This window comes from Ipomoea triloba, chromosome 2, assembly GCF_003576645.1.
Source record: "Ipomoea triloba cultivar NCNSP0323 chromosome 2, ASM357664v1".
NCBI classification, from domain to species: domain Eukaryota; kingdom Viridiplantae; phylum Streptophyta; class Magnoliopsida; order Solanales; family Convolvulaceae; genus Ipomoea; species Ipomoea triloba.
In genome coordinates this window covers 2,749,738-2,886,359 of record NC_044917.1, presented here as the reverse complement: position 1 = coordinate 2,886,359, position 136,622 = coordinate 2,749,738, and the positions used below count along the sequence as shown (strand labels likewise).

General features: G+C 35.6%; 23 protein-coding genes and 1 pseudogene across 41 annotated transcripts; 14 read left to right on the top strand and 10 right to left on the bottom strand.

Moving 5' to 3' along the window:
• The first annotated feature begins 6,488 nt into the window (after positions 1-6,488).
• LOC116005352 (seipin-1) lies at positions 6,489-8,936 on the top strand. The gene is made up of 2 exons (XM_031245637.1): positions 6,489-7,080; positions 8,093-8,936. Exons 1-2 carry the CDS (start codon positions 6,538-6,540, stop codon positions 8,780-8,782), a joined length of 1,233 nt encoding a protein of 410 aa, XP_031101497.1. The 5' UTR covers positions 6,489-6,537; the 3' UTR covers positions 8,783-8,936.
• A 3-nt stretch (positions 8,937-8,939) lies between these two features.
• Positions 8,940-11,818, bottom strand: LOC116005363 (isopentenyl-diphosphate Delta-isomerase I-like). The gene is made up of 6 exons (XM_031245649.1): positions 11,498-11,818; positions 10,916-10,971; positions 10,490-10,581; positions 10,046-10,148; positions 9,835-9,972; positions 8,940-9,424 (listed from the first exon to the last, which is right to left on the bottom strand). Exons 1-6 carry the CDS (start codon positions 11,743-11,745, stop codon positions 9,171-9,173), a joined length of 891 nt encoding a protein of 296 aa, XP_031101509.1. The 5' UTR covers positions 11,746-11,818; the 3' UTR covers positions 8,940-9,170.
• Positions 11,819-13,482: 1,664 nt separating this feature from the next.
• LOC116005342 (protein krasavietz-like) lies at positions 13,483-17,679 on the top strand. The gene is made up of 8 exons (XM_031245627.1): positions 13,483-13,669; positions 14,306-14,329; positions 14,476-14,581; positions 14,690-14,758; positions 15,322-15,815; positions 16,460-16,721; positions 17,065-17,273; positions 17,374-17,679. The coding sequence occupies exons 1-8, from the start codon at positions 13,665-13,667 to the stop codon at positions 17,438-17,440; spliced, it is 1,236 nt and encodes a 411-aa protein (XP_031101487.1). The 5' UTR covers positions 13,483-13,664; the 3' UTR covers positions 17,441-17,679.
• A 7,283-nt stretch (positions 17,680-24,962) lies between these two features.
• On the top strand, positions 24,963-28,455 carry LOC116009909 (probable protein phosphatase 2C 33). Of its 3 annotated transcripts, none has more exons than XM_031249096.1 (6): positions 24,963-25,362; positions 25,638-26,075; positions 26,510-26,890; positions 26,968-27,085; positions 27,336-27,559; positions 27,653-28,455. In XM_031249096.1, exons 2-6 carry the CDS (start codon positions 25,830-25,832, stop codon positions 28,100-28,102), a joined length of 1,419 nt encoding a protein of 472 aa, XP_031104956.1. In that variant the 5' UTR covers positions 24,963-25,362; positions 25,638-25,829; the 3' UTR covers positions 28,103-28,455. The 3 variants fall into 3 exon arrangements, with proteins under 3 accessions (XP_031104956.1, XP_031104955.1, XP_031104954.1); XM_031249095.1 differs by having other exon boundaries at positions 25,590-26,075; XM_031249094.1 differs by having other exon boundaries at positions 24,963-25,486; positions 25,590-26,075.
• A 2,018-nt stretch (positions 28,456-30,473) lies between these two features.
• On the bottom strand, positions 30,474-33,564 carry LOC116004061. The gene is made up of 5 exons (XM_031244000.1): positions 33,317-33,564; positions 32,399-32,628; positions 31,538-31,618; positions 31,083-31,433; positions 30,474-30,762 (listed from the first exon to the last, which is right to left on the bottom strand). The coding sequence occupies exons 1-5, from the start codon at positions 33,459-33,461 to the stop codon at positions 30,661-30,663; spliced, it is 909 nt and encodes a 302-aa protein (XP_031099860.1). The 5' UTR covers positions 33,462-33,564; the 3' UTR covers positions 30,474-30,660.
• Positions 33,565-34,491: 927 nt separating this feature from the next.
• LOC116009948 (aspartic proteinase-like protein 2) lies at positions 34,492-40,748 on the bottom strand. Its single transcript, XM_031249164.1, has 10 exons — positions 40,011-40,748; positions 39,000-39,129; positions 38,637-38,884; positions 38,139-38,363; positions 36,667-36,829; positions 36,465-36,538; positions 36,103-36,193; positions 35,564-35,639; positions 35,029-35,100; positions 34,492-34,778 (listed from the first exon to the last, which is right to left on the bottom strand). The coding sequence occupies exons 1-10, from the start codon at positions 40,223-40,225 to the stop codon at positions 34,642-34,644; spliced, it is 1,431 nt and encodes a 476-aa protein (XP_031105024.1). The 5' UTR covers positions 40,226-40,748; the 3' UTR covers positions 34,492-34,641.
• Positions 40,749-42,612: 1,864 nt separating this feature from the next.
• On the top strand, positions 42,613-49,826 carry LOC116010542 (sodium/hydrogen exchanger 6-like). The gene is made up of 22 exons (XM_031250001.1): positions 42,613-42,999; positions 43,153-43,204; positions 43,334-43,393; positions 43,531-43,555; positions 43,650-43,735; positions 43,855-43,966; positions 44,418-44,480; positions 44,634-44,653; positions 44,735-44,832; positions 45,167-45,195; positions 46,070-46,101; positions 46,183-46,230; positions 46,323-46,383; positions 46,490-46,587; positions 46,678-46,753; positions 47,177-47,196; positions 47,420-47,517; positions 47,601-47,710; positions 48,266-48,349; positions 48,558-48,652; positions 48,736-48,815; positions 49,475-49,826. Exons 1-22 carry the CDS (start codon positions 42,834-42,836, stop codon positions 49,510-49,512), a joined length of 1,551 nt encoding a protein of 516 aa, XP_031105861.1. The 5' UTR covers positions 42,613-42,833; the 3' UTR covers positions 49,513-49,826.
• A 110-nt stretch (positions 49,827-49,936) lies between these two features.
• LOC116010544 (CBS domain-containing protein CBSX6) lies at positions 49,937-52,097 on the bottom strand. Its single transcript, XM_031250002.1, has 2 exons — positions 51,312-52,097; positions 49,937-51,149 (listed from the first exon to the last, which is right to left on the bottom strand). Exons 1-2 carry the CDS (start codon positions 51,653-51,655, stop codon positions 50,258-50,260), a joined length of 1,236 nt encoding a protein of 411 aa, XP_031105862.1. The 5' UTR covers positions 51,656-52,097; the 3' UTR covers positions 49,937-50,257.
• An 8,352-nt stretch (positions 52,098-60,449) lies between these two features.
• On the top strand, positions 60,450-63,177 carry LOC116010388 (receptor-like protein CLAVATA2). The gene is made up of 2 exons (XM_031249775.1): positions 60,450-60,917; positions 61,069-63,177. The coding sequence occupies exons 1-2, from the start codon at positions 60,633-60,635 to the stop codon at positions 62,971-62,973; spliced, it is 2,190 nt and encodes a 729-aa protein (XP_031105635.1). The 5' UTR covers positions 60,450-60,632; the 3' UTR covers positions 62,974-63,177.
• A 786-nt stretch (positions 63,178-63,963) lies between these two features.
• On the top strand, positions 63,964-67,505 carry LOC116005491 (flavin mononucleotide hydrolase 1, chloroplatic). Its single transcript, XM_031245698.1, has 7 exons — positions 63,964-64,383; positions 65,493-65,568; positions 65,955-66,006; positions 66,351-66,465; positions 66,544-66,614; positions 66,744-66,831; positions 67,129-67,505. The coding sequence occupies exons 1-7, from the start codon at positions 64,148-64,150 to the stop codon at positions 67,268-67,270; spliced, it is 780 nt and encodes a 259-aa protein (XP_031101558.1). The 5' UTR covers positions 63,964-64,147; the 3' UTR covers positions 67,271-67,505.
• Positions 67,506-67,817: 312 nt separating this feature from the next.
• On the top strand, positions 67,818-71,446 carry LOC116003932 (cAMP-regulated phosphoprotein 21-like). 6 transcript variants are annotated; one of them, XM_031243877.1, is made up of 6 exons: positions 67,818-67,905; positions 68,150-68,250; positions 69,316-69,393; positions 69,533-69,604; positions 69,863-69,960; positions 70,302-71,446. In XM_031243877.1, the coding sequence occupies exons 1-6, from the start codon at positions 67,882-67,884 to the stop codon at positions 70,790-70,792; spliced, it is 864 nt and encodes a 287-aa protein (XP_031099737.1). In that variant the 5' UTR covers positions 67,818-67,881; the 3' UTR covers positions 70,793-71,446. The 6 variants fall into 6 exon arrangements, with proteins under 6 accessions (XP_031099737.1, XP_031099733.1, XP_031099751.1 ...); XM_031243873.1 differs by having other exon boundaries at positions 69,848-69,960; XM_031243888.1 differs by lacking the exon at positions 67,818-67,905 and adding an exon at positions 67,945-68,085 and having other exon boundaries at positions 69,848-69,960.
• Positions 71,447-71,861: 415 nt separating this feature from the next.
• On the top strand, positions 71,862-76,591 carry LOC116004280 (pentatricopeptide repeat-containing protein At5g01110). Of its 8 annotated transcripts, none has more exons than XM_031244313.1 (5): positions 71,862-72,124; positions 72,215-74,273; positions 74,450-74,736; positions 74,831-74,917; positions 75,494-75,986. In XM_031244313.1, exons 1-2 carry the CDS (start codon positions 71,950-71,952, stop codon positions 74,113-74,115), a joined length of 2,076 nt encoding a protein of 691 aa, XP_031100173.1. In that variant the 5' UTR covers positions 71,862-71,949; the 3' UTR covers positions 74,116-74,273; positions 74,450-74,736; positions 74,831-74,917; positions 75,494-75,986. The 8 variants fall into 8 exon arrangements, with proteins under 8 accessions (XP_031100173.1, XP_031100158.1, XP_031100149.1 ...); XM_031244298.1 differs by having other exon boundaries at positions 71,862-74,273; positions 75,560-75,604; positions 75,753-75,986; XM_031244289.1 differs by having other exon boundaries at positions 71,862-74,273; positions 75,560-75,604; positions 75,731-75,986.
• A 7,282-nt stretch (positions 76,592-83,873) lies between these two features.
• Positions 83,874-84,851, top strand: LOC116011014. The gene has a single exon (XM_031250508.1). The coding sequence runs from the start codon at positions 83,938-83,940 to the stop codon at positions 84,598-84,600; it is 663 nt and encodes a 220-aa protein (XP_031106368.1). The 5' UTR covers positions 83,874-83,937; the 3' UTR covers positions 84,601-84,851.
• Positions 84,852-87,726: 2,875 nt separating this feature from the next.
• Positions 87,727-90,668, top strand: LOC116006686 (proteasome subunit beta type-3-A). Its single transcript, XM_031247160.1, has 7 exons — positions 87,727-87,823; positions 87,914-88,095; positions 88,579-88,686; positions 89,635-89,724; positions 89,929-90,013; positions 90,182-90,276; positions 90,403-90,668. The coding sequence occupies exons 1-7, from the start codon at positions 87,818-87,820 to the stop codon at positions 90,449-90,451; spliced, it is 615 nt and encodes a 204-aa protein (XP_031103020.1). The 5' UTR covers positions 87,727-87,817; the 3' UTR covers positions 90,452-90,668.
• A 311-nt stretch (positions 90,669-90,979) lies between these two features.
• On the top strand, positions 90,980-93,632 carry LOC116010201 (stress response protein NST1-like). Its single transcript, XM_031249492.1, has 2 exons — positions 90,980-92,905; positions 93,250-93,632. Exons 1-2 carry the CDS (start codon positions 91,349-91,351, stop codon positions 93,463-93,465), a joined length of 1,773 nt encoding a protein of 590 aa, XP_031105352.1. The 5' UTR covers positions 90,980-91,348; the 3' UTR covers positions 93,466-93,632.
• An 851-nt stretch (positions 93,633-94,483) lies between these two features.
• Positions 94,484-97,341, top strand: LOC116010202 (probable UDP-arabinopyranose mutase 5). 2 transcript variants are annotated; one of them, XM_031249493.1, is made up of 3 exons: positions 94,484-94,571; positions 95,927-97,061; positions 97,191-97,341. In XM_031249493.1, exon 2 carries the CDS (start codon positions 95,986-95,988, stop codon positions 97,045-97,047), a length of 1,062 nt encoding a protein of 353 aa, XP_031105353.1. In that variant the 5' UTR covers positions 94,484-94,571; positions 95,927-95,985; the 3' UTR covers positions 97,048-97,061; positions 97,191-97,341. The 2 variants fall into 2 exon arrangements, with proteins under 2 accessions (XP_031105353.1, XP_031105354.1); XM_031249494.1 differs by lacking the exon at positions 94,484-94,571 and adding an exon at positions 94,578-95,189.
• On the bottom strand, positions 97,108-104,588 carry LOC116010200 (sterol 3-beta-glucosyltransferase UGT80A2-like). The gene is made up of 14 exons (XM_031249491.1): positions 104,394-104,588; positions 103,791-103,963; positions 103,242-103,484; positions 102,062-102,173; positions 101,494-101,664; positions 101,328-101,391; positions 101,023-101,080; positions 100,745-100,922; positions 100,003-100,133; positions 99,758-99,860; positions 99,574-99,650; positions 99,233-99,280; positions 98,992-99,141; positions 97,108-97,685 (listed from the first exon to the last, which is right to left on the bottom strand). Exons 1-14 carry the CDS (start codon positions 104,542-104,544, stop codon positions 97,485-97,487), a joined length of 1,860 nt encoding a protein of 619 aa, XP_031105351.1. The 5' UTR covers positions 104,545-104,588; the 3' UTR covers positions 97,108-97,484.
• An 875-nt stretch (positions 104,589-105,463) lies between these two features.
• LOC116011390 (probable serine/threonine-protein kinase PBL25) lies at positions 105,464-108,650 on the bottom strand. 3 transcript variants are annotated; one of them, XM_031250953.1, is made up of 6 exons: positions 108,302-108,650; positions 108,069-108,217; positions 107,746-107,960; positions 107,232-107,421; positions 106,576-106,955; positions 105,464-106,253 (listed from the first exon to the last, which is right to left on the bottom strand). In XM_031250953.1, exons 2-6 carry the CDS (start codon positions 108,184-108,186, stop codon positions 105,627-105,629), a joined length of 1,530 nt encoding a protein of 509 aa, XP_031106813.1. In that variant the 5' UTR covers positions 108,187-108,217; positions 108,302-108,650; the 3' UTR covers positions 105,464-105,626. The 3 variants fall into 3 exon arrangements, with proteins under 3 accessions (XP_031106813.1, XP_031106814.1, XP_031106815.1); XM_031250954.1 differs by having other exon boundaries at positions 108,069-108,301; positions 108,421-108,650; XM_031250955.1 differs by having other exon boundaries at positions 108,421-108,650.
• A 493-nt stretch (positions 108,651-109,143) lies between these two features.
• On the bottom strand, positions 109,144-111,344 carry LOC116011391 (putative F-box protein PP2-B12). The gene is made up of 3 exons (XM_031250956.1): positions 110,998-111,344; positions 110,662-110,780; positions 109,144-109,899 (listed from the first exon to the last, which is right to left on the bottom strand). The coding sequence occupies exons 1-3, from the start codon at positions 111,286-111,288 to the stop codon at positions 109,419-109,421; spliced, it is 891 nt and encodes a 296-aa protein (XP_031106816.1). The 5' UTR covers positions 111,289-111,344; the 3' UTR covers positions 109,144-109,418.
• Positions 111,345-116,797: 5,453 nt separating this feature from the next.
• On the top strand, positions 116,798-119,572 carry LOC116009668. The gene is made up of 5 exons (XM_031248786.1): positions 116,798-117,184; positions 117,334-117,384; positions 118,264-118,397; positions 118,991-119,091; positions 119,206-119,572. The coding sequence occupies exons 1-5, from the start codon at positions 116,804-116,806 to the stop codon at positions 119,358-119,360; spliced, it is 822 nt and encodes a 273-aa protein (XP_031104646.1). The 5' UTR covers positions 116,798-116,803; the 3' UTR covers positions 119,361-119,572.
• Positions 119,573-119,940: 368 nt separating this feature from the next.
• LOC116010650 lies at positions 119,941-123,571 on the bottom strand. 2 transcript variants are annotated; one of them, XM_031250139.1, is made up of 7 exons: positions 123,107-123,571; positions 122,737-122,914; positions 122,078-122,255; positions 121,891-121,974; positions 121,525-121,632; positions 121,033-121,302; positions 119,941-120,545 (listed from the first exon to the last, which is right to left on the bottom strand). In XM_031250139.1, exons 1-7 carry the CDS (start codon positions 123,429-123,431, stop codon positions 120,450-120,452), a joined length of 1,239 nt encoding a protein of 412 aa, XP_031105999.1. In that variant the 5' UTR covers positions 123,432-123,571; the 3' UTR covers positions 119,941-120,449. The 2 variants fall into 2 exon arrangements, with proteins under 2 accessions (XP_031105999.1, XP_031106000.1); XM_031250140.1 differs by having other exon boundaries at positions 122,737-122,911; positions 123,107-123,570.
• A 356-nt stretch (positions 123,572-123,927) lies between these two features.
• Positions 123,928-126,249, bottom strand: LOC116010070 (U-box domain-containing protein 9-like). The gene is made up of 2 exons (XM_031249333.1): positions 125,950-126,249; positions 123,928-125,025 (listed from the first exon to the last, which is right to left on the bottom strand). The coding sequence occupies exons 1-2, from the start codon at positions 126,232-126,234 to the stop codon at positions 123,928-123,930; spliced, it is 1,383 nt and encodes a 460-aa protein (XP_031105193.1). The 5' UTR covers positions 126,235-126,249.
• A 1,179-nt stretch (positions 126,250-127,428) lies between these two features.
• LOC116006366 (U-box domain-containing protein 9-like) lies at positions 127,429-130,201 on the bottom strand. Its single transcript, XM_031246708.1, has 2 exons — positions 129,726-130,201; positions 127,429-128,722 (listed from the first exon to the last, which is right to left on the bottom strand). Exons 1-2 carry the CDS (start codon positions 130,026-130,028, stop codon positions 127,631-127,633), a joined length of 1,395 nt encoding a protein of 464 aa, XP_031102568.1. The 5' UTR covers positions 130,029-130,201; the 3' UTR covers positions 127,429-127,630.
• A 3,735-nt stretch (positions 130,202-133,936) lies between these two features.
• LOC116011402 lies at positions 133,937-135,762 on the top strand (annotated as a pseudogene).
• The last annotated feature ends 860 nt before the right edge of the window (positions 135,763-136,622 follow it).

The window sequence follows — 136,622 nt, the reverse complement described above, 5'->3', positions numbered from 1 at the left end:
TTTTGCGGAGTGACAGCCCATATGCCCTCCACTTGCATATCAGACACCATGTGCATAGTAAATCCACTTTGTATAAATAGGGGTCATTCCCCTCACTGGAAAGGGGGACTCATCAGTACTACACTAATACACTTGCGATTTGCCGATTGTCTTTATCCTGCTTACTCTTTATCACTGTTCGTCACCCGTAGAGCGATATAGCTTCGAACCGCTCAGTCGTTGACCGGTAGACCGACCGTCTGACCGGCCGAGCGACATTCTTCACTACACGTAACACAAGTATCCGTAGCGTAATCGTAGACCCCGTTTACATTTACGCTATCACCAGGTAAATATAAATGTCACTTTTTTTTTTTTTGCATAAAATGTATCAAATAGGCATTCAAACTTTATCCGTAAAGTCAATTAGTCCCTCAAACTTTTTAAGGTTGCAATTAGATACATAAACATGTCAATTTAGTCATGAATGCATAATTACCTATTAGTGACCTGTAATACCTGGTAAATATAAATGTCACATTTTTTTGCATAAAATGTATCAAATAGGATATCAAACTTAGTCAATTAGGCCCTAAAACTTTTTAAAGTTGTAATTAGATAAATAAACATCTCATTTTAGTCATCACGACATAATTACCTGTTAGTGACCTGTAATACCAGGTAAATATAAATGTCACTTTTTTTTTTTTGCATAATATGTATCAAATAGGCCATCAAACTTTGAGTGTAAAGTCAATTAGGCCCTCAAACTTTTTTAAGTTGCAATTAGATACATAAACTGGTCAATTTAGTCATCAAGGCGTAATTACCTGTTAGTGACCTGTAATACCAGGTAATATAAATGTCACTTTTTTTTGTTTGCATAAAATGTAACAAATAGGCCTTCAAACTTAGTCAATTAGGCCCTCAAATTTTTTAAAGTTGTAATTCGATAAATAAACATGTCAATTTAGTCATCACTGCATAATTACCTATTAGTGACCTGTAATACCAAGTAAATATAAATGTCACTTTTTTTTCATAGAACGTATCATATAGGCGATCAGACTTTATCTGTAAAGTCAATTAGGACCTCAAACTTTTTAAAGTAGCAATTAGATATATAAATATGTCAATTTAGTTATCAAGGCAAAATTACCTGTTAGTGATCTGTAATACCAGATAATATAAATTTCACTCTTTTTTGCATAATATGTATCAAATAGGCCTTCAAACTTTACTTCTAAAGTCAATTAGGCCCACAAACTTTTTAAAGTTGCAATTAGATACATAAACATGTCAGTTTAGTCATCAAGGCATAATTACCTGTTAGTGACCTGTAATACCAGGTAAATATAAATGTCACATATTTTTGCATAAAATGTATCAAATAGGAAATCAAACTTAGTCAATTAGGCCTTCAAACTTTTTAAAGTTGTAATTAGATAAATAAACATGTCATTTTAGCCATCACAACATAATTACCTGTTAGTGACCTGTAATACCATGTAAATATAAATGTCACTTTTTTTTGCATAATATGTATCAAATAGGTCATCAAACTTTAAGTGTCAAGTCAATTAGCCCTCAAACTTTTTAAAGTTGCAATTATATACATAAACATGTCAATTTAGTAATCAAGTCATAATTACTTGTTAGTGACCTGTAATACCAGGTAAATATAAATTTCACTCTTTTTTGCATAATATGTATCAAATAGGCCTTCAAACTTTACTTGCAAAGTCAATTAGGCCCACAAACTTTTTAAAGTTGCAATTAGGTACATAAACATGTCAATTTAGTCATCGAGTTATAATTACCTGTTAGTGACCTGTATTAGCTGGTAAATATCAATGCCACTTTTTTTTTTGCATAAAATGTATCAAATAGGCATTCAAACTTTATCTGTAAAGTCAATTAGTCTCTCAAACTTTTTAAAGTTGAAATTAGATACATAAACATGTCAATTTAGTCATCAAGGCATAATTACCTGTCAGTGACCTGTAATAGCAGGTAAATATAAATGTCACATTTTTTTGCATAAAATGTATCAAATAGGCCATCAAACTTAGTCAATTCGTCTCTCAAACTTTTTAAATTTGAAATTAGATACATAAACATGTCATTTTAGTCATCAAGGCATAATTACCTGTTAGTGACCTGTAATACCAGGTAAATATAAATGTCACATTTTTTTTTGCATAAAATGTATCAAATAGGCCATCAAACTTAGTCAATTAGACCCTCAAACATTTTAAAGTTGGAATTAGATAAATAAACATGTCAATTTAGTCATTACGACATAATTACCTATTAGTAACTTGTAATACCATGTAAATATAAATGTCACTTTTTTTTGCATAATATGTATCAAATAGGTCATCAAACTTTAAGTGTAAAGTCAATTAGGCTCTCAAACTTTTTAAAGTTGCAATTATATACATAAACATTTAAATTTAGTAATCAAGTCACAATTACCTGTTAGTGACCTGTAATAGCAGGTAAATATAAATGTCACTTTTTTTTTGCATAAAATGTATCAAATAGGCATTCAAACTTTATCTGTAAAGTCAATTAGTCCCTCAAATTTTTTAAAGTTGAAATTTGATACATAAACATGTCAATTTAGTCATCACGACATAATTACCTGTTAGTGACCTGTAATACTAGGTAAATATAAATGTCACTTTTTTTTTTTTTTTTTGCATAATATGTTTCAAATAGGCCATCAAATTTTAAGGGTAAGTCAATTAGGCACTCAAACTTTTTAAACTTGCAATTAGATACATAAACATGTCAATTTAGTCATCAAGGTATAACTACCTGTTAGTGACCTATAATACAGGTAAATATAAATGTCACTTTTTTTTTTACATAAAATGTATCAAATAGGCCTTCAAACTTAGTCAATTAAGCACTCAAACTTTTTAACGTTGTAATTAGATAAATAAACATGCTAATTTAGCCATCACGACATAATTACCTGTTAGTGACCTGTAATACCAGGTAAATATAAATGTCACTTTTTTTTTGCATAATATGTATCAAATAGGCCATCAAACTTTGAGTGTAAAGTCAATTAGGCCCTCAAACTTTTTTAAGTTGCAATTAGATACATAAACTGGTCAATTTAGTCATCAAGGCGTAATTACCTGTTAGTGACCTGTAATATCAGGTAAATATAAATGTCACTTTTTTTTTTGCATAAACTGTATCAAATAGGCCATCATACTTAGTCAATTAGACCCTTAAACTTTTTAAAGTTGTAATTAGATAAATAAACATGTCAATTTAGTTTATCAAGACATAATTACCTGTTAGTGACTTGTAATACCAGGTAATATAAATGTCACTTCTTTTTTTTTTCATAAAATGTATCATATAGGCCATCAAACTTTATCTGTAAAGTCAATTAGGCCTCAAACTTTTTAAAGTTGCAATTAGGTACATACACATGTCAATTTAGTCATCGAGGCATAATTAATTGTTAGTAACTTGTAATACCAGGTAAATATAAATGTCATTTTTTTTGCTTAAAATGTATCACATAGGCGATCAGAGTTTATCTGTAAAGTCAATTAGGTCCTCAAACTTTTTAAAGTAGCAATTAGATACATAAGCATGTCAATTTAGCCATCAAGTCATAATTACCTGTTTGTGACCTGTAATACCAGGTAAATATAAATTTCACTCTTTTTTGCATAAAATGTATCAAATAGACCTTCAAAGTTTATCTGTAAAGTCAATTAGGCCTCAAACTTTTTAAAGTTGCAATTACATACATAAACATGTCAATTTAGTCATCAAGGCATAATTACCTGTTGATGACCCGTAATACCAGGTAAATATAAATGGCACCTTTTTTTTTTTTTTTTGCATAAAATGTAACAAATAGNCTTTTTTTTTTTTTTTTGCATAAAATGTAACAAATAGGCCATCAAACTTAGTCAATTAGGCCCTCAAATTTTTTAAAGTTGTAATTAGATAAATAAAAATGTCAATTTAGTCATCAAAGCATAATTACATGTTAGTGACCTGTAATAGCAGGTAAATATAAATGTCTTTTTTTTTTTGCATAAAACGTATCAAATAGGCATTCAAACTTTATCTGTAAAGTCAATTAGCCCTCAAACTTTTTAAAGTTGCAATTAGATACACAAACATGTCAATTTAGTCATCAAGGCATAATTACGTGTTAGTGACCTATATTACTAGGTAAATACAAATGTCACATATTTTATTTTATTTTTTGCATAAAATGTATCAAATAGGCCTTCAAACTTTACGTGTAAAGTCAATTAGGCCCTAAAACTTTTTAAAGTTGCAATTACATACATAAACATGTCAATTTAGTCATCAAGGCATAATTACCTGTTAATGACCCGTAATACCAGGTAAATATAAATGTCACTTTTTTTTTTTGCATAAAATGTAACAAATAGGTCATCTAACTTAGTCAATTAGGCCCTCAAATTTTTTAAAGTTGTAATTAGATAAATAAACATGTCAATTTAGTCATCACTGCATAATTATCTGTTAGTGACATGTAATATCTTGAGCTGTCAAAACGGGCCGGTCCGTTTAACCCGTGTTTTAGGCTAGTTGGGCATGGAAAATATCAGTCCGGCCCGTATTCAACCCGCCCCGTTTAACTCGGATGAAAGCTGGGTTAAACGGGCTGAGCCGGATAACCCGCGGGCCGGCCCGTTTAACCCGCCTTTAAAAAAAAAAAAAAAAAAAAACGCTGCATCACCCCATGCGTGACCCATAGTCCCATACAAGCTGATAGTGGAGACATCATGCGTAGGTTTCCCATTTCCCATAATCACAATTCACATTCCCATATTCCCATTTCCCAATTTCCCATTTTCCCCATTCCCAGTAAAATTAAAATAATAAAATCCCTATTTTCCCATCCCCCTAAAATTAAAATAATAAAATCCCTAAATCCTTAATCTTCCTAACTCCCTGTCCCTCCCATTTCTGGCGCCGACCTTCTCCAATTTTTCTACTCCGGTCTCTCTCCATTTTGTGTTGTGTAAATATTTAGTTATTTATGTAAAATTTAATTTACCAAATTTATTTGATAAATGATAAATTTATAATTGATATGAATCAAATAAATAAATTAAATCGTACAATCATATTTTATATATTAATAATATTATATATTTTTAAAAAATTTTTTTTATTTTAGGACAGGCTGGCCCGTTTAGCCCGTCACATACGGGTTGGGCTGCAAATCCCAATTAGTTTAGAAAAACGGACCCGGCCCGGCCCGTTTTAGGTCTAACCAGAGACGGGCCAGCCCGTATGGGCCGGGTGGCCCGTTTTGACAGCACTAGTGGTAAAGATTTAAAAGTCGTGGAATTAAATCTGGAAATTTTAATAGTCATGGACCAAAAGTGGATATTTCTCTTATTTTATTACTCCCTCCGTCCCGAATTGGATGTCTTATTTGCTTTTTGCACGTTTTTTAAGAAAGTAAAGTAAATGTGATGTGCTTTTCAATTATGCCCCCAACTTTTTCACTTTTGGAAATAAAAGTAATAAAGAAAGCAAAAGTCATAAGGGTAAATGGGGAAAAGTAGAATGATGGTGATGTTCAATTTTGGAAATAGGACAATATTTTGGGACAAACTAAAAAGGAAAGTAAGACAGATAAAATGGGACAGAGGGAGTACATCAATCACTAATTATGATAATTTAATATTTAATCATTATCACCTATTTATTTATTTGATATCTGATATTCATAAAGTCAGGTTTCAGTAATTGATAATCTAGATTATTGTATCAATAGACTGACTATATAATAACCTCATCACGAATACCCTACTTCCTATGGTGCGAGAATCTTCAACAATAGGAAGTAGTAGAAAGTCGCCCTGGATTATTGATTTTGTACTTGCACGGATTTCCCTGTTTCTGTCTGGGGATTAATGATTTTCGTTAGTTGTTCTTTAACAGATGAAATAACGCCGTTTGGTTTGGTTTGATGCGTTCCGATCCATTCCAAACCAAAAGGTTTTCGAGGTTTTGTTTGGTACTGTTGTTATGTTTTTTTTGTGTTATCTATCACTCAGGAATCAATCAATTGAGTTGCTCGTGCGTTGATATCTATGCAAGTAGTAGACGGAGAGCCGTTGTTCCATGGCAGCCAAGGTAACGACGACGGTGATGATAATAACGTGAAGGTTGCTCGAGAAAACATCAACGATGGTGAAACCAATAATAATAATAATGGTAAAACAATGACGTACATATTTTTAATAATAATAATAAAACATCAACACTTTCCAGGGAGTTTGTGCTTCAGTAGGTTGAGAAAGTAGCTATGAACAAATACTACATTGTAACAGAGTTAAAAAAAAATAACTGTTGACAATTTTATTTTAATTAAAAATGAGTTTGACGTTGAAACATGTGTTCTTAGCTACGTATATACACGTGTCAACTCGTCGTCTTGCATGCTCCGGTCCATTATCATAAGTGCGTGTTGTGAGTGCAAGAAGAGAAGCAAAGCAAAGGAATTGTGGAACAATTAAGCCGATAGCTATGCCGGAAACACGAAGAGCCGACAGGGAAGATGAACTCGCCGGCGCGAAAGAAGCGAGGAACTTATCGGAGTGGTTCTCGAAGCTCGTATCTCTGCAAGCGGAGACAGTCTCGGCCTGCTTATCCGCGCTCTCATCGCCGCTTTTCTCGCGCCGTCGCCTCTTCGACAGGACGGCGGCGAACGATACGTCGGAGATGGGAGGTGGAAGCGGCGGTTTGGTGAGGAAAATCGGGGTGGGGATACTAGCGGCGGCGTATGTTGGGATGATTCTAACGATTCTGTTGGTTGTGGCGGCGGTTATGGGCGTGGCGGTGGTGAGGATCTGGGTGGAGGAGCCGGTGTTGTTGAGGGAGAGGTTGAATTTTGACTACACAGATGCTCACCCTAAGGCCGTCTTCTCTTTTGTTCACCGCGAATTTAACACTAAATTTACTGTTGGTAAGAGTAAGAAAATGGGTGTTCCTGTTGGGCAGACATTCTATGTTTCTTTGCTTCTTGTAATGCCGGAATCCGATTATAACAGAGAGCTTGGGATCTTCCAGGTAATCAATTTATATATTCTTTTGTCAACATTATATTCAATTCACTTCAATGATGAACCAACATAGATAAGTTGGTCAACTTGATAACTACAAGTTTTCAAGATTAGACTCAGATTTGTTGACATTCTTAGTGTTCTTGTTGACCTTCCAGGTAGAGTTGTCAAAACGGGTCCGTTTAACCCGTATTTTAGACAAGCTGGGTTAGAGAATTACCAATACTCAGTGTGCAAAAAGTGCATTTTTAATATACTAGAAGTATATCCTTCAGTAATTTATATTGTTTAGGTTAATAGAGTTGTGGATTCACTTCCTAACCCAAGGTTAATAGAGTTGTGGATTCACTTCCTAACCCATCCCAACCCATTTTTGGATGAACCCGAGATGCGCAAGCCCGTATAGTTTTGACAGCTCTACTTCTTGGTGCTTTGCCACCTAAGATTACAAATCCCATTGACCTTCTTTGTGTTTTGCCATGAGTTTATCATCCACACCATGGGTTTTCCTCATCCAAAAGTAGTTGAGACTGAACAAATTCTTCAATATGAGGAATGGAAGCTTGTGTTGAACATAATATATTATAAACTAATAAATGTAGTCTTAAAAGATAGTTTCCAATCTTATGGCCGACTTTCCACCTTTGAATGTGAGTGAATGAGTTAAATCCTTAGTATGAATGTATGATGGATGAGCTAAATTACTAAACTTGGAGAGTGGATGGATAAATGAATTAAATTGTGAAATGTGTCAAAATTAGTGGACAAGTCCCCGAGCCCTCCTCTTGGAGTGTGGGTGGATGAATGAGTTAAATTGCCCAATATGTCAAAAGTAGTGGACGATTCCCTGAGCCCTCCCTCCATTCCTGCCTTGAAACTTAGAGTGGGCGAATGTGTCAAATTGCGGAATGTGTCTGCATAGTCTTCAATAGCATCTTTAACGAAGACTTTTAATTGAAAAGAAACATAACATACTGATAGGAATTAGTTTTGTGATTTGGTTGATTGCTTTTCATTAGGTGGCTGCAGAGCTCATATCAAACAATGGAGGCATAGTGACAAGATCAAGCCATCCATGTATGTTACAGTTTAGAAGCCAGCCAATCCGACTTATGCGAGAACTGATCTGGGGCATACCCCTGCTACTAGGAATAGCATCTGAAACTCAGAGGATAGTCATTCCAATGATAAGGCACAAGGAAGGTTATCCAAGAACAGAGGCAATCCGGGTGATCTTGATGCCACGGGCTAGCACGCTGGCGCTGCCACAGGTATACGAGGCCGAGATCATTCTCAAGTCTCATCTCCCTTGGATGAAAGAGCTGTTGTACAGATGGAAATGGACATTCTACGTGTGGGTGTCGATGTACATTTACATGGCGCTCCTCGTAGTTTCTCTATGTTGCTTCAGATCACTTATGGTCCCTGTCCTGACAACAACTGTTAGGGGGTACGACGAAGAACAGTTAATGTTGGAACCCTCGGAAGACAGGGTTGGAGAGGAAAGAAATGTCCCCGAGTCATTGAAAAGGCGCAGGCTGAGCAGCAGAAGGAAGGCAATGCTTCGGCAGAAGGTTGTGGCAGAGCCAGCTGAGACTGTCGATTCTTCTGCTTCGAGCTATACAATAACCAGAGACGACACAGCTCCACTTCAGGAAGACACCGAGGACTCAGAATCTGTTTGCTTCAGAAGCGGAGGCGAGGAATAACAGCCAGCCCTGAATATGTTTCATCTTTACATATATCACTTGTACCTTGCAGTTTCAGTGTCTCTTGTTATCTCTTCCTCTAAACAATAATAAGCTGAAGTTTCCATGGAAGAACAGTGATTATCTGCAATTACACTGCACCAGCTTAACATGACTGTAGGTCTGTAGTTAGTCATTATATATCAGTAGTTGCAATTTCTCGAATTACATAACACAAGAAAGATAGCAAGTTCACATATATTACTAGTTCCTAACAGCCAAAAGTAGCATAAAACTTGAAAGTTCAAGCATGAAGCACGAAACTAAGCAGACGACCATAGAATATCTTTTTGCTCAGTGAAGTGAATGGTAGATGTAAGGGTTTAGCAAAAGCTCAGCCAATGGCTGTTTAGGCCAACTTGTGAATGGTTTTCATATCTGCAGCTTCCATTAGGGTGCCTTTCTCGACATGATCCCACCATTTGAACAAGAAATTTTCCACGACTAATCTGAACCAAGGGGAAAGCTTTATACCATCCTCTCCAGCATTTGCTTTCCTCAAGATCTCTTTCAGCTGTTCCCTATTCACATATTTAACATCTGCAACTTCATCCGGGTTCGGGCGCATGCCAACATCCCTCACAATGAAGAGAAGATAATCAACTGCCAATGATTACAACCATGCATAAGTACTGGGTATGCATCTATGCTTTGTGTTTTAATGTAAATGAAACATGAAAAATGTACAATGCAAGACAGGAAAAGAGCCATATCACTTGTGCATAGATAACTGAAAAGATCATTTTCACATAGATAAAGAGAAGGGTGGGGCATCCCAGCCAAGTATCTTAGGTTGTTGACTTGGTAACAGCAAGGTTTTAAGTTTGATTTTCAGTGATCTATTGGCCTTCTTGATTTGAGTTGGCCATCTATGAACAACTTAGGTTGATTTATCTCCTTGTGGTCCTTTGCTGGCTAGGGTCACATGATAAGGTTTATCCAGGCTACGGATTTCCTTCATCACACACACACGCACAAAAAATAAAAATAAAATAAAATAAAAAGGTCATTACGTTCATGCTCTCCCCATCTCCCATCAGAAGGTGCTTTATACAGGATACGGCCCAATGTTGTGAATTCATCAACTGGGACATCCTCTGCAGGAATCCCCAGTTCATCAAGAAGCTTTCTTTGTGCAGCATTCCTCACACCTATAATATGAAGCAGAACACAATGAGCTGACGAAAATGGTAATTCCATGGATGAGTTAAGAGAAGTATATACCAAGAGCATTCTCTTCAATCAACTCAGACTCCCGGTACAGAGGATGGCTGCAGCAGGTGTTAGTCCACACCAAAGGGAAGGTGACCTTTGTCGCAGATCGTTGCTGTGCATATCAAGAACGAGGGAATTATACAATATAATCAATGCAAATTTGTGAAAAGGAAAGATAAATTTCACCAGATGATAACAAAGAAAAAGGGTTTTGCAGCTTTTGAAAAGTGTTTTAGGCATATTTCCATAAACTATTCAAGTTGGTATATCAGAACAATCTGAAAACAGGTTTTCAAAGACCAGTTGAAATGAAAGTTCCATATAAGCAGGTTTGAGCCTATTGGAAAGTAATTATTGATAAGTGAATTATCTTAAAGCACATATTTAAGCTGTTCATCCAATCAGGGCCTGAATGGTGCTGAAATGATCATTGATATTGTTTCCTATACATACCTGAAGAAGCAACTCATAGTTTGAATTAAATAAGAAAACACTGAAAGCTCTGTGAAGCAGATTCTCAGATTCAATCTTCTCCATAAGATGACCTGCATATTGATCATATAATTTCACTGGTCAGACATATGAGACTTGAACTAAAATTCCCACAAATAGGAACTTGGTGGAACCATAAAGAAGAATCAGGGGGTTATCAAACACTAGAAAAGAAAGCAACAGAAGCTGACAATAGTCATCTGATTCCTAAAGAGCAACACTCAAAACTGAACAAAATGCCCTCATTACACCCCTTTAATGATGATGAAAATAATACAGAATAACTAAAATCCAGAATTCCATGCTTGATGATTAAGGGAAGATATTTTATCAGAAGCACTTGAAAGGTAAAGAAAATTAACTCTTATAGGCATAGATTTGACTTACAATTATACTTGGTATCATGACCAACAACACGGTCATTCTCATCCACCAAAATACACCTGCACCCAAGAAACAACTAATTTTTAACTTCACAAGGATAGGTGGAAATGATCATCAAAACTAGAAAACAAGTTCCTGCTGTCTTTGGATATTGACTTGAAAAAACAATTCATAACAAGCAAACTTCAGTTGCCACCACCCGCAACCATCAGAAAGCCAAAATCGGACACAAAATTGAATCCCGGCAAAGTTACAGAGCTTCATGTGAGTACCAAGCATGGCCTATAAATCACCTGCATGTTGAATCGGAGTGCTGCCGTGTGGGGGCTGGGAAGGAAATTTCACCTTTACACACAGGAATCAATGGCAAAATTGAGAAAATGCTAGAAGGTGCTAGGTTTCTGCGATTTCTATCCCTAAAAGCTACTATTTGGAATTACTTAATTAATAATACTCAGGGAAGATGAAAATGAAAATCAAACAACACAGCGATGCACGCATGCACGAGGTTTACAGAAATTAGAACAAAAACCCTTCTGATCAATAATTAAACAGAAGAAAAGGACAATAAGAGTAGGTACTCACTCGTCGTCAAACATGAGGCGGCGCTGGACAGCATCCATGTTGGCATCAGTGATGGTGTCCCCCATGGTGGAGGCGGCGCGGACAGAGTGTACTGAAGCTCGGCAGCGGAGGCGGATCGGCATAATTGAAAGAGAAGAAGAGGCGAAAGAGAGTGATGAGAGGAATGAAGAATTGGCAGAGTAAATCGCCGGCCGGGCGACTAGGGGAGAGAATCTCCGACAGATTTGAACAGAAGCCATCATCGACATTGGGATATTCACAGTGTTCGTTCCTCTTTGCTTCTTGCAGCCAGCCTTGGCCCTTGGCGTCTTTGCTTCACGTTTCTCTCGCTTTCTTCATATATTTATATTTATGTATATTATAGTAATAAGATAAACATAAATCTTTTTATAAATTATTTACTACAAACTACATTTCCCCAACTATATATATACTATTAAATTAAATCTTTAAAAAATAAAAATACTTGCAAATTAATAAGTAAAATAAGCAAAGAATAAAACGTTAATTTGACCAGTAAATAGTAACAATACATGCAAAATATAACTAATTTGCTATGACACATAATATCAAATAAAATTTTTATTATTGAGTAATAATTTTAATTTTTTGGGTGTGTAATAAGAACATCCATACTACTTTGGTTTTTTACACAATTTTTTTAGGTTGTAATATATGATAGATACAAAAATATGATTGAAAAAGAAAAAAAGAATGTTTATGACAATTAAAAAAAGAAAACGACTCAACGATTAAAATCATAGTGGCCGCCAGCTAGCAGTCACTTTGACGTGTCCGTTGGAGCGCATGAGTGCGCAAACTTCACTTTTTTTTCTTCCCTCAAGAAAAATATTGCTAAAAATCAAGTCCCACGTCAATTAAAAAATAATTGCTAAATTCTTGCCTATTATAAAAACCAAGAAAAATGCATTGGTTGGTGTGATTTTCATAAGACAAGTGAATGGTAAGTAGGTTGTTATCTTACTGTCGTTTATCCTTAAACCTTGTATTATATTAATGATTTAAGCATGTGTGGTTGTGTTTCCAAAAAAAAAAAATCAAAATGGTATATTCTTGAATTTTCAAACACTCTTAACTATCAGTCAAATCAACATTGTTTTAAATTGTGAATATTGAGTAATATAATTTTGTATATTGAGATTTAAAATTGCGAATATAGAGTTCTAAAATTATAAACATAGAATTTTCAAAATGTGAACATGAACTTTGGTCTACTTGCAAGGTAAACCCGAGTCCATAGCATAATTTGTCTGGGAATTGATAATTTCATTTTTTGTTTTAAATTTATAGGTGTTAATTTATTTTTAGTTTTTTTTTAAACCATCATATTTTGGTCATAGTATTATTGTGACATTATTATTTTTTGTCCTTCATCAACAAAATCGTTGAAATGTCATTAAATATAATAACATTTCGATATTGTATTCACCCTTTATTGTATTCATTCACCCTGTAACCACTGTTATAACTATCATTTAATAGTTATTTTGACCGTGTTGATTATTTATTCTTTAGACTGGATCACTAATATGTCTCCTGACCTTTGCTGCCATTGAACTTATGCCATCAATACCTTTAACCATAAACTTTATTTTTAATACATGACTTTAATTTTGACATAATAATTAAACTTGAACACAGTCTTTATTTTTCTACTTAAAACAAATATATTAGTCTGACAAAGATCTTGTGATCAAACGGCGTGAAATGACTCTCGAATCTCAATGGAATGATACATACTCTTTAGTAAATTCGTACAAAAATGTTAAAAGCCTACTATTAAAATTTATTTAAATTCATTATTCTAAAAATTCATTAAAAGCCTACAAAAAATAAATAATATTGAATACACCCCTAAAATACTCCGATAAGTAAACTAACTATACACGTTTCTAAACTTTCTAATGCTAATTATGCTTTTCCTTTATCGTCACAAATAAAACATACGGTGTACTTCCCAACTCCGTCATAAATACCGAGTATATAAGATCTCCGAAGAGGCTTCACAATCACGGGGAATCAATCTCTCTTTCTATCTCTTTTCTCAGTCGGTCCTTCCCATTTCTCTCCTCTTCGTGCTTTGCGTCGCGAGTAGCAGAGGCCAGAGGGTATCCGCCTCTACACCGATTCATCTCGATCTTGGTTTATGAGGTAACGATTTTGTCGCTTTCTATATCATTTCATGTTTCGGATTTAATTCTTTTTACGATTTTTAAATCAATTTTGGGATTTTGGATCTGGGATCTGGTTCTTAGTTGCCAAAACATCGAATTTTTGATAAAGAGAGTAAAGATTTCAATGCTTTTGGTGAGGTCTAGGTTTAATTTTACTCTGAAGTGTGTATTTTCTTTTTTGGGGGTTTCACTTTAGAAAGATGTCTGCTTTTTATTTCTAATGTTAAAGCAAGCTTTTCCCTAGCTATTGATACGATCCCCTTGCAATTTTACATGAAGTTTTTGAATTTGTAATTTATAGATTTCAGATTCGTGGCTTTGTATCACTGTGTGTGTGTGTGTGGGTGTTTTTTTTTGGGTATATGGATATATATTTCTTGTTTATCTTGAATGTGTAAGTACGTGTGTTGATATCACTATATAGACACCCATTAGTATTCTAATGGATATATTCTCTTTATCTTGAAAAGTAATGTTTCATATGAAGGATTGGTGATGGTAATTTAAGTTTTTGATATAGTGTTTATTCATTTGATATTTTTTACTCTCTAATATCTAAATGTGTTCTTTTTCTTTTCTTTTCTTTTTCAATATTTGTCTTGGAATGATGCAGCTCAAAGGAGAAACCCACTCTAGGGTAAGTGATTATTTTCAAGTTCGATTTTTTAATAACAATTGTGTCAAGCATTTGCTATGTTATTTACTTTCTTTCCTGCCATTACTATGGTTCTTCCAAGATTTTCTCTTGTTACTCATCATCATTATTTTTCATTGCAACTGTAGTGGCACGCGGATTAAGACCCGCAAACGGAATATTGCGGCGCCTCTGGACCCTGCAGCATTTGCAGATGTAGTGATACAGATATACCTGGATAATGCTGGTGATCTGGTATTTGCGTTATTTATTTATTTATTATAAATCTTTATAGCTTATGGTTTATTTGGCTGCTGGCATCTAAATAGTCATTCTATTGACTAAATGTTCTATTGTGTGCAGGAACTTGTTGCTAAGAGCGTTGAGTCTTCAGAGCTTAACTTCTCAAGATACGGTGATACCTTCTTTGAGGTAATTATCTTAAATCCAATGTTTCTCTTTTGGCTACTCCTGAGTCCAAGGCTACTTTGCACTTCTATCTAATTTGGGCATTTCGCCAAGAAATATGAGGATTGTTCCTTAGGGCATATAAAAGGCTGAGCTATGCCTGGGCACCCTAATAAAAGCTTCTTAATTTACTGGTTTGTAAAATGTATTCACTCACAATTATCCATTTAGGGCTTAGGAATTCATTATACATGTGTAATGTCTCAGTTACTTACCATTGTTGGACACATAAAATCATAAGATTCGTAGTGACCATTTTAAATGGTTCCATGGAGTGCTACTGGACTTGGTGTTTTTTATTCCAATTATCTCTTCAGAAGTTCACTATACACGTGTAATGTCTAGGTCATTTGACCTTATTGGTCATGCACTCATAAGATTCTTAGCTTTGTGATTGCTTTGGGTTGCTCATTGCTTGTATAGTCTATGTTGGCATTTCCATGTCAATTGGCTTCTTTGATTCCCTCAATGCTTGGTATTTCTATGCACTACTCTGATCTTCATCTTTGTATCTGGTGCTATTGTAGGTTGTTTTCACAGGAGGCCGCACACAACCTGGAACAATCAAACCTGATGAGGGGGAGCGCCACCCTTATTCTGTAATTGAGTGTGAGCCTAAGCGCGAAGACATTCTTCCATCTGTAATCTATATACAGAAGATCCTACGAAGAAAGCCGTTTCTTATAAAGAATCTTGAAAATGTTATGCGAAGATTCTTACAGTCATTGGAACTCTTTGAGGAAAATGAAAGGAAGAAGCTCGCAATTTTTACAGCCCTTGCATTTTCTCAGAAGTTGTCAGGGCTCCCACCAGAAACTGTGTTCCAACCACTTCTCAAAGATAACCTTGTTGCCAAAGGGCTAGTTCTCTCATTCATCACTGACTTTTTCAAGGTATATTTGGTCGACAACAGTCTTGATGATCTGATATCAATTCTTAAGCGGGGTAAGGTTGATGACAATCTTCTTGAATTCTTCCCATCTGCAAAGAGGACACCTGAAGCTTTCTCTGAACATTTCACGTAAGTGACTTTTAATGATAAAGAGAGACATTCTAACATGCACCATAATCTTGTTATCATTATCATTATCATTGCTGCTGCTATCTTATCTGTGATTCTTAGAGTTTCTATTAGATTGGAAGTGGATATAACGACTCAGTAATTGCCAAAGGGTTTCATTGTTTCATTAGTATTTTAATTGGGATTAATTGTTCTTCTCCTATGACCCTTTATTAAGTATTACCACTTAAGAGGTTTCTTTCGCTCTTGACTCTGTATAGTTTGATACTTGAGTGCACTTTCTTGACACTGTACATATTGATGCTTTTAATAGGTGAGTAGATATGTTTTCGAGCTATGTTAAGAAAAATAAGATAGCAAACTCTTGTTTTCATATCTCCCGGATCCTTTACCTTTTGACCACCTGGACCATGATCACCATTAAATGGCCTAATGGAAACCTAAGTGTTTAAAATCAAATAGAACATACTGCTATCTTTACTTTAATTATGTTGGCTCACGAAACTAAGATTGTCAAAAAAGAAGAAAAAGTACAGAACAAAACCAATATCTGAGGACATCTGGCCAAAATTATTATTATTATTGTGTAGTGCATATAAAGTTATGTTAGGTGTTTCATATGCGCTTTCACTTTTTTTTCACAGCAAGGAGGACCTCTTACCTTTGGTAGAGTACTACAAAAAGAAGATTTTTGAGGTGAAACTCAAAGACATGAAAACTGCATTAACAACTCAGATATCTGAGGAAGCTGATATGTCTGAAGTCTTAGAAACGGTAAAACAGCATATTAAAGATGCTAACCTACCAGATATTGAGGTGGTGCGGATTCTGTGGGATGTCTTGATGGATGCTGTTCAGTGGTCTGGGAAGAACCAACAACAGAATGCTAATTCAGCTCTTCGCCAGGTAATCCACAATTTATGTTTAATGTGGGAATGCCTAACCAGAAAATCAACAGTGTTTGTTCCTCCACAATATATGCCCGGGTTTAACTGGTTAAGGGGCAAAATGATGGTTATCTAGCTATCTACTGTGTTTGATGTAAATAGAAATCATTGTGTTGTATGCCTTGTGAATTATTCATGCCTTACATTGTGCTTCCTTTTACTGTATTTTTCTAGGGTAGGCTTTGTGGCACACTCTTTTAGGAGTGCTTTGTTATATTTCACCGTGTTGTATGTTTCTCGTCTTAATATTCAAAGAATTTTTCCAGTTTCCACTCAATTATTTACACTTCTTCCTTGTTCAGGTGAAAACATGGGCTGATCTGTTAAAAACATATTGCACTACCGGAAAACTCGAGCTGGAACTCATATACAAAGTCCAAGTTCAGTGCTATGAGGATGCCAAGCTATTGAAGCTGTTCCCTGAAATTATAAGATCCCTTTATGACCAGGAAGTGCTTGCTGAGGATACCATTCTTCATTGGTTCCGCAAAGGAACTAACCCCAAGGGCAGGTAAGCCCGTCTTTTGTTTTTTATCGTTTTAAGGAGAAAACCAGCATAATTTGGGCCAACAATCCGTTTACTGACAAGTCAAAATCTGTATTGTGTTCAGGCAAACTTTTGTGAAGTCGCTGGAACCCTTTGTCAAGTGGTTAGAGGAGGCTGAGGAAGAGGATTAAGGCTTGTGGTTGGCTGATCATGTCCAGTTAACTATCACTTACAGTGCTGGTGTTCCTGCTGTATTACTATGCCTTCCTTTTATTTTTTCTTTAAAAATTTTAATCTAAGAGTAGAATACTAAACTTGGTACCAAATTGTGAGTTTGCTTTATTTTTAATGTTGTATTGAAGTTGAAGTCTGGTATGAACTATTTCTTGCTATAAGTAAGGCTCTGTGGATTCTGTTCTTATGTTGTCAATATGTCATGGAACTTGTTGAGGGTAGGTAAAGCTTTTCACTTTTCACAACACAAAAATGGGTCGGGTGAGGTTCTAGCCAGGTTTTACATAAAATCCAAACCCTTCCTGTCTTAATGGGTAAAATTTTTTAAGACTCACCCTGACCAATCACTCACTACCATCCAAAAATTTCGGACCTTAAGTTGATTTGGGTGGATATTGGGACCTAACTTAGGTTGATTTGGGTGGATATCTATGGTAGGAATTGAAATTGTTATCCATATCTATAGTTAATTGGCTCAAATTGAGAATGTCAATAGGTAAATAACTCTTAAAAGAGTCAAATTTGAAATTTTATAATTATTAAGTCGACCATTTGATAATTTTATGTCATCCATTTAAGACATTAAACCCAAATAATATTTTTCTTCTGTTGGAATAAAGTCGAGTTTTAATGTTTTGGAAGCCATGCATATAGGTTATGATGTAGACTGTAGAGATTGGATTTGTTTTATTTCACATATTCAAAAAGAAGGCAATTGGTCTGCTGATTATAAGGCTTCGATCGGTTCTAAATATAATCTCTTTGGGTATGATTATATATATGGCTCGGAATCCTCCGATCCTAAATATAGCCTTGATGTGTTTGATTATGTGGCTTCGATCCTAAATATAATCTATAATCTTTTTGGGTCTGTGATGTCTTTCAAGGATTCTCTTAAACAGATTGGTTTGCTTCTTGCCAATGACATAGTTAATTAGAGATTTATTAAAGTTATTTGGTCTAGATTCTTATAAATTGTAATACTTGTGATTATTTATAAGATATATTTTCTTAAACATTTTCAGCCAAGCTCCCCCCCCTCCCCCGAACCTATGACCATCCGTTTGCAATGGTAACCGGGATGCCATTACACTACATAGTAGCTGACAGTCATATCTTAAAGATAATGGCCATGTTTGGTAAAATGACTGTTAGTTGATAGTTGTTAACTGATAGGTTAGAGGGTATGATTACTTGATAACATTAGTTGATTGTAGAAAAATACTTGGTAAATTAGCTGTTAACTGATAGCTGTTTGATATAATTTCTTTTTTTCAAAAAACTAATTGAAAAAGTTGTTTTGAGCAACTTTTTGAATTTTAGCATTTTGGAGTTACAAAAAGTTGATTAACCAAACACATATTGATTTTTTAACTAAGTCAAACAGTTAATAGTGGTCACATAAGTCAAGATTGACTGATAGGCTAACTATTTTTATCAAATAGTGCCAATATTTGGATTGGAACATGATTTTGTTTCCCTCTTTTCCACAATATTAGTTGGAAACGTAATTGAAATCACATTGTGATTGACTGCATGTTTAACATTACTACTGTCTTGTTCAACATCATTAATTAACAAATAAACCAAATTCTGATTATTAGCCTATATTTAGGTCAAAAGTCATGAAAACATACCCTATACATATATGTCTAAGGGCAACCACTATTTAAGGGTATACACATGGTAAACTTCATTTTAATATATTCATTAATAAATTTGGTAAATTACAATAAGTTTAAAAAATCATATACAATGGATAACAAACAAATTACATGTATCGAGTTTAAAACATTCTTATGATATTGGTAATAATAACTAATAAGTAAGTTCTATCTGAGCTCAAGGTACGTAATAAAATAATTCTTAATTAAAATTAAACATTATATATGTTATAAAGCATCGTATATAGTAACTCATGATGATACTTTATGTTGTGTGTTATGTACGTAATTATCATTACATGTGAAAAGATGAGCATCTACAACTTGCATGCATGAAACTCGTGATATAAAGGATAACATTTCTCTAATATTGTTAGTTTGGTGTAAACTACTGTTATTTGCGTGTTGGCCAACCTGTCAATTAAGTACTTTAATCAATATCAACATTTTCCATTTGTTTATTATTATTATTATTATTATTATTATTATTGTTATTATTATTGTAAATCCATATTTGATTTGATAATATATTTTAAAACTGGATTGGGTAGTTGGAGAATGGCCAACTAATACAAATTGCCAACCTACAAAATTTTATACGTACGTTTATGCAAAATGATATTGTTTCATAATTTGGCCAATCTGTCAATTAAGTACTTTTATCAATATCATATCAACATTTTTATTATTTTATAGTTTTTATTGAAAGTGTTGATTGGCACACCTCTTAATTCATACAATTATATTTCACTTTTGAGTTTATATTGGGTACCACGGAGAAGACCTATAGACTTACACTATATTCACTTTATGTTATATCACGTGTAAAAGGCATTAATAATATGTTAATCGGTGCTTGGTAAGACAAATTTTATTATTAGAGTATTATATTAATTGTTATTATTATACACAAGAAGTTTAGAACATGCTAAAAGCCAACAACTACGTCCAACAACTTCTCAATAATTTAACAAAACAAAGTCTCTGTCTCTATGAATTTAGGAAATTTCTTTCCATTATATTATATCCTCGTTATCAATGTTTTTCTAGATAAATATTTATAAATTACTGTAAATCCATTTTTGATTTCATAATATATTTTAAAATTGAATCGGGTAGTCTACATTATTGTTGTTAAAAAAAATAAAGAGAATATAGCTAGGCTTTAGGACAATGGTCTGGTGGATGAGCAACCACTTTAAGACTCTCTCTAAGGTTGGAGTTGGAAATTGAGTATAAACTCGTAAAAATATATGATATTGTTATTGTTCTTAGTGAAAAAAAAAATTACAAACCTATTACAAACCCCTTTTCCAATATATATATCTAAAAAAATAATAAATGTGAATGAAGGTTATACCCCTCATTTATGTCCGTTTTTTCCGTTAAGTTTTTTTGTACATTATGCTATAAAAGTTGTACTACATAATATTTTGGACAAATATACCCCTACTGTTATAACTTCCGTTATCTTTTCCACTATTTTTACTATGCACATGCATCCACCATATATTTTCTTATCTTCTTTAATAATAATAATAATAGTATATACACATTAAATATTAGAGTTATATGTTAGTTATTTTTTAAAATATAAATATTCAATTTATAAAAATATTTTACATTATTATTATTATTATTATTATTTACTATATTAAAATTTAAATATTTAAAATTTTAATATAAAATACTAATATTGAGCACATATTTTTTGCGCATCGCGCATGAGAAAAACTAGTATATATATATATACCTCAAACTAAGGACTTGGACTAAATACATATAGTAAATCAAGGACATTAATTACAAGTTTGATCCCCCAAAACATTAAGAAAGTAATATTCAAAACAATTAAGAAAATCATTCTTTTAAAATTTGGCCAAAATTCCAGAGTTGTATTTCACATACTTGTTATCACGTGTTTCCTAAGTTTCATATAATATTAGGCTTAGACCGACTACCTGATCCGAGATCGAATACTAAACTACATGTATCCTGATAGGGTTATAGGACAATTCACTTGCCCTACAGAGCTCACTAGTGTATTTTTTCGACCTCCCTAGTACATTTCTCGAGCACACTAGTGCATTTCTCGACCTTGAGAGGGCATGACTACTTCCCAATCTCACTATTAATTAGTAGACCTCCCAACTCCCGGTCTCATTACTAGTAGACCTCCCGACCTCATTACCAAATGAACTTACCGCTCGCCTTGCATGCACGTATACTAGTCCTCGACCTATCGCGTCTGACCAAGCTGCTGATCAGGATATGAACATCAAGATGAATCCAACCAAATATAATCACATGTCAAAACTCTAAGGACACTTAGCAAGCATAATCTCACCATTGAATCTACCTAAGACACATGGAGGACATGTTGAATATTCTCTCCCCCCCCCCCACCCCCCCCAATATATATATATATATATATATATGCCATAAGGAGGATTTGGAGCATTTTCTCTCTATAACATTTATAAGCTCAGGACCTTCCAACTCTTAATCTTAACTACCCAAACTACTATATTATACTTTCTACTTGTATCTATATACCCCGGTGTATTTTCTAATACATAATATCCAATCCAACATGAACAAATAAATAAGAAAAGATTTTGGTTTATTTGGAAAGTGTGGTTAGCTTTTCCCGCTCGAATTGTCACGTAAACAAAAAATGATGTGGATAGATAGATTGTCGTTAGAGCAAAGCAAAGTCCAGGCGTAATTGTTGGGTAGAATGGTAGATAACTATATATAGCGTGTTGAATTAAAGACTGTGGTCGACGACTGGTCGTGGATAAAGCGATGATCTGATCCAATAATCTCCACCCCACCGTGATCTGCCATTGTAACGGAAACAACACGACCTGTCATCACGTGACCTGTGTGCATGCACCCAAACCATGGGCTGCCTGGTTGGCATGGATTTCCTTCCCTATCTACTCTTATGAAACAACACGTCCGCTGATCTGTCTACATATATATAAGCTATACTCCTGTTTTGTACTTTTGTTATCTTCTTTATTTGCCACGTGGACATTATGTCTCATCCAAATACATTTATCCAATCAACTTCTCATAGCCCGACTTATTGACCTTCTCAATTTGAAGGTGGAAATGATTGTTTTTATTTTTTGGAATACTATTAAGTCTATTACAATGCAGTATTGAAGGAGTCAGTATTGACTCCACTGAGACTCGAATCCACCACCCCGTATAAAGGGAAGAGTTTGATGCTACTAGACCACAAGGTCTTTTGACAGTAGAAATGATTGTTAATTATGTTATTTTAAAACGATATGGTTTGGATCAGATTCCATATTGTATACATCATAATCCGTGATATAATGATGGTAATGAATAAGATTTTGGGTGTTTATAGTGAGTTGGCATTTGCATGCAATTAATAAGATCTTCCATACAAACATAATCTGGTCACGGTTACGTTTCCCACAATAACTTCTAGCAATTATTAATAATATAATCTATAGTTGCCAATTGGATAATCTTAAATATAATTTAAAAATAATATATTTTTGGGGGGCAAATCAAATGGAGTTTGACGAAAGGAAAGCTTAAGAAATATTTTACAGTAATTAATAAAATTAAAATTGAAATTGAAGAATCTGATCTGTTCTTTCTCAATGAAAATGCATACACACTAATGTGGTGTTTGGTTGTAAACTTTTACATTCTACCATGAATTTGATATTTTCATTATTATGTTTATTTGTCTACTTTTGTTATTCTATTACTGAAAACAAAATTCAATAAAACAAAATTCAATAGTAATTATAAAATTCATTACGCTTTTACTCATATACTTTTAAACAAGGAAATAAAAAATAATGGAGAAAAAATGAAAAATATACATACACTATATATATATATATGTGTGTGTGTGTACACACATGGTGTATGTATATGTATTATATTTATTTATTTATTTATTTATTCGATGCACACTCAATTTGTTTTAAACCTCACAAGAAATTAATCAATGTTAATATACAAAAATATATTCTGTAATACTTTATTATGAGATTTATATAGATGTATCACATCTGTGTTTCTTTAAAATTTATGGGTTTCTCTTGTCTTAACCAATGGACTAGACTTATAACTTAAACAATGGACATTAAATATTAGTAGCCATTATTGTTACTATATAATTAATTTGTCCGAAATGTATAAATATGTGGAATAGTGACATTCCATACTCTCTGACGATCAATCCATTTTTTTTATTGCTTTACTCTTATCTATAAAGATTTACGTAACACAGTTTTATTTTGTTCGTTTCCAAAATAACATTGTCCCATCATGAATTCTGAAAATGATGGAAATGGTATAAGTACACGACCCTAGAATTGAAAGATACATTTTGATTCAATTTAAAGTTTAAATGAAAGATTAGACATAATATCTTGACTTAGGTAGGAATAAGTGAATAACAATTATAGTCCTGACTCGTAAATATTCACCTGAATCCACCCAACATAGATCATAGTTTTTAATTTTTAATTGAATGATAATAGGTGTTGTGCATCTAACAAAAAAATAATCTAGTGGTGTAAAGGCAGGTTTTGAAAAAAAATAACTACTTCAAGTTGGGGGTTGGGGTCGATTCAATCATTATATGGCCGGTAGACCATTTTTTAAAATACTATTTAAAAAAATTCAGTATACTAAAAATGAACATTTATCAATGATTCATATTGCAATATGAACCATGGCTCAGTGTATAATTTGTTGAGTCAATTTGGAAAAAGTATAAGAGTGAGTTGGATGGTGGATGTAGTCACTCTACCTAAGATTATATGTTTCTTTATTTATTTTGACCCTTTAATTTTATAAACTATTTACTATTCATTAGACGTTATTTAATTGCGCATATAGTGTGTATATATAACTAGTTGTAAAATAAACTTTAACTTTGATACAAAGTTAAAATATATAACTTCGCATCCATTAAAAGTCTAATGTAGTTGTTCAAAAAAAAAAAAGGAGACTAATGTAGCATTTGGTTGGAAACTTTTGTATTTGAGGTATATTGTCATGTTTGTTTGTCTACTTTTGTTATCCTACTATTATATTCAAATCCTGCAGAAATCATAAAACTCATCATTACTTTTTTTTTTCTCACACTTTTGCACAATGGAATAAAAAAATAAGAAAAAATCATTGCATATATATGTGTGTGTATTATATATTTATTTATTTTAATTTTAATTAATTATTTATTTACTTTGATTCCAATTATTATTTACCATAAAACAAAGACGTTATTTTTCTTCTATTTAAACGTATTAACATTACAAGTATTTGATTCTAATTCTGATTTCAATTCCGTTGTTTGAGAATTGAAACAAACACCCCTAAGTTTAATTAGATCGCATATATTTTATATATATGTTGAATATAGATATTAGATTGCAAACATATTTCATCCTGAATCTGTGAGAATATAATGATGGAAATGGTGAGGTACAAACTGTACAATACAGAGTAATATATATTTCATCTATCTCAATCTATCAGTCATGTTTATTATTCATCGATTAAATTAATTTTTTTTTTTACTTATCTTTAAGTAATTTGTAATTATTTTTAATTAAAATTTTATTTTTATAATACTTTTTAGTATAATTTTTAAATATGTAAATCTGTTATTAATATTAAATTTAATATTAAAAAATTAAATTTAAAATAATTTCATATTAATTAAATTAGACACATAAAATAAGTATAAACTATATAATACAGTTGATAAATGCATATTACATGTAGACGGCCTGAGTCATGACAGCCAGATAAATAATTTCTCGCTTTGCTATGCAATCTCTCTCTCTCTCTCTCTCTCCAAAATTGAAGAATTCTCATCGGCGGCTTTTTTGCGATCTCAATTCTCTCCTCATATCTCTCTCCGACTCTGCGTTGTTCATTGCTATTCCTACTCTTTTTAGCGATTTATTTTAATATATTTCTATATTTGACCAATTATCGTGGAACTCTGAGCTTGTCTGTGCATTAATTTTGATTTGATTTGAGGAATGGCACTCTTCCAGACCTGAATCGATTGGGAATCTTAGCTTGTTTCAGCAGAAATGGAAGTGGGGGATTCGGGATTTTGAGCATTTCAGGTGATCTCCCCGAATTATTGGTTTTGCAAGCAGTGATAGAGTGGATTGCGAGAGGGGGGAGAGAGAAAGGTACTTATTGGATTGTTCATATTAAATGAATTTATAAAAGGGCTCTGCTTAGAAAGATCTGTTCTTTATGCTTGCTCCTATATCTGTAATAATTCTGGTAAAGTGCAGAAAAGGGAAAGAAAAGGTAGTTTGTTATTATTAGACTATTATTATTATTATTGAATTCGTGTTAGTCTTTTATAAGGATCATTTAGTGATTAACATATATACTTGTCTGCCATTGAAAGGCGCATTACTTTATTAAGGCTGCAAGGAATTAGAGTCCTTTTTTGTAGTGAAATTGGATTGAAATTTGGCACTGGATCTGGTGAATTGTTTGGATCAAGTGGAGGGTTGGGAGAGTTGATTTTGAAGAACTTGGGAAGGTTATCAGTAAGAGAGCTGTGACGGAGTCGAATACGGAAAATAGGGGGTGTGGTTGTGTTGCAGCTGTGGAGTGCTTGTTGAATGTAGTCAGGGCCCTCCAGATGGGGTCCTGCTTGTCTTCTGAAAGCAGGAGCCCTCTCCAATCTCCCACATCTGCTGTTGGGAGGAAGAGGAAGAATTCTAAGAAGAGGCCTGGGTCCAGGAATTCTTCCTTTGATTATAGGAAGGAAGAACAACTGCATAGGATCCCGGGGCGCAGGTTCTTGAGTGGCTCCAATGATGTGGCTGCTCTCTTTACACAGCAAGGCAAGAAAGGGCCCAATCAAGATGCAATGATTGTTTGGGAGGTGCAGTCCTTGCACTCACTTCTTATGTTTTAATCGCACTGTTTCATATCTTGAGTTATACAGCTATAATGTTTCATGAGCATCAGTATATGTGTTCTTCATTACTCATATATAAATTCCTGCAGTGTATTTTTTGTTCCTCTCTCTCTGTCTCTCTAGGATTGCAATTCTTTGTCCAGTGTCAACCTATGCTTTGATATAACCCATGAATTCACTTGAAGTTTTGCTTCCTTTCTCCCATGCCCCAGCTCTCATCTTCTTGACTTGCTTATAATACATGGACTGTAGCACCTAAATTTCTATTAGATGGCTCATTTTTCTTATGCATATGATCATCCCATGTTTCATCTTCTATACCTTCTGCTGTAATCTGACTCATCTTTCCTGTAAAGGGAGCAGTGTCTCTGATTATTTTTTATTTTTACTATTTTCAGAATTTCGGTTCAAGAACTGATACTGTTTTTTGTGGAGTCTTTGATGGCCATGGTCCCTATGGTCACATGGTTGCAAAAAGAGTGAGGGATTCTCTTCCCTTGAAATTAAGTGCGATCTGGGAAGTTAATACTAAAGGTGAGGATGTCCTTATAGAGATCAATCTAAATTCGGCTATGAATTCTGAGAGTGCTTCCCTCCTATCCACTGATGAAGTTCCAATGGCATCTATTGATGTTGAAGAAACTCATAAACAACCAGATATCTTTCTGACATTGAAGGATTCATTTTTAAAGGCGTTTAAGATCATGGATAGGGAACTGAGGACCACAAGTATTGATTGTTTCTGCAGTGGGACAACTGCAGTAACTCTTGTGAAACAGGTACCTAGGCATGATTCTTGACTATCTTATTATTTTTCATGAAGCCTTTCATGATTATCAATTTATTGCTTTATCAGGGCCAGGATCTTATAATCGGGAATGTTGGAGACTCTAGAGCTGTAATGGGTACAAGAGATAAAGACAACTCTCTTACTGCTGTGCAGTTGACTGTGGATCTCAAGCCTAGTATTCCGGGTATACATATATCTTGCTGACTGCATGCTGATCTTCTTTCTGAAATTGACAATTTATGTTATTACTTATTTATTTTGAAGTTTAATGAAGTCCTATGGGTTTAATTTCCCTCTCTTATCATGGATATCCTGTGACGGTTGTTCCCAAACCAATTTAACTGAATAACTTTCCCACAAGAATTTCCAAATTCATTTGTCTTTCAAATATTATTATCTTGATTTCATTTTCTTTTTGTTCTTTTATCTGACAGCTGAAGCCGAGAGGATTCGCAAGTGTAAAGGACGTGTATTTGCTCTTCGTGACGAGCCTGAGATTGCAAGAGTGTGGCTGCCAAATACAGACTCTCCTGGCCTTGCCATGGCACGTGCTTTTGGAGATTTTTGCCTCAAGGATTTTGGTCTCATCTCTGTACCAGAAGTTTCATACAGGCGTTTAACAGAGAGAGATGAATTTATTATCTTGGCAACAGATGGGGTATTGAATCTGATTTCGATTCTTTATATCTTCATATGCTTGGATTCTTTTTTCCTATCTCCACTGTACACATGAATTCATAAAATATCGCAGATTTGGGATGTGCTTTCAAATGACGAGGTGGTAGAGATTGTGGCTTCAGCGCCTGCACGCTCATCTGCAGCTAAAGTGCTGGTTGAAAGAGCTGTTCGAGCCTGGAGGACCAAATACCCAACTTCCAAAGTCGATGACTGTGCTGTTGTCTGCCTCTTCCTCGATTCACACTCAAACAATATATCTTCTGCCTCCAATGACAAGGTAAAGGGCCACTCTAGCACTGCTCGAAACGGTGAAGATGTCCCTGGACAAGAAAGCGAGGAATATTTAGAAGAGAGCAACGAGGAAACCTCCGAGCAAGAAGAAGGTTGGAAAGACTGGTCTTCCCTTCAAGCGGTGTCTCGTGCAGACACCTTATTAACCTTGCCAAGGTATGAGCCGGAACACGAGGAAGATAAAACCGCAGCAGGAGGGACAAAGACAAAGACGAAAACCAATAAAGGGTAAAACAACCAAAGGTCTAGATTTGAATTTTGCGACCCAGATTTCATTTTTGTGTATCTTTAAAAATATCATTAGGGTATTGTTTTTCTACAAGGGGAAAAGTTGTTGTATGGCCATTGGCATTCATTCTGGACAGGAGAGGTATGCCCCACTTTATTAGTGCCTGGGGATCCCCCATCTCTCTTCCCCTATCAAGTGTGGTAAGAATTGGAATTTTGTAGCATCCAAAGTGCCATCTTTTTATGATCCTATGTTCTTGTTCCAGATTCTTTTGTCAGTTGATAAACTTGTGTGATTCATTAAAAATTTGTTCCATTAATGATATTCTGTGGCCAAGCAGGCCCCTTTTGCTTCAACTTGCAGTTGTTTATCATTGCTACAAAAATCAGAATATGGTTACATCTGTTTGGTTCTAATCATTCCAACTGTCTATTTGGGTTGCATTCATTAAGTGCAACTTGCATTGCTTCCCTTTTGTTGTTTTCATTCATTTTCAACATCTATCTTTGATTGTGCTGAGCTTGCAGGTTGTTCTCATGTTAACATCAAGAACCAAAAACACGTGATGAATTTAAATTGAAATTAAAGAAAATTACACTTTTTCGTACATGAATTATATGGTAATAGCGCAAATTCAATCTCTAAGTATGTCACGAGTGTTACCAGTTTTACTTCTTGAATTGTCAGCAAAAATGGCACTTTTGGTCTTTTCCTCAATGAATTTTGTTATAGCTCAATAACACCTTTGCGGCTCTCTCAAATGGAAAGTCACGAGTTTGAAGTCCAGTTGCTATTAATGGAATTTTACTTCCTACTTCTCTATTTTTCTTAAATAGCACAACTTCATACTTTAATGGCATGTTTGGTTGATTGGAAAATGTTTTCCTTAAATTTGAAAAAAAACTGATTTTATTTCTTTGTTTGGTTCATTTGAAAACATTTTCTATGCCCATTGCTATTTTGTTTTCTATGTAATTATCCAAATATTTCCATGGTAAAAGCGCATCATCTTTACAGGTCCACCATGCTTTGTGCAATGGTGCTCTTAGGTCCAACTGGCATTAGCATTTTTTAAATAAATATAAAAAATCACCTTTTAAATAAATCAAAATCACCAGTTCACCACCTAAAACTTTCATTTTATAGAAGTTTAAAGAATCAATAATGATTCCGTCAATAATTGAAAGACTGAAATAATTATTTTCCCGACAATAACAGTGTCTTCTTTTTCACCCTCTCATTTTCTCCATCTTTCTTTACGGAGCCAGGTACATGTATCAAAGTTAAAGTAGAAGGGTTCCTGAATGGGCAGCCCCAAAAAGCCGCAAATTATATGGTGGACCATGGTCCACAATGCATTGTGGACCATGATCATAGCTGATACTGTAGTTGTATTGAAAGGATACTGCAGTTGTGTTGAAAGGAAACTGCAGATGCACAGAACCGAGACCGTTCATCTATTCAACACAACAGCAGTATCCTTTCAACACAACTGCAGTATCTTTTCAACACAACTGCAGTTTCAGATGAATGACACGACCTCTGTTTCGCGCAACTGCAGTTCCTTTTTAACACAACTGCAGCATCCTTTCAACACAACTGCAGTATCAGTTCAACGCAACTGCAGTATCAACCATGACTCATGGTCCACAGTATAAGGACTGCCAAAAAGCCATGTTTTCATCCCACCTTTTCCTCACTTTTCATTTCAACATTTCCTGGCATCTTTTCATTTTATTTTATTATATTCTTTTTTTTTTTTTGAAAGCATTTTATTATATTCATAACTTAAGTTTCTAGACTTGTACTATATATCATGAATTCTATAAATTCGTCTATAGATCTACGAGAAAGTAAATCAAGTCAATTTAGCTTCAAGACTCAACATACAATCCAAACTCAAACTTCCAATATTCGTGGTCAGAATTGAATTCTCACCTTACCACTAGACCATTTTATTATTTTTAATAACCCAACTTTCCGACTTGGCCAAACTACAGCAAATTATTCCGTGGACTTTAGTTCACCTAGCACTGTGGACCTGGGTCCAAAATACACAATTTACATATTAAACGTTCACAATAAACAGAATGCTCACAATTTACATACTGAAGTTCACAATTAAAATTGTGAACATTCAGTATGTAAATTGTGAATATTCAGTATGTAAATAGACACGAGTCCACCTTGCAAGGTAGACTCGGGCCCATGGTATAATAACTATTGCCAAACTATAACCTGCACTCTATGGACCAGCCCCAAAGCCCATAAATGACATAAATTCCAAATTGCTCAAGTGATTCAAGGTTTCCCCCTCTTTTCATTATTTTTACAGCTATTTACATTCAAATCACAGGTACAAACATACAGAAACTGATATATAAAACCCTATAAAATTGTGTATCAGCAGTGCCAATAACAATGGTGATTTAGCATTGCATTACATTACAATGAAGTATAAGTTGGTGTTATAGCTTTTGAGTGTATGTAGTTGATACAACATCATCAATACTTACAGATATAGAACAGAAGCACTTAACATGAGGGAAACACAATGTTACTTACAAGGTTGTCCTCAAAAACTGTATGACTAAATACACAACTGCCAGAAACAGTGCAATCTGATAGAAGTCTCTCTGGAAGTCGTCGTCCCTCTGGAAAAACTGAACAACCAAAACGTAATGCAGTCTATCAGTTTAGACGTTTAGTTGAAAAACTGAACAGCCAAAACGCAATGCAGTCTATCAGTTTAGACGTTTAGTTGAAAAACTGAACAACCAAAACGCAATGCAGTCTATCAGTTTAGACGTTTAGTTGAAAAACTGAACAACTAAAACGCTATGAAGTCTATCAGTCTAGACGTTTAGTTGAAAAACTGAACAACCAAAATGCAATGCAGTCTATCAGTTTAGACGTTTAGTTGAGATGGAACATGTCCTTTAAGGAAACTTTAGAGATAGCATACATTGGAATAACTAAGTACCTTAGTTGGATCACTATAGGAGTCTGGATAAACCTCCATGTTTTTGTTTTCTGTGGTGAATCTTCTCGTCACGTCCTTCACAAAGTCTGCAGTGTCCTTCCCGGCCTCGATGCTGGCATACAGCCGCCTCGATGTCCAGAAATACGTTCGAGCAACGACAGATGATGACGATAAGTCCCACACTTCTTCATGCTCAACCACTTGCCCACTGATCTGGTTCAGAGTGAACTTGGAGTCAACTTTGATTATAACATCACCCGCTATGCCAGCAAGAACAGATTTCGGTTTTCCTCTGATTGTCCACTTGATGTTCAAGACACTGGTCGATAACATCACCATTTCTTGCACACTCTACAATGGCAGAGAAAGACAGAAAGGCTACATAAGTTCTGCAAAACAATTTCGAACCTGTAGAGCTTGCAAACTAGCTAGATTTCCAGAGTTGCAGAACTTACAGCTGTGGGGTTTTCTAATGCATCTGTTATCCACAGGGGCCTGTTGTACTTTTCTCGACCAGTGAAACTCCGGACCGGATCCTGCACTTTGTCAAGATGTTAAGGATGAATGATTAATTGTCAACAAACATTCATAATTCATTACCTTTGAACTTGCTGTTCTATTCTGCAGAAACCCTTCACTTTGCATTTTTAGTATGGGAATGGATTCATTAGGCCTTGTCTTAGTGATCATAGTTGTAGAGTATTTCAGACAGTTTCATCCAAAAGGAGTACTATAGCCAGATTCATATTAAAGATGCAATACAAGAATCTTTATCTCCAGAAGACATTAGAAGTAGGGACGTCAATCGGGCTAGTTTGTTTGATTTTGGACTAGCTCTATCAAACTGTCAGATTTATTGAATTTTTTTTGGTCGGTTTAAATTTTTTAACCTTAACCCTAAAACCTCGGACCGTTGGGCTTATCAGCATCAGGCAGGCTTAACTACAACTTTGGCACTTTCAATTTTAATAAACTAGAGCATTTACACTAATAAATATAAATTTGTACATCATTAAATCAATATAAACTTACATTTTTTTCATTTTTCATTATTTATTTTCATAAAAAAAAAATATTTTCTAATAAATTTATTAAAATTTTATTTACAAAGCTTACATATACATTCCCTATATATTTTGTTCAGTATTAAGTGGCTCGAGGTATCGGGCTAACCCACTAATTTTCAGGCTAACCCGTTCCATATGTCAGACATCGATTTCGGGGCTAATTAATTTTTTTAACTCTAAAATTTTTCGGTCCCATCAAGCCAGCTCATTGATTTCGGCTAAGATTGACATCTAAGTCTGCAGACATACCTTGTATTTGACAGACACTGCATATGTTCCAATGGCGCTGTTGCCCTCGCGAAGTTCTATGATGTTCTTGACAAGCAGCCTTGCAGTGGCTTCAACTGAAGGGCTGCTAATGCACTCAAACTCATTGCAGAGTTCGCCGAAATCCATGCCATCTACCAGCTTGTCAGCATCTGATCTTTCACTGGTAATAACATCAGAAGACAGCTTGCCTCTTTCTGAGTCATTTGCAACTGCAACCCATTTGCCATCATAATGGCAGTGAAAGATCTTCAGTTTCAGAGATTTGCATACCAGTTTCTTTTCAATCACAACTATTAATATATGCATTCTAGTAGACTGTTTTAAACTTTAACATGCCCTTTGTATACAAACAACAGATTGTTACAACAAACAAAAGGTTTCTTTAACAGGACAACATATGACATGAAATAGTGATTTAACAATTGTTATACCATGGACCAAGGTTCATATTGTGTGAACCTGATACAAAAATTCTGTACCTTCAGTTAACTTAAACAAATAACTTGATAATTGCTGACACATATGATAACTACAGGTATAGAAACTATCAATTGCAGAACAAAATGTGTTAACTACAAATACAGAATCATTTATTTTGAACCAGAGTCTACAATGCAAGATAGACACTGGTCCATGGTAGAATTTGCCATGATTTAAAGAAGTTAGTAGCCACAAGGTTACAAATTCTATTATACATTTGACTTAGTAATCGACTCTGAGCTAGAGTGACTTATTGATTTTCTTGATTTGGAGGTCAACTACGAACAACATAGATTGATTTGCCAGCTAAAGTTGTTTACCGGATTTAACTAATATAAGCATTTGATTGATTAATAACTGCGGGTTTTCCTCGTAATAATAATAATAATAATAAAAATAAAAGAGTAGAAGCCTGACCTCGGATTGAAAACCTGGCGGGGTGATGAATGGTGGGCGAGGGTGATGAGAGTGGCTTTGAGTGGCGATTAGCAGAGCCATGGAAGAATGAGCAATGGGTGTGAAGGCTTTGAGCAGAAGAAGCAGCAACAGAAAATTGGGTCATCTCTTTCCCCCATTCTGCCTAGCACTTGGGTTGAGCTGGACCCCCTCTAAATTTGCTTCCCTTGTCTCTTGGATAAGGTGTAATGTTGTCATGTGGTGCTAAATTGCTCCATGCTACTCTATCTTGCCACAAAATCTTCCGAACTTAAATCAATAATTTGAATAATTCTTTACAATTTTTTGTGTCTGGATTCTGTTTGGGTTGCGTCCACAAAATTTAAAAACTTAATCTCACAGTTCCACGTCTCAACAATACAAAATTTTTTATAATTTTTTTTAATGCCAGGTAAGAGAGAGTAAAATGAGAAGAGGAAAAAAGAGGTAAAATAAATTTTTTACAAGAAAAAAAAATAATAATAATAATAATAATATAAAAATGTACGCACCCAGTGTGCACATGTCATGTTGGGCGTGACAGTACCTTTCACGCACAAATTGCGCATCAACTTTCTCCCATTTTCTCAATCAATGTTCTCAAAAAAAATGTTGATTTTGTAGGAGAAAAAATTTCAAAAAAAAATTCACCCCCATCAGTTACAAATCTCACTTCAAGTTTTTTTTTTTTTTTTTTTTTTTTTGAAAAAATCTCCCTAAGAACTTCTATTTGTGATGCTCTAAGGTAGTGGGTGACAAATTATATTATATTGTGAATCATGATCTACATTATAATATGATTAAAAATGCCTATTTTTTGGAGCAATTCCAACCAAATCCAGGAGGAGCCTATTGTACCCTCTTGAGTAATTGTAAGTTTCCTTCATCACCAAAAAAAAATTATATGTTCATTTTTTAAGTGATACATCTAAAAATAAGCCTTCACTACAATAAAATGATCCTTCAAAAAATAAAATTTTAATATTATTAAAAATAAATTCTCAAGATACTAAAAATGAATTGACATAATTCTCAAGATACTAAAAATGAATATTATGTCAATGACCCAATGTATAATATGAGTGGATACCCAAAAAGAATGTATAAACTCTTTTTTTTAAAAAAAGTATAAATTGTTGATATTGAGGATTCAGGAAAGACCACATCAGCATCATTCTGGTATTTCCATAGCCAATCAAATTGAAGCAAGTTATAATTGTCATATTACTGTACCGCACAACAAATCTGTACTGAGGTCTGTTACATTCTATATCATCAAATTACACAGAAGTGAGGTCTGTCACATTTTACATCATCAAAAGAATAAAGATTAACAACATAAATAGATTTCCCGTATTCTGGGCGTTAGCAGACGAAATATCATGAGCACCCACGGTATAAACGTTTCCAGAGCTCTCGTCTTTCACTTTGATGCTCGAAGAGCCTGAAATTGAAAGAAAAACATACTGTAAACGTCTTTTGCCTTTTCAAGAAAAGAATACCAGAACGAGGGTGGGAAAAAGCTCGTCACCAACCCTGGCAACCCATATGGTTAAAAAAAATTCAAAATTGTGAGTTTTCAGCCTTTTGGCAAAGAATGGTGACCGGAAAACGTATTCGAGCTTCATGATATGTAGAGGAGAAAAATGTATAGCCAAGGGGACATAATTAGTTATGCAGTGAAATATACTCACAGTTATGATCAGTCCAGCCAATAGTCTGGTTTTCAAGATCATACACAACCAGCTTGCCAGATAGTACAAGGTCTGCAATAGAAGAAATATACGAAAAAGTTTGTGGTCAATAACTTCCCAATTACTTCATTCATTTTGGTTCATGAATGCTTATTTATGGAGGATGATTGAGGGGGAGGGGGGACCATCATCTTTTTTTTTTGGGGGGGTATCACACCTGGTATCCCCACTACGGTAAAACTAATCCAGATTCAGCCCGGGTTGTGCACACGGAGTTTGAATCTTACTTGGGCACCCATTATCTTAATTCACCATTAACCAAGTTATATCTTTCTTATCTTGCAATCACATACACATATCATGTTGCATATATTTAACAACGGTTTATGGACATGGGATACAAATCAGAATTTTCAAAAATGAAGAGCGTCAGCAATTTCAGCACTCCTACTACAAGTAACAGGAGAGTACTCAGGTATAATGTTGTTTCACTTGACGTAAAAAAAAAAAAGTAAAATAAAATAAATAGAAATACCTCCCAACAGTGTTATTTCCTTTCCATCTTTTGTTTGCATTCCACTGTTCTGCCAACCAATGCACCACTCGCCATCCTGCACGCATTAATGCAATACGTTTCATTTACACGACATTCTTATACAAGGAAAGCAGTATGTAAACTAATGATGTTATCCAACTACTACATAAGAAGCAAAGTTAAAGTAAAACAAAAACCATAGTCTTCATAGCGCAGATAAGTATCTAAGGCATTCCGCCCGAGATAACAGGCTGATGAGAAAATTAAAATGCTAGTATTCTCTCGTCATTGGAGACGGTTTCCTAAAGTTCATAGAGACGATAGTCGATAGGAATACTTGACTATGGATACTGTAATCTCATATCAAGAAGGCCATGTTTGTTAACATAGCTAATAAGCCAATTTTGGCTGGTTTGACTGGTCAATAGGCTATTTAAGGGACCATTTACTTCAAAAAACTGTTTCTTTGTTTTTTGTTTTCTAATTTTTGAGGCGATATCAAGGAAAAATTGCAGAAATTCATCACTTAGATTACTTACCTGAACTTCGAAAAGATACTCATGGGGATGAACTGTCAACTTAAGTGAATTCTGAAAAACAAAAGTGATGACTGGGAATCCATTATCAACACTGCGCCAGTACAGGAAATGGGGATGTTAAAAAGGTAATAAGATCAGTAGAGCTCTAACTAGTAGATCAATAACTTGCAGAAATATAGATTAAGAAATAAAAATCTTGGCCATTAAGTAATGATATACAACTAAAGTCACAGCATCCATAACTTCTAACTTGTATAAGCATTATAACAAAGGAGCAGCAGCATGGGGTTAAACAAAGCAAAGAAGAAGATAACACATAAGCATCTAAATTTGATCAAGAAAAACATGAAGCTAAATCTCACTTTTGATTGTAGTAAAAGCATTTGAACTGCTCATCGACTAAATGAATCTTTAGACTACTTTGCTTTGACATCATCTGTAGCAAAATAACACAAAGGCACCAAAAGTTCATAAATGAAAATGCAGTTATCTGTAACTAAGTTTGGAAGAAAAGACACTAAGATTCAATAGACTATACGTAAATTTTTAAAGCATCCAATATACCTTGTTCATGAGAGGGTCATAAATTGTATCTGGAAGATATGCTAAGGTTGTACCGCTGTCAACTATGGTCCCTTTCGAAGACCCAGTGTCAAAGGTATATGTTGGAATGTCTAGAGGAGCACCGTCCACCTCAATTGACTTCATAATAACATTATAATGTGGCCTAAGATTGTAACAAACTATAATTAAGACATCCTAAGCAACAATAAAGAAATGGGAAATTTGAAGAATAAGAAACAGAAACTGCAACAAAAAAAGTTGGATAGTAAATCACAATACAAAAACAAGAAGGCAGAAGATTGAAAGACAATAAGATACCTAATTCACATAGGGAGGACCCATGTGAGAGTTCAAAAAGCATGAATACTCAAAGTCAGGTACAATTTGCAATAATTCACAAACACAAAATGTTGGGACGTGAAATGACTGAAGAAAATTTTCTTTTTTTCTGAATTTGAAATGGAAAATATGAATATATGATTATTAGTATTGTCATATTGTGTGCATATGGCGCACAACAGCAAATACACACACACACACATTCTCAAAGTAGGCCCAAGCTAAAAACTAAGGAGTCACTCGTGTTTTTGCCCCTTTTGACCATTTAAAAAAGTATTAAGTAGGTTATAAGGAACATTTGAGTGCACAACTGACAAAAAGAAATTCTATTTATATGATGTTATCTTGTAAATCCAAGAAACATGTGAATATGTGGATTTTTAAATATATTGATGGAAATAAAAATGAGGGCTTTCAATTAATTTAACATGAAAAATATGCAGTATCCACAGATGCCCTGAACGTGTTCAATTCAAATGAACTCTTAAACTTCATTCTCTCGTCCTCCTGGACCTACATGGCAGACTGGATTTTTTCAGTTTCCTTATTTTTCTGTCTTAGTTTCAAATAAAAACTTTTGCTATTAAAATTTCACACCGGAGACATTCGGACTTCATATCACTTACATGAAAATAGTTTTATGGATGACGGGATTTTTTCCAAATCTAGAAATTCTCTATAAAGTCAGAATGGGAAATGGTTATCACTGACGCAAGAAAAGGATTAGAAGATAGAATGAAAAGATGCATGCAGTAGTGATATCTGTTGGCATAATTTTGTTTTCCAATTCAAGAACCTGTAATTGGCCCCCTCATGCTAATTAGAAAAATCAAAAGAGTAAAGCAAAGATTTTGCAACACAATTAGTTATGTTCCAAGTGAATTATGAGTATATAATAGCTATGTGAACTAGTAAAAAAATCTAGGAAAGCAAAGAAAATTTTCAGCACAACTAATTATGAAAGAAGTATTATGGTAGCTAAGTGAAGGAAAACAGTTGACATCAAGTACAATAGATGTTATTACAGACTTACAGTTCAATGGAGTAGACCATATAAAACTATAAAAGTACATGCCGAAAAAATCTATAACATAATATGCAAAGGAAAATAAATAATGCATAGCATCACTCACTCATCTGGGACCAATGGTGTTGTAGCTACTTTGGGCTGAACTACTTGTCCAATAGCAAATATTCCACCACTATTTTCAGTATCCAAGCAATGTGAAAATATCTTTTTCACCTTTCCGGATGCTGCTAGCTGTGAAATAAGGGATGAATTTGCTTGTCCAAAACCAATTATCCCATCAACTGCTTCCGCAGATGTACCTAGCTCTCCAGATTGTTGACCTGAACACCTATCTTCGATCAAAAACATTAAGAATGGATCTTAAATATTTTGGGGGTTACACTTTGAGTACACATGTATAGTACATAAGAAACAGTTTTCCCAAACAAATGACCTAAGATAAATGCAATTGAATGATTTTTTACATCATAATAAAATTTTCTTTCAATTAGTTGTTGGTAGAGCCATGCTCATAGGCTGTTACTGCATCGTGCAAATCCAGACAACTATTTGTTTAGAAATGATAGAATACAGGTTAACATCACTACCACGTCAAACTTACCCAAATGCTATACTCCCATTCATTGATTTTGTTTGAAGGTTTCCTGTCACCTGATCAAAATGAATATAATCTTGGACAAAATACCCTGCAGTTCTGCTGCCATCCCCATAAGTAATCTGATATTCACAAGGCATTCCAACCTTGCAATCAGAATATGGAGCATTGAACATAGTGGTGCAAAAATCTTGGTCACAAGTAACCTCCTTTGCTGTTGAAGAGGATTTCATGTCGTATAGCGACAAAGCAATCTGTTATACAAGAAAGTGCATTGCAAGACAGTTACAAAGGACAATAAAAGCCTGGAGGAGCGAATCGATCATTAGAAAACAAAAAGAAATAAATATTATGGAATAAAGTATGCACCCCAAGGTTGCTCTTTTTAGGACACTTGTAACAGCCTGCACAATTCACCCATAATATGTCACTCCCAGTATCGACTTGAACATAATAATTCTTTGAAGGAGTTCCAATTGCAAGCTTAGTGTAGTACAGCCTGCAATTGTTTGAGCCATATAATCAAAATAAGCATTTGCAAGCACACAACAGGAAACAGGATAAAATCTTTTTTATGCAAGCATTAATGCAAAGTTCAAGCAACATAAGACGAAGAGTACACAGGTCAATACTCAAAAAGGTGAGATGGAAATTCTGTTGATGTGCTGTTTAATCCAAGTGTGAAACCAAGGCACTACCCCAGGCCCTTGATAAAAAGAATTAAATGGGTAAAGAGGAGAACCCAGCATTGCTTAGCAACAAAAAGAAAGACTAGAGTTGTTAGTTGTTACCAATATCTACAGCAGATATACGCATGTATTCATTCATATCCTAAAAGAGCTATATACAGGATGCAAATACACCAAAATGATCTACCAATACTCAAACTGACTGTGATCATCTTTCCTTTTGGAAAGGAAAAAGGACAATATATTATACTGTAGTATTTCCAAAGCTTTAACTTCATTCTTCCCTATTATCCTTGATGCCAAAAACAAAAGAAAAACACATAAAGTTTGCAACCTTCGCAATTCCTACAAATCATATGGTAGAGGTGATCATGCAGCTAGAGGAAAAATAAATCCTAGAGAAATATACAGTCCAAAAATTGAAACTTTGGCAGCAATGAAACAAGAATAATGCAAAAAAAGAAGTAATTGCAAGTACACAAAATCAACTAATTGTGTTACCAAGAACTATACACACATATAGCATCGAGCAGATTCATAAAGTTATCAGAGAAAAAGTGAATCTGAGTGGATCTAGAGACCTAAGTCAACGCAGCTCAATCTGTTCATAGCATCGAGCAGATTCATAGATTCGCGTTACCCAAATACCGTTTAAAACTACGATTATAAATAACAGAGCGGGGGGACTAACGCAGCATCAGTGGGCTGACCATTGCCGCCCAATTGGAAGTCGACGGCGGCCAGCATTCGGCGGTGGCGGAACGAATCATGAGCCCTCAGTTCCCTCAACACGGAGCTCCCACGCCCGCCGTACTTGTGCTTCACCTTAAACACCAAATTATTATTCCCCTCAACAAAAGCCGCCCATAGCACCAATACCGCTAAGAACCACCTCAGATCCACCATTACAATTCCCTTGCACTTCCTCGATAAACACGATCGACTACGAAACACCAACTAGACTCCCACACATATACAATTCCCTCTTCGTATATACCTCTTGTATATAGATAAAACCAAAAATTTAAAAAATGGAAAAATGAATTAAAAACCAAAAAAAGAAAGCCGTGGGATCAAGGAATTGATTTACTACTATTATTTCGCCGCCTCTCGGTCAGCAGAGGCAAAAAGACAAACAGAAAGACTACGGGGAAACGCGGGGTGTACGCGGGGCAATGTCAACTCCTTACTCGAAGAAACAGAGAACGATTGAGAGAGATAGAGAGGGAGAGAGAAAGAGAGATGAGGCGAAAGAGACGTGGAAAGTGGTTTGTTTGTAGTAAAAGCAATGGAATTCAACCCGGAGACCTTGCGTGACTTAAGATTTTGAGTGCTTGAGTAAATTTCTTGCCAATTTTCCAAACCGCGCCGTCTCCTCTCTACTGTGCCTCTCGCCAGACCACAGGACCTACACCACAACGTGCTGTCTCTCTCCGCCTATACATACAGGTTCCTGGGCATATATACGCGTATACTAGCGTCGATGATTCTGCAATATATCTGGAGAAAAGGAAAGAAAAGGTAAGCATGTCCGCCACGCTTGTCAGTTGTCATGCCCAATTCTTTCCTGCTTTTCACATCTTTTTTGAAGGATGAGCAAAACAAAAGAGTTTGGGTAATTGTAAATCTTGTCTGTAACTCTAGACATAAAATCTTGTCTTGTAATTTTAGTGGGCAAATTAAGTTAAATTTATATTGTCCACAATACGTACATTTTTGTCCGGTTATATATTATTGATTATTATGTTTTTTTTTTGTCATGATGCTGATATGGTACTATGTAAATGGAAAGTCGTGTCGGCTTAAGGTCCTTCAATTCACTTATCTGCTTGTTGGTTTAAGGATTGGGATGGAGAAAGTGCGTTGAAGATAGATGTTCTCGAACCTTTAAGGTAGTAGGTGAAATCAGCCAAAAGTCCCTTCTTTGTATAAATACAGTATTTATAGTCAAGGAAATGAGACAAATCCCGGACTTTCGGCATGCCGTGCACGGGTGGTGACCGGGGCGCGATAAGGGTCATGCACTGAAGAGGATGGGATCACGCTATCTGAAAAAATGTCAGTAGGGTTGTCCCGACCTCAATAGGTTGGGATGGCAAGGGCGAGGAAGGGATTTCTATACAAGTCAATTGCGTCGGGTAAGTAGCATAGAGGTCGGGAAAGGACCCCCTCTGGTTGGCTCAAGCCGGTACGAGTGCAAGTCAAGCTAAGGGTCCAGTTCCGATTTCCGTACAACCACGATTCCTGGGAAATAATCCCCATCATGTCAAACTACATATTTTTTCAACCAAAATAACATGAAACCTATTATCAAGGTAAACGAGATCCATATCATATGATGTAATCCCAATCAAGTTGGTATGATAGTTGGGCGAGTAATTACAAAGTTAAGATATAAAAGATCCGTATCATCGGTAGTATTCCCAACAAAGTTTTTTTTATTTTTTTCTTCTTTTCAAAATCACAATCCCAACAAAGTTGGTTATACATTTGAGTATGTAACTACAAGTTTTTAAATTCGACCCATTATAAAAGCTTTCAAGTTTGACTCATTATAAAAGTTGTCTATTGTGTTTGAGTGGTCAATTATGAACAACCTAACGTAGCTTACCCACTTGTGGCAAGCCTCAAATATTTGTTTGGCATGGAAAATTTAGAAATATCAATTTTTTATTATTTTTTTTTTTGTATATAACTACATAAGAGAGGGAAACAAGTGAAATTATTACTCATAATTACTCACGCACATTGTCGAATCACCAACTTGTTGACTCACCTTAAAACCGTCCTCATCAATAATATTCCACACTAACCCAATAAGAAAAATAAACTCTTCTAAACTAAGTTTAAGCGAAAAATACTTATTTATGCCAAATATGAAATCAAATATCAACTTAAAATTTTAATTTTTTTTTATTACATATCAAATAAATTTTATTTATAATTCATCATTAAACAAATAGACTATTGCCACTAAAACTTATTGCGTGTATTACATTTTTACATCTTTTAATTCAATATTTAACCTAAATGCACCAAATATATTTGAGATTTAATAAAATATAATGCACATTATCCTCGTACACGTTATGCAAGTTTCTAGTTGACTTTGAAGTTTTAACTATACTATATATAATTTGAATTATAAATTTTAATTATTTGTATTTATTAATGTTTTAATATTTTACAAAATACTAGTTAAATTAAGAAAAGAAAGAAAAAGACAAAAAACTATATCCATACTGGCATAAGCCATAAGGTCCCTTTCTTCCTCTTAAAACAACCAAAAATAAACTGAAAACCATTTAAAAGAATCTCATTGACATCCTCCAGCATCTGACATCTGTCCACCGAAACCATAACGAATACGGAAACGAAGGAACCCCCGCTGGGTTGCAGGGTGGAGTATGATCGGCGTCCGCCAGTCCGGAGCGAAGATCATCGCCGTCGCCGTTAACATATAGTTTGCTGATCAGAGAACGGTACGTCATCCGCTCGCGCTTTTCATTTCGCGATGGAAGAGCTGTTGCCTCCTCCTCGTACCGGGAAGGAACAACAGGCGGCGGGAGTCGGCATCCTTGTGCAGATCATGATGCTCCTTCTCTCCTTCGTCCTCGGCCACGTCCTACGCCGCCGCCGCTTCTACTATCTTCCTGAAGCCAGCGCCTCCCTTTTGATCGGTACCTAATTTTTTCAGTTCTTCAATGTTTACATTTTGGTACAACTGTTTATTCTCACCGTACAAACACTGAACTGCATGGAGATGCGTATCGCAATATATATATATATATATATATATATATCATATGTATAATATATGCTTTGTCTGGCAGGTCTAATCGTTGGCGGTCTGGCTAATATTTCTGATACTGGAACTAGCATTAGGTAATAATATTGCACCTTCTCCATATTTTGCTCTGCATATATGTATTTGTTATTGTAATGATGAACTCCTTAGATATTTTAACTGATGAATATTTTTCTCCCCCTTTCGATCCTGGATTCGACATACAGGGAATGGTTGAATTTTCATGAAGAATTTTTCTTCCTCTTTTTGTTGCCTCCTATCATATTATATCCATATTCAGATTTGATTTGATTTGATTTGATTATTATTATTATTTTTTGTGTGTGTGTGTGTATAAAACCTTTTTCTATTTTTTTTCCCTTAAATGATTACCAAAACTTGTTTCCTTGACTGTCTATGCTACTCAATCAGGATTCAGTCTGTCACCTGTGAGTTTTGCTAGTTCCCTTTATTATTGATTCACTTTAACTTAACTATTTATTTGATTCCATCTGACTTGTTCATCTCTCATGTCGTTTCCAGAAACCGTTCTTTTCAAACTTTGGAGCCATAGTAACATTTGCCATTTTTGGAACATTTATTGCTTCTATTGTTACAGGCGTCCTAGTGTAAGTACAATAATTGAAACTCTATTTGTGATTCCTTCACCTTTGAATTATAGGTGCTTCTACACCCACTTGTGCCCTTAAAAATTCCCTAAACCATCCTTGAATGAGTTTGGTTGCAGTTACATAGGTGGAGTGATTTATCTCATGTACAAACTTCCTTTTGTTGAATGCTTGATGTTTGGAGCTCTTATATCAGCAACCGATCCTGTTACCGTTCTGTCTATATTTCAGGTGATGTTCTACAGACTACAGCATAGCTATAAGGAATGTATAGGAGTTGGTATCAGTACAAAAAAAAATTCAGTACCATTTGGGATTTGTCACTACGTTTTACAGTCTAGCTTATGCAATGGATCTACCTCTCTTGTAATTCAAAACATATACTTTTATATATATATTTACTATTCCATTATTTACTGTGGTCAAATATGCCCATCCTTTCCTACTCTAATTTTGTTCTTCAAAGGGTTTGAAATGGATAGAATTTGCAAGGTAAAATTACAGAGTAAATGTTTTTCAACAAAGTAGGGGCCCAAATAAAGACAAAAAGATAGTTACAATTTAAAGAAAGAAAAAGAAAGCAGAGAGGTGAGACATACCAACAATCTAAATTTGTCACTGTTGATTTTAAGTTTCTTTGTATTGTAACTAACTTCTCTTTAGTCTTTACATGATAATATAGGAGCTTGGAACAGATGTCAACCTTTATGCTTTGGTGTTTGGTGAATCTGTCTTGAATGATGCAGTAAGCTATTTGCTTCCTTTTGTTTCTTTGTTTTTCTGTTTTCTTCCACCTTTTGTTTAGTTCTATGATATTAAGTTCACTAAGAAGTTTGGCAGTTTTCTTTTTTAATTTTGCTCTGTTTCCTTTGTATCTTTCCTTTGGCACAATTGGAAGATGGCAATATCTTTGTACAGGTTAGTCCACTTGAAAGTATTTTTTCTAGTAAAGAGAAATACTGGAGATTCATTAATAATCCCCATACTACTATTTTGAAGGACATTTTCACTAGTGAGAAGCCACATGTCATCTGCCGATAATTTTTTAGTGGTTATTGTCCATTTTCTTGAGACATTTGTTGGCTCAATGTCATCAGGTTAGTTTTCACTGGTTGCTTTTTCGCCTTTGGAAGTGACTGCAAACAAAGAATAATACCACTCTGGATGGCATGCACAGATCATGATAATTACATGCTAAATTTGTAGAAGTAGGAGCTTTGTGGCTGCGAGTAAACATGTGTACTTTCATTTTGAGGCTAGCTAAAATCCAATGTTCAATGATATAGAATATTTCAGTGCAGCTGCTTTTAACAATATTTGTAATTTTGTTATACAGTGTATTTATTTTGCTTTTAAATATATTGCTTACCTTTATATTTATAATTTTGAAAAGAAATTGTGGCTTCTAACTTAACACTCCTGCCTCTACAGGTGTTGGTGCTGCATTTACTTCTGCATTGATATCCTTTTGAGTTGACCCCTTTTCAATAAGCATCTTCCACTGATTATTTGTGTGGACAGCACCAAAATAGGTCATGAGCTTAGGTGTCCTAAATCTCACACCTCTCCAACCATCATTTAGATAGTGGCAACTTTGTTATTTATTACTAGAACTCTCACATTCGGTTTCCAATAAAATTGACCTTTCCTCCTAATCTTTAACTCCACAAATTCTCTTAGTACCTTCTTTCTGACTTGAAAACTGGTAATCTGGTAATTAAGTGAAAAATTGGCAGATGCCTTGTACTTTTATGTTTTAGTAAAGAAAAAGATTTCCCCCTTTTTGGTACATATAAGGGGACTGTGAGATAATATCATAACCCAGTTCATTGGCCTGGAAAGTGGAATTGGAGTTGGCTTACCACCAAGCTACTCTTCTAATCCCAGAAATGAAAAAGAATGTGTGGAGAGAGAGAATAGCATCTAGAGGACAAGACAGTAAATCATTAGCCACTGAAGTCTAAATACAAAAGACAGGAAGCAGAAGAAACCATAAAAATGATAGTCTCTCTGATCCTCAAAAAGCTCTGCAACAATGTAGCCAGATCTAACGCCCACTTCCACAAAAAATCCATACCCAATAATAATAAATCTCCCAAACCAATTTTTCTGGGTCTGTTACTTATGTGTCCCAATTACTACCAACCACCAGATATCATCTATGGACATTTCCTAGTACTGTCTCCTGAATATTACCAAAGAGCAGAGAACATTTCTTTCTAAGCTTTTATCTATAGCCATTTCCTCTTGAAGCCCTTGATTATGTTGTTAAAAAGTCCCACTCTTCAAGTTTGTAGCTTGCAAAATGCACTGTGAAGCCTTAACTCTCCAAACCTTTTCAAATATGCTGGATTAGATATTGATAAGTAAGCACATAATCCTGTTGATTTTAAATCTGCATTTGATTTATCAAAAAATAATAATTGTGTCTCACCCACTCCATGCAGTCTTCAGAACCTGGAGTGCTGTCTGTTTGTCCTTTTCCCATATTTTTCGTAAGTTACTTCCACCTGTCCCAGTCACTGTGTAAAATGTTGCTTTGATTTGGACCATCTGTTTTTGACCATGAACAAATGTTGTAATCCAGTTACATGCTGGCAGAAGGGCTTGGTCTCTCCGGTATTGTATCTATATTGTTCACCGGAATTGTGAGTTATAGCTTTTTCTGTTCTTTTAGTTGCCTTGCAGTTGGAAAAATGATTATATTCATAATATACGCTGATGCAGATATATATCTGTTGTTATTTGTCTTAGGTGATGAAACGTTATACTTACTCAAATTTGTCACGCAGTTCTCAGCGATTTGTATCCGCATTTTTTCATCTGATATCATCGTTGGCTGAGACATTTGTGTAAAAAGCAGTTGTCATTTGAGATTTATGGTCTTAATTAATTTATTTTCCTAGTAACTTTGAGTGATTTTCTCTTTGTTCCACGTACAGATTCATATATATGGGCTTTGATATAACCATGGAGCAACATAGTTGGACGCATGTTGGATTTATTTTCTTTTCAATTGTATCCTTGACACTTGGTTGTGTTTGTTTGTAGACAAGCTTTAAGTAAACCATTCATTGAAGTGAGAAAACCATCTATTCTCGGATCCAATACTAGCCGTTCAGCACTCAATAAAATGACCTGCTTAATCTATATATTCTTCAGATAAACTCACTCCAGATAGAATCAGAGCCAGGCAAAGGGGGGGGGGGGGGGGGGTATAGCCCCTTCAGTTTACAAGGTTATCATATATAAAATGCATTCAAAGGAGAAGTTTTATCATAGAAAAATGCAATTGTCATAGGCATCTTCTTAATTAAGATGCTTCAGTCTACAAGATTATCATAGAGCAATGCAGTTGTGTAGGTATCTTCTTCTTAATTAACTTTAATAACCAAATGCTATAGCATGCTTTTACTTCCTTAACTTGCTTTCATGTGCTAGCTTTTCATTGGAATTGCAAGGTAAACTTTGCCAAATTTTGTTCTTTTACACTCTAGATTAGATTACTATTCTGTTATTGAAATTCATTTATTTATTTATTTTTGTTTCCCTTTTTTTCCCCTGTGATTGAATTGTTTAATATCCTTACGTGACTACAGTTTTTATGTGATTAATGAGGATCTAAAATGTAGTATGAATCTTGCTACACATAAATTACTAAACCATTTTCTTACTTCTTTGAAGGGCTAGTAATGTGTTTGGTTGTGCTTATCTAGTGAATCTGGTAAGACCAGCACATCGACGAATACCACCAAAACATCAGAAAGCACTGTGGTATAGTGGTAATGAGAAGCTATTGATCATCATTGTTTCCTTTTGCCCTCATCCCCTACTGCTTGAGCTAAAGAATGATGTGCATGATCAGGACTTCGAGGGGCAATGGCCTTTGCCCTTGCTTTGCAGGCAGTTCATGATCTCCCTGAAGGGCATGGTCAGACAATATTCACTGCAACCATAACAATTGTTGTTTTGACGGTAAGCAAGATACTTCAATTCAATGGCCATTGCATATTTCTCTGGGGCATGGAACTTGAAGGTTTTTAATTTTCTAGCAATCATCAACTACATATATATCTCATGGTGACTAGAGGTACTAGACATTGGTCCAACGTCAATGAAACAGGTTTCTTTTAGATATCCTTATATTGAAGGCTAGAAATTGTTGATAGAATATGAAAACCCTTGGAGATTGTGCAGCCAAAGTTCATATCCATATCAAAAATAGGAGTCCTCCCATCTTCCTGTAAAAGTACTTAGTATTTGGAATGCCCTTGACTGCTCTCTCTTTCTGCCTCCAATTAGTTTTCTCCCTGTTTACCTCTTTAATCTTTTATCCTTTCTTTTTTTCAGCAGATTTTCCAAGGAAATATTTATCGTTTCAAGTAGATATCACACAACACACACACAGATATTTACCTAGTATATTGTGCTATATTATTATTGTAAATATATTATATTTATAGTGCTATAAAGGGATCCTTGTGTGTGTGTGTATTTCTTTAATGCTGTGTGGCTGTGTGTAATTTGCAGGTTTTGATTAACGGTGGATCAACAGGTGCCATGCTGGAAGCTTTGGATGTTGTGGGTGATAATCATGATGTCTCCTTGGAATTAGTATGTTTATCACTAGATAGTAATCATAATTCATAGTATATATTTATTTTACATTCAAGTGTCATGCCTCCTGAAAATAGTGAGATCGCATTATTCTGGGAAGCACCAGCGTATGCCAGGCTTGCTTATGCTTTTTAGTGTATTTTGGTTTGATATAAGAGTTGGTATATTAATTTATATCAATAATTCTTTAATTTCTGGATTTTAGAGTTTTGAGGGAAGTAATGGCTACGTTTCTCCTGGTGATCTGGATTCATCACCAGGAAGTCGGACCAAAATGAAGCTAAAAGAGTTTCATGGCAGGTAAAAACTGATTCAAATTTGGAACTTAAAAATCTTTCATTGGTCAATTTCTTGATGCACCTACTTTTCCTTGATTGCTGCAGCACAACAGCATTTGTGGCTTTGGATAGGAAATACTTGACTCCATTCTTTACAACACAAAGCAGAGATGAGGACAGAGAAGGTAAATGTTTACAATATTGCACAAGTAGCCTGTTTTAGCCTTTTAGGGAAACTTGAAACTTGGTACACACACGAATCTACTGTCTTTTACATGCCATGTTTTGTATCTGCCATGATATTTTGGTGGGCAAATATGTGTGCACTAGAGTGAACACTGAAATATCCAATGTGAATTATAACTTTATGTTGTTGAATGTAGTGAACACTGAAATATCCAATATGAAGTATAACTTTATGTTGTTGAATGTTGAGGAGCGAGGACAGGACCAATAGGGGAGAGGGGTTATCTGTGTACTCAACAATTTCTCACAATTATGTCAATCTTCTTACAGTGAACCATTTAAACCTTAGTTCTCCACATCGTGATAACTACATTTATATTTTTTTTTTGTTTATAAATGACACCCAATACTTAGGATTATTAGGCTGGCACATCTGGAGTTGGCCCTAGAGATGAACTGTTGACGCAATATCACAATAGTTGGAACATTTGGGTGATAAATTGATTAAATTCAATGCACTATCTTTTTATATATTTCGTTTCGTTTTCATGCTTCATATTTGTTTTGATCCCTTCAATTTAGTGTAAAGCTCATGCCAACTAATGGCCTATTCTGCCCATCTAACATGAATTATATGCTGTTTTCTTTGATGGTGCAGATGAGCCACTAAACAATCCTAGTAGGGGATATAGCTAAAACTTCTGTTAACTACAACTGGGAAATACTTTTGCAGCAAAAGATGCAATCAACTATGTAGAGGTAAAAAGATTCATGGGCTCATTGGTAGTAGCCAACAGTCAACACATATTATGACCAGAATTTATTTCATCTAGCATTGCACAACGCTAAAATAGGTTGTTGGGGTTATTCCTAAAAGATGAATATTAGTAGAGTATCTATGTATGAAATTTTGAACTCAGGTTTAGGTTTTGCAGACAATTATTGTTTTCTTTAAGGTGACAACATTTCAACTTTTAACATTTGACTAATCCAAGTTGTGCATAATTGTATATTTGCATGAACATCAAAGGTTGTAGATAGTAACACAAATTATTAGTACTCCATATTTGTGAAGTAGAACTGAGATTAGATAGGATTTACAACTAAAGAAGCATAATGGTGTCTCTGAAATTGCTAGCAATCTTATTCTCCATGACTTCCCTATCAACATTTCAAACACTAGAGAGTAAATTTACCTCATTATTGCGTTACTTGCGTATGCATTCACTAGCACAATATACACCATCTCAATCTGTATGTCTATCACAAGGAAAAAGATGCCAAACCAAACAGAAAACAACCCAGATTAAATGCAATGCCATGGCCAGAGTGACGTACAAGATAATTTCTTCACTTCTTCACTATCAATTTCCTCGAGGTATGATGTGTGCAGAAGCAAGGTCTTGTTTTATGCATGTTTTAAGAGTCTGCAATGCTGGCCTCAAGATGTCGGTGTCTCAGGAACTATGGATGGTGGAGCTTTTGTGACAGCTGCTAAGATATCAGCATAGCCAATCACCCCAACCAATTTGTCTTCATTTTCAGCCTCAGTAACCCATACATGAGTAGCACGATGTGACAACATCTGAGCCATGACTGCAGCCAGTGAACTCGTAACCTTACATGTCAAGGGAGCACTTCTGCCCCGATACATACTCCTGGCAACACCTAAGTTCGGGCTTGTGGGGTTGCTAAAGAAGCCAATGCTTCTGCTGCTGAATAATTTTCTTGTCCTAGTCGACCCTCGAGGAGAAGCTAAATTTGAATCTGCAGCCAGTGGATTAACAGTGAAATCAGGCAGCGATCTTGAGGTAACATTGTCCTCTACGCCCATAACAAACTGGCCTGCAGAGAGATTAGCCAGGGCCCATGCTGCAGCTAAATAATCACATTTCCACAATTTAGTGGCTGAGATCTCACCAATGATCTTGCTATGTCCATCTATAGTTGGCTCCACAACTGCAACTGCACAGGGATCATGAGGGATCTTTTGGGTGGCATCTATCGCTGGCCGGGATGCTTCAATGGAGCAGTAGTTTGGATTGATGGCTCCAAGGAAAGAAATTGAGGAGAGGGGTAGAGGAGCCAATGCACCAAGACACCCAATAACAAAACGAATAACATCTTCTCTTGACAGGCAACAGAACTTGTCCAGCGTGATGCTGGAAGCAGATGATGATGGTTGGTTGGCATTTGCAGTAGTCTGAATGTTCTTGAGCCACTTTCCATTATACAGAATAGAGAACCGCTTGCTCATGCCTTTCCACACAACACTTTTGGGAACCAGGAGCCGTTTCACGCCATTCTTCATCATCTCCAATGCATCTATCAATCTTACAGAAGTAAAGGAAAATCAGAAGTTCAAATCTACTACAGTGCAAACAAATTTGCAGAACAGATCAGTGTGTGAATACAGGGAAGTGAGGATTCGTATATGTAACAATACCAGAAAGAAGAGTTCAGGTAAATTTATATGGAGGTTGAGAAGAGCTAACCTGGTGGCAGGATCAACCTCCTTAAGCAGAGCATTGTTGGGAACCACCACTTGAGAAACTGGAGTTTTCATTGCTTTCTCCTGATCAGCCAAGCAATCCTCTCTAGCCAAAAACGCAATAATGTCGAGGGAATTAAGAATGCCTACAAACCTCTGCTGCCTCATCCCCGCCTTCTCAATCACACTCTTCTGAGATCTCTTCTTCCACACCGGAATCCCACACTCAGTCGACTCCGCAATCGCCTTAATCGCCGCCTCCACCGTCTCCGTCTCCGTGAACTCCACCAGCTCCGGCTTCCCAACCGTCAGATCCCCCACCACATGGTACAGAAACACCGACGCCATTTTCCAATAGTAACAACAACAACACTAAACTATTTCCAAATCAGACCTAACCCGAGTCCGAATCCGAGTCGACTCTCCGACCAGATTTGAGAGTGAAGTCGGTTCTAAAACTCCGATCTTCACGCTATAAGAGGGAATGGAGGAAGATGAGGAGGAGATGAAAAGGAGTGAGGAGAAATGTGAAGAGAGCAGCGATAGTAACAGCAGCAGCAGGAGGACTAAGAAGAGGAGGATAGGCCATAGATCAACGAGGAAGATGATCTTGCGGAGATGATAAGGGTTTGGCCCATGTGCAAGCAGCAATCCTCAGTTGTTTCAAATGGCAAAAGGGAATCCGGAATCCAGAGATGTGAATGAATGAAATGCAGAGAGATGAGAATGGAGTCAAACAGCTTTTGTCTGGTCGTCAATCATTGATCCGATATCTCATCATTTTACTATATCAGGTAAACTCACAAAACAGGATTTTCATCATTTTTATTTATTTATTTATTTTTTGAAAACACAGGATTTTCATCAATTACTCCCATAAAACAAATTTCTTAATTTATAATTTATTTAAAAAAAAACATCCACATATTCTTTTTAGCCATTTTAAAACGTGTTTTATCTGTTTAAGTTCATACAATAAACACTACGAAAGATTTTACTTGTTACTTTATTATTATTTTAATAAAAACATAAAATATATAAATAATATTAAAATTTTTACACGAGATTTTATGCAATTTGTATATAATTTGTAACACGTATAATCTAATAATTTGAAATAGATGATAAATATGTAAATAAATGTTGAAGGTGTGATGTTTGTTGTTGTTATTGTAATTGTAACTAAAACTCACAAATCAATCATTTTCATCATAAATTATTATAAAAAATTAGATTAGACGATACAATATTTATTACAATCAGCATTATCCTTATTAGTGATACATAAAGAAAAATTTATTCGGATGGACTTTCGAGTAACGATTTTATAATTTCTTATAAGTTTTTTTAAAATTTTTTTTGCAAATAAAATCCTAACTTTGGAAGCATACTATACTATCATTGCTATGTAAGGCAGAGTCGTACTATTGATGTCCACCTCCGACAATATGATAATCATAAGACAAAAGGTATTATTAAGGGTGCGTTTGGTTCGCACACGGGAATCGGAATCGGAATGAGTATCAAATACTTGGTAATGGTAATGGGTTTTGGTGATAGTATTTAAAATGTTTGGTAGTTGGGTGGAATGGAAATGATTATTAATAGTTGGGGAAGAAAGGAGGAAGGGAAATGAAACCCTTATTTAATAAGGGTATGAGTTTTGTCATTAATAGGGTATTCCAAACTCATAGTAGCATTCACAAAACCTATCAACTAAACACAAGCAATCACTTTCATACCCATTCCTTATGCTTAAACCCACCAACCAAACACAACCTAAGTTTCAATTAATTGTTTCTTGGTTTTCAAAAAAAAAAAATTGTTTCTTGCTGGAAATAATAATCTTAGTGTTGTAAAATAATTATTATAACTATGATAATATGAAGAAATGAAAATGAAGAACAGAAATTTGGAATGGAGGATGAAGCACTGCATTGATGATTTTCTCTGATCTTGTTTACAGGGAGTGAAGGGGGGGTATTTATAATACCCCGAAATGAATAAATAAATATAAGGTGTACAGGAATGATTCACATGTGTTGCTTAGCTCTGCTGGCTTTGTCAAAAGCCTAGAGTCTCTTGCCGCCCTATGGTCACGGGATCGATTCCCCCTAAACCATAGCTTTTGTCTTCATCTGGGACTAGCTTCATCTAGCTTTCCAGGAAACATTTAGGTATTAAATGTTCTCCCTTTAATCATCAATGGTAGTAGTAGCAAAGTGGATTAAGCCTTGAGTTTTAAGCAAGAGGTCCAAAGTTCGAATCATAGCTTGGACATCCACCATTTTGTTTTGTTTCATAACACTCCCCCTTGGATGTCCAAAGGATGAACACTATATTGCCTCGTTAAAAACCTTACCAAAGAAAAAAACCCGGTGGGAATAAAAACTTTGGGTAAGGGAAAAAGAGTACAATATATGCTCCCCCTGATAAAGACATCATTGAAGATCAAGTACTCATGCCTCATTAAAAACATTGCTAGGAAAACCCTATAGGAAAAAACCTAGTCAAGGGAAAAAGAGTACATGATGTATTTCAAAAACATATGTTATATAAGGTTGCCTCATTAAAAACCTTAGGCTAAGAAAACCCAGTGGGAAAAAACTTAGCTAAGGGAAAAAGAGTACAACCATAAAACATTCATGACCTTCAGGGTTTAATCTTCAGGATAACCAGCCATAAACTTTTAGTGTATAATCTTCAGGATTACTATACCATACTCATGCCTCGTTAAAAACCTCATTAGAAAAACCCAGTGGGAAAAACCTAATGAGGAAAAGAGTACATGATATATGTTAAATTATGTGTTGCACCGGTTGCCTCATTAAAAACCTTACGCTAAGAAAACCCAGTGGGAAAAAACTTAGCTAAGGGAAAAAGAGTGCAACCATAACCCCAATATAAACTTCAGGGCATAATATTCATACTTCAAGTAAATGATACTCCCCCTGAAGATAACATTCTTCAAATCCCTTATATGAAATATACCTCCAAAATATAGAAAGGGATTTTGTGAACAAATATGTCCAATTATTAATGGGGTGAATAATCCCGTGACTCTTCTAGAGCTCACGTGGGTATAATACTTACATCATAATATACCCATTTATTATAGATGCAACACTATCTTTATTGTCTCCTTATAAGACAATGGTGATAAAATCTAGTATAACCAGTTTTGGGGATTTGGCATCGTTGGGATCAAATAATAATAGCCAGTACCCAAGTAGCCCATTAAAAACCATATATTGGTTTCTCACATAAATGCCAAAATCTTTTGTAACTCAAAGATATTGGAGGATATGTTAAACACTGTTCCAATATTTCATTATAGGAGAAGCACTAAATGTTGCTATAAATTTCATCGCATATAAAATATCAGACCTGATGCGATTATGGAACTTCTGGTCCCTATATGGTGCTCCAATGATAATGAATTAATGGACTTTTGATATCCTTATTATACTCATTGAGCTTATACGGTTCTTTATCTACTTCAAGAGATACAACCGTTAGTGTGATAAGTATCATGAGTCTAAACGGGTACTTTATCTACTTCAAGAGATATAACCGTTAAATGATACTTATTCATATTCAAGGCATTTTTCAAGTAGGCTAACTGGTGTATAAAAACTTCTTCAAGAAGAAGCTCGATCTTCAGGTCGAGATAATACTTGGGGTTTCCCAAGCCTTTCGTTCAAAAATTCCGTCTTTTAGGCATGAGCTAACATTATCAAATGTAGCAACTCCACGCTCATTAGCAACCCTTTAAAGAACACTTCTGGCTCATTACCCTACTACTTGAGAGAGTAACTTCTCCAGTCGCAACCCTTTAAAGATCACATAATGACACGTAATATACTCATATTCATTTCCTTCTTCAAGAAGGAAATTACTCAGTCTAATGACCCATAATTATGCGGTCATGACGTTTATCAACTGCACATCTAATTTTATCATTCTGCCAATGATGTTATGTAGCGGAACTTAATGTCATCCTACGTGGGAGATTAAAAATCAATCAAGGGTCTCTGCGTGAACCATGAGCTACAAAACTCGCTTTATATTATACCACCTCATCATTCTCATTTCTCTTTCGTGTAAACACACATATTCAGGGTGCTCACCTTTCATATAATTTTCATGGGGCAATTCCTCGTCAGGATTGCTCACCCATTATATATATTTTACAAAGTAGGGCAATTCCTCGTCAGGATTGCTCACCTACTAAGTAATCTTCTCAGCCTGAGTAGAGCAACTCCTTATGGTGTGTGTTATAAAGAGAATGTATTTAGCGAGTTGAGCTATGCCTTAATTGCTCTTTTAAATATTCAATAATGAGGATGCTTCTAGCACCTCACCTGGATCCAGTTTATTTAAATGAGCAATTATATAGGCTCGTGTTGTCGACAACTATTATTATTTTCTCCCACATTCATGACAATTTCTAAATTAACCAGATCGTTGACATTTCCCAAAGATATTAGGATCTGGCGTTCCGCATCCCTAGTATTACGTTTGACCGGTACACTTTACTAGGGTTTTCATCATCTGGACGAACGTCTTCAGGACATTATTCTCATCAAGATAAGAGTGGTAATGTTTCTTTACTAGATCTAGTATTGTGTTCCTTATCTCATAAACTGATAGACCTCCTACACTTCTGGTGTGTCAAGGAGTATCAGTAGAGATATACGATCTAAATTGGGAATTAAATATAAGACCTAGTCACTCTTTTCTGATCAGCATGATCAGTATATATATTTGGCAGATTATTTGCTAATATTGCAAATAGATTATCTTCTGAACTTCTGGTTCAGTATAACTAGTACGTGGATTTAACTAATGAAGATTTTTCCATTCCATGGAACTTCTCGGCATTTTTATTAAATTTGGGCCTTATCTCCCCCTAATGCCGAGAACCGATCTTCATTAAGTATGCAATCAGCGTATCTATTGATCCCTTATAATAGGCTCTAGGTATTTAGACAATCAGACGGAGTTCTATGATTGTCATATATATATATATACCTAGTTTCATTCAATAGCCCTTAGAGATACGCTATGGTGGTGATATAGTAAAATAGACTGCATACTAAGAATATAAACGCAGATTTGGGAAATGTTTATCACGTACGTACTAGGTGTATGGGGGAATAATCATGATATGCAGTGAGTCAGATCTTGATTCAATTAAGTTTGATATCCTTTGATATCCCCAAAAATATCTGACTCATTATGCTTGCCCAAAGCGACCCAATTTCTCATGCCAAAACAATTTGGGTCTTATAAAATTTTAAAAGAATTGCACAAAAAAAATATGCAAACATATAACATGTATAATGTCATATGGCTAAATCATTTACTAAGTAATGTAATGCATTCACATGTATTTGAATATGATATGCATTATGAATGCTATTCAAATAATCATATGGAGGATAAATGCCAAATAAATTCACGGATGATGAGATTATTTAAATGCATAACTTGTTTGCTTCAGGCAAACCATCATGATGTGATTCACTTCTGACTTTCAAGCATATAGCATAATGCTAAAGATAGAAGTTGCAGACTTCATTCATTAATCGTGTCATTAGTCACCCAAAGGTCATTCCCTGTTCGAGGTCTTCCGGACCTTATTAGAAAATATCCCAATGTCCAATCGTATTGCCAAGTGTGAAGGTTTAGAATTCGGAGAATAATACTCCTTCAAAAACACTTAGCATAATTTTGTCATGTACTACTACTGGAGTACAATATGACCATCATATAGAAGACAATAAGACTCACATTATTTAGTATGATTTTCCATGCACTTCTACTAGAGTACAATGTTACTCATGTACTTCTACCAGAGTACAAGGTTAATTATGTACTTCTACTGGAGTACAAGGTCAATCGTGTACTTCTACTGGAGTACAAGATTATTACCTTTAAAATTCAATGGAGTCTTAATATTGTCTTCCTATAGTTCTTCTAATATAGTTTCACGTGTGAAACAATACTATATTATACTGGTCATATTCAGAGAGATTCACCATCATAAAATCTCAGATTTAGTCAATAGATCGAAGATTATGACTTTATTGATCATAGCAATCCTTCAGGGATTGATTTAAGGACTGTGGATCAAATATTCATAATCAATCTAAGATTTATACCGAGGGGTGACAAATAAAATTAGTGCTATAAGTTTACCTTCTGGGCAAAGTTATATTAGATCCAGACAATAATATATTGGTCAGCTCTACTAGAGAGCCCTTCCTTATTCAGTGTGCAAAAATTCTTTTGCTCACGTATTGTATGTGTGGTTGCACTATACTCAACACATACATTTTTCTTATTGTTCTTGGATCCAATCAAAAATGATATGATGCATTCTTATAGCAAAAATATTTATGTCATGTATCACAATATCCTCATGATATTGTAAATAGCATGCACACAATTATCTATATTTATCCCATGATGTGATAATGCATATATTTCTCATGACATATAGCTATAATCCATAAGGGAGCAAATTGATACAAAAACAATTGTCACATAATATTCATATACCTCATCATGAAATGATGATCTCTAAAAAGTTTGTGACAATATTCAATTATGCTCTCAAAAATTAAATATCATGCAAATATATAGTCTATCATGCCATAAAGATAATTTTAGGAAATATGATCAATTCCTAATAATATACAACTAGTACACAAAATAATCATTGCACATAACAACTATCATATCGATATATATGGCATGTAGACATGAATAATATTTTGTCATATTAAAATATGATGAGGCGGCAAACCTTAACGGAGTATGGTCAAAATCTCCGAAATTATATTCCAACATTTAATTTCCAGTGTACTACCGCACTCAATTCCGTTTAGTAGTTCCCTGCCATCAAATAAACAAATATATATTAAATAGGATATATGTGGGTTAGGCAGAATGCATCCTAAAGATAAGCCATGTGCGGATAGACAAATTTTCTTTTGTCTTTTTGTCATATTCTTTCTTTTGGCAGACACTCCACCATGTTTTCCTCTTCAACTTTTTCTTTTGTTTTTATTTTATTTGTCTCATCCTCCTTTCATCAATCAACAACAGCAACACAACCCATTTCATCTTCATTATCATCAACTTTGCATCATCACTCCCTCCATTACTGCCATTTTCTGCAACTTCAATCAACAAACCCATTATATAATATTATATGTATATATATAATATGAATAAGAAACCAAGAAACACTGTTAGTCCATCATCTTCTTCGTCCGTGACTCGTGAGAGAGAGAGAAAGAGATCGAGCTTGACGCCGGCCATCTTTGTCGTTCGTCAACTCCTCTATCGCTCGTCGCCGGCATCGTATGAAGAAGATGAAAGTCGGACAGCGTCGTCGGCGGAACCAACTCCGCCGCCAGAGGAAACTCGTCATCGTCTGCTGTTCACGAACGGCGGGAGATAGAGGCTGCTATCGCCATGTCCGCCGTTATCTTGCCGCCGGTCGAGAAGCGGAGGAACGGAGGTTCATGGATCGCGAAGCTACTACGTTCGCTGCTACCAACCACCGTAGTGGTTGCGTCGGTGGTGTGCGACATGGAGCGTTCCGGCGGTGGTGGTTGCGACGGAGTTCGCCGGAGTACGACATGGATTTGCTGTTGTTTTTCATTTTTGTTTTTGGCCGGGAAAAATGGTGGCGTGGGTTTGGTTTTCGCCGGAAAAAATGGTGTTCACCGGAAAAAATGGTGGAAGTGATTGTTGTGGGTTTGGGTAGAGCACTCGTGCTGATAACGTGTTGTAAAATAATTATTATAACTATGATAATATGAAGAAATGAAAATGAAGAACAGAAATTTGGAATGGAGGATGAAGCACTGCATTGATGATTTTCTCTGATCTTGTTTACAGGGAGTGAAGGGGGGGTATTTATAATACCCCGAAATGAATAAATAAATATAAGGTGTACAGGAATGATTCACATGTGTTGCTTAGCTCTGCTGGCTTTGTCAAAAGCCTAGAGTCTCTTGCCGCCCTATGGTCACGGGATCGATTCCCCCTAAACCATAGCTTTTGTCTTCATCTGGGACTAGCTTCATCTAGCTTTCCAGGAAACATTTAGGTATTAAATGTTCTCCCTTTAATCATCAATGGTAGTAGTAGCAAAGTGGATTAAGCCTTGAGTTTTAAGCAAGAGGTCCAAGGTTCGAATCATAGCTTGGACATCCACCATTTTGTTTTGTTTCATAACACTTAGAAGTTCAATATATATTGTAGACAATTTTGGGAAGCTACAGCGATGGTTGTGAGGGATTCTGGTCCTTTCTGGATTCATGCTTGCCAGTCTGGCACCCAAATTTTAGACAAGGATGTATTTAAGTGAAAATTGAACTTTTTGTCCTTAAGTTATAAAATAATTGTACTATCATATTCACTTTTCTTCCCTAATCTATAACTAGCGTTTCAAATTTTGTCTATAATATTTTGTTAAAAGAATAACGATATTTACAATATCATTAATAACTTAAAGGACAAAAAGTAAATACAATCATAAAATATAAACAAATTTTATAATAACTACCTTATACATTAGGCATGAATTATTGAACTGATAAGGTTTGTTGTATCTAGCAATTAATATTTTATTTTTGTAGTTAACGTAGAGTCAAAATGCCACCCAAGTTATACATTATACATGTATATTTTCCAACTTAACCAAAGTCGAGTTCTACTTTGACACTATTGATTCCTTAGTGTTAAATTCCTATCCAACATGAATCTATGAGGTAGTGTTTTGTCACTCGCTTCTACTCTATAGACATAATATAATATTATTGTGTGATTCTAGTTGATTGGTTAATTTTATTTAAAAAAAAAACAGTAACATTTAATTAGAAAATAATTTAAAAGAAACCAACCAAATCAAGCCCACCCATATGTCAAAACCAGTTGGGTCAGACATGGAAATGGTACAGAAGTATGTTCTTCCCGGCCCAAGAGAATCTTTGGCACCGAAAGTGTCGTGGGGGTGAAATAGTCATTTCAATACGGAAAAGGAAAAGCAAAAAGGCGCCTCGGCGCAAATAAAACTAAATAAAATACACAGTAATTTTTTTTATTATAAAAAAAAAAAAAAGAAGAAGAAAATTCACAAATCAAGAAAGAATGTTGGTTCTTTAATGGGAGTGGAGTAACGATTCTCATTCGTCTCTGCCCAGTAGCTACTTTGATTCCAAACACCCAACAACTCCATGTTCTAAGACGAGGAGGAAGATGGGTTTTGCATTTTAGACCTCTTAAACCCTTGAATTTACCAAACATGCCACTCCATTTTTTCTTCTCCTTCTTCTTGCTGCTATCTGCAACTCTTTCTGGGTTGGGGTTCCCTTTCAATAACGCCGGAAATTCTACCTTTTCTGCCCTTCTTCAGCTTCAAGAGGACGACATGGCTTCGCTCCTGCTGTTCAAATCGCAGCTTCAAGACCCGTTTCACAGCCTGTCGAGCTGGGAGGACGGCGGGTTCAACTGGACCGGTGTCACCCGGTCTAATCAGACCGGAAGAGTCACCATCCTCGACCTCACCGGCCTCAACTTGTCAGGCCAGGTATTAAGGAGTAGCATCTGTATATATTTGATTCCTTTATTATGTTGATTTAGTCTAGTTTGTTATATTTTCTCTCCTGTAGTTTTGGTCCAGAATTGCTGGTATTTTCCCTATTTAGTGAATCAATTTATTGTTTCCACTCTAATTCCAGGTTCATTCCTCTCTATGCAATCTTACATTTCTGGAAACCCTTTTGCTGTCTCGCAATAGCTTCAGTGGTTCGATTCCCGCGTGTTTTGGTGAGTTGTTGAATCTCAGGACTTTAGATCTCAGCTATAATGCGTTTTCCGGTGAAATTCCCGGCGCGCTTGAGAATTTGAGCCAGTTGATTGATCTCGACGTCGGGAATAACATGTTGAGCGGTGAAATCCCGGTGTGGATGGGGAATTTTTCGACCAAACTGGAGAAGCTTAGTTTAGGTTTCAATGGCTTTCGCGGGGAGATACCGGAGAGCCTCTTGTTATTGGCGTCGTTGAAGTTGTTGGATTTAGCACACAATAATTTGGTGGGGAAAGTGGGCGATTTTCGCCAAGGAATGGAGTATTTGAACCTTGAGTCTAATGGCTTCTCTGGTACTTTGCCTTGTTTCTCTTCTCTGAAAGACTCTCTTTCAGTCCTTAATTTAGCTAATAACTCTCTTGTGGGAGGGATTCCGACTTGTATCTCTAGCCTTAGAGGATTGACACAGCTGAATTTGTCGTTTAATGGGTTGAGATATGGGATTTCTCCCAGGTTTGTGTTCTCGGAGAAGTTGATTGTGTTGGACCTGAGTTTCAATGAGCTGTCTGGCAATCTTCCAAGCAAGGTTGTTGAGGCGCCTGAGAAGTCGGGGCTTTTGCTGCTAGACTTGTCACACAATCGATTCTCGGGTGTTATTCCCGTGGCAATCACTGAATTGAAGAGCCTGCAGGGGTTGTTTCTTTCGTACAATTGTCTTACTGGGGAGATACCCGAGAGGATTGGGAACTTGACCTATCTGCAGGTGATTGATCTGTCGCATAACCTGCTCTCAGGTTCAATCCCTTTGAACATTGTTGGCTGTTTCCAGCTGCTCGCTCTGATGCTGAACAGCAACAATCTTTCGGGTGAAATTCAGCCGGAGCTTGATGCGTTGGATAGTTTGAAGATACTTGATATAAGCAACAACGGGATTTCTGGGGAGATCCCACTGACTTTGGCGGGGTGTAAGTCTTTGGAAGTGGTGGATTTCAGTTCCAACAGTCTCTCGGGGTCTCTTAGTGATGCGATTACCAAATGGTCTAACCTGAGATATCTCTCCCTTTCTCAGAACAAGTTCAGTGGAGCTCTTCCTAGCTGGTTATTCGCGTTTCCAGGGATCAACACCCTGGACTTTTCTGGCAACAAGTTCTCTGGCTATATTCCCGATGTTAACTCTAACACTAGTTTGAATTTCAACAACAATGATGTTGGGAGACGTTTCCTTTCAACACCGTTGATTTCATTCCGTGAGCTAAGTATAAAGACTTCTGTGATTGTAGCTGACAAAACTGAATTGAGCTTCAACTACGACCTCTCAACCGTAATTGGAATTGATCTCTCGGGTAATTTGCTGCACGGTGAAATCCCAGAGAGCCTATTCGACCTGCGTGGTTTGGAGTACTTGAATTTGTCACGTAATTTTCTTGATGGTCAAGTTCCGGGAAGCTTAGGGAGGATGCAGAATTTAAAGGCCCTGGATTTGTCACACAATTCCTTATCTGGTCAAATTCCTGAAAATATATCCAGCCTTGGGAATTTGACAATTTTGAACCTGTCGTTTAACTGTTTCTCTGGAATTGTTCCTCGTAAGCAGGGGTACTGGAGATTCCCAGGAGCGTTTGCTGGCAACCCAGACCTGTGTGTGGAGTCACCCAGTGACGGGTGTAGGACAAAAAACTTTGCAGTGAAACATGGGAGAACGTTTGAAGACATGGACGACGGTCCAATCTCAGTTTGGGTCTTCTGCATTAGTGCTTTTGTAAGTTTTTATGGTTGTGTCATCGCCCTTTTCTGTTCAGCCCGAACGAGAAACTACATTCTGCAGACAAAAATCTAATGTATTACACGCCCATGAGAATGGTAACATTTGCTGTACAGTAACTTAATTCTGATATCTAATTTGAAGTTCTTGCTTCATCAAGTAACCCTTCTTGTGGCTGATCTTCATCTGCACAATTTCTTGCATCAAAGAAAATGATACTTTGATCAACTGTGTAATTTCTGATGTGAAATATGAGCACTGAAGCCTTTATTTGTTGAAGCTGCAAATATTGCTATCCTTTTCACTCCTGGAGAATAGATGCATTACTTTTCCTTATGCCACAATGCCACATTATCTGATACTTAATAATTCAAGCTTTTGCTTTCATGCTATATATATACACACACACACACACACACACCATTTTTCCTTTGAATTTATTCCTCCAAGTGCTGCCAAAGAATTTGTTCCTGTTAATGGAGTTATCAGATGATCTGTCATCAAATGCAAATAACAAAGGAAGAAACGAAGTAGACTGAATTGAAGAGATGAATGTCAGATTCATTCCTTACTCACATATTATTGGATGCATTATGAAACTGTACTCAGTGCCACAACGTTTTTCTCATCGAGTCGTTGACCATTCCAAATTGACAAATGAAATTATTTCTTCTTTTTTTAAAAAAAATTTACAAAAAGCATTATTCTTACAAAAATTTTGTGGTTTGTAATTTTCACAAGCAGTATCTTTAGTGGCGCCATTTTAGAATGAACTTGTAATACACTAAAAATAAACTTATATTAGAATTTCAATTTTTTTTCTTTAATACAACTGACTTTATTATATTGTAGTATATGTTCGTCTATACTTCATCAACTAATGAAGACATTGACTTGACCTGCTATTCATTGGCATCCAACCTATCTAGGCGGTGTGCTGTTTAAAAAAATGTCAAATAAATCATTGAATTTATAGCTCTTGTGCAATTATTCAGCTGAACTGTGCCATATATGTGCAAGTTTAGGGATGCCCTTAAGAACTAAATCAAAAGATGAGTATTGTTTACTTGTTTAGCCCTTGAACAATCAACGCATCTGATTCCATTCGGCCAACAAAAGATTTTTATGAAAATATCAGGCGCCCCCAATCGGCCAATCCCATTCCATTCAGTTAATTCCCAAACTGCCCCTCCGCGCAGAGCTGCACAGAAGAAAGTCGTTGCCGATCCACCGGTACCAGTAGTAGTAGATGGCTTCACTGATACCTCCTTCTTCTCCGATTCCATCTCTGGGTTTCAAAGCGCACAGCTTTCCTTTCTTCTTGAAGTCAACGTCTGCTAGAACGGCTCTACGTATTAGCAGGAGCAGCAGTGCCTCCTCAACAATGGCGACTGACGCCCAAAGGAAGCTGCCGATTCTGCTCTTTGACGTTATGGACACCCTTGTTCGCGACCCGTTTTATCAGGACGTCCCCGCCTTCTTCCGGTATTTGCTTTCCCCTTTCACTCAATGCTATCGTTGCATTTTGTTTTTTCTCCCATTGCTTTGGTATATCGCTGTAAGCTATGTGTAATTGTGTAGTTTATTTACAATTTTGGTGGTTTTTTCTAAGCATTCTTCGTCGCTGTAAGAATACGTCATGTGTGCTAATCATTTGATACAGCATAAGTTAGTATAGATGGCTAAAGCACTATTGCCCACAAAATACAAAATTCCCTTTCACCCGGGCTCTCCATAGGATAAAGTAATAAATCACTGTAACTCAGTTGTTCATTAAGTTGCACACCATAGTCTATTATATTCATCATATTAGGTGTAACTTTCAGACTGCAGCTTCTCGGGCTTGATTTTGTGTCTTTGTCCACGACCTATCACTCGGGAACTAACTGAGTTACCTGTGCCGTTGATGACTAAAACACTCTTCTTTTGTGTGTGTGTGTGTATGTGTGTGAATAAGTGTGTATTTGACACCCCCCAGGGAATGTGTATCTGGAGTTTGAGATCTTCCACCTTCCATTTGTGCCTGTTTCCAATGAAATTAGAAGATACTTGGAACACTTCTTTGAAAGATTTAGCATAGATGGATTTTTTCCCAATTCTGATTTCTTGAACATTATTAACTGTCATGGCTCTGGTTTTTTTACTGGAATAGAAGAGTTGGACATGAAAAATATAAGAGTCCATGGGGAAAAAAAGGCTGGCTTAGAGGTAGACCAAGCCATTCATGAGATACTATTAGTTCTGTTTCAATCAGATTTTGGAGTTAAGCCAAAATAACATGTGAAAGTTAGTGCCTCGTCCAAATCTTACTGCCCTCTCATAGACTTATTTTCATAATTCTGGTAAACTGAAGGTTTTAGACAAATGTTGTTCATTGGGGTGTTGCAACTCTCAACTATACCTACGTGAGTTTTTGCTTATATAAATTATTGCAACCCTATAGTATGTATATTTATGCCCCTTAAGAAGTACGTTGTTTTTCATTATCATTTGTTCCAATTCCCTTTAGGCAGACCATTGTTTTTATCATATTTTTTTGCTTCAGATTTTAACTTTGCATTTTTCACATTATTATATTGAGATTTTCCATTCAGAATGCCTATGAAGGAATTACTAGAAATCAAGCATCCTACTGCATGGATTGAGTTCGAAAAGGGCCTTATTGATGAGGTATATAAAAAATGTTGTGGAATTTAGATTTGGCTCTTTAAGCTAACTGCATTTTGAGACATCTCGTGAATCATGTTACTCGTAATGCAGGGTTCAAAGTATAACTTATCTAGGAACATAAGCAATATTTCTTCCACCATGAAAATATATTCTTCATTGGTTAAGAGCGCATCCCATTTCTTGTATGATATCTTAAATTGTAAAACTTCTTCTGCATTTAATCCTGACATGCTGTCTTGTCAGTGTCACCATGCTTTAGTGATCTTGCTTTAGAGGAAGCTAATATGGCATCTGGAAATTGCAATCGAATTTGTCGTGTTCAAGTTTGAAGGGGCTTTTTGGACATGGCATCTCCTATATTTCATAATGTTTTATTTTATTTTCAGGCAGAGTTAGAAAGAAAGTTTTTTAAAGATGGGAGATCATTTGATATGGAAGGTAAATGATAAACTTTTTTTTATGCCTCATCTTTATTGATAATTCAAATGCTAGAGAAAATATGAAAGCCGTTGCATGTAATTATGCACATACTGTAAGGGAGGAATCTACAGTGTTTTCATTGCTGGAAGCTACAACTTTAATTATCAATGTGTAGTGTTAAATAGTTAATTCTTTAAAAAAAAAAGGAAAAAAATGAAAATTAATTCCCAATTACGGGAAGCTTCTCACTAAGAATCTAGACTTAGATTGTACTCTTGTGGCATTGTTGCAAGTGTCATTAGGTACTTATGATGGTTTTTTCTTTGATTTCCAAAAGATGATTCCTTATTGTTTGATTCTAGGCCTCAAAAATTGTATGAGAAAAGGATATTCTTACATCGAAGGTGTTGAGGAATTACTTAGTGTGTTAAAGGCAAATGGCTATGAAATCCATGCTTTCACAAACTATCCTATTTGGTAGGTTCAAGTAGTGAATTTTGTTAATTTACAAACTCATCATTTGTTAAAACTCTTCACATACTCATTTTTCCCCAGGTACAATATGATCGAAGAGAAGTTAAAACTTTCAAAATACTTATCTTGGACTTTCTGTTCCTGTATAATGGGTACTCTCTCTCTCTCTCTCTCTCTGTGATTGCGTGTGACGGTATTAATATCTTTTACCTTTTTTTCCTTCTCCCTCTCCAAACACAACACGCGTTTTCTTATTTTCTTTTGATGTTTGCTGAACACAGGAAAGCGGAAGCCTGAACTTGATTTTTACTTGGACGTTCTGAAACATCTCAATGTCAAGCCAGCCAGCTGTATCTTTGTTGATGATAGGTGACATCTTATTTTTTGGAAATTATTTTGATCTTTCGATATGATAGGGGAGATGCGTTTCTTTAGAGCAGAAACGCATAAAATTCTCTTGTTTTCTTCTTCCCTACGGGTGGGTACCTGTTCTTCATAACAAGTACTTCAAATTGGTGTGACAGAATGTTAGTACGACTTTCTGAAGCAAAACGTAGTTTTTGGCTTAGTCATCCTTGTTCCATTATGCACTCGTTTTGAACTTACAGTCATGTTTTCTGCGTAAAATTATTGCTGAAATCTATTATGCTATACATACTTAACCAGACAAAAGAATGTTGAAGCTGCCATTAAAGCTGGTTTTCGAGGTCTTCAGTTCAAGAGCGTGGATGTGCTGCGCAAGGACTTATCGCGTCTTGGTGTCGACATTCAAACGAGCGAAAGTAAAGATCTGGCTGAATGTTCTTAAGCCGCAAATCTCCCCCGATTTCAGAGCCATAATGTATGTATAGTTTGGCTCATAAAGGGGAAAAATGCATCTTTTGAAAAAGCTGTTTGACAAGATGATTCAAACAATAAGCTGTTCATGTTCAGCAAAATTGTGTTCAAAGTTCAGCATATTTCAAGTGCAGAGTAACTATTTATAGTTGTTTGGTTCCATTTACAGTTCCAATGACTCTCTTTGCCTATTCATTTGATATGCATATGCTTTCTTTTTTTTTGGACGAGAAAGAAAATTTACAATCACTACTTGTGTACACTGAGTAAATTTTGTTTGTGTAATAATCATGTTATTGGGAATAACTTTTATATTACAAATACCAAAAATACTATTTGCACATTATTTAATATTTATATTCGGGCTAAACCACATTCACAAAAGTTAAAACAATGGATTCGCATTTTCAAAAATTAAAGGGCCAAAATAGAATTAAGGAAAAAATTTGGGTAGTAAATGAAAAATTGGGAAATGATCCGATGCTTGATGCCCTTCCCTTCCAACATACACCTTCGTATCCATATACAGAGACCCGATTTAAGAATTCCCCTAGAATCCAGATTCCGTACGACAGAGGTATAATGAATTCCACGCAGTTCGCCATGGTCAGACTTCTTTCTCTCTCGCTTTCTAATCTGAAATCTTTCTTCTTAATGTTCTTAATAATTACAGCGAATTACAAATTTGCTTATAGTTTGAATTGTCTGCTTCTGCTGCTAAAGCGTTCATGAATCATGATGTCTTTGAAGAATCATATGTTTATAACCTAGTATTTTAGTTCTAAGGTTAGTTTTTATGCTTTTGTAAGTCAACCTAGACTTGAGTTTGCACTCATTACCATAAATGCAGGTTGAGGAGTTAGCTTCCCTTGTTAAGGACAATCTTCCTTGCAAGCACCTTGTCTTATCTATGGAAGAAGCCTTTGTTGATTTTCTTCAGGACGATACGAGGTACTTTTGTGGTCACCCAACATTTTTGTGTCAGAAGAAGTATATGCTATTTGGTAGATTTAGATAATGATTCATCCTAGATTGTGTTGCCTAATTTTGACTAGAGGAACAACCAAATTAAAGGGTACGATATATATTTTCCATATCTCCAGTTTTTCACTTTTCCATTTCTCTAGGTAAAAAAGGGTTAGAAATGTTGTTGCAAGGGGTTGAAGTGTAGATTTACTGTTCATCCGTATCTTTCTCCATTTCTCCAAATTTGGAGAATTAGTTAAATGGATTCTCCAAATTCTAGAATTCAATTTGGAAAAATGGTTTTAGTAAACAAGTTTTCATTTTTCAGTTTTTCGTTTCTCCAATTATATTATATATATAGAATAATGACTCATTTCTCCAGTTACTAAACACATATATACCCCGTATAATTTATAGTTCAGAATATATGTTGGTTTAGTACAAATCAGTCTGAAGTATAAGATTGTTGCTTTTTTTCTCTAAATTAAATGTTGGGAAGAATAATAGGGTTTAGTGTTGTTTTTAGAAAAGAAGAAATTTTGTACATCAAGGAAGGATATTAACATGAAGCCGCCTTAAATAGCAACCTAAAAGTTTTTAACTGATTGGAAGGGTGAAAATTTGTCAGCGCAGTCAATCTTTGCAGTATCTATTGTGTAATGAATTGGGAGCATTTGTGGCAAAGAAAGTCAATTTGAAACCTCCAATTGGGTTATAGCTCGAGCATTTTTTATAAACCATTAAATTTTATTGGTTGCAAAGTAATATCTGTCCAAGCATTTAACAGTTGAAGAATCCTGTTGGTATGACAAAATGAACATAAAGGATAGAAGCTATAGATATAACTTGCATGTAATCGTTAAAAAGGGCTTCCCTATCTGTGGCCTATTTCTGTATGCTTATTTATGGTCTAAACCTAGAATGTATTGGGACCTGATTGGCTATATCTTTCGATCAGTATTGGACTTATGCATGGTGAAGAGAGACAGAGAGATACAGTTGCCCCATTGGTTGCTTTGGAATAATTTCTAATGAAATATTGTTATGCAGTTCAAATGGGGTGTTGGAGTTGGAACCAATGAATTCTTATAGTCGTCTTCTTTTACATCGGCTTGCTGATATTTTTGGGTAAGTTGGTAACTATACTTCTCTCATTTTTGCTAGACTTTATGTATGTGGTGCTGCCAAGGTGGCTTTAGAATGACTGTTCTGTGTCTTTTAGCTTGCTGTATGTTTCATGAACATCATTATTGTCTTATCCTGCTAGATTTTCTCATCATTCAGTTGGTGAAGGAGAGGACCGGCACTTAATTTTGGAGCGATGCCCTGAGACATCAATGTATGTGAAAAATTAAGCCGCTATTGCCAAATAGATACAGTGTTTGCTCCTTCCTAACCGAGTTCATTTTTAAATGTTCACGCAACTATATTCATAGTTCCTGGTCTGTTTAGTTAATAACGTGGATAATTAGATATAGAATTTGAAATTGGAGTTAAGTTGAAACTTGTGCAATGCTCTAAATTTGGGACCCGAACTGAAAATAGTTGGTCGTTATTGATCTCTGTCGTCTGACATTTACAGCAATTTAACCTGCAGCCCTTCCATCCTTGTTAGAGATTTATTGTGGCAGTATGGTGAAGTGCAGTCTCCCAAGAAATTTGATATACTATCACGAAAGCAAGAAGTTTCAGATGGTATAACATTTTTCCCTTTGCAAATATAGATGGATTTTTGCCATTTGCACTTTATAATAAAGTCTCATTAAGATTTTGCTAATGCTGTGGTCTCAAATAATTTCATGTTACACTGCTTTTGGGATCCATATACACTATGGTGTTTTGTTCAATTACTAAAATTTATGTCAGTTAACCTTTTGGGGTCTATACTTCTACGGGGTATTGAATAGAGAAGCAACAAAGAGAGATAAGAGATGCAAAGTATTGACATTTGTTACTGCAATAAATTCATTTTTCTTCACAAGCCATAAGAGAACTGGAATGCTGAACTTGATGCATTTTACATTCATTCGTCTCAGGGTTGCAGGTAGAGAATCAAAAGATGCTAAATTTTAAATTTTCACTCGAGGAGAGAGAAGCAGCGTATCTCGCTGCCCGTGAGCGGATATTTGCAATTGATGGAAATGGGACAGAACATATGACTGAGAGGCCAAGGAAGGATCTTAAGGTTGCCCGCAGAATGATAGAACATGCACTTGGCCAGAGAATCAGGCCATCCAACAATGAGGTAAACTGCAAGGAAGAAGGGGGATCAAACCCGAACAATGTTCATTCGAAGTCGGGTGGTAATCCTGAAGGGAGCAAATCACGGGATACTGAGATGAAAATGCCTATAAATGATGGCACAGGTTCTTTGGGAGAAGCAAAAAACGATGGCAGCAGGATTCAGAAAGAAAACTTCAGAGAGCAGCATATGGGAGCTGCTAAGAGAATGTTTGCTAATGCTCTAGGATTTTCGAGAGATGGCAGTCTATCCCGACAAAGTGAATCAAAACATACCAACAGATAAACCTCACGGTAGACTTTACACAGACTCTTGCTTTTTGTACTCTGGAGGAGCTCAGCTGGTATTACGTATTTCCAGTCTGTGATTGACTGCAGCTAGATTATATACAAAGCTGCAGTGGTGTTCTACGGTAGCATTTGACCAGACAAGAAAGAATCACGGTACTTGTGTACCACTCACATCGATAGCCATTCGAGATGTTTGTCATCAACGTGTTCAAGGAGAATGAAGAAGACCCGTGTTATGCCTTTATCGTTCATCTAGTGTTGTTGTGCTGCCCAGGTTCCCGTGGTCGTATAAGGTTGGAACTTGGAAGTGATCGAGGTTGTCAGAACTACTTTTTCTTGTCTACCCACATCTTGTTTTCCTACTGCCCTTCAAAGGGGATCATACAATTACAGACTACAGAGCCACATGCCACCTATAAATATAATTATGGTGATGCTTTGTTTCTCTCCTCTCTTTTGGCCATGTAACTGCAAATTAGGAACCTTAGTTATTTCAGCTGTAAGATTCATCCAACGTTTTTCACAATGTAATTTAGATCTTAGAAGAAATATGGTCTGTAACTATTTATGTTATGATCCAGGATTTAATTTTGAAATTGGGAGATTATTATGAATCATGAAATCTTAGATTGAGCTTTCAAGTGATTTATATCTATGGATCATGCTACACATATCTACATTTATTACTCACAATTAATATCTTTTACGTTTATCACTCATAGACAGTTATACCTCTGCTAATTAACAAATCAAATATGATCGAATACTTGTATATAAAGTTTATTATCATTCATAGGCTGGTTACACATCTGCTAATTAACTCATCAAATATGATTGAATATGTGAAACATGATTCTGGTATATAAATAGTGCATGTTGATAAATATCACAATATAAATTCAAACCTGTGAACCTAAGTTCAAACATGTAAATAGCTATTTTCTAGATGCTACTGAACTTTTACACATTTTATAATCGAATCATTAAACAAAAAAAAAATACAATTAGGCCATTAAAAACTCGAAATTATACAAATAATATTTTGACGGTTAATTTCAAGTTTCCCTACGACGGTCGACGGCCTAAGCTTCACCGCCACACAAGCACAAGCCGTCTTCTCCGGCGGGTGCAATTGCTTGTTCACTTCCTCCGATGTCAACTCCAAGGCTGCTGCTTCGGAAAACAAAACTACTTTTCAGAGCAACGCCAATTTCAGCTTCTATTCCGGTTCTGGGGCAGCTTCACTGCTCAAATGAATCCCCAATTACACTTGCGAGTTCGGCGGACGCCTTCTTGGTTGAGAAGATTATGTGGACTCTCAAACAAGGTACGCATTCTCGGACTTCTCTGTTTCTCCGGCTAAATGCATCGGTTTATCTCCAAGTTGTTACCAAATGTCGCGATGATTTGCGTTCAGCTTCGAAATTTATCGACTCGGTCGCCTTAAACCACCCCAATTTCAAGCATTCGTCCACCTCCCTCAGCGCCGCCATTCATATACTCGTTAGATGTAAGAGAGTATCCGAAGCGCAGGCTTTGATACTGAGAATGGTTCGAAAGAGCGGTGTTTCCAGGGCCGAGATTGTGGAAGCTATGGTTTACACTTATAATATTTGTGGATCGAACTTATATGCTTTTGATTTGTTGGTCAGGACTTATGTGCAGGCTAGGAAGTTGAGGGAAGCTGTAGAAGCTTTTCGATTGTTGCTGAGCAGGAGATTTTGTGTTACTATAAATGCTTGTAATAGTCTCCTTGGAGGCCTGGTGAGGATTGAGTGGGTTGATTTGGCATGGGAAGTGTACAGGGAAGTGATCAGGAGTGGTGTTCCAATGAATGTGTATACTCTGAATATAATGGTGAATGCTTTTTGTAAAGTTGGCAAAATCGAGGATGCAAAGTTGTTTATTGATGAAAGGGAGGAGAAAGGGATTTTTGGGGATATTGTGACTTACAACACTCTGATTAGTGCTTATTGTCGTGAGGGACATCTAGAAGAGGTTTTTGAACTAATGAATGTAATGTCCCTCAAGGGATTGAAACCATGTTTGTTGACCTATAATTCCATTGTTAATGGATTGTGTAAGAACGGACAGTATCAGAAGGCAAGGGATGTTTTAAACGAGATGGTGCATAGTGGATTCGCCCCCGATACTACTAGTTATAACACATTGCTTGCTGAGTGTTGTAGAAAAGATAATGCGCCAGAAGCTGAGTCGATTTTTGAAGAAATGGCTCGTTTAGGTGCCCTTCCAGATTTGGTTAGTTATAGTTCACTAATTGGGTTGTTTTCAAGAATTGGACGTTTTGACAAGTCATTAGCATATTATGAGGATATGAAACTGAAGGGGCTTGTACCAGATAATGTGATTTATACTCTTCTTATTGGTGGCTTTTGTAGAAATCGTTCTGTATCAGAAGCTATGAAGATGCGTGATGAAATGTCAGCTCAAGGCTTGCCCATGGATGTAGTTACTTACAACACTATTTTGAGTGGTTTATGCAAAGAAAAGATGCTTTCTGAAGCAGCTCTAATTTTCAATGAGATGGTTGAAAGAGATGTATTTCCTGATTTTTGCACTTTCACAACGCTTATAAATGGATATTGTAAGGATGGTAATATGGAGAAGGCACTTTCGCTGTTTGATACTATGATCCAACGAAATCTCAAGCCAGATGTTGTAACATACAATACCTTGATTAACGGGTTTTGCAAGGCTGGTGATATGGAAAGTGCTTTTCAACTAAGAGATCATATGATTTCTAAAAATATATATCCTAATTGTATTACATATAGTACTTTAATAAATGGCTACTGCAACAAGGGTTATATTTTTGATGCATTGAGATTGTTTGATGAGATGATTGGTAAAGGTATTAAGCCTACTGTTGTCACATGCAACTCACTCGTTAAAGGATATTGCAGATATGGTGATGCAGAAAAGGCGGTGGAGTTTCTTAACAAGATGCACTCCCGAGGTCTGCATCCAGATTCAGTTACATACAATACTCTAGTACATGGTTTAATTATAGAGGAGAGCTTGGACAAAGCTCTAAGCTTGGTTAATGAAATGGAAAATCATGGGCTATTACCTGATGTTGTAACCTACAATGCCATTCTCAGTGGGTTTTGTAAGTTGGGTAGGATGCAGGAAGCCAATTTGATATATAGGAAGATGATGAAGAAGGGCATAAATCCCGACAGATCCACATATACATCATTAATAAATGGACATGTCTCACAAGAGAACTTGAAGGAGGCTTTCCAATTTCATGATGAAATGCTCCAAAGGGGCTTTGTGCCAGATGATAAGTTTTAACCCGGTCACTATCTAGTTTGAAGAACCTTGTGGGATTATCTGTGCCCTTCCATTTTGATGAGTTCGCTTCCATTCTGCTGACATTCCAGAGGCTGCAGCCATTTTTATCTATACATGACTTCTCAGACGGGCTACAGGTTGCTTAATAACAGAAGCAGGTAAATTTCACATTTTCGCTAGTTTCCTTCTCTTATAGTTCTTATGGTGGTATCCCACATTCTTGGAGTACAAGTTTCAATTTTATACCATTGATAAATTATTCTCAACATGGAAAAAGTTCTTTTTGAAGGAATACCACATAAATATCGAACTTGACATTTTACTTTCTACGTAGGATGGGATCACGTGGCTGGTTGACGCTTGACAATACTGTATCATTTTAGTGATACATGTTCTTTCATCTACAATTCTGGACTCAAGATAAATATCCTTCTGCATATAGTGCCCTCTTATGTCTGCCCTAGTGTGAATAGACATATTCTTATGCCTACGGTTCTCTTATATGCTGGTCCTTGGTTCATTTGTCGCTAAATATTCTCCCCATCCACTGTGACGTTGATTCAACTACATTTGCTTCAGAATAGAGAATGCAACCTCAATGGAGAGTGCAGATTGAACTAGGTATTTGACACAATGTCATTGTTAATGAGATCACATTATATGAACTGAGTTTGCTAACACAAGTATTCGTGATTTTTTTAAATTGTCTTTATAGGTTTCAGTCGTCAGGATTTTCAGAGCAATGGACATCTTCAGATATTTGGTGATGAATGATTCAAGCTTTGGTTGTCCATACATAGATGTAAGTATATTGATCACGTTGGACTTAAGTTGTACTAGTACACATACGATACAGGTCTTGACAAGACTGTCTTGCATAACATTTTAATATACGTGACACAAACACTCAAGGGATGGGTGGTTAAGGTATGTTATTTGTGTGTATAGGTTGTGCATGATGCCTTGTATTTTTGGCTTAAGGCGTCCTGCCATCCTCTGTAGTAAACGGAGCCGACCTGTTAAACCCTGACTTTTAAGGGTAGACTTCCAACATTTATGATATTATTACATTAGTTTCTGCATCTCACCTTTGTCTGGGTCTTTAGACTATTCAAATTCAATGGTGAATATACAGGTGACCTTTGATTTTTATGCATGTACAATTAAGTGAAATTCTTGTTAATTTTCTTTTCCTTCTACTTTGTTCACACATCATTGCCTGGTTGAGGTTGAAAATTCTGATATTTCCACATGAATATTTCTATTTTCCCCTTCTTATTTCCCATTATGACTTGATAATAAAACTCTTTATATTCATTGGGGAACCCCACCCCCACCCCACGTTAAAAAAGTAATTTACTTATTTTTCTTTTGCTAGATCATAGGTTTCCTCACTCAGGGTATATAGGACCGTACACATTGAGATTAATCTTTTTCTTACTAGGTAGGACCTCAAAGGATGGTAAAATACTCTCTCATAGGTTTTAAGGTAATTGCATTCTCCTACTAAAACTCGAGACTTATGGAATTTACTTATTAATCAAATATAAACGGAACATATATATTTGTTTCTCTCTTTCTCTAAATTAAAATTATGATATCATCCTTTTGTGAGGTGGGACACAAACATTGAACAGAAAAGCTAAGGGGGAAAAAGGACAAGATGAAGCAAGCTGTGAAGTTAGGGCTGTTTTTCCTTTTCTGGTATCTTATTGCTAGTTGATATTTTGTTTTATTCTCAAAATGTTGGATTTGTTTTTTCCATGTTGTTGCTAGCAAGCTAAGTTAGGCATACTTATCTTTCCCCAATATATTTAAACTAAATCGTCATTGCTTTGATCATTCAAAAACCCTACGATTTTTAGGTGAAAGGAACATTTTGGTCTTTTTGAGATTTAAATCCACAGAAGTCCATCAATCACAAGAGACAAAACCACGTTGAGCAATATTAGCCACTGAAACCATATATGCTCACCAGTCACCACTTTCCAACTAGCTTCCTTTTTTGTTAATTTTTCAACGCGATAGATCAAACAAGTTGGGCACGGCGGTTGTCAAGTCTCTGCCGCCCGACTCGCTCTCAACATTATTAGTTTAATGTGAATATAGAATTATAAAATTATGAACATAAAGTTTTAAATTGTGAACATGGACTTGGGTCCACTTTAAGTGGATTCGGGTCCATAGCATAATTTGTCAATCTTTATTTGTTCTATATTTTTTTAGGTTGCTAACAAAACAAAGATTATGAAGCCATTGAAGCGGCAAATCCAAATAAAGGAAGAGAAGAAAGTCGGCCCAATGTTATGATCCTAGATAGGTCTAAAAGTCTGCAATTCAGCATGTGCTTAAGTACCTGTACTAAGTAAAAATCCTGTCTGATGAGCTAAACAAAACGAGTAAGAATTAAACTTGTGATCTCAAGGTATGAGAATTATGTTGCATTTATTTACTCGATCACCTTTTCGGGGCTTAAGTTGTATTCTTTATCTTCTAAAAAATAAGGTCAGCCGCTGAAACAAAACTACTCCTGATTAACTGATTTTGTTTGTTTAATTCAACAATGCACAAATGATGAGATCAGAGAAGTTGATGGTTTATTCTATATATCTTCCCAGGGATTTTAAATTTTAATCGAGATTAATTTATTTAATTAATGTCTTATCTTCTTCTCCTTCTTCATCATCATCATCATCGCCACTCAGCGGCTGCAGCAATTCGAAACCTTCACATGTTTCTTTGATGTGTGAATATGACTTTTCTAAACAATATTACCCACTTATTAATCGTCGCATTTGAGGATTGATTCAATACCCAAATATTATTTAATTGTATGGAGCTGAGAATGCACTTTAGGCAGATAAGAATAGACTAAATCAAGGGTTTTAAACACACGCACATATATTGTTAGATCAAATGAATATAACAATTTCGCTACGACTTCTCAATTGAAAGATGTGATCTGTCTCAACTAATTAAAGTCTAAACTGATAGCTGTACAACACATTTATGCTTATACCTTAGTTATATTAAATGAAGAGCGTTGCATAACTAAATAAATATAATGTTCAATGTTAAAAAGTAATTGTACAATTATATTATCAAAATAAATAATTTGTTCAAAATTTATATATTATATTTATCATATTTAATTCTAACAAAATATCTGTATAATATATCAAGTAATTGAGATCAACATCAAGCATATTCAATATTGAAGGATTTACATTATCAAATATGTAGTTGAATAATTAATTACTTCAATTTATTTTGTTGAAACTCAAGAAAACAAGACTTTTATGTATACTAACACTATAAAAAAAAATTATACAGTTAAAATAATACAATTAGAAAATAAATTTAAAAAAAGCTCATACAAAGGTAAAAATAAATAAATACTACTCCGTAATAACAAACCCTTAGAATTGAAATGGTACGGTGAAAGTAACACTAATACGAAAATTGTAAAATTAAAATGTATTTGTAAATGTACAAGAAAGAAAGCATGATGGTATGTATAAGTTATTAATGCAGCTATTAAATTAACATAGATTTAATTGTAATTAATTATAACTTAATTGTTAGATTTAACGATGTTAAGGAAAAACTTAAAAGATGAGTGCATGGTAACATTGAAAATTATTTGTACTAATATAAGAAAAAGAGTCTAAGGTACAAATCATTAATGTAATCTATTACACTAACACAATTTGTATTCCCGTTACAACCCTAATATTATTGACTTTTATTAAATTCGAGTTATTTAAGTTTATTGACCGAAATCAATGGCAAATTAAACATATATCAACAAACCAAGAACGAATTAAAAATTCAAAAGTTATAATAATTATGATTTAACATCACCATCACCATTCTGCAATATTATATTCAAACGTGGCCTAATAAACAACGGGCAAAAACGTTAATTACAATTTATACTGCGGCTTGAATGCTTGATATATGATGAAAGCTAGAGCAAGGGTTGATGAACATGCATTACACCTCATGATGAATAACCAAGCCCTCGTTTATAGACTCATCCATTACAGATCAGAATTGGTTTTAACTTGACCATAGTATATATAATTCATGAACATAATGATGAAGATCAGAGCATATTAAACCAACCAACAAAACAAATTCAACTCTTCTGAGACCTACTACCTATTACACTTCTCAGTTTGAGTTAGTCAATTATGAATAATTTAATTAGACTGGTAATTAAATCTCCTTATTATATAATTCTTTGACGGTTAAGATTACAATGCGAGTTTCATCCATATATAGCGCACTTTGAGGTAGCGAGTGCGAACTTTTATGTAAATTAAATATTAAACCAATCAACTAAATAATATTATTATTTTTTGTAAACATTATATTAATTACAAATTGGAGTAATAATAAATGCATTTCCGGCCTTTTCAGGTTAGTGATCGACATGCATGAACCATGAGATCGATTATGATGGTCAAGTTTAAATTGGAGTTTTACTAGTCAAATGTATATAAATAGATACAGATATACAAACATCTTTCCAGCTACTTGGACTATAAGTCGTGGACCACAATAATATCTCTAGGGCTTTGGAAAATGATGGTCCTCATCATGATCATTATCACAACTTTAATATGGTTGGCTCTAACAATTTTGATTTTCAATTAACGATGAAAACTACACACAAAATTATAATTAGAACATTCAATTTAAAAATTATAATTAATCACTGAAAAGTTTAAAATTGTATAATTGAATCGAAAATGACATATATTTCTGATGGTAAGTAAAGGTGATAGTTAACTTTTTAAAAAGTTACTTTTTAATCTATTTTAATAATTTAAAATACTTTTTTTAAAACTCAACCATCCCTTTTCATTTCTAATCGTCCAAAGACGAAGAATTAGTATTCATCTATTGATCTACCTTTAGGTCGGAGAAAAAGTTTTTTTTTTTTGTTTTTTTGTTTTTGTTTTTGTTTTTAAATAATGGATAAATTTCTATACAATGTAATGTACCACAAATGTAAAGAAAATAGTGTTTAATTTTTTATTTTTATTTTTAAGTTATGAGTACATGCATGGCTTAGCTAGATTCTAAAAAATGCCTTTTTGGTCAGCGATTAGTAGAGCTAACCACGTGGCGTTGATTGTCTATGATTTTAGGTTTATGAACACACACAGGAAGGCCAATGTATCGTCCAAAAGAAATTAAAATTAGGGTTCATTAATTCAATGGTTCACTCGGGTCGGTTTGGACATATATGCTTGAACAGCAAAGTCGCTTTGGACCATAGGTCAGGGAAGTAGGGCAAATCAACAAATTTAGTTGCACAAAAAGTATTATTTGATCCGTTTCATTTTATATATCTGGTTCACTTAATAGATCTTTAATTAAAGTTATTTTTAATTTACTTTCATAATATTAAGTTTAATAGTAATATATGAAATTTATCTATTTACAAACTCCATTAAAAACACTATAATATACAAAAAATTAAAATTAAAAATATTTTTAAAACATAAGTAAAGAAAAAAGAATTGATTTGACTCATGAATAATAAATATAATAGGTAGTGTAAACTATTACGTAGTGTGGTGACATCTTGTTACTATTCAAAATGAATGGTCATCACGGATCAAATCTCGATGAGCAGGATTGACTCAAAATGCATGGGAAACGATGGGAAGGTAGTTCACATAAAAGTAAATCAAAAATCGGTGGAGTTGAAAATGGCGTAGCTATTTTTGTACATGTATATGTTTAGTATCCGTTAATATACACATAATGCGGAATAAAAGTATGATTACTATATGTATGTGTTTATCCTTGTATTGTTGAATTGTTATGTGGTCCTTTTTGTTTGAGTTAGTTCCTAATTTAATTAATCTTTGAATTAGAAAATCGAGTTCTATAAGTAATTACGACGTTTTACAAAAAGAAAATGTTAGCTAAAACTTTATTTTATATCCAGAGTCACACAATGTTTAATGGTTATAGAATAATTATTATTGTTTTTTTATAAAAAGAAAAATTCGTAATCAGTATTCGATAATATGTCCTAATATAAACTCAATATTGTAACACTTTAAAGAACCTCAATTAAATGCAATTGTGACAGTTACCCACCGTGAAATTACAAATTAAACAGCCGTTAAATATCTGCTGTGGTGGTTGCACTTGCATTTATTAAATATGGTTGATTATTAATTATTATAGAAACTGATAAAACAAACTAAACCAAACCAAACGTATGGTCCAAAAGAAATTATAATTAATTAGGGGTAGATGAGCTCATTAATTAATAACCATGAACAACAAAGCCAATTTTATAAAAATCGAATAAAAGAAATACTATATTCCCCAAGTTAATTATATTGTTTACTCTCAAATATATGAAATTATATACAAATTTTAAAAATATTGTTTTCATTAAATATGTATGCTCTAAATTGATTACCCTTAATTCCACGAGTCAATAAAAAGTTTACATGACAAATTAAATACAAAAATGAATTCAATACAATAATATAACATTTCAATTGATATTGTGTGGAATCATCGTTTCATGTGAAACAAATAAAATATAATTACGAATGTCAATCAATCCAGCCCTATTGGCTATCAAGTTTATCAATTTCGGACTTATGATATATATGAAAGTTTTATATTTTCGTTATAGAATATTATATATTTGAAAATCATCTAATATAATGTTAGACAGTCTCATACTATAACAAATTATGTAATAAATATTAAATAGTGATTTTTGGATATTAATCAGTGATTTTAATAAAACAAAAATGTAGTAAAAGTCCAATCGAAATTTGGCCAAGGGAGAAGAAAATTTTGGCCATTGGAGTAGGATGGGCAAGAAGATGGAGGAAATTAAGAGTTATTAAAATAATGTTTTGCAAAAAAAAAAAATTATTAAAATAATACTCCGTACTCCGTATTAGAGCGCACGCGGCACGTTGAGAAAAAAAAGTACAAAAAATGTATTGTTTTAAATTATTAATCCCTCTGTCCCATTTTATGTGTCTTACTTTCCTTTTTAGTTTGTCCCAAAATGTTGTCCTCTTTCTAAAATTGAACATCACCATCATTCTACTTTTTCAACTTTACCCTTATGACTTTTCATTTCTTTATTGCTTTTATTTCCAAAAGTGAAAAAGTTGGGGGCATAATTGGAAAGCATATCACATTTACTTTAATTTCTTAAAAAGCGTGCAAAAAGCAAATGAGACATCCATTTCAGGACGGAGGGAGTAGTCATTCTTCATGCATTTTTTTTTTAGAATAATACACATTTATTTCATATGTGGTTGTTTAAAATTCAATTTTAAGAATCTTGACATGTACTCTTGGTAGTTGTTTACACACATATTATTTGCATTTTTAAAAAAATAAAATGAGTGCATATCTTTATTTTTTATTCTTTCAGTTAATGTAAATTTGATTAATTAATTATTGTAACTTTATTCTTTCAGTTAATGTAAATTTGATTAATTAATTATTGTAACTTTAAATATTGTAATTTAAAAAAAAAAATTTGCATACCCAAATTTAATTAATGTTATATTCACATAGTTTGATTTGGAAAAAGTCATTATTGTAAGTATCAAAGTTTCATATTGTCTTTGTTCAATGAATTGTTATGAATGAAAAATAAAATTAAATGTCATTATAATTTGATATATTCTCTTTATAATGCATATTTATTTCTCAAAGACTTACAATAAACATGTTATTTTCACTTTTTTATGACTGACGAGGGAAACTCACAATTAGTACATGAGAATTTGCACTAGACAAATTAACTTAACCCCGCTCCTATATCATAATGCATAAATCACCTAACTATGAGAATCATGTACCACCACTACCTTTTGGGTTGTTATTTGCAATGTTTGAATTTTGTAATAATTGCAAAATAATTGAAACACAAATAAATTTAATTTAACTTTTTGGGATTAATTATATTACAGCTGCATAGACGCCTAGTACTTTTATTATTATTATTATTATTATTATTATTATTATTATTATTATTATTATTATTATTAAATGTGGGTTAAAATTTCTTTTTTATTTAGACGATAGAGATCAGCATGGGCGCTATGACCGCTATCTACCTAGCTAGCTAGCTTCAAAGCCTTTATTTATATCATCAACTTATTGAGTTTTTTCCACTTTTGGTCCTATGACTTTAGTGTTTCCGTCAATTTAGGTACACGACTTTCATTTTGCCACTTTTAGTCCTTGACTTTAATTTTCTTGTTACTTTTAGTCCTTGACTTTGATTTTTTTTCCACTTTTAGTCCTTTCGGCCATCCGAGCGATAACTTTTAATCGAAATCAACAAATTGTTATGCCATTAAGGGTAAAAGTGTATTTCGATAAAGTTCTAAATATATTTATAAATAAAATCAGATAAAAAATAGGAAAAAGAAACGTTATTTGCTTGTTCTGCTTCGCTTTTTAAGCAACAACTTTTAATCGGAATCAATAAAATGTTGTGTCATTAAGTGTAAAATTGTCTATTGATAAATCTCTAAATACATTAAACGTTATTACCCTTAATGGCACAACAATTTGTTGATTTCGATTAAAAGTTGTCGCTCGGATGGCCGAAAGGACTAAAAGTGAAAAAAAAAAATCAAAGTCAAGGACTAAAAGTGGCAACAAAATTAAAGTCAATGACTAAAAGTGGCAAAATGAAAGTCGTGTACCTAAATTGACGGAAACACTAAAGTCATAGGACCAAAAGTGGAAAAATGGCAAATAGGTTGTAAAAACCCTAATCCTAAGTTTAAATAAATTCTACAAATTTTAGGTTTTGTTGCATCATTTGATACTAAATATTGATAACCTTGTAGTTAGAGTGATACATATGAATTCGTGACTATAGCAAGTCATTTAATCGACCCCAACGCCCTCAACTCAAATCTATCGGTTCTTGGGAGAGCAATTTTGAATGGGTTTCAATTGATCGAGGCTCGATTGAATTCAATCAAACGTAACACTGCACCTACTATACGAAAGAAGCAATATAATTAATACATAGATTATTAATGTTTTGGCATAATATAAGTTGTAACAACACTATCCTAAGTTTAAAGAACTTGTACAAACTTTAAGTTTTGTTATATCATATCGCTTAATACTAATAATCTTATAGTCGAGTGGTCTATATAGACTTATGATTTTAAGATAAAAAATTACATAATCGATCGTTCAACCCCAATACCCTCAAATGTATTGGTCTTTAATTAGGACTTTTGGAAGTTACTCCAAATAACATTCCACCAACCGAGTTTTAACTAAATTTGAGCAAACACATGTGAAAGAAGCAATACACGGATTAATTATATTAGTAACATTTTGAGCATATGTACAATGTATGAAACCAGGTCAAGGGTATTGATAATTTATTAAATCTTGAAAGTTAAACTTCAATTCCCCATTGCAGCAGTAAGTAAAGTCTACTGATTAATGAATGTTATTATTAGGGATTGGTTGGATGAACATTATGCACATTAAAGATGATATATACACAAGTTGATTAATGGATATTCAAAGCCGGCATTACTGACCACCGACCCCCGCTCTCCCCGGCAAACCAAGAGAAAAGTTGTATTTTAATTTTTTTTGGGGAAAAAAAAAAGAAAACAACTTCATGATTGACCTCATCAAAGTCAATCAATCCTTTATATATATATATATATATATATATATATATATAACGTTGATAGAACCTCAACTAACAGATATTATTTCTAACCAATTCTACGGCTCTGAGCATTATTTTCTGTCTGATTTGAAGAAATGGGAAACACTGCATCACTTTCGCACTGCTGTCTCCACACCATTGCATCTTCCCGGTCGCCGGTGACGCTGATTTTCCACGACGGGAAGTCCCGCGTACTCGCCGGGAAACGGCGCGTGGCCGGGGAGGTGATGTTCGAGTTCCCGGACTGCATGGTTTGCCATGCACATTCCTTCTTCATCGGTCAACCGCTGCCGATTCTGGCCATCGACGACGAGCTCGTAGCGGGGCAGACCTACCTGGTCCTTCCGCTCGACTGTTTCGCCACCACCGTCCTCTCCGCCTCCTCTCTCGCCGCCTTGGGGCGCAGCCCCAGGCGCGCCGCCACCGCGCCGCCGGCCAATTTCAGGAGCGCGGCGTTTGAGTACGTTAAGGGATCCAACGGTAGGGTTTCGATCAAGGTTGTGCCGGAGTTTATAGTGAATCTTCTGAGTGGAAACAACGGAGAGAATTTGCAGGCCGCCGGCGGCGACGATGGCGATGACTGTAAGATTCTGTGTAGCACGCCGGAGTTGAAGAAGCATTACGAGCAACTTGTGGGGTCCAGAGATCAGGTGTGGTCTCCGAAGCTTGAGACCATTACAGAGTACAAAATCAGGTATTCTCCCTGCAAATTTATAGGGTTGGAGTGGAAGCAGAAAGAGGGTGAAGGTAATCATTAGTTAATCGATCGATTTGTGCAATAATTGTTAGGGTTTTGAGTTTTCATGATTCTATGCTGATCAATCAATTGTAAAGTGACATATATCCTGCCTGATTCTTTGTTCAGATCAGAAGAATTCTTGTGTAAATTACAGTATTAATTAAGCATATGTTTAAGCTAGCTAGCAAGGTAGCTTCTTTAGTTAGTGAATTCTTGCTTGTGTATACATATATATATATGTTTTAATTTATTGGATTGAAACCTTAATTAGATCTCTAGTTTTGTCTTTTGAATTTGTGGTGGAGCTAGGTGGCTCGGTCAACTCATCGAAAAAACAAGAAATTTATTGGGTTAAGGATTTTGAATCTGTACATCGAAATTGAATCAACTCATGGTTACATTGATGGGTTGTGCCTTGTTTGAAACTACTACTAACCTCTAACTTGATTTATGATTTTAGGGTTTATTGTGATTGAGTTTCTTTAATTTAGGGAAAAACTTGATTACAGAAATGGTTGTCCATAGCTGATCGACTCAAATTAAGAGGCCAATAGACTGCTTTAAAGAGAAATCGAACTTGAAACCTTGTGATAACTAAACCAATTGTCTGACAAACTTGAATGAGTTGCATGTAATTGGGCTTCTTGAATCTTGATATATTATGTTGGTTGATATATACATACGCTTGTTTTGATTGTTCTTCAATTACGCCTACTATTTATCCGTATGTATAATCCTTGTAATTGTGTGCATTATTTACCTCAAAAACCTACCTCATTTGTCAAGCCTACATGCTATACTTGGTTCCATTGAAAGGTGTAGGGATTAACTTTGATAATATTATTGTAAGTATACAAGTATATCGTAGAGTATATGATATCACGTGTGTGTATACTGTCAGATAATGTGTGCGCACACGTAAATATACACACAAACACCATTAAGTTTATCTTATTAATTTGATTATTTTCTCATCCAATTCAACAAGATCCTATCCATTATATTATTTATGGTTATAGAAATGTTGGTTGATTGGTAACCACAAAGTTTAAGTTTAAGTTTCTCTGTTTGAATATGTTAATTATGAATAATGTAGATTGCTTTATTTGTGATCCTTTGTTGATTGAAATTATCAGGTGGACTTTATCCGATCCAACGCACAGTACGCCTTTGGATTACAATGGTAGAAAGAAACGTGATTGAGCCAAATGTTAGGCATTTCTTGTATTGCTTAGCAACTTAATTGGCATGCCAAATCAAAGAATCGTGGTTATGCTTCTTAATAACTAATTAATTACCGCCTAACATTTTATACCAAGTCTTGCGTTATCTGATGAAAACCATTAGCGGAATTGATTGATTGGGTAAAATGGTTGATTGAGCCATTTACATGGCAATTTTTTTTTATCATAAATATAAGATACATTTTTAATATATTAAAAATACAGTATTTGTGTACTTAATGTACATTAGAGTATTTAATTTGATAGTATACAAAATAATGTACTTTCAATACTTAAATAATATACTTTACGTATATTAAAAATATACTTTTTATTTATGATCACTACAACTGTGTAGATCATGGTCCATGGAATAATGATTGCCCGCACAAAGACCTACTTGATCAAGCTTATATTATTCTATAGGGATAGGGATATATGATTGGCAATGCCGATTTTAGAAATACTATTCTATTTTGAACTCACTAATTAAATGCGTTTTTAGGGTTTTATTCTTGAACAGTTTCTAAATCCATCCATATGTTCCATATGTGATATGTGTATGTGCATGCACTGGGAGAAATTAAACTCGCATACACCAGCCGGCCAACATTTCTGACCAATCTTAAAAAATGGACGAAAATTAGGGTATTTTTAAAGCTTTGAACTAAAGTTAATGGTGACTGAAAATATGATTGGAAATTCTGTCCAAAGTAGTTGTGTTGGTAAATATTTACTACATCAAGTGTTTTTTTGGATTGCGATTATGGTGAGAAGCACTTTTACCAACTGAACATCGCCTTTTACCGACCAAAATGTATTGATTGGAATCCATGAAGTGATGAAACTTCAATCTGTGATGGTTTGATCATTCCACTTAGTTTCCATCTTTAAGTATGCATACTCTTACGTGTTGAGCAAGTACTACGGATAAGCCAGTTAGATTGTAGTCTTAAAAAAAGAAAAAAGAAAAGAATTATGCCTACTCTTCTTATGCACCAACGTGTGTGTGCGCGTGCACATGTGTATGTAATTATGTATATATATGTCTGCACGTGTACATGGCTCAATCTCTACTTCTTCATCTTGTGAAATTTGTTCATACTTAATTACCTACACCCTAGATTCATAAATATATTTTAGTTTTCAACTCATCTATATATAGAAATTTTATTGTGTCGGGTTTTTTTTTTGGTGCGTCCACTTATGCTCAAAGCATGAATTATCTAACGATTCTGGATTTGGCTCCACCTGCATCAGCATTCAGCAAGCAGAGGCCCCAACAACTCTTCAGGATGATCCTCAAGGATTGTCGCACCATACCCTGTAGCATGGCCAAGGTTCACGAGGAAATCAGTACACCTATTACCTTCACTCAAGACATGTTTGAAGACCACCACCTCAAACCCCGAAGCGAGGAACTTGCAGTTAGAAATGAGCGTTAAACTGAAGTCACTAGCACCATAACTGTCATTCATTATTTTAACCACCGTTTCAAAATCAAGCTCCATCACTACCCTTTGGAACCCCATTTTCCTACCGAACCGTAAACCTTTCCTTAGGCCCCATTAGGCCCCACAATTCCGCAAGGAAGCTATCAATAATACCAATATTGACCACAAAACTCGTAATCCAAACATATTTAATATACTAAAATTAAACATGCAAATAATTTACTTACCTTACAAGATGGACTCCAGAGTCCACCTTAAAAATAAATTTTTACTATACTAAAAACAATACGGAGTAAAATGAATCTAGAGTCCACGAAATAATTTGCCTATTGGGCACCCAACAGGCCAATAATTCTTATTGAGAAAGCCCGTATCATAATTTAGGTCTTATCTAAAAAATAAGCCCGTTCTATCAAGCCCAAGTATAAAGCGAGTATAATGGAGTGCCATCCAAGATTTCTTCAGGCACGAAAGTTAAAAGGCACACTTCTTTCTTCTTCTTCTTCGTATTCAGAACCTCTCGCCTGCCTCCAGATTTCTCTCTAGCCTCTGTCTTAGGATGTCGGTAAGTATATTTTTCTTCTATACGTAGATGTTTGCGTGTATTTGATTGTGCCAATTGTATTTTTATATGTGTATGTGAATTGCTGAGCAGATCTTTGAGTACAACGGAAGTGCCCTAGTGGCGATGGTGGGGAAGAATTGCTTCGCCATTGCTAGTGATCGGCGGCTCGGTGTACAGCTGCAGACCGTCGCCACTGATTTCGAGAGGATTTACAAAATCCACGGCAAGCTCTTTCTCGGACTCTCCGGCCTCGCCACCGATGCCCAAACTCTGTATGTGCAAATGCGCAGTATGCTTTTAGTATCTGATAATGGAATTGGAGTTATCTGTTTGTGAATTCGTATTGAAATTATTGCTACTATCAAAAGCACACAAGTAATTGCTCCTCCCATCCCCGAATTCTATAGTTAAAGCTATAACTTGGTAGAAGCTGTGATCCTTGTTTGGATTTTGGTTTTGTATTTACTAGATATGATAGCAATTAGCATGCTTGGATGTGAAAAAGCCAAAGAGGTTCGATTTTGGATGTGTTCACCTGTGTTTCTATGTACACTTGAATGCTTTTTTTAGAAACGAAAATATCATTTTTAGAACTGTTAGAACTTTTTTCATCTACCTATAATAGGTTAAATGATCCATATGGAATGGAAATATTGCATGGAATATCTGGCTATTGGTTTAAGAGACTGTTTTTTAGGGCTCATATATTATTATATGTATTGTACACTATATTTATCAATGGGTTTCCTCTATAGGTATCAACGGCTTGTATTCCGCCACAAGTTATATCAACTTAGAGAAGAGAGAGATATGAAGCCAGAGACTTTTGCCAGCCTTGTATCTGCAATCTTATATGAGAAAAGGTCAGTAACTGTCTGAATATTTACAGAGGTATATGGTGTACCAAATGCCTTATAGTCCAGTGGTATTGGCTGTAGATGCTATGTGGGGGGTCTTATAGATATGGTTTCGTGTTTGTTGAGGGTAGTGTTTGTTTGTTTGTCTTTATGTGTGTGTGTGTGTGTGTTTTTTTTCCCCTTGATAAGTAAAAATGTTATAACTGGCACCAAGGGGGGTGCCACCCCACTTTACAGAGCCAAAGATCAAGAAATAAGGTTGTATATGGCTAAAAAGAGCAAAAGATATACAAGTTTGAGCCTATCTAAAAAGTCAACTAAACATAATATGGTTACATGGTACTGCAATGTTATTATTGTGTGCTCAGATGGTTTAGAGACAGAAGATTTAGTGTCTGTTTCCAAGCTTATGTATATAAAGACAACCATAAATCCATAATGTCATAACCTTTAATCTAAATATAGGAAAATGTGAAAAATAAGATTTTTTATATATCAATTTGGAGTTATGTTCATTTTAACATTTTTCCAAACATTGATATGTTTACATTAATTTCACATAGCACCTTATCTACTTCCTTACTATTTGCTTTTAAATCATTGTACTTTCGGAGCTCCACTGAGCAAACTACTTTGACAATACTTGGATTTTTTTCTCTGAAGCAGAGTGTGCAACAGGTTATGCCAAAACTAGTGGTTTTCTTATGGTGGACAAATGTTCCATACTTCCATTAGTATTAAGCAAATTTTGGGTAAATAGATGTTGAGTGTATGTATTCATGCTCTTTTATGCAACTCCGTCACCATCCCTCTACCTGCCTTCTTGTTTGATTAGACTATCAGAAGAAAGTCTACTGTATTTTTTTCTTTTTGCTGTCATTCCTGTTGTGTCCAGTGACAGTTGATATTATAAGAAGACAAACTGTGAAATGAAAATGTTTTTCTCTGAACTAGGTTTGGTCCATACTTCTGCCAACCTGTGATTGCTGGATTGGGAGATGAAGACAAGCCTTTCATTTGTACTATGGATTCTATTGGAGCAAAGTATGTTCAGATTCTCCTCACTTTCAATCTCTTGAACATGTTCAGATTCTTGCATCACTTTCAATCTCTCTATTGTTCTTTTTGTGAGAAATAATTGAACTCCCTTCAGTTGGTTAAACTAAGAGAATGAAAATGCTATTATGTAGAAATGAAGAAATAAAGTGGCAAGTCTATAAATTAATAGCTATTTTGCCTTTGTTGTAGAGAACTTGCCAAAGATTTTGTTGTTGCGGGTACTGCCTCAGAATCACTGTATGGTGCCTGTGAAGCAATGTACAAGCCTGACATGGTTCGTTACTAATTACTATCCTTTCCTTCACATGATGAATTAAAAGTAGCACACTAATAGTTGAATCCTTTTCTTTTAATCACATATTTGTAATACACTATCTTTTGTAATTTTTCCTTTGCCTATAGATCATCTTAATGACATTCCATTTGCTCAATGTTGCATCAGGAACCCGAGGACTTGTTCGAGACAATCTCTCAGGCACTCGTGTCTTCAGTTGACCGTGACTGTTTGAGTGGTTGGGGAGGACATGTTTACGTTGTGTAAGTCTTCTTCAGATGTTTGCTCTACGTTAATATTTTGTTGTTTTATAGACTTATAGAGCATGGTGTTGCACATTAAAGTTACTTTGTTCTCATATACTTATATGTTATGAATTGTATTTGCAGTACCCCAACTGAAGTGACAGAAAGAATCTTGAAGGGCAGGATGGACTAAACACTTTCTTCATGGGGGTCTATTAGCTTCATGTTTTTCTGTCATTTCCTCCATTGCAATGATCATATGTTTCTGTCACACTAATTAATGTACTCTTTCTTAAACTTGTGTCGAATGCTTCTAGTCTGAGTTCTGTTGCTTTCTTATTACTTTAAAAGGTCCCATTACTTCATTTCAGTATTTTTATTACTACAAAACTAATTCGAATTTAGTCAAATCATGTTGAAAATTTTAGCTTAGACACATCTTCCACCTTGCGCAGCAGCTCATTTATTAACTTTTAACACGCATTTTTTGGATCATGGTCTACATTATAAGGTTGATAATTAATAAATATTCAATTTTAGTATACTAAAAGTTATTTTTAACAATTCATTTTATAGGTTATATATTAAAGTAAATAACTTTGTGGTTTAGTGACAAAATATATTCTTTTAATTAATAAGGATATTATTGACTTTTTGTGTTTCAATAGATTGAGAAAGTATTGGCTGTTTTTTTAACTATTCAAAAAATTTTATATTTAATTTTTAAGAAGGATCATGAAATTTGCCCATTATTTAGCGGCAAGCTGGCAAAATCCATGCAGGTGACGCCTGTCTTCTTCTCAGCGCAGCAACTGTCTGTCATGCATGCACTATCCTCTTCCCATTTCCCAACGCATCATCGTCATCATCAATTCATCATCCAATCACTCACGTCCACACCGAATATAATTACCCAAAAACCTGTTTGCTTGGTGTTCTTGAACATTTCTCCAATTCCCATATTCAAGATTTCTGCTAGCTACTCCGTATTAATTAACCATACCTCGATCTTAATCTCAGTATAGTGAGTATACATGTGCATATATGCCTTTTTTCCATTTTGCTGAGATACATATATACTTGTGTGGGGATGGAAGGGGGAGAAGTTGAATATTGGAGGATTGATGAACAGTGTGGTTTAGAAGAAGAAGAAGACGAGAAGGGTATTGTTAGCAAGACGACAAGATGGGTTTTGAAGGCGGGACTGAGATTGGGGAAGAAGGTTGTAATTACTGGAATTGCGGTGTCGTCTGCACCTTTAGTTCTCCCTCCTCTCATAACCATTTGTGTTGTGGGATTCATCGTTCTGGTCCCTGTGGGGGTTGTCCTGGGCAGCTATGCCTGCACTGAGAAGCTCATGAGCAAATTGCTGCCGATTCCGCTGTTGGAGTATCATTCACAAGCGCTTAGAGATGGAAATCATCAAGTCGAAGAAGAATTTGGGGAAGAATTATACGGTAGGGTTTACGAAGGTGAATTTGCACTAATCCAGGAAGAAATGAAGATGGAGGGAGAACAGAGGATTGAATTGGGAAGGGATAATGAAGAAGAAGGATCAGAGTATGTTGAAAAGCATGATGATAAGAAAGGGATTGGTGTAGATGAGGAGCATTTGGAAGAGGAAGTTTATGAGAAGGAGGACATTGTTGAGTACTTGGAGAAAGACGATAATATAGATGAGATCAATATGGAGAAAGGATGTTATGAGGAGGATGTTGGGGAAGTACTAGATGTTAACATTGATGAGAATTTGGAGGATGAAGAAGGTTATGAGGAGGCTATTGGGGAGTCCTTGGAAGGAGAACACGAAGAGGATATAGACGACGAGAATTTGGATGAAGGTTATGAAGAGGAGGACACTAGTGAAGAATACTTTGAGGCAGAACACAAGGTCAAGAATGAGATTAACATTGATGATAATTTGGAAGAAGTTTATGAGGAAGAGGAGGCCATTGGCATTGGCAAGTACTTGGAAGGAGAACTCGAAGAAGAGGACGAGAAAGAAGATGAGAATTTGGAGGAAGGTTATGCAGGTGAATACATGGAGGGAGAGGGAGAACACCAAGAGAAGAATGAAATTAGCATTGATGAGGATTTGGAGGAAGGTTATGAGGAGGACATTGACGAGTACTTAGAAGAAGAAGAACACGAGGGGCCAATTCCAGAGATGAACTTAGAAACTGATGATGAGCCAGGGAGAAAAGAAGAAGAACTGCATTATTCTGAATTTGGTGAAAATGTTACAAGGACCAAAGGGTTAGACTTGGAGGCAACAAGTGCCGGGACTACTGAAAATCACAAACTTGGAACCGATGAAGCAGACGAAAATTTTGAGCACATAAGTCTTACTTTACTAGGTAATGTAGGTAGTAGTTCCATGAACGAAGACGTGGAACACCTAGAAAAAACTAGTGAATTTGAGGAAGAAGAAGAAGAAGAAGATAAGGTAGATAATGAAAATCCAGTATTCATTGGTACAGAAGCCAAAGTGGAGATAACAACTGTGGTAGTGGTGAAAGAAACCCAGCTTGCACCAGAAACTGAGAAACAAGGAAATGGAGAAAATAGAAATGCATCAGAGCAGGTTTCAGCACCAGAACATAACGAAATCAATAGTAACGAGGGCACTGGAGCACCTTCCAGTGAGGTCAGTGCATAGCAGATACTATATAATCCATATAAAGTTTCCTGCACAATATGTTATGTTCTGTTTCAACTAGAAGGTTGGTCCCGACTTTTATACCATACAGAAAGACAGATATACATGTTCTGTCTTAACTAAAAGTTTGGTCCTGACATGCATGTTCTGTCTTAACTAAAAGTTTGGTCCTGACTCTTATACCAAACTGAAAGACACGCATGTTCTGTCTCAACTAAAAGTTTACGTTGATTATATGTTGTCAATGTTATCAATGTTATGGTACTCCCAGATACTACAATATGCTCTCACTGTTTCAAGATTCATTGATATACTGTCAATATATGTGTTAGGTTATGGTGAGTGAGGAGAAGATATGGGAGCAGATCAGTGCAATAAGAGGGATCTTGGGATACACAGCTGCGCCTCAATCATCTACTGTAGATGAACTAAAGGCATTGTTCATCTTAACTGGAGTTGAGCCGCCATCGCCATTCGAAGACCCTTCAGATCTCGCCGATGTTGATGAAAAGCTTAGGCTTCTCATGTCAATCGTTGGAGCAAAATAGAGACTGAACTGGTCTGCAGCATTATTGATCATGTGTGGCTTTATTCAGTATTGTTTTTTCAATTTTGGTTTCGGTTGTATAAATGGATGTGCAGGACAGAATTGCAAGTTTGAAAATATTGGTGGCTGTTGTGTTTGAGAAATTTATGTATTCGTTTCTTTTCCTTAGCTGCTTTAATTTCTTGTTACCAAATACTAACTACTAACCAGAGCTAAATCCGTAGAGGTAGTTTCTTTAATTTCTGCCTAACTTCCTTGTATTGCTAATTATTAACTGGAGGACAAACTATGTTTGGCCAACTTTGAATTTCTTTCACTTACTATATCTTTTTTCAAATTAAAATTAATGGTTTTATGACTTATGAGTTGGATGGCCGGCAAGGCATTTTTTGGTCATAGGTCGTTACGTTGAAAACAAGATAAGCAACCTTACTCCCAAGTTGCTAATTTCATCAGTGATTCAACGGTATAAATATAAATTGGAGGGTGTAGCACCAGGTTAGTTCAATTGATTTGATCGATCATTATAAACTATTGCTAGTTCAATTGATTCGATCGATCATTATAAACTATTGTTTTAAAATCATCGATTTGAGGTGATAGAAATTCTTTATGCATTTAGTGGCTATTGGTAGAGCTATTGAGGCACCTGATGTATAAAAAAAATTAAAAAAAGAACGTGTAACAATCATATTAGTTAAAAATTGAAATAATCTAAAAAATTTAACATAATCATAAGTTCAGACTGGAAAATCAAAATAATTGATATTTTAAAACTTTATAACATATAATCAATTATTATTATTATTTTTTTTTTGAAGGAACATATAATCAATTATTGTGCATCCCTACGTTTAAATTGTTTTAATATAATTATAATTTGAACACTAATTAACGTGAAAGTGTGACTTTATGGTAGTAGTGAAATGAAAACGAAAGTTCAGGGGATGAATATATAATTTCTTAAAATATGGGGGACAGGACCCTCGAAGACTCCAAACGATGATAAATAAGAGGAAGAGAGTGTAAAGCGGGAGAAAACAGATTGCTTGTGACTACTCTGATCTCTCCAGTTTGCTTGAGCACATCCTTCTCCGGCTACTACTGGTACTCTCTCTCGTTGTATATAATCAACGTAATGTGTATATATGCACGTATATGCCTATACGTTTGTGATCTTTCATTTTGGTTGAACGTATTTATCTGTATTTGCATCATTTTCCGGATCCTCTCTCGCTGTATATAATCAACGGAATGTGTATATATGCAAATATATGCGTATACGTTTGTGATATTTCATCTCGATTGAACGTATTTATCTGTATTTGCATCATTTTTTGGATTTTCTGTGTGATCTAATGCTCATATTGACTGTGAATGAATTGATCTGAACTATCTAGGTTTCTTACACTCGTGTGTGGATTTGTGGAATTTCTTTGTTATGTGTTGGAAATTCGTGGATTGTATGGAATGTATGCAATGTCTATTCAAATCTAGTGGAGAGGAAAGGACCGGTGATTAATTTGTTTATTTGATGAGTATTTCTCGTTCAGAGGCTTTAAATTTGTTGATCTGTTTCTTTGCATTAGGCAATTAGAGGTTAGTCCTTACTTGGCTACTGTGACAGCAAGCAGTTAAGCTACATTGCTCTGAACTGAATTATGAAGATCTCAATTAGGCATAGGTTGATTCCACAGGTTATTCAAATGATCTGGTAACACTGAGGTACAATTAGTTTTCATATTCGGAGGGGGCAAGCTTAAGTTTGTTATAGATTGTTGCAAACCTGTCCTGGTCTAGAGTTGTGCAATTGTGCCATTAAAATGAATGCATTTTGTGCATTACAAATTTACAGTTAGTAGATTTACTTATTTAAAGGATGCTGTGTTAAAAAATATGCTGCTTATATCTTTTTTTGAGCCTAAACTATTCGAGATAGCCATGCAATGCTCTATTTTCTCCAAGGTTCTTGTCTCTAGAATTGATAGTATACTTATCCTATATTCATATTTTTATTACAGTATTTCTTTCAGGGTTGTAACATCGCACTTAATTGCTATCCTTGCAATAACAGCTTGAATTTCATTGTACTTTCCCATGTTTTTTAATGCATATAAACTCCCTCCTATTTTAGGACATTATTCTTAATAAATACCGGAACACCCACCTATACTCTTAAAATAATAGACCTGTTAACAATTAACATACATTGCTGTAAATGACTGAATGGTTATCAGAACCTTACTTATACCCAACTATAATTACAATATTGTCACCTGGCAGAGAACTTAAAGAGCTAAGCTAACTGAAAGATTTTAAGTTGTTTGGCAAAGATGAAATCATATGGTTCTCTCATTTAATATCTATTTTTAACTTGATAATCTCTTTCTTTCTATTTTAATAGCATTTTTTTAAGGGTGGTCTGAGAAAATTTAACATTGTTTTACATTGACTGAATTTAGTGCAAGTGCTAGCATTGATCAGAGGACAACACTTGATTTAGCGCTGTGGTTGTTTCAAAATGGAATCTGATGGAATGTTGCAAGTCAGCATCAGAGATGATGAGGTTGATATTGTTATAGGTGCACTCCAACATGATCTTACACAATTTATGGAGGAATGGAGACCTGTGTTCTCCCGTTTCCACATTATAATTGTTAAAGATCCTGACCTCAAAGAAGAATTGAAGATCCCCAGTGGATTTAATTATGAAGTCTATACACAATCCGAAATGCAACGTGTTATGGGGTATTCAGCTGTTAATTTCTCTGGCTATTCATGCCGGTATTTTGGTTATCTTGTTTCCACCAAGAAATACATTGTCTCTGTTGACGACGATTGCCTTCCTGCAAGAGATGATAAGGGCAATCTTGTAGATGCAGTTGCTCAACACATCACCAACCTCGCAAATCCAGCTACCCCATTTTTCTTTAACACTCTATATGACCCTTTCCGTGAAGGAGCAGATTTCGTTCGTGGCTACCCCTTTAGCTTGCGAACTGGTGTATCATGTGCTCTGTCATGTGGACTTTGGCTTAACTTAGGAGATTATGATGCTCCTACGCAGGCCATCAAACAAAGGCAGAGGAACACCAGATATGTGGATGCTGTTCTTACTGTCCCAGCTAAGGCCATGATGCCCATGAGTGGAATCAACATAGCTTTTAACCGTGAGCTGGTTGGACCTGCCTTGCTGCCATCTTTCAGGCTGGCAAATGAAGGGAAGCTGAGGTGGGAAACCGTGGAAGATATATGGAGCGGAATGTGCGCTAAGGTAGTCTGTGACCATCTAAGGCTTGGTATGAAAACCGGGCTTCCATACGTTTGGAGGAAGGAAAGAGGCAGTGCCATTGACAGTTTGAAGAAAGAGTGGGAGGGAGTGAAGCTGATGGAGGAAGTGATTCCATTCTTCCAAACGGTGAGGGTGTCTCCACAAGCTGTAACAGTAGAAGATTGCGTGGTTGAAATCGCCGCAGCTGTGAAGCAGCAGTTGGGACAAAAAGATGCCGTGTTCACACGTGCTGCTGATGCCATGATAGAATGGATCAAGCTCTGGAAGACCATTAAAGCTCAAAGAACTTAAAGAGTTGTGTTAAGGCAAGTCTATTTTACTTTTGCGATTGAGGTGGAAGAAGTGTGGGCATACTGTAGGCATAGTTAAGTTTATGTCATATGTTATACTCTCAAGTGCTATTCTGACACATTTTTATAATTTTGTCTGTGCAGAGTCAAACAGTGGAAATAATTGTCTTTACATAAAGAGAAACTTTGTCCTGTTCAGAATTCTTTTACAACAATAAATATTCTTGGACGCTAACACTTGAAAAGGCACAACTCTCTCACAGACAGAGATGGTTAAAGTTGCATACTTCATAAGACCCCATGCAATTTCTACTCAAAATTACGGCGATTTTATCTTCAATGAGAAGATTCCATGAAACTTCTGCGAGTGCATTTTACCTGCCCTCTGAAAGTGAACATGATTGACACTGCTTTCATTTTCAAAATCATGAATGACCATTATTGACCACAAAAACATTTTAAAGAGAACCGAGTTTTAGGACGGCGTGATATTTTAGATTCAGTTTTAAGGCGTGATATTTTAGATGATTCTGTCCTGAGCCGCCCCCGAGGAATATGTTTGTAGAAAGCTTTTACGGCTCCCATTGCACCATCCTCATTTTCCATGGCTTTTGCCAGTAAAATAGCACGCTCTTTAACCTGCATTCCGAGCATAGCTAGTAAAGATCTGGAGGGGGGAAAAAAGAAGCTCTCTTTATGTTCTTTCTTCATTTGCACAACTAACCAAGTGTTTGTGTTTTTCTTCAAAAACAATCTAACCATTTGAAGACATCAATTTCCAAAAAGTAAAAGCCACCCAACATCTTTCAGAACTTTGGGGATATAGGCACAGGGCGTTTGGTTCAAGTTAGGGATTGTGACATTTCAAAGTCTACATTCTCATGTTTGGTTCATAGTATCTTACTTTCCCAATAAAATATAACATTCCTCAGATTTTGAAGTCAATGTGATATTCTCACAATTCTTAGTTTGTCTAAGATTATCATGGATATTTACAAATTTTTTCATTTTAATTATAATTATTATAAAATGTCTATTTTATATTAACTTATGATTATGATATTATAAAATATATATTTTGTAATTATATATTTTATTTAATTTTGTATTATGTCATATGTCATATTGGTTTATGAAATAATTTTGTTTCTAAGTTCAAGTTTTTAATTAATTATTTTTAAATCATGTAATTATATATGATATCATTATCTTATTTATTTTAATTTTAAAGGTTATTGAAATACATGAAAATATGTTAAATTTAAAATAAATAAATAAATATATATATATATATATATATCATACAAAATAACTTCTATACCAAACATGTTTATATTATATACACTACATTATTTTTAAGTGTTAATTCCAACAATGGTCCTCCGATTATGTTGATTTTCCAAAATTACTCCATGACTTTTAATTTGGACAATTTAGTTCCCTCGACTTTCAAATTCTTCCCAATGTTGATCCTTTCGTCAAATTTTAGTTAAGTTGATGTCAAATGAAGGGGTAAATTTGACCGTTCACCTGTATAGTGTATTATTACTCGTATTTCCGCTATCCTATATGCTATATATATGAATATAATCTCAGTCTAGGTCTTAATCGAAGCCATATAATCTCAGTCGAAGAGATTATATTCATATATATTGCGTATAAGACAGGAGAAATACCAGTAATGATAAACTATAAGGTGAATGGACAAATTTACCCCTTCATTTGACATCAATTTAACCAAAATTTGACGAAAGGACCAACATTGAAAAGAATTTGAAAGTCAAAGGACTTAAATTGTCCAAATTAAAAGTCGGGGACTAATTTTGGAAAATCAACATAGTCGGAAGACCATTGCTGTAATTAACTCTTATTTTTAACCAAACACAAGAATCTAACATTGAACCAAACGATCCCTAAGATAGATGTACAAAAAATATATAGTTACCTCTGGTTTTATCATGAAGTTAATGGCAGAAACTAGCCTTTCAAGGGAGAACTCATCTGCAGGGATGGGTGCAGGGCCCACTCCCCTAGCATGTACACGACCGCCCCAAAAAAATTGGTCCCCAAAGAAAGGTACTACAGTTGTTGGACACTAGAAATAAATTGGACAATAGAACTTGAATTAGCCTAATGAAATATTGAATAAGAAAGATATTCAGGAGTCTATTTTATTTTTTGCTTACCCCAGCTTTAAGACCAGCCGCAGTTGTTCCTGCACCACCATGATGCACCTGGACAGTTTCACCATAAATTTCCATATCTTCACGTGAGAGTTATGAGTAAAATAAAGCTAAGAAAATTATAAAAAGCTTTTTCAGATAATAAATTTATTTGTCAAGTGAAATTTATATAAACCAATATGAAAATGCTAAAAAATCAAAGCTAAGAAAATTATAAAAAGCTTTTTCAGATAATAAATTTATTTGTCAATTTATATAAACCAATATGAAAATGCTAAAAAATCAAATCAATAATATCTCGGAAAAAGGGGGATTGAGATGCACTAAAAAATTAGGGGTTTTACCACAGCAGCACATCGAGCAAACAGCCAATCATGAGGACAATTATCCAATAAATACACAACATCCTTTGGCTCTGTCACTGAGAGAAACTCTTTATAAGAAGATGATAACTTCTTCATCTATAAAGCAAAATTCTTTCAAAGATAAAGTAATATTGCTTGTATGAGGCAAAAATCGGCCACTTACTGTTCCCCAGGCCACCCCATCCTTTATTAATTATGCCTCTTTGTCCAGTTCTCTCCAATGCCTGAACAATTGTCTTAGTCATTCCTTTTGGGTCTTGAAGAGGCTGCAAGGATGCAGTGCATATAAATACAAGAGTGACAGCATCATTGATAAGAACAAATTTCCACAATTTAAATGTAAGGTTGGTTTTGTAACTAGAATTGTGAAGAATATATATTTGAAATAAGTAGTCAGCAGCAACCTACTAGGCTGCCAAAGCCAATATAGATGGGCTTTTGATCATCCTTAAGCCATTTTAAAAGTGATTCTGGTGGAACATAATTAGAAGCAAGGTCTAGAAAACAAAATCCCACCACATCAATTTTGGGCCCCCAATCTGCAAAACATAGAAAATCAGACATATTAGTATATAATAATCATTATAATAACGCCTGTCTCCTGCTGACACCACATTCTGTGGCTATGACAGTAGACAATCATTACTGTAGATGCCTCAAGCAATGTCAAATGCATCTTAGTGTTTATAGTATCTCTACTCCAGTGTGACAGGTGAAGAAGAGTGAACATGGCTATGACTAAATTTGAGCTACAACAGAAAAGACAAGATTATCTCAGAATACACTGAAAACAATTGAAGAACAAAGCAAAGAATAGTATCAAAGAAAATTGCTTAGATAGGACAAATGGAAGAAATCAGATTAGTGTTTGGCATACATGATATAGAAAAAAGAAAGAGGAACTAAAACACGTGAAATATAAAGCACCTCTAGAACTCACAAATTATCTGTTCCTTCTCTCAACAAATAAATACAGAAAATTACAGAAGTGAAATCAATAGTAAATTCTTCCTTTTTTCTTTTGCAAGAGTAACTACAATGAGCACAGATATAAAATGATTAATACTGTACCCTGTAACAGTTCTATTATTATGTGCATGAAAGTGTCAATTAAGCAAGCAATTTATAACAGTTAGAGGTGAAAAATGACCTTTGGGTTTTGGAACAAGATGTGGACTCCAGATATACCCATGTGGGATGTCGGTAGGTGAACTGTTAGACTTACTCAAATATGTGATTGGCCTTAGTTTCAAATATTTCTTTCTGAAATCATTAATCATATCTCGTATTCCAAGCCAGATTAATCCTTCAACAATTTGATATGATAGCTGTAATAAAACTTAAATGTCATCAAATAAAGGACGTAGGAAAAAAATGCATCACACTTAGGATATTTGTAATAAGTCACATCACAATGAAAGCACTGACTCTGTATGCAACCGGTTGTGTAGCACGAGAGAGAGGGTGCGGAAATTCACTTGTTGGCCTGGAACAGTACACAGTGGGAAAGTGAAGTATCTTAAGAAACTCCTACAACCATTTCTAAATAGAAGAATAAGACCCAACTTTATTTTTATTTTTATTTAAATACACTTTAGACTAGTAGATAATGAGTATTTTTTACAAATAGATTATCATTGTTAGCTGCTTTGTGCTAATGAGGAAAAAATTATAAGGATAGGAATTAGGGAAAAAAGGTTCCCATGCACACAGAGAAGAAAGAGAACACTTACGTCCATGGCATTGTAAAAAATATATGTAATGGTACATCTAGTGCTTCTGCAACATGAGTATGCCCTGAAATAAAATATAGCCTTATAAAATATAGTTACTCATGACACAACTCCTAAGAAGCCACACATCATGTCTATTAGAAAATAACAAAAATAAAGATCTTACCATATGCTGGAGGGTTGGCAATGATGGCATCTACATAAAATGGAATATTAGATACTGGATCACTCTCTATACATGCAGGCAACAAGGAGAGTATGATATCTTTTATTTGTTTGCGTTGGATTTGTACTTCAGAAGGCCCAGATGGCAAGAAACCTTTATTTTTTACCATATCTGCATAGCCCAGCCATTCATATCAATTTATATTGACTGAATTCTTATGAATTCAATAGCAGTCAGATGAATTCCGACCATGAGAGAAGGAAAGGAATGAAAACCAATGAAGCATATATTATTCAAAAACACCAAGAGAGCAGTTGAAAGACACTTCGCATTAAAAAAAAAAAAAAAAAAACACTTATTAATTCTTCTATCCATCATAGTGACTTCCAAGTAATGGTAAGTTTGCCACCTTCAAGTAGGATCTTTGTTTAGATTTTGTTTAGACGGGCAAATGAAGATCTTTGAGTTATATTCCAAGACTGTGTCAGTAGACAGTAGCTGGATGGGCTTAAATATAACTGAAAATAAGAGAATCATAATACAACAGTCAAAAAGACTCTAAACTTACAAGCAGCAAGGACCTTTGGATCCCCGCCAAGTGGATAAAACTCCAATCCAGCACCCAAGACAAACTCTTTGAAAGGGGAATGTGTTGCCAACCTCACCCTATGACCATATTCCTGGCAGGTATAAAATTAGCCTAAAAAGTAATGATCTGCATTTGTATGACTCTGGAAATGCTAATTGAAAGGATGCTGAACATGATGAGAAGAGAATTTCTTACTAAGAAATTAAAGGAAAGCTCACACACAAACATTATTTGAATAACTAAGAGCTGCTTCCTTAGAAAACAGAAATCTGTATTTAACAGTAGATTAACATCTTTGGTGTCCTTTTCTTTCTTTCTTTCTTTCTTTCTTTTAAATAACTTATTAGTGTGTTGGTGCATGTGAACAGAGTTTGTCGGTGGGGGTGGGGGGTAGTTTAAAATTGCTTATAGAACAGATGCCATAGAAAGTGAAAGTTGTAAAAATGGTTGACTTCTAAGCCATTTATTTGATAGGTAAATAGTATTACACTAAAGTCACAATCTTATTCAAATTCCATCCAGCTTCTGCATGAAATCCCCCCACAGAGGGTCAGAAGTCATAATCCATTCTCTTCATGTCTCAGCAGCTGCTTTAGACAAGCCAAATCCCCATTAGTTGAAAAAAAAAACTATTTACAGGTTAGAAGACAACATGTCGCTGTGAACATAGAGATGCATCCCTTCCCCATCATACATCACTTGCCTCGTATGCAGACAATCAAAACCTGTTTTCAGGCATCAGATGCTGCAAATAGTTCTGATAAAATATTATAGTCTTAGGGCTAGAGAGAGTGTTCCAATTTGTGTTGATTTTTATCATTTTTTTGTGTTCCAATGTATGAAATGTATGATTGTATTGCAAAAGAGCATATTACTGAGGTGGTGGTAGCAGCATAGGTAGAAACAGAAACAGTTAGGCCATGATTTGGCTAAGTGCAAGTCTGTGTTTTCTTCCATTGTTCAGAAATTAAAACAAGGTGCTTCTAGTAACAGCAACAGTTTGTAAAATAATGAACTGTTTATTCACTTATTGGTGTGCATGCATGAGCATATTCATAATAGCACCAAAACTGAAATCAACAAGAAGTATCAGGAATGGCCTATAATGTTGGGATCAAAGCTGCTATTGGTAAACATGTATTCCGACTAGATATTTCACCTGTAATTTTTTCCCAATGGCAACAAATGGTTGTACATCTCCTCTGGTTCCAACAATTAGCATAACAATTTCCAATGGACGTAAATCTTGAATATCTGTTGTATCACTAGTAACTTCACCTGTAGCTCCACTGGAAACAATTCCAGTACCCAAATCAAGACGTTCAGGTTTAATATCTTCTGGGACTTTAAATTTTACAGTTCCATCTTGTTGAATGGCACCACTCCGTTTCAGCAATTTGAGCTGCAACATTTTCCAACTTGTCATCAAAACAATCAAGTGTGCATTCGATAACATAACACTCATATTTCTGTGTCTAAAATATCAAACTTGAGTTGTTGAAATCCTATGGTCCTCCTGTGAAACTCTGAGTTAATCATTTTGGAAGATAAATCATTCCTTCCCTGTTAAAACCTCTAGTCAATTCCCTCCTCCCCTTTAGGCAATGACGTCAAATGCAATAAAATGGAGATTAAAAGGAGCATCTAAGCAATGACATAATATGAGAAGCTGAAGTAATTAGAAGTTCTAGGATGTTTTCAACTTAACCTTCTTTTTTAGAGGGAGTTTTTCATCAAAGAACTTTGATCCTAGAAATCCAATAGAATGGTGGTTCAGTCTGCCTTTCTTGTCCTTAGCAGGCCGAGTTGAACGAGGATTAGTATCTGCTGGCCTTTCCACGTTTCCAATAGCATGCACTGGCAAACTCCTGTCAACAGGCCCTGGGCAGAGGATATTACATTCGAACAAAGGGGAAAAAATGAAACGACATGAATAAACAAACTCTCGCATAAAACCATCTCCGGAATCCCACACTCTATAACGAAGATTAAAATAACGCTACAAAGTGATTTGTGTATTCAATCATAGTTCAGAAATAGCATATATAAGAGGTTGCTCCAAGCAATACACCACAGTATTGTAGCTTTTTCTTAGCTCGTTTCCCGTTTCGTCGTCTATTTACAGCAAAAACATAACACAAAATCTCATCCGTCTCAATCTCTCAACTATTTCTTCCATTTTCTAATTCAAAACAGATCCTCAATGACTGCCGATATTAATTACCACTCGAAAGTCGAAACACATCAATCTCAAAACTATTAGAACCAAACACGCTCTAGAAATTAAAAACATACAAACAACAGTGAGTACCGGCAAAATCGGCACTGGTGGAATTGTTTCTCGGCAATTCGCTTGGATTTGCATTGCCATCGTAAACAAGTTTTTCCGCTCCCACGTCGGTGGAAATCTCGCCGGAGCTACTAGACCATTGTTGACGCCGCCTGTTCGACGACTCCTCCATTGAGTGTGATCTGAAAGTTCGAGAAGATACCTTAATTGTTGGCGTTCACTTCTCCTTCCTCTTTTTTCCACGAAGTTACCTGAGAGAATAGACTAGAATGGAATAAATTTGCGATAGGCGACGATGGAATACGCAAACTTGGTATGAAGTATGAACAGAGCAGGGAAGATATTCGTTTCTCTTTCCTTTGGCAGTTGTTCAAGCAAGGCAAAATCGTTTCGCGCTTTTTCGCGGGTAAGAGAGAGAGGCAGTTGGAAGACACGTCCCCGCAGGACAGTTCAAACCCAAAGGCCACGTGCTACTACAGCGGTGAGCTAACAAATTATGTCATGATTTCAGGACACTAAGGAGTATATAGTATTTTTATCTGTTCAAAGATAATCGAAATACAAAAAAGCCTATTGAGTGATACTAGACCATAAGGTCTTTGACAATGAAGAATCGGACTGAAAAGCTATACTATTAGTTATTGTGCCTTTAAAGAAATCACAAATTTTGAAATTTTTGTAATTTTATTTTTAATATAATGATTCTTTACAAGGTAGTATTTGTTTTATAGGCCTTGTTTAATAAAATACTTCGTAGTTAATTTATCACTCAATTTTAGTTTATTTAATTACTATTAGTTGTTGGTTAAAAAAAATAAACATAAGTACTTGATTAATCAATTTTTTATAACTTCAAATACTAAACAACTTTTTCTATTAATATTTTGAGAAAATAAATTATACCAAACAAAATTTGTTAATAACTAATTTACTAAACATCTTTCTGCAATCAACTAATTACACTCTAACCTAATCAGCTATCAGCTAATACCATTTACCAAACATGACCATTATCACACATTTAGTATGGTAACTAGGATTTCTAGTACATTATAGTTTTGGAATTTAATACAATTGCAACCAATTTAAGATTTGACGGAGAATTGAAGAAATTGCAGTTAATTTTTCAGTTGTAAATTCCTATTTATAAATAAATGTTTAACGAATTGAATCAAAATGGATGTATCATGTATGTATAGCCTTGATGCCTTGATGGCCACCAAGAATTAAAGAAGAAAATGAATGTTTTGGATGTTAAGGTTTCTCTTCATCACTGCTTGGATCATTCTCTAACTTTAAAGTGCTTTCCTGCCGTAAATTTGATCTGGGACTTCCACCATCATGTGATTCCGAAATGCTGGTGGATCTCATATTTACGCTGTAACAAAAACTCAGCTTGTCGCTGTCTCCATCGGAAGAATCATCGGCATCGTCATTATTTCTCGAGGCTTCTGCCTCCTCCTCTTCTTCTTCTTCTTCTTCCTCTTCTTCTTCGTAGTCTTCTTCTTCTTTGTCGTCGTAGTCTTCTTCTTCTTCTTCACCTTCATCGTCGCTGTGTTCTGAGTAATCTGAACTGTTTCCGTCTTCGGCATCGTCTCTTTCGCCGTCACTGTCGTCCGAGGAGGACTCTCCGCGAGTTTTCTCTGATGGCTTAGGTTCGGGGTCCGGAATAGACGAGGCGAGCGGTTCGTTTGTCTCCACTGAGAGGAAACTGAGAGCGGCGATGACGTCATCGAACAAGGGGCGAACCGTTGCTTCTTCTTGCAGACACATGGCCGTAACGCCCACTGCTTGGTTCAAACTTCTCATCGGATATGCCTTCTTCAGAAGTGGATCTACAATTTCCGGGAACCGCTTTGGATCCCTGAAAATGGGTTGTGCCTGGCAAAGCCACAATCACTTCATGTCAAAAATATGCAAGTTAAAATTGCCAGAAAATTCAATATTTGACCAGCACGGACAGCTCAATTGGTTACTAATGATAAATTGAATCGACAATTATAGGTAAACACAAATATGATTACAGTATAGAAGTTACACCTAACGTGGTGAACTTCTTGTGGCATCAGGCATGTGTCTCATTTAATAGACCGTTTGTCAAGTCGAAATGTGAACTAAGGAACAATGAACTATTGTCTTTTATAGACAAACAAAAATACTATTTGTGACGAAAAGTTGCACGGAAACGTATGTCCTAACTTACCCACTCGACTAAGCTTTGCTCTTGTACTGGTCTATCAGGCTCCAAAGCCCGGCGGCCTGATAAAAGCTCAAGCATAACAACTCCAAAACTATAGACATCTGACTTCATCGTGAGTTCACCCGTCTGTTCATACTCCGGTGCATAATACCCGGTTTTTGGTGCCAAAAGTGAGTTGTTTCCTCCACCCTCGAGCTTAGCAAGACCATAATCAGAAAGCTTAGGACTAAAATTTTCGTCCAATAAAATGCTTGAGGATTTCAAATCGCGATATATGATGGGAGGGTTGGGCTTTTCATGCAAATATTCAAGCCCTTGGGCCACACCTAAAGCTATCTTCATTCTGGTCAGCCAAGCTAATGGCTCTTTATCCTCTGGAAGGTCTGCACTTGTTACAGAAATAGGCCATTGTTTCAGCACAGAATCATCATATCAATAACTCGAGTAATAAACAAGATCATTATTCATACAGTTATATTAGAGTTTAGACACTAACTAAATGAACCTAAATTGTTTATAGCTGACTAGCTTTAAATCAATAAGATTAATAAGTCGCTCTCATTGAAAGTCTTATAATTTTAAAGTTATCAAGCCAACAACTTAACCAACTTATACAGATCGAAAATTATCAATGTTGTAGACTTTTTCAAAGTACCTACCAAAAAGATTGTCTTGAAGACTATGATTGGGAGTGTATTCATACACCAGAAGTCTTTGTTCTCCATCAGCGCAATATCCAACAAGATTTAGCAGATTTGGGTGGTGAAGCACGGTCAAAGCCATGACCTCCACAGAGAACTGCTTGCTGTCATGTACTCCTGTCCTGTCTAGTTTCTTCACAGCCACAACCTATGCACACAAGAGCCAACAAAAATTGATAATCACAAAATTACAAATTTTTCTCTAAAAAAAAGAATTGTTTATTGAATTTTCTTAGTTTAAGTTAATAAATTATGAGCAACTTAGATTGCTTTATTTTGTTAACTAATGTTATAAAACTGAATTTACCTAATACACAATAATAGTTATGAGTTTTCCTCGTCACCGAAAAAGAGCCCACCAATGTGGTCGGTTTTAATTAAAAGTTTTAAGTTAAGTTGTGTAAAGGAGTTTAGCATTATTAGTATTGAATCAGCCATGGTTGAAACTAGTGAGCAAATGAAGATGGATTACCTGCCCATCTGGAAGTGTTCCCTTAAACACTTTTCCAAATCCACTTTCGCCTATTAGGCTTTCCTGTTTGAAGTGCTTTGTTGCAGTGGCAAGCTCCCGGAAATTGAAGGTTTTGACGTTGGAATTTCCACCGTCTCCGCCGCCCTCAGTAGCTTCAGCCTTGTTGTCTGCGGCGGCGGCGGCGGCTTCACCCGGTGGCGCTGCCGCCCTAGCCTCTGCCATACATACAATCATCACCAACCGCCGAATTAATATAATCATTATCTATCTCAAATTTATCCTTAACAACAACACAATTGCAGGTGAAAATTCAAAATTAGTACCGTCTTTGGGAGCGCCGTCGTCCGTGTCGAGCTCTCTCGGCTGAGCGACGGGGAGCTGCTCCAGCTGCTCCTTGTCGGCTTCGTTTTGATTATTTTGAAAACATGGGAAGCAGCTCATTTCTCGATCCTGCGCTGCGGTTTTTCAATTCCTGCAGGTGAAGAAGAAGATCAGACGCCGATCAGCAACAAAAACTCCCAATATTATCATCTCACGCCATCATCAAATTCAACACCTATATTATGAAGACGATCGATCAGATCAGATCATTATATCACGCAATTCAAACTCAAATTCGCAAATGCAGCAGCGTTAAAAAAAGTTGTATGATGACATCAATGATTAATTGCGTACAGGCGGCCGGATAAGGAATTAGACGGCGATGGCGGGGAGAGGGAAGAAGAAGGGTCCTCCGGGAAGAAGATCGAAGGACCCTAGGGGAAGAGAGGAGGAGCGAGAGAGGACCGGAGAAGGATGAGAAATCATTTGGGAAAGAAGAAAAGATGGAAGAGAAAAATGCCATTTTTTTTGGGTGGAGAATGGAGATGGAGATTTCCCATGGAACGTATGGATACTCACACTCAATTCTCATATTGCCCACGTAAAGTTGCCACCTCTCAATTCACCTCCTTCGTTATTAACCCTCTATTATGTACTATTTGTGTTACTTCTAGTTTATAATTTCCTTCTTCTCATAATTTATGCTTATATTCTTTCTAAATATATAAATTTTGTATATTAATACATCGAGCAGACACATAAAATAGGAGTAACATATATATTGCATTTATGTCCATTTTTGCTAATAGTATAATAATATTCCTTTTTTAAATTTTGAATAAATTCTTAGGTTCTAGAACCATATTTATGAAATTTGATTCACATATTTTAAAATTCATCTTAATAATATGATAATAAGTAGAACGATATTACATCTTATCGCATTAGTTGTTTATGACTAGGGGCAACCTCTATCAAATTGGTGGAATAGTTAGCATGGTAACAAATTAAGGTTCAAGTTTGAATTCCTGTGATAATTTGAGGGTGATTTACCATCTGCTCCCCAAAAGCATATAATTGGAAGAACATTAATGTAATGAAACAAAAAGATGAATCTGATTGCAATAAGAGAAATGAAATGCGCAAGGAACTATGCACGCATTCCACAAAGCATAGTTCAAATCAGACAGGGGAAAAAGTGTAGGCTTCAAAATAGAAGTCTCAAAATCCTCCTCTCCCACCATCTCTATGCCCCTTCCTATCTTACAATAATCACTACTGTTTTCTGAGATGGAATTGGTTCTCCAATCCATCTGGTCATCATCATCATCATAAAGAATGCATACAACTATTCATTTATCCTCCCCCTTTGGCCTAACCTCGATCCCTTGAACGATCACGCCGCTCTTCCAATGGCTTTTTATCTGCATCAAACACATTGCTATTTCAGCATCCTGTCCATTCTTGACAAAAAACTCTCCCAGCTCAACTTCCATCCACTTATCACTTCTCTCCTTGGAGTATCCAGCGTTCTCGCGCTGTCTCATTCTATGGATGACGCGTTGATTGAATATCCCTATCCGCCTTGGTATAACCGTGTACCCTTCTTTCTGCGGTCTTTGGTGATCCAAATAAACAGTCTTCTTTTGCGCCTCGTGCCCATTGATCTCGATTGAGGCCTCAACAGGCTGGTACTCAAAACCATAGGCTCTCGGTTGCAGCGTGAACACAAGGTAAGCTGCATAGTTTGTGTTGGGAGACAGCATGCTGCTGTTTATGTTGCCACAAATTTCAAGCCAGCAGACATCTAAAAGCTCAGCAGCCTCACCGAACCTTGTTAAGTCAAAGGAACAAAATTAAACCATCAACCTTCTATCACATGTTAATATATTACATGCTGCTTTATAAAGAAAACAACCATATCTCACTTCTATTTTTTTAATTTAATTTTTGCACAGTAAAGAATTGACAAGTGCCATCATTTCTCCATTTCTTCTCCACTGTTAATGACAGTGATGCTTTGAAACAAAATCAAGTTCTACTTTATGTAATTATTTATTTCTCTAAATGAAAAAGAAGTTGAATAGTCAAAGACCTCTACGACTAACCACAATAGTAATTTTTGAATGGTTTTTGAGGAGACAATACTTATGTAAAGGAGAGAGAGAAAGTTTGATCTTTGCTAAAGGACCTTGTTTTACCTTGTTTTTGTCATATATGCGGGCCCCTACCAAGAAAGAAGAAAAGCAAAAATGTCACGTGAGACGCAATCTCGCGCTCTATTCGTTTTATTTTATTTTCTTGCGCTTAAATGGCAAAATTTTCTAGCCCCAGGCTTCCACGGTCGTGGAGGAGTAAATTGGTGACTCAAGTGTCCATTAGGTGGAGGACCAACGGTCGATGCTCACATGGAACCCACCAATTAGTGTAATTTCCCGTGACTATTAGGACTCAATCATGTGTCATTCACACAGAAAAAACAACTAAACTGTCGAGCGGCTTCATTTCATTTTCAGGAGGTGTCAGGAGCTTTACTCTTTAAGAATAAACGGTCTAATTTTCCGAGAAAAAGCATATCATTTTTACTTGGAGTACCTGGATTCAGGAAGAGAAATCCATTGCCAGTATCTGGGTGTGTCACTCCACACAATCTTGAGGGACCTTGCAGCCAGCATATAGCATTTCTTCCCACTCTTCTTCTCCAGTGAAAAACTCTGCTTAACCAACGGTATCATAAAACAACACAGAATTTTCGTGATCGATACAGGAACGTATATATTTCATATAATAGGTATCCATAATTCCATAAACCACTAACAAAATCTCATGTTTTATCAAAAAAATTGAACAAACATTTGAATTTTACTTGTTGGATCAAGTATTCAAGTCCCCTGTCTATCTACGATACCTAAAATCAAACATTATATTTACCTTGGTGCCATCGTCAATAAGGATGGGGTTATCACAAAGACGGAAGTAGAGATCCTTTTTGGAGGCTGACGCCAGCAAATCGGCGGCGTCACCGGACCGGGAAATGATGTCACGGTAATCGGCCGGCAGGAAGCGCTCCCAGACGGCGTCGAATTGGGCGGCGGAGTAGAAGGCGGAGGCCACCAGTGAGAGGCGGCAAGCGTCCTCGGGGCTCGTCAAGGACAGCGCGTTAGCGATGCAATCTTCCGGGAGCACTTCAAAGCCGATATCGCCGCCGGTTGCCACCGCCATTGCGAAATTGGATATTGTCGGTAAGCTACTACGTTTCGCGTTCGGAGTTCCCCACGTATGGCTAAGTCCGAATATTGGAGGTTTAACGCAGGACGTGGGATATTTATAGCAGGTGGCGGTTAAAATGCATTGTGTTTTTTCTTTTCTTAATAATATCAAATTCACTTCTAAAGAATAGTGTAATTGTCAAAGGCCTTGTAGTCAAGCGGCATGAAGTGATTCTCTCGAGTGGGAGGTCATGAGTGGGAGGTCATGGGTTTGAGCCTCAATGGGGGCAATGTTGACTTTGGTGGGCTTCAGTATAATAGGGTCAATGGTATTTCAAAAAAAAAAAAAAAAAAAAGAATAGTGTAATTGAATTTTCTATTTAAAAAAAATTTGAAAAAATCTAAATGAATAAAATTGTGCAATTAAATTGTAATATTATATTTTTAAAACAAAATCGTAATATTATTTAATTACTTGTATCTCGAAATCTACACACAATTACGACAAACAAGCGTAGTTATGATGTTCACGGAATGATACAAATTTGAAACCGTTTGGTAATTTATTTATGTTTTTTAAAAAACTTTAGTTCAAAGCAACTAAATGTGTATTCTTATAAAATTATTGGAAGTACAAATTTTAGTGTTCTATACTGCATATGATAGGGAATATTACACGGATGACGTCACCCAAGTGCGATACCCGAGCTTCGACCTGTCTTCCAGTCATAATAGGTCGAGCATCCGATCACCGGTCTATATGAATAACCCCAGGCGAGACCATGTGCTGGACCAGGCCCAACCGGTCTATATCGCATAGAGCTCGAGCTGAGCAATCCGAGCTTTGCATCCCGATCTTTGCTTTCGAGGATATCGCCCTGAACCCCTCTGTTAAAGCTGGCCTCATCGCATAGGGCCGCCATACCGGAGAACCGGGATTTGACCCCTAAAGCCTTATAAATATCGATTTAATGTTGAAAAGAGGACTTTTTAGCTGTTTACTCTTAAATAGTCATTTAGCTCGCCTCTGACCCAATGTCACGTTGATTGGGCTACATTTAACATATAATATAGTTGTGCCCAACTCGTAATCAATAAAGTATTTTTTACTATATTGTTGTACATTGTACTTTACGATACCGCGTATTTACCTCATCGGCATAGTAAAGTTAGTGATAATTATAAAAATGCCATTGTACTTTTTTTAAATATGATATGATTTGTTTGCTTTACAACAGTTGGGAGTGGACTACATCGAAACATTCTCCCAGGTAGCTAGGTTGACGACCATTCGAATCTTCTTGGCTGTTGCGACATCTCAGAACTGGCACATCCATCAGATGGATATAAACAAGAGAAAATTGTCATTTTGGTCTACTGATTATAGGGGTCCTGTTAATTTCAATCCATGACTTTCAAAACTGTTAATTGCATATCAGGACTATTCAATTTTTATCAATTTTGGTCATTCCGGCCAAATTGGCAGCCAAATGTCGCCGAAAAGTCCAAAACCCTAAAATAATGAGGGTATTTTAGTCATTTCACGCTTCTTTCTTCTTCTCCGGCGAGCTAACATATTATTTCCGGCCGCAACTTTTATTTTCTTCTCTCAATCTCAAGCAACCGTACAAAGGGAAGGTTTGGTGCGTGGTGGCTCCGGTGGCGAATCTAACCCCGGTGGGCGACGCTTTGTCGTACGCTTGCGGGCAGGGTAATCGGACCTGCAACCCAAACTCGCTGATCTGCCATGCCATCTACGCTTTCAGTTCGTACTGGGCACAGATTCGCAGCCTCGGCGGAACTTGTTACTTCAACGGCGAGGCGGAGACCAGAAGACACCGGAAATTCTGCTCATTTGACATTTGGGAGTGTAAAACATTCTGCTCAAATTATGCTCATTTGACATTTGGAAGGTCTGAAAAAACATTATGTTACAAAAAAGCTAACATATTAACTCACCGGCAAGCTTGAGATTGAGAAGAAGAAGAAAAAAAGATGTGGCCGGAAATAATATGGTAGCTCGCCGGAGAAGAAGAAAGAAGCGTGAAATGACTAAAATACCCTCATTATTTTAGGGTTTTGGACTTTCCGACGACATTTGGCCGCCAATTTGGCCCAAGTGATCAAAATTGATAAAAATTGAATAGTCTTTGTATGCAATTAACAGTTTTGAAAGTCACGAACTGAAATTAACAGGACCCTTATAGTTAGTAGTTCAAAATGACAATTTTCTCTAAAATTAATTATTAATTTTCTATTAAAGACTTATTCTTATTAATTTTTCAAATACATGCATATACACACACATTTTTTTGATTTTTTTTTTTGAAAATTGCATATACACACACATTATTTATACATATAATAATATTATTAGCATCCGTTTAAAATAGTAACAATGATACCATAAATCCATAAGGAATTTTGCATTAGTTTGTTTCCAAAAGGGTGTTATACACTTATACCGCCTTTTGGAGTTTTGGGGAAAATCTAACGTGCGGGAGGGCTCACTGGAAAGTTCAACAGCCAATGGCTGCTTCCAAATTTCCATCTCTAGACTCCAGTGAATATTGATCCTCCTTTTTGTACTTTAATTTGCTTATTTAATCATTTAATTAATTAATTCGTCTCTAAGTAAGGCAAATTAGGTACTACGGACAAGATAGGTGGGGCTGTGGGGCCGCTTTGAGCCTTTGAGACCTATGTTAGGTCTACATTACAAATTTCATAATATATTTAATTGTATCATAATCGGAAAGACAAGTATTAAAAATAATTAACTTTTATATTTATATTAGGAGTTACATTTTATATGTCTCATGAAATTTAATTGAATTTATTGTTAATTTAAGTATTCTTTTTATTAAGTTTAATATTAATATATATAATTTATATATTTAAAAATTACATTAAAATATTAATAAATAAAAAAATAAACAAAAAAATAATTAATTTGATCAATAAATAATATAAATAATAAATAGAAAAGATAAAACGGGACAAACATAGTAATTAAGTTTTTCCATATTTAAAGAATCAATTATATTTTCAAAATCAATATATTAATTACATGTTTACATTTAATTCCACCACCTAATCCGAGAATTAAATATTTAAGATGAAATATGGATTACTTCCTACAAAGGAAGCTTAGCCACGAAGGCTAAATTGCAGTATGGAGTAGGAATTAAGTAGTAACATGCGTTTTCTCCTTTCTCTTTACGTTCTTCCTTTATTTTCTTCTTTTTTGCTCTTTTTGGATAATAAACAATTAATAATACATAATAAAAGTCAACCTTTTTTTGAGATTTGGTGGAACGTCTAACCGCAGTGAGTAAGAAAAGAAGGAAGCCTTACCTTACTCATTTGAGTAATTGAGTATTTGACCGGCCCCACTTTTTTTAAACGGAGATTGTTCGTACATGCGTCAGTTTTGTGATGGACACGTCAGCTCTCTCTTTTTTTTTTTTCTAAAAAACTTTTTTTTTTCTAATATCATATCTTCAATTAAAAAAGGAAAATAAAATTAGTTAAACTACACCTTTTGTTATTGTCTTTATTTATGATAAAATAAAATGTCACAATCATTTGTATTTTCTCACTATTTATAGATAGGTAACCAAAATAAAGATTTTGATTCAAATAAGAAGAATTCATATGGTTCGAGCTTTGAAATAGATTTGATTTTTTTTTTAAATTAGACAAAATTAGTTTCTTAGCTACGTTTGGACCGATATTTAAAAAATGCGTTACGCAAATGTTTTTAACTTAAAGGAAAAATTATTGTTTTTGTTTCATCTATTTGTTTAATCATGTATTTTTTCCTAATTGTTTGCATGTGTATTTAAAAAAAATGATCGAAATGTGAATATTGACTATATAATAATTAATTTTAATGGTTTAAAACTTGGCCTTCATATGATTGAAGTTCTTTTAGTTGATTATACACAAATAATATTAGTGTGGTCTAGTCACGTTTTATGTAAATTATTATTTTTATTATTTTATTACAATTAGAGATTATATAACAATCTTTCATCCATACATAGTGAGAAAGTAGTCATACCTACTTTTGTCAAACTTTCTTTAAAAATGTTTTTTCTTTTATCCAATGCGTTTGAAAATTTATAAGCTCAAGCAAAAACTCTTGAATTAAGCAATGCTTATGAGTATAGGATTAATGCTAAACTTTAATATGAATGAAATTATCTTTAAATTGAACAATGCATTCAATAAGTAAAAATTACTTAATAAGTCACAATATATGTTGAAAGTTTATGAAGCGTTTGTATCTGGATTAATATTCACTATTGTTGCAAAAATCAGCCAAGGCGCTAGGTGCCCCTAAACCGAGACGAATTACTCCTTAGACGACTGTCTAGGCGCCCAACTCGATCGAGTTGGCGGCAAAATCGGTCAAGTCGGTCTTACTATTTTTTAAAATATTACATATATATATATATATATATATGACATACACACACGTGCACTGCTTTCTTTTTTATAGTTAGCCGTCTAGGCGGCCTAAGCGCTAGGCACTACTCTATCCCTGACTAGCGCATAGCGCATATTGCGACCATGATATTCACACGATCATTTGATGAAATCATTAAAGATTTCTTATTTAATTTGAGATCTCATATTTGCATCTATTTGAAGAATTTGAGGATATTGTTATCAATGACAAAAGATTTAGAACTAAAGTGGTTTCTTTTTGGTGAAGTAACCAACTAAAGATGGAAAAGCAAAACTTGAATAATTTATCACGTGGGGTTCAAGGGGTTGTTATGCCGTGGACCCAGGTTCACCTTGTAAGGTGGACTTGGATCTAGATTCACATACATTATATCTTACATTCACATACACTATACTTTACATTCACAATTTGTAAACTCCATATTCACACATTATAGAATTATATGTTTAGTAACTATACTCTACATTCACAATTTGTAAACTCCACATTCACACATTCAAAACTCTATATTCACAGGTCCTATACTCCACATTCACAACTTGAGAACTCCACATTCACACATAACAGGGCTACAAGTTACTAAAACTTCTTAACTCTATTACAAATTCACACATGCATAACTCTACATTCACGATTTCTATACTCCATATTCACAATTTGAAACCTCCACATTCACACATTTCTGGGCAACTCTACATTCACACAATCATAAATCTACATTCACGATTTCTATATTCTACATTTACACTTTGAAACCTCTACATTCACACATTTTTGAACAACTCTATATTTAGAAAAAAAAAAAGACAAAAATGACAAAAATGACGTAGTTTTGGACCCATGTCCACCTTGCAAGGTGGACCTGGGTCCACAGCATACCACAATTGTGGGCCTCTTAGCCCACTATTGGGTCCAAGTCCTTTGGGCCTGGGCGAAACACTTCTTGTTTTATCTTGGCATAAATGTAATTAGCAAAAAGATATGGACAAAATGGTAATTTAAGGTTACATGAACAAAATGGCAGTAGGTCAAGAGAGTTCTCAGCGTAGTCATGAGACTGATTGCCGGTTTGTCTTCTCCGGCGACCTACTCCGGTCGGGTATTCGCTTACCCAAGCCACAGAACGGTGTCGTATTTCCTGAATCCATCTTCATCCTCCGCTTCCTTTTTCAGACTATATGATTCCTCCAAACCGTCACGCGTCTCCGTATCTGCTTCCACATCGAAATCTTCGCCGACGGTTGTTGGCGGAGACAGCGTCGAAACGTCGACGTATCAACAATCGGAGAACATCGGCGTTTCTCCGGAGTGGCAGGATGGTTCACTGAACACGCAAGTGGGAACTCCCGCCATTTCTCGGAGCTTTATCTCTGCTCCCAAATTGAGCTTAAGCGACCAAGCTTTCTTCCTCTTCTCCTTCATCGCTCTCACGGTAGGTCTTCCCCTATCTGCGTGCCGGTTTTATTCTTTGTTCTGTCTATTCAATGATCGCATTCCCTAATTTCTAAAGGTTCTACTTAAATCAATGATCGCATTTCAAATTTCCTTTTTCCTTACTGGTTGAAATAATATCAATTGCAGACTTCTGTGGCGTTTACGAGCCTGGTAATTGCAGCTGTACCAACGCTATTTGTAAGTTTCCTGTTCGGCATCCATTCTTCTAGTAATTTAGTGGATACATGATTTGAAGGTTTATTAGGATAGCAAAATGATGATTTTGTTGTTGTTGATACGCTCTTATGGAGTATTTTATGACTATCCATTCTCTGAATTTCACAAAATTGGTGTTTTTGATTGTTTGGTTATCTGCAAATCTACAATCTACTTGGAAAGAAAGTTCAGCGTTGTTCAGATGTTAGATTTTATATGTATTTCAATTCAGTGCCCATTGCCATTGCCCTTGACGTTGCAGGTCGAAGCCTTTTGTGGGGTTTGTAATTAGTGGATGGCTCAATAGTGTTAAAAGAGAAAATCTTAGAAGTTAGAGAAATATAGTTGTAATGGCTATAAGCTTTTCAAACTTCTTTATTTGAGTGGATGGATGCAAAGGAAGAGAAGTGAGTCAGTGACATCACCATTAAAAGGTCCAATACATGCAATTCTTTGAGCCTCTTATTTTTCTTCACCATTAATGAAACTATAACTGCCCTCGTATCAGAAGATAAGATTTTGGACCAAGGTAATGTTTTGATTTGGGCTTTATGAATCAACAAGAAGTTCGTTGTTCTTTGAACTACTTAAAACTTTCGAGAGTTTCAAGTTACATGAGTCCCGATTTCTTGGTATTGATAATTATTTCTAGTGTATCGATGCTCGGGTTTTGAAGTGTCAATTAGGTAAAAAAAAGAAACCTTGAAGAGTAAGGTGCTTACTGCTGAAACATTTCTTTTCTGAGATTGGATGCAATTTCCTAATTTGCACATTGTGCTCTTTCTTACAGACATAATTTACTTCAGTGATTAGCTGAGAGGGTACATGATTTTTAACCTCTATTATCTCAATCTGCTTTAGGCAATGCGAAGAGCAGCAATTTCTCTTTCAAAGTTGGCTGACACTGCTCGTGAGGAGCTTCCTAGTACAATGGCTGCCATTAGGCTTTCTGGGATGGAGATCAGTGACCTTACTCTAGAATTGAGTGATCTAAGGTAAGGTCATACAAACCATGCTAGAAATTAGTTTACTCTTAATGCTTTTAGTGTACTCTAAAACTTCTCTAAAGCCTAAAGACTTCAGTTATGCTGTATACTTAAAAATCTTTGAAATCAATAGTATGCTGGTCATAGTAGTGGACTTCCTGAACTTTCCATCTATGTGCTTGTGAACTGGTTTATCTATTGTGAAATGTTTAGCCCTTTGTCAAATCAGAATCACAGTTAAAAATGGTTTCTTTATTTGGAAAGCATATAATTGACTAATAGTATCCCCTAATAAGTTGTGCAATGTATGTAATGGTGGCATGAATTTCTATCTATGTGCTTGTGAACTGGTTTATGTATTGTGAAATATTTAGCCCTTTGTCAAATCAGAATCGCAGTTAAAAATGGTTTCTTTGTGGGAAAGCATATTAATTGACTAATACAAGCCCCTAATAAGTTGGGCAATGTATGTAATGATGTTGCTATGCATGAATTTCTATCTATTGTCAATTATTCAATTTCGTTGTTCTTTTCAAGCTATTATGTATGGAGTAATAAATAATTCTTCAGATAGTAATGCGGTTTATTGATTTGGAACTCAGCAAAGAGATTGCAGACGGTGTCAGCAAATCTGCTCAAGCTGTCCAAGCGGCAGAAGCTGGCGTGAGACAAATAGGTTCGCTTGCCCACCAGCGAACAATGAGTATGTGCACATCTTTTACAATATCATATAAATACTTCCTATTTTTAGAATGTACCATATATGTTGATACCAATCTCCTTTCACTTCTCTCATTTTGCTCTTTGAATTAATTAGCAATGATCGAGGAAAGAGCAAGCCTGCCAATCATATCTTTGCAGCCAGTTGTTGCCGGGGCAGCCAAGAAGACTTCTCATGCTGTTGGCCGAGCCACGAAATCATTACTGAATATGATCTCCCGGGGCGACCATGATTCAAACAACGAAGATTGAAGGACCCGGATTGATGACGGCTCAGGATTTCAATAACACTGCCACTGCCGTGTTTTCTTCCGTGCAGAAATCAAAGCACACTGTAATAACTGGTAAATAGACATGCGTTAGATAACTGAATACCGAACCTTAACATAAATACACAAGGTTTTGTGTATTTAATTTCTTCTTCTTCTTCTCTTTTTAAAATATTTTTATCTTCATTAGTCCAATGTGCAACTTCCATGGTTAATAAGGTGTCAACAAGGCTGCAGGGAAACATTAACTATGCCCATTACCAAACTGAAAACTATTGTGGCCATACAAAAGGATAATAAGTCCCTAAATTAAGTAAATAGTGCAATTAAGTTTTTGTATAACAAAAATTTAAAAAGAACACTGACAAAGAATCAGTCTCCTTAGCAAGGAGATGAATGTAATTAAGCTTTTAATTGAGATAAGTGTTGAATAAAATTAACAGTAATTTATATCTTTAGAGGAATTAATAGCAGCTTTTTTTAGTTAGAAGTTCAAATGCACTCGCTGCAGAAGGTCATTTAACCTTTTTCATTTTTATTTATTTATTTATTTTATTTTTTTGAAAAACCACACAACTTTCATTAAAAAACAAATCAATCAGTCATACAAAACATATTTGAAAACCAGCAAGAAATAAAATCACAATACTCAGCCAACACATCGCTAGGATTACACAGGGACTTCTTCGATACAACGTGAGCTGGCATATTTAGTCGACGCACTACACAGGGACTACAACGTGAGCCGGCATATTTAGTTCACGACGCACAAACCGGAGGGAAGCAGACTCAAAATGATCCATCAGGACACGGATCTCTTCTAATATAGCACCATAAGGAGAACCATTGCCACCCCGAGAAACACCTGTCGTAACCACTTGAGCATCCGACTCAATGATCACCCGACACCCGACGCCATTCTCTTCCCTTTAACCAACTTAGAGCTTCTCGGGCACCATCAGAATTTTAAAAAGAAAATATTTCTGATCTTAATGAAGGCCTATTTCGACAGAGTAATGGCAATCGGTTGAATATGTACATTGATAAGCTAGCAGACCATATGGAGTGCAGTTCAGATACAAGAACCAGAAGACAGAAAGTGATCCCAAATCAACTTTATGTTGTCTCCAAGCATTTGGAACACTGGGTCATTTTCGCATGTTTCATCCTGCATTTCAAATAGCATGAAAACAAAAAATTAAATTATGTAATAGCAGGAAAATTTTGCATAAAAAGTTACAGTGACAAAACACACACCATGCATTACCTTTGTCTAAATTACCAAGCTTCAATCTTATGGTTAGTTAAAAGACAAAAAAAGTGTGGCATTTTATTTTCGAGGGAAACCCACAATCACTACTCAAGGGTGTGCACTGGGGTTGCCTGCAAACTACATAGGAGAGATAAATTGTACAAAGAAAACCTTGTGTAATGGGCTCAACCGAGAGGGTGTTAGCAAGTCTGGCATTTCTTTTAGAGGTTTTCTTTGCTCTAGAGGTGTTTTATAGTGGAGTCACTACTATATTGCTAAAAATGCTATAATGTGGTTGCTAGTGTATTTATGCACAATAATGCAGACTGAAAGGATTATGCTTCCACCCAAGGAATGTAGCTTTCGTAAACTGTGGAGTGGCTGTCATGAAACAAAAACTTACCTGTATTTGGGATACAATTCCATGCAATTTCAGAGTAACCTCTCTTGCAACCTCACCAGATGAAGTTCTGAAATCAAATCGATCTGCATGTCGAACCTTAAGCCTGATTGATGAACTTCTATATGTTTTTGCAGTAGTATGCCATACACCAACTATGGAGTATCGATCTCCCGAAGAATTCTTCCCAAGGGGCCATCGAAGCCCACCCTTAACATCCGAATCCAGAACGGCAGAAGAAATTAGAGCTTTTATGCCATCTATTTCGTCATCCTGAAACATGTGAAGGGTTTTCCAGATCATAAGAAGAAGAAACCAAAAACAGAACCAAATAAAAAAATGAAAGAAGTATGTACAGTGAAATTCCAATGTGTTGTTGAAACAAAAGAGACAACCTAATTTTATATATATATATATATATATATAAACCCTTCTATCAAGCAAATAGTTCAACAATTTAACAGTTCAAGTCCTCAGCAACGATAAAGGACTTACAGTCAAAGCTATCATGATTCTCTTGGTACAGAGCATCAGCCTTAGATCTAGGCTCTTCCCAAGACAGGATATGTCCTCAACCATGTGGCGCACTTGGTTTAGTTCAATCTGGGAGGGGAAATTATAAAGATGAGACTTCAAAAAGTGAAGCAAGTTGAAAATTGATCCATGGTGGTTGCATCAACATTAAAGTCATACTCCGTATATGTTTTTATTTGGACAGACCAAATAAAACAAAAGTTTTTCATTATATAACTTCTTCAGCACCAGAGTTACTAACATAATAAAAATTCTTGACTCACAAAAATATTGATGCAAACTAACATATTACCCATATACTTTCATGGACTAGAAGTAAAAACTTGCCTTATAGAGTTCAATGCTTTTTTTATCTTGTCCCACAGCACATTTACAGGAGATAGTTGAATCAGGTCGAAAATTATCAGAAATCTACACACAGCATAAGCAGAATAGCGGAATAACTGAATAAGTAATTCACTTAAAATGTACTTGAAAAAAGTCCAGTGAAGCTGTAACAGCCAGATAGGAGTACCTTCACATGGTATATCTCCTTATCTTCCTCAAAATAAAGTCCAATTTCTTGAACAATTTTGTCTGTTACGTGTTCCATATATGTAGGAGGAACATTAGTGTAAAAGGATTTTTTCAATGTTCTCAAACTGCTTTCAGTTAACAAGTTTCTTCTCACACATTCTAAAGATGAAGGGTTCCTGCATCATAAACATTTTGGAATAGTCATGTGTTTTCCCAAGAGAGGCATATGTACAAAACAATGAATCTCAAGTCTCAACATGTCATTGCACCAATACATAAAATTTCACTGAGGGAATGTGCATATTCTAATAAGTTGACTCAACAATTGGAAAATTGAATACAGATTCCATATAAAATTAAAATAATGACATTATTTTTCATCTTGAAACTTCAAATTAGTCCATGAAAGACAGATATTAGGATTAACTATTAAATATAGGGTCTTGTTCCAATAGAAGAAAAGATAGCAAAAGTGAATCTAGATGTTTCTGAATCAGAAAACAGAAGTTATACTGAAAAGTGAAAACTCATAACTTGAATCAAATGATACTTATTGAAACAAAGAAAGAAGCATAGCATAGTGTAATGTCTTTTGAACACATTCATTACACACAAACAGCAGACAAATCCTTGAAATCAAAACTCCAAAGCACTAACCCATGAAACAGAATTCTTCCAACACGGGCAACTAGACTTGGCTTTACTTCTTCACGTACATTGTCCACCATTTCACTTTTCACCCTTCGAAATGATGAAAGCAAGTCCCGCTTCACATTTTCAGCCACGCAAACCCACGGTTTGTCCACAAACACAGTTTCTCTCTCACCAGCATCTTCTATGGCATAACAGTACGAAAAAACAAGGCCGTAAATCAATAGTCCTACGCCATACTAAGCAGTTCCAATTAGTTAAAGCGATTCTTAAGGCACAATTAGTTATACGCAATGCTTTGATTGCAATTCCTGTTTCAAATATAGAGATCAAATAGTATGGTTGTAAGGAAGGCAGGTAGGATACACTATAATACCTTTTAGAACCAACGCTAAGGGCTTTTCACCAAATTTCCTCTCGAGGAATTCCACTGATACGGGTTCGAGGCTGGTGAGAGCTGAAAAGGACGACGATCCATCTTCGTTATCTGAGTCGAGCAAGCCGACTGAGAACCACTTAGAAATCGCGCTGTCTGCGTAAATAATTTTACTTCCAGTTCCCGAATCCTTGCCCTTCCGATCACTCCTGCCGGTTGATTTTCTGTCGCGTAAGTTTAGATTCCTCTGAAACTGGGGGATCAAAAGAGACTCCGGCGCCGGTGAGCTCTCCGAATGGCGCTTGTGCGGAGGTATATAAGCCATGTCAAGTTGTGCAAATGTAGTCCCACACTCAAAACGGTTCTACAAAATTTGGTAAATTTTAAACCCAAAAAAACTTATATACGATCCCTAAAATAATACGAATTAAAGTATCTTCTTCTTTTTTTTTTGAAACCAAGTAAAGTATCTTCTTTTTCTTTTCTCTTATTTTTTTTAACCATCTTCTCCTTTGTTTCTATTTATTGATGATAGATTGTCCCCTTTCACATTTATCTTATTTGTTTTCTGCAATTCTTTTAACAGTAAACCACCAAACTTTTACTATGAGAGAAGCATATCAACAGAAGCAGTCAAAGAAGTGTGTGTATATATATATCAATCAACTTGTACAAGTCTGAAAGATAACATGATCTGCAGTTTGTTTTCTATTGGAATCAAGTCTGAAGACTATATACTTACAGAAAGAAAGAAAGAGCAATGCTGGAAATGTACACGAACGGTTAACTGTAAGTACAGAATGCTTTAATTCTCTTGCAACTCAATGCTCAAGCAGTGTGAGCGAAAACGCACTTCTGTCTAGCCGCTCGAGGATGCTGCCTGCCTTTCTCTTGGCCCTCGAAGTGGAAGTTCCACTCTCCGCGAGCCTGTAAATGGTCCCAGTGGTTTCTTCTTCTGCCAATACCTCTCTCAGCTTCGTTCGGTCAGTGAAGCATAGTGTGTACACCGTTGCTATGCAGTTCTCTTTGTTGAGTTCATTGGTGTTCTCCCTTATTATCCCGAGGAGGCAAGGCACTGCCCCGAGCTTCCCCATCTCCTCGACAGCCCTGTGATGGCTGGACAACATCGCGAGAATAGCTAACAGCTCGTCAATGAGGACCCGTTCTTTGATCTTTTTCATGATCACCCTGACTGCCCCTTCAGATACAGCTCTGCCCCGGTTTTCGTGGGCAATGCAGATGCTGAAAATGGCTGAAGCAGCATCCTTAATGGCCATTGGATGCCCTTCGTCTAGTAGCTCGATCAATGGCTTGAGAGCTCCCGAGTTTGCAATTATGTACTTGTTTGAATCCAGGGCTGATAACGTGAAAAGAGTTGCAGCAACGTTTGTTCTTGTTTCAATGTTCCCGGATTTCAGAGACTCTATAAGCAAAGGAATGACGACAGGGTTTTCTCCTACTAGTTTTTTGTTGCCTTCGTGTATGGAGATATTCAGAAGGGTCGCCACCAAATCTTCTTGTAAATCAGGGTGAGAGTTAGCAGCCCCAGACAGCAGTGGATAAAGCAATTGGGCAATAGAATCAGAAATATCACCGAAAAGAGCCCTAACAGATCGCATCTGTTTTGTGAGCAGCCGAAGCTCTTTTGCAGCCTCTTTTTGATCAGATACGGAAGAAGAGGAAAGCTTTTTGAGCAGTTCGTTCAGATACCCAGTATCTACTTTTAAGGTTCCCGGCTCATCTTCTTCAACTTGAGGACAACATGGGGGTTTCAGGCCATTCTCCTCGTACCATTTTGAAATCAATTTTCTTGCTAGATGGTTTGGTAGGAGAACCATATTAGAAAGAATTTGTTGTGTCTGAGGGCATGTCTGATTCCCATCTTTCAGCCACTTTTGGATAAATGGCCTATCATACGTCTGCAAATCAAACCGCGCCCTCAAGGGCATTAGCATCAATAACAGCTAAATGGAAACCAAATTTAAGATAAGACTTTCAATATCATGAAGTTGAGGTCCTCTTCAGACTTTACAGTTTAGACTATCAAAGCAGCATACTTCAAACCTCACCAATCTACTACAAATTTAAACAGAACTGCAGATGCAACACTATATGATTGTAAATCGAACCGAAGCTAACTACCACAACTAAAGTTCCATCTCAGGCACAAAGATTGGCAGTTGATATCATCATCCTGTTTCAAAAGTGATAGATACCTCATACCTTACTCCTTTTCTTTCCTAAATATTATTCTCTCCAATTTCATCATCTTTCCTATTTTCTTGTGCATTTACTAGTATTGCACTGCTATTGTCAGGATTATAATTGAAAGCTCGCATGGATAACTAAGTTAATTCCTAAGTAGCAAATTGTGGGCAAGGATGTAGGATCAAGTCCCGAGCTGAGTCACTGTAATTTACCACGTCTGGAGCAAGAGATTTCGCCTTTTGTGGACAAGGATTATAATTGATAGTAAACAATAGAGATTAAACTACCCCCACCCCAACACCACTGCCACACACACAGACACACAAATAGAGGAATTCCAATTTGACTACTAATGTCAACCCAAGCAAGAATTGAAGCCAAAGCAAATTGGACACAAAAATCTCCAAACTAGAAGAAGATCTACTCCAAGACTGCAAACAATACATGCCCTCTGAATCTCTGATCAGGAGAAGAAAAAAAAAACTCTAAAGAAAAACATTTAAGAAACAACCCCAACCACACTAAACCTTAATTCATTCTAATTGCTGCACACCATGCAATTCAATTTCTCCAGTAATTAAACTCTGGGCAGTGCTAATTTGATGGAAATCATCATTAAAGAAAACAATTCTAACCTGGCCAGATAACAACACAACAGGGTCATTCATGAGTTCCCCAGAGAGAGGGCATAGAAATTCTTTGGGAGGAAGGAGACTCAACAGCGAAAGATTCCCAATACCCAAAGACTCAGAACAACCCAAAGGCTTCAACTTTAAATCTCTCAGAGCACACAAACACTTCATTGCTCGATTAGTGGGCTCCACGCCGCCGTCTTCTTGTTCATCCACGATGGCCTTCACCGCTCTCTGCAACTCTTTCTTCAGCTCCGCCGCCTTCTCCTTCTCTACGCCTCTCTCCATGCTTGTTCTTGCCTGTTATGAATTGGGCTGAGGGAACCAAAACCGCAACCAAGAGTCGAAGAATACTGGCGGAATATATAACTCAGCTGACAAGAGTAGTTATTTCAGTTACTTTGTGAAATAACTTCTTTACCCCTGGCCATTGCATAACTGTCACTCCTCATCCATTTTGTCTTTTTTGATCCAGTCTGGAATTATTGGATTATGCATGGAAATATTTAATGGGGTGTTTGGAAGGATAAAATGGTAATTTAACTTTTTTTTTTCTGTTTCCACAAAGCCATATTATGGCTTATCAATCAGATTTTTAGACGCTTCTTTTCCGCTGGATTAGTGCCTAGTGATTTTTACAACATTGATATTAACATTTACATATTATATTATTGACAAAATATTCATACTTTTTCAATTTATTGACTTATTGAAATCAAATAAATTCAATTAATTAGCAGTTGACTATTATGTGTGGATCTGTATACCTATATTTGTGTAATCCCATGTTTTTTTTCTTATTGGCCAATAGCATCATTAATCTTGCTTCCTATTTGTCAATAACCATCTTCTCCTTTGTTTCTATTTATTGATGATAGATTGTCACCTTTCAAATTTATCTTATTTGTTTTCTGCAATTCTTTTAAGGGTGCGTTTGGAAAGAAGGAAAATGACTTCTAGAAAATGTTTTCTGGAAAATGAGTCATTTTCCAGAAAATAGCCTCGTTTCTGGTGTTTGGATGTATTCTGGAAAACTGCTTTTTGAGTGTTTGGTTCATTTTCCAGAAAATGAAAAAGAAAATAATTTTTTGTTTAAATAGAAAAAAATTCACAACAAATTAACAAAAAGAAATTTAAAAAAAAATAAATAAATAAAAAACTAGAAATGCGGATAACCAGTCGGAAACGTTTCCGACTGGTTTGCGTACCCAGTCGGAAACCGTTTCTGACTGGTTTCGCGGAAACCAGTCGGCGGCGACTGGTTTGGACTGATTTCGAAACAAAGCTGATGAGCGTCTTCTTCGGGAAAATAACTTCCGGAAAAATGACTTCCTTTTCCGTTGACCGAAGCATTATTTTCCGTTGACCCTATTTTCCCCTCACTTGCCAAACACTGAAAACCCGGAAATCATTTTTCGGGTTTCCAAACACACCCTAACAGTAAACCACGAAACTTTTACTATGAAGAGAAGCATATCAACATAAGCAGTCAAAGAAGTGTGTGTATATATATATATATCAACTTGTACAAGTCTGAAAGATAACATGATCTGCAGTTTGTTTTGTATAGGAATCAAGTCTGAAGACTATATACTTACAGAAAGAAAGAAAGAGCAATGCTGGAAATGTACACAAACGGTTAAGTGTAGGTACAGAATGCTTTAATTCTCTTGAAACTCAATGCTCAAGCAGTGTGAGCGAAAAACACACTTCTGTCTAGCCGCTCGAGGATGCTGCCTGCCTTTCTCTTGGCCCTCGAAGTGGAAGTTCCACTCTTCGCGAGCCTGGAAATGGTCCCATTGGTTTGTTCTTCTGCCCATACCTCTCTCAGCTTCGTTCGGTCAGTGAAGCATAGTGTGTACACAGTTGCTATGCAGTTCTCTTTGTTGGGTTCACTGGTGTTCTCCCTTATTATCCCGAGGAGGCAAGGCACTGCCCCGAGCTCCCCCATATCCTCGACAGCGCTGTGATGGCTGGACAACATTGTGAGAATAGCTAACAGCTCATCGATGAGGACCCGTTCTTTGATCTTTTTCATGATCACCCTGACTGCCCCTTCAGATACAGCTCTGCCCCGGTTTTCGTGGGCAATGCAGATGCTGAAAATGGCTGAAGCAGCATCCTTAATGGCCATTGGATGCCCTTCGTCTAGTAGTTTGATCAATGGCTTGAGAGCTCCCGAGTTTGCAATGATGAACTTGTTTGAATCGAGGGCTGATAACGTGAAGAGAGTTGCAGCAACGTTTGTTCTTGTTTCAATGTTCCCGGATTTCAGAGACTCTATAAGCAAAGGAACGACGACAGGGTTTTCTCCTACTAGTTTTTTGTTGCCATCGTGTATGGAGATATTCAGAACGGTCGTCACCAAATCTTCTTGTAAATCAGGGTGAGAGTTAGCAGCCCCAGACAACAGTGGATAAAGCAATTGGGTAATAGAATCAGAAATATCACCGAAAAGTGCCCTAACAGATGGCATCTGTTTTGTGAGCAGCCGAAGCTCTTTTGCAGCCTCTTTTTGATCAGATACAGAAGAAGAGGAGAGCTTTTTGAGCCGTTCATTCAGATACCCAGTATCTACTTTTAAGGTTCCCGGCATATCTTCTTCAACTAGAGGACAACATGGGGGTTTCAGGCCATTCTCCTTGTACCATTTTGAAATCAATTTTCTTGCTAGATGGTTTGGTAGGAGAACCATATTAGAAAGAATCTGTTGTGTCTGAGGGCATGTCTGATTCCCATCTTTCAGCCACTTTTGGATAAATGGCCTATCATACGTCTGCAAATCAAACCACGCCCTCAAGGGCATTAGCATCAATAACAGCTAAATGGAAACCAAATTTCAGATAGACTTTCAATATCATGAAGTTGAGGTCCTCTTCATGACTTTGGACTATCAAAGCAGCATACTTCAAACCTCACCAATCTACTACAAATTTGAACAGAACTGCAGATGCAACACTATATGATTGTAAATCGAACCGAAGCTAACTACCACAACTAAAGTTCTATCTCAGGCACAAAGATTGGCAGTTGATATGATTATCCTGTTTCAAAAGTGATAGATACCTTACTCCTTTTCTTTCCTCAATATTATTCTCTCCAATTTCATCTTCTTACCTATTTTCTTGTGTATTTACTAGTATTGCACTGCTATTGTCAGGATTATAATTGAAAGCTCATATGGGTAGCTCAGTTAATTCCCAGGTGGCAGATTATGGGTAAGAACGTAGGATCGAGTTGTGCACCCGCAGTGTCGAGTTTCACCCTCTTGTGGGTGGCTCTTTATGGGCATAGGCACTGATCCTACCAGTCTACCACCTAATCCTGGTGGGCACCTTAATGGGCAACTGAATCAATGTAATTTACCACTTCACAATCTTGTGGACCGAGGCAAGGGATTTTGCCTTTTGTGTACAAAGATTATAATTGATAATAAACAATAGAGATTAAACTACCCCCACCCCAACACCACCGACACACACACAAATAGAGGAATTCCAATTTGACTACTAATGTCAACCCAAGCAAGAATTGAAGCCAAAGCAAATTGGACACAAAAATCTCCAAACTAGAATAAGATCTACTCCAAGACTGCAAACAATTAATACATGCCCTCTGATCAGGAGAAGAACAAAAAAAAACATTTAAGAAACAACCCAACTACACTAAACCTTAATTCATTCTAATTGCTGCACACCATGCACTTCAATTTCTCCAGTAATTAAACTCTGGGCAGTGCTAATTTGATGGAAATCATCATTAAACAAAACTAGTCTAACCTGGCCAGATGACAACACAACAGGGTCATTCATGACTTCCCCAGAGAGAGGGCATAGAAATTCTTTGGGAGGTAAGAGACCCAACAACGAAAGATTCCCAATACCCAGAGACTCAGAACAACCCAAAGGCTTCAACTTTAAATCTCTCAGAGCACACAAACACTGCATGGCTCGATTAGTGGACTCCACAGAACACTCGTCTTCTTCTTCATCCACGATGGCCTTCACCGCTCTCTGCAACTCTTTCTTCAGCTCCGCCGCTTTCTCCTCCACTAAGCCTCCCTCCATGCTTGTTCTTGCCATTCCCTGTTTCTATTTCATTCCACACTGGAAGAGAGAGAAAGAGAGAGAGAGAGACGCTTCTTCTTCTGCAATACTTTTCACGCTTTTGGTAGCCCATTGGCTTCGTTTTTTCCCTTGTCTTAATAATCCAAACTCTTTCTGCCTTCCAAAAATTTCTTGAACCGTTTGTTCCTATACGAAATATAGAAAGACAAATTCTCAATAATAAATTAATAAATTGCGGAAGATTTCTTCAATAGTTTGTTGTTAATAAATTATGGAAAAACTTCTAAAATATTCATTACTATAAATAAAATATAAGTAGGGTAGAACTTACTTAAAGTTATGCTACACACGTTTTTTTTTTATTAACTATAGGAAGAGGGTACAATATGTCCACAACTTCTTATAATTAAGAAAAAAAAAAGTTAAGACGTTAAATTTTTTATTAAAAAAATAGTATCACTAAACGCATCAACTTATAAATTTTATCCAGTAAATAAAAAAAATAAAATTAAAACAAAACTAGACAACAAGCTGGGCCGGCAATTTCTTCGTCTAGATTTGGATGAAAAAAATCGTTGAAGAATATAAAGAGACAATTGGCTTTTATGGCAACCATTATTTTAAAATAAATTAATTTTAAAAAAATGACACGTCAACATGTTTTACTAGTTTTAACTCTAGATTTACCGACTAATACTTAATTGTAACAATTTAATAATCTATCAGTTTAATTCCATCAAATCGACTTTAATTGTAACCATTTTTTTTCGGAAACTATTGATGTACTTTTAGGACATAATGTTGCAAAGTATTAGTTGATTTTTTTGTTAATCATGACAGTAGTTGAAAGTATCTTTTGTTATACAGTAATTAAAAGTCTTTAATGGAACATTTCCTCAAAAAAGAAGAAAAAACAAAGTCTTAATGGAACGTCCCTTTCTAAAAATAAATAAATACAGTTATTTATGTAATATAAAGTCATACTTGTGTAATACTCATTAACAATTATTGAATTAATTGCACTTTATTTTTTTGGTAATAATAACCAATATTATACAAATCAACATTAGGTGCCCACTATGTCAAAGAGAATAATCGGAAGTAGCGATATAAGTGTTTGACCAATTAAGGTTTTTTTTTTAATAATAATAATTCGTTTGTTTTTACTTAGAATCATGTAATCTTGAATGGAAGAAACCTAATGTCCCATGACATGGTACTTCATTTGGAAATTGCAACAACCCAACACTCTTATTCTGATACAGAACATGTGCAATAGCCAATAGCACAACAATGACACTTAATTATAGACAACTCTCACACAGTGTCACAAATTGCACAATCACAACAGTCTTAGCATCACATGACAACCATCCACAATCTCAGTTTTCATACTATAGCCCATTCAAATTCAAACCATGGTTAGTCCAAATTTTCCACGTTCCAATCCGCCATTTTTCATACTATAGCCCAAAGAATAAACTTTGTTCTCCTCCATTTATTTTCTCCCTCTTTTTCCTTGATTAGAGATGTCCTTAAATATCAAATATGTGTTGAGTGACCACACAATTTAACTCTAATTAACCATGGTTAGTTCAAATCCTCCCATGGGAGGGAGTGGCCACCAGCCACTCATTTCAAAATCATACACCGACAACAAGAATTCATATTATTAAACTCCCCTAATGTCTCCTTAAATCAAGAGATTATTCCTCTAATTAGCCGCCTAGATGTCGGCTTTCATCATTAGCCCCCACTGGCCACTGTATCTATGAATTATGAAAAAGAGGGTTTTAGTTAGTGGATTAATCTCCCCACGTTGCCAAAACAACGTTGAATTCAATGGGTGCCCCATTTGAGAATAAAACAACGCGTGTAAAGTAAACCGACACCGTATTACTGTTCATAAACAGAAACTGTCAAACTACCCAACATCGTCGGCTGCGCTTGGAAAGTACTATTTTAGTTGGTTCACTTGACTTTTTTATCCAAAAGGTAAAATCTCTCATTTTATATATATCATGAATTCATGATCCTATATAAATTATTGAAAACTTAAATTACAGTGATTCAATAGTCAAATAAAAGGACTAGTATCTAGTATTCATAAAAAATTATCTTTACAAAAGAGTAAAACTTCACATTATAACTATTAAGATTCAATCATGCATCTTTAGGTGTAACTTGACATCCAAAACAAATAAGCTATCATTGACTTGTTTTTATTTATTTATTTATTTGGTGACGAAGAAAGACAACTATCACTATCTAGGACTTTGCATAGAGTAAAATCATTCATGTGTTACCTTGCAAATTAAATATAAGAAATAAACCACACTAGAAAGATTATATGCGCGAATTCGACTGAGAATTTATTGAAAAACAAAATTAAACTTGTGAATTTCAAGTATAAGAATCACGTTTTATCTATTTGGCCATCTTTTTTACCTTGACTTATGTTTTGGATGGCATTGTGGAAGTTGTGGTCATTAGTCATGACTATAACTTATTTTGTATTGTATTGAACACGACAATTGTGATATTTAATTTGTTTAATAATTTTAAAGTTTAATGGGATAAGTTCGTTAACGTTAATTGCCGAACGTGAATGTCGTATCAATGGGGGAATATGCATATAATACAATTGGTTTGATTCCTTACGATACTGCTGCAATAAGCATGCATGCTTACGTGAATTAAGAAATGGTTCTGGTTTTGTTTTGGAGTTACACAATCATGCTGCAAGCGTGACACAACTTAATTAAAGGAGGAAGGTCAAATATTATTTTAAATTAGTATAGATAATGAAATTGTTACTTTTTAAATTCAAATGTGAAAAAAAAAGTGTATAAACAATTATACAAACTAAAATAAATAATGAAGTTTTTATGGTGTTGATCAACAATGGGACGATGGTCTCAAGTCACAGTCCACGAGCCATTTCATACCCATACAAACATACTAATATATCAGTAAGGTTCAAATTAGTCTAATTAAAATTGAGATTGCTTCTATTAATGACTTATAATTTAAGTGAAAGAAATTTGATTACTCAATCAGGATGTTAAAAAAGGAAAAAACTCTTCAAATAGTGTATAACTAAAACTTGTGTCTAAACTCTAAAGTACGTAATGATGTAATTCACTCGAAAGGTAATGAGATGTGACCGATTATATTCATGTATATTCATGACAAATTTTCCCTAAAGATTCAGACTTGTGACGTGGTATATAATTTGTTAAAGTAATACCGAGTTTTAATGTCAGATAAGACCTCAAAAGATAGCAAAACACTTTCTCATGAATTTTTAAGATTCGAATCGAAAAGGATTATTTGAGAAAGGGCAATATTACATCATTTCATTAAATGTTAGGTATATAATTGTACGAAAAGGATTATTTGAGAAAGGGCAATATCACATTATTTCATTAAGTGTTAGGTATACAATGGTTTGTTTGAAATTAGATAAATAAGTCAATACTCCCATACTGAGTTTGAACATGAGAACTTTCGTTTGAGAAGTTACAATTATGCCGCTGGACTACAAGACATATGCACAAGCAATATACTTTATCGTAATAAGTTGAGCCGTCTGCGGTTTGCGTCCTGCTGCTGAGAACATGAGATTTTGGAATTGTGTAGTGTGTAGTGTATACCTATAAAATTTTATTTTTGAAATATGGGACCACAAAAAATTGGGGGTCCGGTGCAAAAGCCTACCCAGGGCCTGCTCCGGGCTCCGACGCGACACTCAGCCAAACTCTGTACAATGCGGGAGTTTTGCGCACACTCCGATCACACTATACTCACCTCCATCCCCTTGTATATAAGGATCTCCTCCGCATTACACTTGCAGAGCATCGGACCACAACACAGATCACTCGTTCTCTCGTAGGATCTCTCAATACAAACATAGTACTATTAATTGTTGTATCATGGCCGGTTACGGTGTTGGTGTTCTTGCCCTGCTGCTTCTGATTGCGGCTTCCAGCGTGGCTCCGTCGGCCGAGGCTCGGGCCTTCTTCGTGTTCGGCGATTCGCTTGTCGATAACGGCAACAACAATTACCTTGCCACCACTTCCCGGGCCGACGCGCCGCCTTATGGCATTGACTCCCCGACTCATCGCCCAGCCGGCCGATTCTCCAATGGGCTCAACATTCCGGATATCATTAGTAAGTTTATACTGATAGTGAGAATATACATTTATATTATGCTATGTTAGTTATGTTGGTTACATTTTTTAGGTGAGCGGTTGGGGTTGGCGGTTGCAGAGCCGTATCTGAGCCCAATGCTGAAAGGGGACAGGCTGCTCGGAGGAGCCAACTTTGCTTCTGGCGGAGCGGGCATCCTCAATGACACCGGCTCTGAATTTGTACGTAATTAATTTTGTTTGGTACGATTTTACTATTAATTTAAACTCTTTTAGTTGGACGTGATAAACTTATTAAAAAATCTTGACTTGTAGCTGAACATAATCCATATTGGGAAACAATTGGAGTACTTCGAACAGTATCAGATGCGGGTGAGTCAACTTATCGGGGCAGAAGGGACGCGTCAGCTGGTCAACGACGCTCTGGTGCTCATCACCCTCGGCGCAAACGATTTCCTTAACAACTACTACTTGGTTCCATACTCCGCAAGATCTCGTCAGTTCTCCCTTCCCGACTACATCCGCTACATCCTTTCTGAGTACCGCAAAGTTCTTCAGGTAATCATTATAAACTTTTTTTCTGAATCAGTGAAAAATTCGTAACTACTATTTAAAATTGTCTTTGTGCTCAAACTAAGAAGACTGAACTTAGAACATTGTAGTAACTAAATCAGAAATCTGACCAACTTAGTTAAGATAACTCATGGTTTAAACTCTTTTTTTATTTTTTTTTCATCTAATGCCTTGTGACTTGTGAGTATGTAGTATCTTGTGTAGTATTTTGGTTATAATTAGTGTGAAAAATGACTGGTTGTGATGCAGAAAGTGTATGATTTGGGAGGCAGAAGGGTGCTGGTGACAGGAACAGGACCAATAGGGTGCGTGCCGGGAGAGCTGGCGCTGAGGAGCCCAACAGGGGCGTGTGCACTGGAACTGCAACGGGCTGCCAACTTGTACAACCCCCAGCTGCGTCAGCTAATTGTGGAACTCAACAACGAGCTCGGCGCCGATGTTTTCATTGATACCAACACTTTCAAAATGAACATGGACATCATCTACAACCCCAAGCATACGGTAATTATACAGATTTACTCCTTTGTGTTTGATCAACTTGGCTGAAGTTGTCTCTACACTCCACACAAATATAATTTAATTTGATTTAAATAGTTTACATTATAGTCAAGTTATATTCATAACTTAATCCGTCTATGGTGCATTTATAGGGTTCGTGACATCGAAGATAGCATGTTGTGGGCAAGGTCCTTATAACGGGATCGGGCTATGCACGTCGATATCCAACTTGTGCCCGGACCGAGACGTATTTGTATTCTGGGATGCATTCCATCCGTCGGAAAGGGCATGCAGGATTATTGTGCAGCAGATCCTGACCGGAACCTCAGAGTATATGTATCCCATGAATCTCACCACCATCATGGAGTTGGATTCCAGGAGGACCTAATAATCAACCATGGCACCGCGTGGAGTGTTAATCCTCAAATGAGGTTATTCATCAATTTTCGTCAATAATGATTATATACATGCATGTAATACTAGTATTTATTGATAATATAGAAGTTTCATATAAATAATACATGTTTAATTTGTCAAGCACCTTGTATTCAGATGGCATGTAGTGACTTTTCTATATGGGAGGATGACTGAGTAAGTTAAACTCATCGTATAGTCTTGTGGTTCAGGTTTTAACTGCTTCATGCCTTCATGCTCTACAAACTTATTTAAGGCTTGTTTATTGTGAATGCCATATCAATGTTCATACTATCACATGGTATCACAACCATCTATCTAGTGATATTTTTGTGTACTTACCTCTTTTATTTAATTTATGATGAGTTAGAGTATCCCTATCAAGGGATATGATAATACTTGGTTATATATTGTCAGTGCATCATACACCGTGATATGATAAAGAGAATGAGAGATAATGATTTTGGAGCTCCTGCAAAGCATTGGGATATTTGGATTCCTAAGAAAAAATAATTAGTGTTGCATTTATTGATGTGCGTGCAGGCACCAAGACTTTCAGTTTGTTTTTTTTTTTTTGAATACTATTGACCCTGTTACATGTAATATCTGTCCAGACTTTCAGTTTGTTTATTTTTTTAAAATTATATTTGTTTTATTTTTTTTTCCTCTTTCTCATTTTTTCTTTCTTAATCACACATACAAAAACTTCTCAATAATCTCGAAATATCCACACGGATAAGGATGCTCTAAGGCTCGCGAAATATCCCCACGGATAAGGATGCTCTAAGGCTCGCGAAATATCCCCACGGATAAGGATGCTCTAAGGCCTTCCTCGATAGTGGTGAATTTTTTAGGAGATTTTACGGGTGTGATTAGATAGAAAAAATTGAGTGTGGAGAAAAAAAAAAGAAAAAGATAAAAAAAAAACAAATTACAAAACCAAAAAAAAAAAAAAAAAAAAAAAAAAAAAAAA

Excerpts from the sequence above, each read along its gene's own strand:
- LOC116011390 (XM_031250953.1), bottom strand. The coding sequence starts at position 108,186 with ATGAGCTGCTTCCCATGTTTTCAAAATAATCAAAACGAAGCCGACAAG. Across the intron at positions 107,961-108,068 it reads CGACGGCGCTCCCAAAGACG|AGGCTAGGGCGGCAGCGCCA; the intron begins GTACTAATTTTG and ends TATGTATGGCAG. Across the intron at positions 106,956-107,231 it reads TCTTCAAGACAATCTTTTTG|ACCTTCCAGAGGATAAAGAG; the intron begins GTAGGTACTTTG and ends TAACAAGTGCAG.
- LOC116004061 (XM_031244000.1), bottom strand. The coding sequence starts at position 33,461 with ATGACCCAATTTTCTGTTGCTGCTTCTTCTGCTCAAAGCCTTCACACC. Across the intron at positions 32,629-33,316 it reads CGCCAGGTTTTCAATCCGAG|TTGCAAATGACTCAGAAAGA; the intron begins GTCAGGCTTCTA and ends AATGGGTTGCAG. Across the intron at positions 31,619-32,398 it reads CAGTGTCTGTCAAATACAAG|GATCCGGTCCGGAGTTTCAC; the intron begins GTATGTCTGCAG and ends GACAAAGTGCAG.
- LOC116009668 (XM_031248786.1), top strand. The coding sequence starts at position 116,804 with ATGAGACTGATTGCCGGTTTGTCTTCTCCGGCGACCTACTCCGGTCGG. Across the intron at positions 117,185-117,333 it reads TCTCCTTCATCGCTCTCACG|ACTTCTGTGGCGTTTACGAG; the intron begins GTAGGTCTTCCC and ends TATCAATTGCAG. Across the intron at positions 117,385-118,263 it reads CAGCTGTACCAACGCTATTT|GCAATGCGAAGAGCAGCAAT; the intron begins GTAAGTTTCCTG and ends AATCTGCTTTAG.
- LOC116005342 (XM_031245627.1), top strand. Across the intron at positions 14,759-15,321 it reads ACGGTGATACCTTCTTTGAG|GTTGTTTTCACAGGAGGCCG; the intron begins GTAATTATCTTA and ends GTGCTATTGTAG. Across the intron at positions 16,722-17,064 it reads CTAATTCAGCTCTTCGCCAG|GTGAAAACATGGGCTGATCT; the intron begins GTAATCCACAAT and ends TTCCTTGTTCAG.
- LOC116005363 (XM_031245649.1), bottom strand. The coding sequence starts at position 11,745 with ATGTCGATGATGGCTTCTGTTCAAATCTGTCGGAGATTCTCTCCCCTA. Across the intron at positions 10,582-10,915 it reads TCATGATACCAAGTATAATT|GTCATCTTATGGAGAAGATT; the intron begins GTAAGTCAAATC and ends ATCAATATGCAG. Across the intron at positions 9,973-10,045 it reads GATTGAAGAGAATGCTCTTG|GTGTGAGGAATGCTGCACAA; the intron begins GTATATACTTCT and ends TTCATATTATAG.
- LOC116004280 (XM_031244306.1), top strand. The coding sequence starts at position 71,950 with ATGTCAACTCCAAGGCTGCTGCTTCGGAAAACAAAACTACTTTTCAGA.
- LOC116005352 (XM_031245637.1), top strand. The coding sequence starts at position 6,538 with ATGCCGGAAACACGAAGAGCCGACAGGGAAGATGAACTCGCCGGCGCG. Across the intron at positions 7,081-8,092 it reads GAGAGCTTGGGATCTTCCAG|GTGGCTGCAGAGCTCATATC; the intron begins GTAATCAATTTA and ends GCTTTTCATTAG.
- LOC116011014 (XM_031250508.1), top strand. The coding sequence starts at position 83,938 with ATGGGAAACACTGCATCACTTTCGCACTGCTGTCTCCACACCATTGCA.
- LOC116010200 (XM_031249491.1), bottom strand. The coding sequence starts at position 104,544 with ATGGAGGAGTCGTCGAACAGGCGGCGTCAACAATGGTCTAGTAGCTCC. Across the intron at positions 102,174-103,241 it reads CCATTGGGAAAAAATTACAG|GAATATGGTCATAGGGTGAG; the intron begins GTGAAATATCTA and ends TATACCTGCCAG. Across the intron at positions 99,861-100,002 it reads ATATTGGCTTTGGCAGCCTA|CCTCTTCAAGACCCAAAAGG; the intron begins GTAGGTTGCTGC and ends GCATCCTTGCAG.
- LOC116009948 (XM_031249164.1), bottom strand. The coding sequence starts at position 40,225 with ATGGTGGATCTGAGGTGGTTCTTAGCGGTATTGGTGCTATGGGCGGCT. Across the intron at positions 39,130-40,010 it reads GGTCAGCCCACTGATGCTGC|GCTGTACTACACTAAGCTTG; the intron begins GTTAGTCCCCCC and ends AAACAATTGCAG. Across the intron at positions 35,101-35,563 it reads GGAAATAACACTGTTGGGAG|ACCTTGTACTATCTGGCAAG; the intron begins GTATTTCTATTT and ends CTTCTATTGCAG.
- LOC116010650 (XM_031250139.1), bottom strand. The coding sequence starts at position 123,431 with ATGGCTTATATACCTCCGCACAAGCGCCATTCGGAGAGCTCACCGGCG. Across the intron at positions 121,633-121,890 it reads AAAGCATTGAACTCTATAAG|ATTGAACTAAACCAAGTGCG; the intron begins GCAAGTTTTTAC and ends TTCCCCTCCCAG. Across the intron at positions 121,303-121,524 it reads GAATCATGATAGCTTTGACT|GATGACGAAATAGATGGCAT; the intron begins GTAAGTCCTTTA and ends CACATGTTTCAG.
- LOC116003932 (XM_031243873.1), top strand. The coding sequence starts at position 67,882 with ATGAATTCCACGCAGTTCGCCATG. Across the intron at positions 69,394-69,532 it reads CGGCTTGCTGATATTTTTGG|ATTTTCTCATCATTCAGTTG; the intron begins GTAAGTTGGTAA and ends TTATCCTGCTAG. Across the intron at positions 69,605-69,847 it reads CGATGCCCTGAGACATCAAT|CAATTTAACCTGCAGCCCTT; the intron begins GTATGTGAAAAA and ends TGACATTTACAG.
- LOC116010070 (XM_031249333.1), bottom strand. The coding sequence starts at position 126,234 with ATGGAGAGAGGCGTAGAGAAGGAGAAGGCGGCGGAGCTGAAGAAAGAG. Across the intron at positions 125,026-125,949 it reads TTGTGTTGTTATCTGGCCAG|ACGTATGATAGGCCATTTAT; the intron begins GTTAGAATTGTT and ends TTTGATTTGCAG.
- LOC116010388 (XM_031249775.1), top strand. The coding sequence starts at position 60,633 with ATGCCACTCCATTTTTTCTTCTCCTTCTTCTTGCTGCTATCTGCAACT. Across the intron at positions 60,918-61,068 it reads GCCTCAACTTGTCAGGCCAG|GTTCATTCCTCTCTATGCAA; the intron begins GTATTAAGGAGT and ends CTCTAATTCCAG.
- LOC116010202 (XM_031249493.1), top strand. The coding sequence starts at position 95,986 with ATGGAATCTGATGGAATGTTGCAAGTCAGCATCAGAGATGATGAGGTT.
- LOC116010542 (XM_031250001.1), top strand. The coding sequence starts at position 42,834 with ATGGAAGAGCTGTTGCCTCCTCCTCGTACCGGGAAGGAACAACAGGCG. Across the intron at positions 46,102-46,182 it reads GCTGGATTAGATATTGATAA|TCTTCAGAACCTGGAGTGCT; the intron begins GTAAGCACATAA and ends CACTCCATGCAG. Across the intron at positions 48,350-48,557 it reads ATGATGTCTCCTTGGAATTA|AGTTTTGAGGGAAGTAATGG; the intron begins GTATGTTTATCA and ends TCTGGATTTTAG.
- LOC116005491 (XM_031245698.1), top strand. The coding sequence starts at position 64,148 with ATGGCTTCACTGATACCTCCTTCTTCTCCGATTCCATCTCTGGGTTTC. Across the intron at positions 66,007-66,350 it reads GAGATCATTTGATATGGAAG|GCCTCAAAAATTGTATGAGA; the intron begins GTAAATGATAAA and ends GTTTGATTCTAG. Across the intron at positions 66,466-66,543 it reads TTCACAAACTATCCTATTTG|GTACAATATGATCGAAGAGA; the intron begins GTAGGTTCAAGT and ends ATTTTTCCCCAG.
- LOC116011391 (XM_031250956.1), bottom strand. The coding sequence starts at position 111,288 with ATGGCGGTGGCAACCGGCGGCGATATCGGCTTTGAAGTGCTCCCGGAA. Across the intron at positions 110,781-110,997 it reads TTATTGACGATGGCACCAAG|AGTTTTTCACTGGAGAAGAA; the intron begins GTAAATATAATG and ends TTGGTTAAGCAG. Across the intron at positions 109,900-110,661 it reads ATTTCTCTTCCTGAATCCAG|GTTCGGTGAGGCTGCTGAGC; the intron begins GTACTCCAAGTA and ends TGACTTAACAAG.
- LOC116010201 (XM_031249492.1), top strand. The coding sequence starts at position 91,349 with ATGGAAGGGGGAGAAGTTGAATATTGGAGGATTGATGAACAGTGTGGT. Across the intron at positions 92,906-93,249 it reads CTGGAGCACCTTCCAGTGAG|GTTATGGTGAGTGAGGAGAA; the intron begins GTCAGTGCATAG and ends TATATGTGTTAG.
- LOC116009909 (XM_031249096.1), top strand. The coding sequence starts at position 25,830 with ATGGGGTCCTGCTTGTCTTCTGAAAGCAGGAGCCCTCTCCAATCTCCC. Across the intron at positions 26,891-26,967 it reads CAGTAACTCTTGTGAAACAG|GGCCAGGATCTTATAATCGG; the intron begins GTACCTAGGCAT and ends TTGCTTTATCAG. Across the intron at positions 27,086-27,335 it reads TCTCAAGCCTAGTATTCCGG|CTGAAGCCGAGAGGATTCGC; the intron begins GTATACATATAT and ends TTTATCTGACAG.
- LOC116006366 (XM_031246708.1), bottom strand. The coding sequence starts at position 130,028 with ATGGCAAGAACAAGCATGGAGGGAGGCTTAGTGGAGGAGAAAGCGGCG. Across the intron at positions 128,723-129,725 it reads TTGTGTTGTCATCTGGCCAG|ACGTATGATAGGCCATTTAT; the intron begins GTTAGACTAGTT and ends TTTGATTTGCAG.
- LOC116010544 (XM_031250002.1), bottom strand. The coding sequence starts at position 51,655 with ATGGCGTCGGTGTTTCTGTACCATGTGGTGGGGGATCTGACGGTTGGG. Across the intron at positions 51,150-51,311 it reads GAGGTTGATCCTGCCACCAG|ATTGATAGATGCATTGGAGA; the intron begins GTTAGCTCTTCT and ends TACTTCTGTAAG.
- LOC116006686 (XM_031247160.1), top strand. Across the intron at positions 88,687-89,634 it reads GCAATCTTATATGAGAAAAG|GTTTGGTCCATACTTCTGCC; the intron begins GTCAGTAACTGT and ends TCTCTGAACTAG. Across the intron at positions 90,277-90,402 it reads GGAGGACATGTTTACGTTGT|TACCCCAACTGAAGTGACAG; the intron begins GTAAGTCTTCTT and ends TTGTATTTGCAG.